The 144,179-nt window shown below is 40.4% G+C and overlaps 11 protein-coding genes across 15 annotated transcripts in view; 4 read left to right on the top strand and 7 right to left on the bottom strand.

Moving 5' to 3' along the window:
- timp2a (TIMP metallopeptidase inhibitor 2a) overlaps positions 1–5,525 on the bottom strand; it is a 13,066-nt gene extending 7,541 nt beyond the window's left edge. For both annotated transcript variants that reach the window (XR_013770939.1, XM_079214301.1), the window contains exon 1: positions 5,124–5,525. Coding sequence is in view for 1 of the 2 variants with exons in the window: in XM_079214301.1 (XP_079070427.1) it covers positions 5,124–5,253 (130 nt within the window). In the remaining variant the exon portion in view is untranslated. The remainder of the gene's footprint in view (positions 1–5,123) is intronic.
- A 1,112-nt stretch (positions 5,526–6,637) lies between these two features.
- Positions 6,638–17,433, bottom strand: sfxn2 (sideroflexin 2). Its single transcript, XM_079213969.1, has 12 exons — positions 17,375–17,433; positions 14,664–14,918; positions 14,039–14,209; positions 13,853–13,951; positions 13,157–13,232; positions 12,020–12,105; positions 8,285–8,345; positions 8,134–8,200; positions 8,001–8,050; positions 7,869–7,918; positions 7,721–7,768; positions 6,638–7,309 (listed from the first exon to the last, which is right to left on the bottom strand). Exons 2-12 carry the CDS (start codon positions 14,816–14,818, stop codon positions 7,210–7,212), a joined length of 963 nt encoding a protein of 320 aa, XP_079070095.1. The 5' UTR covers positions 14,819–14,918; positions 17,375–17,433; the 3' UTR covers positions 6,638–7,209.
- Positions 17,434–17,468: 35 nt separating this feature from the next.
- Positions 17,469–20,919, top strand: arl3b (ADP ribosylation factor like GTPase 3b; the record flags this gene model as incomplete). Its single annotated transcript, XM_079237301.1, has 6 exons — positions 17,469–17,531; positions 18,323–18,499; positions 18,631–18,747; positions 18,923–18,973; positions 19,612–19,797; positions 19,887–20,919. 6 exons carry the CDS (start codon positions 17,469–17,471, stop codon positions 19,932–19,934), a joined length of 642 nt encoding a protein of 213 aa, XP_079093427.1. The 3' UTR covers positions 19,935–20,919.
- Positions 20,920–26,322: 5,403 nt separating this feature from the next.
- trim8b (tripartite motif containing 8b) lies at positions 26,323–34,715 on the bottom strand. The gene is made up of 5 exons (XM_079237076.1): positions 33,559–34,715; positions 29,228–29,323; positions 28,859–29,124; positions 28,624–28,739; positions 26,323–28,514 (listed from the first exon to the last, which is right to left on the bottom strand). Exons 1-5 carry the CDS (start codon positions 34,162–34,164, stop codon positions 27,826–27,828), a joined length of 1,773 nt encoding a protein of 590 aa, XP_079093202.1. The 5' UTR covers positions 34,165–34,715; the 3' UTR covers positions 26,323–27,825.
- Positions 34,716–55,993: 21,278 nt separating this feature from the next.
- Positions 55,994–61,955, bottom strand: LOC306753433 (alpha-N-acetylgalactosaminide alpha-2,6-sialyltransferase 1-like; the record flags this gene model as incomplete). Its single annotated transcript, XM_079237300.1, has 9 exons — positions 55,994–56,167; positions 57,164–57,263; positions 57,547–57,630; positions 58,133–58,236; positions 58,325–58,463; positions 60,385–60,547; positions 60,976–61,135; positions 61,473–61,618; positions 61,940–61,955. 9 exons carry the CDS (start codon positions 61,953–61,955, stop codon positions 55,994–55,996), a joined length of 1,086 nt encoding a protein of 361 aa, XP_079093426.1.
- An 8,842-nt stretch (positions 61,956–70,797) lies between these two features.
- LOC306753432 (alpha-N-acetylgalactosaminide alpha-2,6-sialyltransferase 1-like) lies at positions 70,798–78,302 on the bottom strand (the record flags this gene model as incomplete). The annotated part of the gene is made up of 9 exons (XM_079237299.1): positions 70,798–71,452; positions 72,154–72,253; positions 72,528–72,611; positions 74,577–74,680; positions 74,769–74,907; positions 76,558–76,720; positions 77,345–77,504; positions 77,843–78,096; positions 78,287–78,302. 9 exons carry the CDS (start codon positions 78,300–78,302, stop codon positions 71,279–71,281), a joined length of 1,194 nt encoding a protein of 397 aa, XP_079093425.1. The 3' UTR covers positions 70,798–71,278.
- Positions 78,206–85,171, bottom strand: mxra7 (matrix-remodelling associated 7). Its single transcript, XM_079214080.1, has 4 exons — positions 84,856–85,171; positions 82,793–82,826; positions 82,585–82,693; positions 78,206–79,113 (listed from the first exon to the last, which is right to left on the bottom strand). The coding sequence occupies exons 1-4, from the start codon at positions 85,144–85,146 to the stop codon at positions 78,999–79,001; spliced, it is 549 nt and encodes a 182-aa protein (XP_079070206.1). The 5' UTR covers positions 85,147–85,171; the 3' UTR covers positions 78,206–78,998.
- Positions 85,172–85,890: 719 nt separating this feature from the next.
- srsf2a (serine and arginine rich splicing factor 2a) lies at positions 85,891–89,658 on the bottom strand. Of its 2 annotated transcripts, XR_013770934.1 has the most exons (4): positions 89,173–89,658; positions 88,421–88,763; positions 87,420–87,512; positions 85,891–86,950 (listed from the first exon to the last, which is right to left on the bottom strand). XR_013770934.1 is itself a non-coding variant. In XM_079214131.1 (2 exons), the coding sequence occupies exons 1-2, from the start codon at positions 89,532–89,534 to the stop codon at positions 88,445–88,447; spliced, it is 681 nt and encodes a 226-aa protein (XP_079070257.1). In that variant the 5' UTR covers positions 89,535–89,658; the 3' UTR covers positions 88,374–88,444. The 2 variants fall into 2 exon arrangements, 1 of the variants encoding a protein (XP_079070257.1); XM_079214131.1 differs by lacking the exons at positions 85,891–86,950; positions 87,420–87,512 and having other exon boundaries at positions 88,374–88,763.
- A 1,090-nt stretch (positions 89,659–90,748) lies between these two features.
- rnf157 (ring finger protein 157) lies at positions 90,749–111,388 on the top strand. 3 transcript variants are annotated; one of them, XM_079214193.1, is made up of 19 exons: positions 90,749–90,950; positions 93,973–94,091; positions 96,743–96,831; positions 97,353–97,502; positions 98,430–98,547; positions 98,667–98,733; positions 98,820–98,863; positions 99,482–99,529; positions 99,683–99,754; positions 99,939–100,098; positions 100,685–100,797; positions 100,890–101,119; positions 101,768–101,870; positions 102,028–102,136; positions 103,392–103,606; positions 103,720–103,770; positions 103,849–103,897; positions 107,232–107,342; positions 109,425–111,388. In XM_079214193.1, exons 1-19 carry the CDS (start codon positions 90,863–90,865, stop codon positions 109,571–109,573), a joined length of 2,085 nt encoding a protein of 694 aa, XP_079070319.1. In that variant the 5' UTR covers positions 90,749–90,862; the 3' UTR covers positions 109,574–111,388. The 3 variants fall into 3 exon arrangements, with proteins under 3 accessions (XP_079070319.1, XP_079070318.1, XP_079070317.1); XM_079214192.1 differs by having other exon boundaries at positions 103,708–103,770; XM_079214191.1 differs by having other exon boundaries at positions 103,392–103,687.
- Positions 111,346–120,135, top strand: LOC306753431 (5-hydroxytryptamine receptor 3A-like; the record flags this gene model as incomplete). Its single annotated transcript, XM_079237298.1, has 10 exons — positions 111,346–111,349; positions 113,599–113,759; positions 113,859–113,903; positions 114,064–114,173; positions 114,888–115,057; positions 115,153–115,313; positions 118,309–118,519; positions 118,613–118,777; positions 119,043–119,122; positions 119,460–120,135. 10 exons carry the CDS (start codon positions 111,346–111,348, stop codon positions 119,676–119,678), a joined length of 1,326 nt encoding a protein of 441 aa, XP_079093424.1. The 3' UTR covers positions 119,679–120,135.
- A 5,694-nt stretch (positions 120,136–125,829) lies between these two features.
- On the top strand, positions 125,830–130,783 carry LOC306753430 (5-hydroxytryptamine receptor 3A; the record flags this gene model as incomplete). Its single annotated transcript, XM_079237297.1, has 10 exons — positions 125,830–125,869; positions 126,617–126,777; positions 126,877–126,921; positions 127,082–127,191; positions 127,969–128,138; positions 128,234–128,394; positions 129,619–129,829; positions 129,923–130,087; positions 130,353–130,432; positions 130,565–130,783. 10 exons carry the CDS (start codon positions 125,830–125,832, stop codon positions 130,781–130,783), a joined length of 1,362 nt encoding a protein of 453 aa, XP_079093423.1.
- Between the last annotated feature and the right edge of the window lie 13,396 nt (positions 130,784–144,179).

Here is a 144,179-nt window from a genome sequence, read left to right as displayed (position 1 = left end):
ACCCAACTAAGGGTTCCCATTAGGTCCAAAACTGCATGAGGGCCAGACCCATAAACTGACCAGGCCTCCAGCTCGAAGCTTCCTGCTTCAAAACATGACCGGGAAACCAGCAAAGGAGCAGAATTGATGAATAAGAGTACGACTTGAAAACTGATATGAGAGAGAGAGAGAAAGAGAGAGACATGTTTCTCACCGTCCGTGTGTGTGTGTGTGTGTGTGTGTGTGTGTTAATGGCTGAACTGACTACATCAAGCTGCAGCTATACTTAGGGCATTTATTCAGAATGGAAAATATGAGCAATAGAGACAGAAAACATAAAATAAGCAGGAACAGTGCGCACGCACGCACGCGCGCACACACACACACACACACACACACACACACACACACACACACACACACACACACACACACACACACACACACACACACACACACACACACACACACACACACTTTATGACTTGGAGCAGACACAAATATGGGGGTTCAAAGCTCCCAGAGTTTATAACGTCTCTCACTCTGCAGGCTTTTCTGCACATGTAACTTTGACAACTCTTGGTTTGGTATATCAAATGTCCAAAAAGTGAACAATCCACACGTTTCTATGAAGTGGAAGGTGAAAACTTTTTTTTTTTTTGTCCACAAACAGCTGAGAAATATTCATCTCACAAAGACATGAAACAGAGAAAAACAGTAAATCCTCAGATTTGAGAAGTTAGAACTAGTAAATGTTTGGTATTTGTGTCTCAAAACTACATCAAAGCGTGGGAGCTTCCTGTGAGGACTGGGGTCCAGTGGCCATATCAGGCTTTCCCTCAACAACAAATCATCCACATCCTGAGGAGAGAGTGTAATAATGCTCAGTGTGAGTGGAGGTGGTCTTCATGGAAGATAAGGGGGGCATCACCTCCTCGACAAAACCCTGCAGGAAGGCCTGAATGTTTATTACATCTGAATGCAGTATTGAAGATAAATCATCTATTGAGGTCTGTGGCTGCTGACCGTTCACTCCGCCTTTGACCAAACTATAAACACTTATATGATCCAAATGAATCTGCTTGCTTTTTAAACAGGCAGCTGTTTGTACCATCAACCTTATAAGGTGATAATAAGTCACGGTTCTGTGTTAAGCTTGTCTCGCTTAATAAGTGGCCAAAAACTAAATCAATTAATGCACGTTCATGCAACAAAGGTTCTGAATAAGTTACACATACTCAGTGTGGATGAATGACCCAGATGTTTGATTCATCGCTAATCAAAGAGACGGAGGAGACCAAAATTTGACAAGATATTTGTTAATTCTGCGATTAACAAATCCACAATGAAGCCAGTATTGGCACCGATAAATGGCTTTATTAAGTCCTTTTAAGAAGCAGGGCTTCAGGGAAACGAATCTCTGCTCCTCACAAGCGAACTTCTTCTTATTTTAGTTCCACTCTGATGTTTATGCAAATATGCAGCAGCAGCCACACACACACACACACACACACACACACACACACACACACACACACACACACACACACACACACACGCACACAGCAGTATACCTGGCTGGCACTCTCTCCTGCATTCCGCTCAGTTTTTCCGCTCTCATTTCCCGACCTCATTCTGAGCCACAAACTAATGAGCGAAGAATCAGCAGCAGGACACAATACTGGAGGGAAACTACCCTGTTGTTCACTATGGATTGCTGTTATGGGAGCTTTTCCGTCTGCCTTGGCGTTGGAGACGCATTTACCCTCCTCCCCCTCCATCCCCTGCAATAAAGCCAGAGCGGATCATCCTGTGCAGTCTAATCAGCGTGTTGCGGAGGCGGCAGACTACCCAAACAGCACGACCACCGGGCGGCCGAGCTTCCCCGCAGATTGATCCCGAAGCCATCCGATCACCAGAAAGTCAATCGGCAGCCGGGAGCCCCCCCTCCATAAACCACCAGCTGACCCACATTTCTACCACGACGACGTTGAATGACACATATGCGCATCAGCTGCACTACGCAATGTTTTGTATGAAGACACACCACATCCTAAGTGCTCCCCCTCCTTCAATCCCACCGCATGACTGTCCATTTCTTTTTTCATACTCCAGTGGTTGCCAAATCCTCCCTGATGTGGTTCGTCCAGCTCCAGACGTATGTGGGCCTTCTGTGTAACCCAACATTTGACCAGAGACGAAACGCCCTCAAACGCACTTCAGCCGCCCTCGTGACCTCTGACCACATTGGTGTTTTGTTTGTTTGCTTTTTAATTATGGATTACTTTAAATGACAAAAAAAAAATTGTGACGAATGCCCATCACAGTGTTCCGGACCCTAACTTGTTTTGTGCGAACAGTCCAAAATAAAACCTATTAAAAATCCGCCAATTGTTTTAATATTTAATCCAATGTTCACTCTCTTCTAGCTCTGTTTTTGGTCTCTCCCAACTCCTGAGGGAAAGATCTCTCTCTTTTGTCGCTAAATGTTTCACTACTTTCACCAGCTTGCCTCACAATGAGTCCGTCTGGTGTAATGTGGGTATTTTGGAGCTTTTTCAACAACAGCAGCCTGCTGCTGCTTGAAACAATGAAGATTTAGAGCGGTGACACTGAACCAAAATGTGGCAAAGAAAAACAAAACAATGAGCTGAAATGTCAGTCAGGACAACTTTAATTTCTAGTGAAGTTTAGAGTATTTCTCTCTTTTGTCTCGTATGATTAACTTTACTGCAAAGCATATCTCTGAGACAACACTTTACAAAGCATATATGAGCGATCCTTGTAAAAAAATATGTTTCAAAACAATCTATATACAAATATTGGCGGATACAATGTTATTCAATTCATTCTACTTCAAAATATATTTCAACACAGCAACATATGCTGAATGTTAAGTACATTTCACCAAGAAACTCTATTTCTATAAATAGACACGTGCACAGTCAGTGTGCACGTGTTGTTGCATGTCCACTCCTGCAGACAGCAGGGTGCCTCTGGTCTTCCACAACGCCGCCCAGCCTCCGGACAGTCTGACTGAGCCGGGCTGCCGGGGAAGTTCCCCTTTGTGGGCAACAGATTTATATGAAAAGAGGATGTTTGTCTCTGCACATGCATGCGTGTGTGTGCGTGTGTGTGTGTGTGTGTGTGTGTGTGTGTGTGTGTGTGTGTGTGTGTGTGTGTGTGTGCATGACACGGCTAGATTTTAATGGCTTGTGGTCTTAACCTAGAGCATCATTTAGCATGAAAAACAGAAGGTGACACACACACACACTGATACTCACACACACAGCTGGTCCCTGCATGTGCAGTATGTGGGGGAGTGTCCCAATTTCACCAAAACAAACATCAAATTGTCCGACCACACAACTTTTGACAAAGTCACTTTGTTGTGGCCTACACGCACAGTGTGGGCAACCAGACAACCAACTGTGTTCTGATTCTCTGCTCTTTGCCCATTTCACCCGGCGGGTGCTCCTCCAGCTACAGCCCTGCCTGTGCAGCGTCAGATCTCCCAGCAGATTGGGGCTTTTCAGGTCCGACAAAAACCACAGTCTCATCCTCAGGTCCACCCCGAAAGCCATAGCCGCAGAGTGACATCGACTATTGTGCCTTTACAGTGCATCCTCCGTGCTCTGACAAAAGCAGTATTGACTCATGCACCCTTTAGACAACAACATGGGCGCACACACACACACACACAAATACACCTCTCCTGTAGACATACCGTCTCTGAGTCCTTCCAGCTCAGCGAGACATTGAGTCACGCCTGAAAATAGAGATGATATTTTGCAATAGGAAATTTCTCAGATACACATCTCGTCCACACACACAGCTGTGCGTGTGGAAGTGAAGACGGAGCCGAGAGAGAAGGAAGAAAAGATGAAGCCAAAGTCGTGTGGTCTTGGAGTTTCTCATTCTCAAGGATACCGTGCATATTTTAACTTGGACCGTGATTTTTATTGCTTTTTCCTCCTAAAACTCACCCTGAACTGACAGCCAGATGTCATCTGTAGCCAGTGTGTGTGTTTGTGTATGTGTGTGTGTGAGCGTCCACCATCCATGGCAGCCGGCCTACAGTTGTGTGCTTGTGTGTGTGTGTGTGTATATACTGTATGTATTACACCGGAGCAAAGTTGGGAAAACCCCAGCAGCATTCCTGTAATTCCTCCCAGCACCACCCCTCGCAGGAAGAAACCGGGCCGGAATGGAAATAAAAATAAAAAAAGAAGAGGAAAGCTCATGGTGTGACATATTCTGTGGTTAAGATTCAACCAACCCCCCCCCAAAAAAAAGTCTCTTCACATTCTCCATCCCTTGTCCTCCTCTCTGCTCTTTCCCTCCTTGTCTCTTTCCCTCTCTGGTGCCACGTTGCCCTGCAGAAGCCAGGCGCCGCTGCTTCGTCCCGGAGCAGCTGAGGGGTGAAGTCGCACTTCGCCTCCAGACCCGAGACATTATGTACAGCGATGGTCACAGACTCCGTCCTGTGTTTTACACTGACGGCCCCTCACACCCCGAGACACCGTCGTCCTCTTTACTGTGGGTTTTAGAGCAGTGCACTGAGATACAACCACAAAATCAGAGGGCGTTGTGACCATTCAGGTAATTGTTATAATAACAGGTGCACTTCTAACTTCTTGTTGTGATGTTAAAATGCATTTTAAGGGGACTTTAGTAAAATGAGCCTGTGTGTAACAGTGTGTGAGTGTGTGTGTGTGTGTGTGTGTGCCTTCATAACATGTCTCCATTACACCTAAACAACATATATAATGTGTTTTATTCACGTGCTTCCCAGATGTCTACTAAGGTATTTTAGAGGTGAATTGTTGTTAACGTGACAAAATATGGCAATGGGATGTGTGTGTGTGTGTGTGTGTGTGTGTGTGTGTGTGTGTGTGTGTACGCGCGCGCGCGTGCGTGCGTGTATTTGGATGCAATGCAAACTGTCGGGCCATGGCCTCGAGGACTCTCCACCTTCAGGCTTTCCAGCGGTTTCCAGCAGCTTCTTTGAGCCCATTCAGCGCGCGCCAGAGGCGGCCTGAGCAGCTGCAGCTCCCGGTATCTGCGTAGGGAGCCTGGTGCAACATGGGCTAGGTAAACAACAACAACAACAACAGTCTCCGGTGAGCTGTGACGTTACTCACCCACATCGGCGTTGCAGAACGCCTGTTGCGGATGTACCGGAGCGCAGCTGCAAGCTTCCGCGAGCTCCTCCGCCCGCCACAGGACCAGCAGCGCGAGCGTGCAAAGGATGCCGTTAACGGAAAACGGCATTTTCAGAAAACACTGATGCGACGTTTTTCTTCTTCTTCTGTTCAGCCTCTTCGCAGCTGCTGTGTGTGCTGCGCAGATGCGTTGCAGTGTAGATCCAGTTGCAAGCTTTTCTTTCTTTTTTTTCTTCTTCTTCTTCTTTTCTTTTTCTAGTTTGAACCGACAGAAACCGGGAGGTCCGCTCGCTCAGCCCCGGTGTAACGGTGAGGTTTCACTGCGTGCTCGGCTGCTCCTCTGTGGGGTCTTCACTGGTGTCTGCAGCTGTCTGTCTTCAGGGAGTGTTTTCGTTTCCAAGATCAAGGCGGTTTTATAAAGCAGCCCGTGCGGCTCCTCCCTCCTCCGGCGGTAACGGGCCGGCAGGGGGCGCTGCCTCCTCCGGCCGGAGCAACCGGAGCTGCTGCTGCTTCAAACGTCTCCATCAGCTGTATGTCTCCAAATATACTAGTTTAATATATTCGTTTTTAATTTATGAATGTTTGTGGTATTAATTAATTGCACCTAATTTTACTTCATCCTCATATTTTAGCATTTTTAAATTAATATCCATGATTTTGATGTTTGTAATGTTATTATGTTGTTATTAAAAGACATTTTAATAAAAAATTACCACATAAATCTGTCACTGAGGATGTTGAGTTTCTTTGTTTTGTCTGCTCAGTACTAAGTAGTAGTACTTGGCCAATGTATCCTTCTACTACACAATATTTCAGGGTTTAATATTGTACTTGGAATCTTTTGACAGCTGAATTTACTCTACATGTTATTTTTCATATAAATATACAACATATTGTTAAACACAAGAGCAGTGGCTGAGTTAACAGTCCCACCAAAAAGATTTGCATTTGGTTTAGCAATAAAATGTCCAATATTTCACAGTAAAAGCACAATTTATAGGAAAGTCTAAATAAATGAATCCACATTTTTGAAGCAGATCTTTTTTGTCTGTTTTTTTCTTCTTCCCTCCACCATTAATCACCTCTCAACCTCTAACTGCATATAAATAAATAGCCAAGTAGTTGCAAACTACATCCCAGCTACAAGCGTAAAATGCTGTTTATGCATTGATGCATCTTATACATCTGTCTCAGAGGCCAATTTGTCTGCAGAACCAGAACTTTAAAGAACATGTAGCTGAGGATACTTAAATACTTTTACTTGAGATTGTAAATGCAGTCATTTTACTTTAAATGCAGTACTTTTCCATTGCAATAGTGGTACTTTTACTTTAGTAAAGGAGTATTTATTCCTCCATTGTCTCAGTTCACTAAAGACCTAAATACTTGTTCATCCAAATGATATGCATATTGCCTGAACTCTTTTTTTTTTAAAGTACATTTCATCACATACAGACCCGTAAAAGAAACAACTCTACAGGGTTCTACATGTCAAATATTTGTGGTTTTATTCCATCTTATATGGCACAAGTCTGAGTTTACACACAGCTACACGACCTTTCAGATAAATCATGCAAACAAGCCGTACATCTACTCTTATTCTGGCAGAAGAGGGCAGTATCCTCCACTTTTAATCACACAGAACTTCAACGCCACACTGAATGACCGAGTTTTGACCCAGGCATAGAAGTATTTTTCTGGTTTCAAAGAAAAGCTGGTTTAAAAGAAAAATAAATCCAGCAGTGTTGTTGTTGCTTTGACAAAGGCACAGATTGTAAAGGAAGCTTGGCAGACGGAAAGGAGCACGACGGTAAAATGAAAACAGCCATGAAGTACAAACTAACAAGAGCTCTAATCTGACAAAGTAATGTGCCGTTCCTGAGAGGAGATCATTTGGTTTCTCAACGGGAGTACACAGTGCCCCTTGTATCTGCTAACAGACCTAGTTTGAACCAAAGAAACTGAGTTTAAAAAAAATGACATGATTGATCTAATCATAATTAGAAAATGAAGACTTATTACACAATCACATGTGTATTCGATCAGATAGTCAGCCCTCACAGCCTCAGAGGCCTTTGTTGAAGTAGACACGTTGCACAGCGTCTCCATATTGAGACACAATGGAGTCTCTCAGCTCGGGCTCCAGCTTGGACACGGCCATTGAGCTGATGAAGACAGACAAAGGGATATTTTAGGAAGAAGGGAGGGAGCAGAGGGAAAAAAATAAACCGTTTTATTAATAATTAGGAAATAAAGTTATTATATATATTTGCAGCATCATATTTGACAGTCTCTTTTTTCAATTATCAGCATATTTGCTTGCGTTTTCAGTTTTTACATATTTAGAAAACTGTAGCATTGTGGGTAATGTAGGCACCAGGTCTCGACAAGGAAGGATGTGTGGAATAAAAAACGACAACATCTCGGTATCTGTAGCATCAATTTTGATAATTTATCTGTCCATCACGAGTCCGGCAACGTTACAGGAATGCGATGCTAAAATGTGTGGATCACTATATTTATAGTCTCTAAGCTGCATTTGTCAGCAGGTGAAAGTGCAGAAACAAGTTTGTTACCATCTCTGAGGGAACAGGGAGCAGGCAGCAGGCACCATGAAGACCAAACTTTAAGCAGAAAGAGAGAAAAAAAAGGTTTTTTAGCAACAATCAAATAAAAAAAATACTCCTGAGCTCATTAAAACCTGCTGTGAGTCTCTCTACTTACAACGCTCCCACCAGCATCACTTGAATCGGTCCGTGGAGAAACGTGATTCTCTGTGAAAAGACAGAAACAGTTTGATGACGGACGCACATTTCTTTGGCTGGAGGACTGTGATGAAGGTAATGAAGGTCTAACCTGCATGAACTTGTATTTTTCCATTCTCTGCATGATGATGGGGAGGATGACTGATAGAAGAAGAATAAGAAGGTTAAGAGAGGAAGAGGATAACTTCAAGAACTCAATAGTTATCTTATTTATCTTTGCATACTCATTCCTGGTGCAGCCATGGTGATCCGAGAGACGACCACCTGAGTAATGCCTTTTACTGCAGCTCTCTACAGTGGGAGAGCAAACAAGACTTAAAGACATTAAATAAACTAAATCCTGAAAATGTCTTAAAGTGAATCCAGAGTACCGACCGTAGAGTTGCCCAGTTTGTTCCCATTTTCATCCGTGACAGAAATGCCATTCAGAATTTCCCTGAAAGAAAAGAAAGTGAAAACAGGTTTACTCATCAACCGCCATGTTAGTTGTAAACAATCTGTAAAAGTGCACACACACACACACACACACACACACACACACACACACACACACACACACACACACACACACACACACACACACACACACACACACACACACTAAATTGAAAGATGTACATTAATAAAACACTCACACGGTCAATTACTGGAAGAGTGCTGCAGAAAATATAAATCGGCAACATTTAAACGAATGATTCTCGTCGTCACCATCAGACCAACGGATCAATGAATAGAAACATCTGCTCTAAAGTCTGGGTCAATAAACAACCTTTATTATATAAGTTAGCTAAACTAAACTCCATTAATCGAGTCACACTTCTTGTATTCTAAGCTACAATCATCCTCTGGGAACCATGAATGCACACGTTTCATGGCCATCTATCCAAGGCTCAAGGTTAGTTTATTGTCCAACAGAATGAGAGTTGTAGTCCCTTTATGCTACACAACAAACAAAACAATGTTTTATGACTATTGGGACGACTTGAGACGTCTCAGCCTGAGGAAAGAAGCTGCTCTGAAGTCTGGTGGTACGACAGCTGATACTTCTGCATCTCTTGTCACATGGCAGCAGAGTTGAGGTGGGCTGTCATTTAATATTCTTTGGGCTCTGCGCACCTCACCAACGTCACTGATGCTCGGTAGATGTGTATGAATGGTGTACCGCTGTAGAGCCCTCCTGTCCTAGGACGTACACAACCCAAGTAATGTTTCCAGTCCCACTGCCTAATAGTCTACATGTTGAATAGTCTCACCGTCTAATAGTCTCACCGTCTAATAGTCTCATCGTCTAATAGTCTCACCGTCTAATAGTCTCACTGTCTAATAGTCTCACTGTCTAATAGTCTTACTATCTAATAGTCTCACTGTCTAATAGTCTACATATCTAATAGTCTCACTGTCTAATAGTCTACATATCTAATAGTCTCACCGTCTAATAGTCTCACTGTCTAATAGTCTCACCGTCTAATAGTCTCATCGTCTAATAGTCTCACCGTCTAATAGTCTCACTGTCTAATAGTCTCACTGTCTAATAGTCTTACTATCTAATAGTCTCACTGTCTAATAGTCTACATATCTAATAGTCTCACTGTCTAATAGTCTACATATTGAATAGTCTCACCGTCTAATAGTCTCACTATCTAATAGTCTCACCGTCTAATAGTCTCACTATCTAATAGTCTCACTGTCTAATAGTCTCACTGTCTAATAGTCTACATATTGAATAGTCTCACTGTCTAATAGTCTCACTGTCTAAAAGTCTCACTGTCTAATAGTCTCACTATCTAATAATCTACATATTGAATAGTCTCACTGTCTAATAGTCTCACTATCTAATAATCTACATATTGAATAGTCTCACTGTCTAAAAGTCTCACTGTCTAATAGTCTCACTATCTAATAATCTACATATTGAATAGTCTCACCGTCTAATAGTCTCACTATTTAATAGTCTCACCGTCTAATAGTCTCACCGTCTAATAGTCTCACCGTCTAATAGTCTCACCGTCTAATAGTCTACATATTGAGTAGTCTCACTGTCTAATAGTCTCACTGTCTAATAGTCTCACTATCTAATAATCTACATATTGAATAGTCTCACTGTCTAATAGTCTCACTGTCTAATAGTCTCACTATCTAATAGTCTACATATTGAATAGTCTCACTGTCTAATAGTCTCACTGTCCAAAAGTCTCACTGTCTAATAGTCTCACTATCTAATAGTCTACATATTGAATAGTCTCACTGTCTAATAGTCTCACTGTCTAAAAGTCTCACTGTCTAATAGTCTCACTATCTAATAATCTACATATTGAATAGTCTCACTGTCTAATAGTCTCACTATCTAATAGTCTACATATTGAATAGTCTCACTATCTAATAGTCTCACTATCTAATAGTCTCACTGTCTAATAGTCTACATATTGAATAGTCTCACTGTCTAATAGTCTCACTATCTAATAGTCTCACTGTCTAATAGTCTCACTGTCTAATAGTCTCACTGTCTAATAGTCTACATATTGAATAATCTCACTGTCTAATAGTCTCACTATCTAATAGTCTCACTATCTAATAGGCTACATATTGAATAGTCTCACTGTCTAATAGTCTCACTGTCTAATAGTCTCACTGTCTAATAGTCTACATATTGAATAGTCTCACTGTCTAATAGTCTCACTATCTAATAATCTACATATTGAATAGTCTCACGTCTAATAGTCTCACTATCTAATAGTCTCACTGTCTAATAGTCTCACTGTCTAATAGTCTACATATTGAATAGTCTCACTGTCTAATAGTCTCACTATCTAATAATCTACATATTGAATAGTCTCACCGTCTAATAGTCTCACTGTCTAATAGTCTCACTGTCTAATAGTCTCACTGTCTAATAGTCTACATATTGAATAGTCTCACTGTCTAATAGTCTACATATTTAATAGTCTCACCGTCTAATAGTCTCACCGTCTAATAGTCTCACTGTCTAATAGTCTCACTGTCTAATAGTCTACATATTGAATAGTCTCACTGTCTAATAGTCTCACTGTCTAATAGTCTCACTATCTAATAGTCTCACTGTCTAATAGTCTCACTGTCTAATAGTCTACATATTGAATAGTCTCACCGTCTAATAGTCTCACTATCTAATAGTCTCACTGTCTAATAGTCTCACTATCTAATAGGCTACATATTGAATAGTCTCACTGTCTAATAGTCTCACTGTCTAATAGTCTCACTATCTAATAGGCTACATATTGAATAGTCTCACTGTCTAATAGTCTCACTATCTAATAGTCTCACTGTCTAATAGTCTCACTATCTAATAGGCTACATATTGAATAGTCTCACTGTCTAATAGTCTCACTATCTAATAGTCTCACTGTCTAATAGTCTACATATTGAATAGTCTCACTGTCTAATAGTCTCACTATCTAATAGTCTCACTGTCTAATAGTCTCACTATCTAATAGGCTACATATTGAATAGTCTCACTGTCTAATAGTCTCACTGTCTAATAGTCTCACTGTCTAATAGTCTCACTGTCTAATAGTCTACATATTGAATAATCTCACTGTCTAATAGTCTCACTATCTAATAGTCTCACTATCTAATAGTCTCACTGTCTAATAGTCTACATATTGAATAATCTCACTATCTAATAGTCTCACTGTCTAATAGTCTCACAGTCTAATAGTCTCACTATCTAATAATCTCACTATCTAATAGTCTCACTATCTAATAGTCTCACAGTCTAATAGTCTCACTGTCTAATAGTTTCACTGTCTAATAGTCTCACTGTCTAATAGTCTCACTGTCTAATAATAGTTGTTGAGATTGAGATCATTTTTTGGGGTTGTTGAATTCAAAGTTGGCCTCCACAAACATGATCACAGCTCTAAAACATGTTTTTTGACAAAGATCTACTCTTCAGCATGAAACAGGATCTTCCAGAGGTCGAACACAGGAAGCGTAACAGAGCACTGCGCTTCGACCTTCTCCGAATAGCCGTTCCAAGAAAGGCTCTTGGATTACAGCACATTAAAACCTGCGCAACACAACATAACACGTCCACACGCATTTTTTTTGGAGCAGTAACACTTGAGGACTTACTGTTGTCTCATCATAGGAATGTTAACACAGTTGGCAGATGCCACCGCAACGAAGGGGACCCAGCGAGCCACGAGAGGAGGAGCTTTCTGCGGGAGAAAGACACAAAAACACACCAGGTTTATTCAGCTTTATGATCGTCAGCTTTATCTTACTTCACATGATAGAACTGAAACATTTAAAATTAGAGGAGTCGAATGACACTTGAATAACGAAGACTCTCTCAAGATAAAACAGATTTCAACCTCATCCGATTCTCATGCGTTTTATCTGTTTTATCTCTGCGGCTGCGCTCTGGGCCCACATTGTATTTATCAAGCAAATTAAGAGTAGAACATCACTCCCAACAAAAAATATCAGCTTTCATAACTTTGGAAATCACTCCCATCTCGACCTAAATTCAGCAGAGCTCTCTGGTCTAGAGGTCATCCTGTTCGGAGCTGCCAGGAGATGGCGTTAAAGCAAACACGCTCTGCAGGAGGAGAGCTGTTTAGGGAACGCTTGATGACAATAATCTTCAAAAGGAGGAATCATTTCTGAGTTTTTGTGCAGATGCAGAAGACGCGTCGTCTCTGCAGAAATCAATGTCCTCACAACCTTAATTATATGTATTGTAATGGGGGAAATGCAGCTGTACCACAGTGATAAGATAATATATTCCTGTATTAGTCCCGCAGTGGGGAAATTGCAGGATTACAGCAGCAGACGGTAAAGTGCACACAAGAGACACATTTAAAATAAAAAACAAGTAATATAAATAAACAGTAAAAAACAGTAATAAAACAGTAAAGAATCCACAATAGCAAAATTATATACAGACAGAATAATAATTCCCATTAAGCCCCTTTATAAGGACAATAAATGCACATGGTGAGAGTTGTCAGTGGGAAGTGGACAGACATCACAGAATTAACTTTAATTGTAAATATTTACAATTCATTTTACTAAAGATAATGTCTCGTTTAAAAAAGTGCACTAGTCCTGTTGCTAAAAAGAGGCAGGAAACACTTCGGACCGGATCAAGTTATTCAGATGAGTTTGATGACATATTACGCCAGAAGGAGAACTCATTTAAACAAAATCAACCTTGTGCAGGAACCGTAAACCGTAGTAATAGCATTTGTGTGTGTCTGTGTGTACCTTCGTGTAGAGGTTGAGTCCCACTGCTGTTGCTAACGCGGTGCTGGTCGCTGTGAAGTAGGCTACTCCGATCTGCCTGAGAGAGACAACAAAAGCCTTTTTCACACATACAATACACGACACTCAGACAAGTCCTAAATCACAAAACATTGCGTTAACTCTCGTTTATGTCAAGCATTTTCCTGGAGATTAATAATTACAGTCCGGCTATTGGCTTGATTGAAAATAACATATTGAGAGAGTGCTGGTCTAATAATTATTGTGGTTGTATGAAGATTTCATCCTTTTCCACAATCATGAGGGGTAAACTATATTTTGTACAGACTGAAAAACGTAACTGTCTCAATAACTGTGTTTTGTGAGAAAACTAATTTCCTTTGTGCCAAAGAGATGATATATACACGCTCTTAATAGACAATATGTGCATTTAATCTTTCCCTGAGCTGCTGTTGTCTTTACATTAACGTGGCAGCAATAATTCAGACTTGACGGACGAGTTGTGGAAATGTAACTCGATCCGACTTTTACGTAAAAGTGATAAAAAACGTATTTATGAATGAGACCAACATGTTAAAATCACCATCAGGTTTAAGTAACGAAGTCTAAAAGAGGCTGGACACACACACACAACACAGCAGGATTATCGTTCCTTCAAAGCGGTCCACATCCACATGGAAGCGGGCAGTCAATTCTTACTTGGGAGTAATGGGGGAGGCAGCGTTACGGTTGGTGTAGTTGACCAGAGCGTTGAAGGACTGATTTACCCACTGCCAGAACACCACGGCGGGAACTGTCCTAGAAAACAGACAAGTTATGAGATGCTTTTCCTCTGCGAGACGAGCAAAAAAACGTGGTAAATATGCAGCTCCTCCCGTTCGGTACCTGTAGAACTGCAGCATGAAGCCGGTGATGGCCATGCCTCCAGGCACCTGGAAGGACATGCGGCCGATGAGGTTCATGCGGTCCCCGGTGTCGGGGTGGAAGGCCGAGTCGTACAGCTTCTTAGCGTAATGGAGCTGCTCCTCTGTGGTGCCGGGAGGGACGAATCCTGACCTGAAGGGGGCCAAAGACGTACATTTTCACACCATCGACGACACGCAGAGGCATTTTTGTTCATGTTGACACTTGCAGGTAGCAGTTAAAGTGCAGACCCCAGGGTGTGAGCCAATTATCAAAAGGTAAAAGAGAGTTCTCATACTATATGCCATATCTGTCCTTCTGTCAGATATATTGCATTTACAGGACAAAGTCAGTTAATATTTCTGTGTTTTTTGCTTTAATAAAAAATAAACAAAACGTGACCCGACAAACTTTGTGGATACAGGTCAAAATATATGCATGAATGAAGACGTTGACTTTAACGTCTACAATGATTACAACACATTATGTTTTAGGTTACTTCTTTGTTCAAACTGCTGCGTCAAGATATAATGATGTGCGTGCATCTGTGGATCGTCATACTATCGGCTATTACAGTCTCTGCGACAGAGCACATGCGTCTTCTTACCTGCTCTGTTCGACTAAAGCTTTGGCCTCATCCAAGCGCGAGTCAGGTAAGGACACCGTCCGCCAGTCTGTGATGTTGAAGAAGTGTTTGAGCCGGCCCATAAACGTTGACTGGTCCCATCGCGGCGCGTCGATGTCGAATGAGCTCGAAGCCATCGTGGTTGCTACAAAGCAGTTGCAGCTTAATGCATTAAAAATTTTTTACATCTATGGCCTCCTCTGTTTACTCTGCAGGAGGTTACACAGCAGTCGAAACCTGCAGGAAAAAGAGGGGAATAATAATATAATTGCCTAAATGTGCTTTTGAAAGTTAAGAAAAGATTAACAGAAAAGAGACCAACTCGGCTATACCTGCAGTTAAACATATGATTGGTAGTGAAGTAATGAATGACATGGATCTCTTTTGTCCTTTTATCAAACTAGACAGACCTGGTTTGAGCTGATGTAACATTAACAAAGTTTTAACTCTGTATGTCAGTGAGCGCCAGACTATATTACGTTTAAACTCACATTCCCAAAGTGCTCTGGGCGTGTGCAGAGCTGAGATGCAGAGCTGCAACAATTAGCGATTGATTGAGACAAAAAAGGTAACTATTTTGTTGAGAAATTAATCGTTTCCGGTATAATTCAGGAAAAATGCTCAACATTTGCTGCTTACGGCCTCTCGAATGAGAAGACGTATACGTCTTATATTGGAGGGTTAGTTGGTGGAAACAAGCATTTTTAAGGACATCACCTTGGGCCATAATATATTACAAATTGCTAGATCAAACAATAATGAAAATTTTAGTTGCAGCCCTAAAGTACTCATGTTGGTTTTGAACCACTCCCCCAACATGTGCCCTTTGGTTCAAACCCAACACAACCCTGAACAAACAAAAGTATTCCCAAGGGTCAAACTTCCACTCAAAATCATCGACCACCTCCTGGTAAATGTTTCCATAGGTTGCCATTTTGGGTTTTTGCAGCTGCAGCATTCTGCTTCCACACAACTAGAGGGAACCTGCTGACTCCAGCTCAAACTAGCCAAACATCCCACTGAGCATCTTCACCGGTACATTAGCAATTATTTACTAGAGGTATTCGGTGAAACCTCACAACAAGAAAACACGCCTCGTGTGGTTTAATCTTTTGCAAATAAAAGGGCAAATGAGGAGAGGAGCGTATCAGTGTACTTCTTTGAAGGTTCAGTCTTGCTGGAAATGGATTGTTTCTGCAGCTGTGCGTTAGAAAGTAGAGTAAACACCTGCAAAATGTAAAAGTAAACGTGGCTCTGTATACCACAACATATAATTAAGAATATATAAAAGACTGGAATCCATAGAATGAGAACAGATACCTACAGCTAAAGAACATATTTTACAACTATTCATTTTAAATTCTATTTATTTTCATGATCAGTTCACCTCTTATTAATCGTTCCTGCCGTTAAATGTTTGTAAATACTAGAAATTTCCCGGAGAACCAAGACTGCAGGTGCAAGGCGGCTTGTTTCGTCCGACTAACAGTCCCAAATGAAAATGTACAAATGACATGGAGAGAAAAGCACCGAATCCTCACATTTCAAAAGCTGGAACCAGACAATATTTGGCATTTCCGATTGATAAAGAATAATCAGATATAAATATTGTTGTATACGAAAATACCTAGAAAAATATGAACTAAATATACAAACCATATCTTCACGGATATGTTAGTTTTTCACAGATCTGCAACTTAAACTGGTCATAGAGCTCACGTATTAATAAACTGATCCTGAAATTATTAGTTCATCAATTGCGAGAAGGAAGATGAATTAATCTACAGCTATAAATACACTATAAATAAATAGTTTTCAATGATTTCTTTAGGCTCCAAACACCAAACACTGACTGAATTCAGCTCCTAAAATGTGAATATTTGCTGCTTTCTTTCATCTACCATCTACTGAGCACAAGTCCTAAATGAATAATAACTAAAGCTGCAATGATATGTCGACTGTCAATCAACATAAAGTGTCTGTAACTATTTTGATACTTGAATCTGACCTTGAATCGTTTCAGGCCATAATTCCAGGCAGAAATGTCTAACATTCTCTGGATTTTTCAGTTTTTGATTGATATATTGAACAGTCAATTGAATATCTTATTGTTCTGAAGCAAGCTGAAGGTACCGCAGTTGAGCTCCAAGAAACTGGCATTTCTTCCCATAAACTATCGATAAACAATGGAACATAATTGTTTGTTGCAGCCCCAATAACAGACTGAATAGTTGTCTTATGGGAATGTATGAATGCATAAGGAGATTAATAAGTAGCTGCAGCCCTACATGCATTTGAAGGTATAGAGGGTTTAGTGAAAGCTACATGAAAACGGTTATGTTCACTAGAGTCTTGCAAAACTGGATTTGCAGGCCGGAGCATAGTACAGCTGGAGACTGACTAATAGTTAAGACATTGAACTCCGCGACCTTAAGCGTGTGCGTGCATCAACTGTGTTATATCACATGTATACAACAGATATAAACTCGATGTGCGGGGTTAAGTCTTTTGTGAAGTCGAGCGACCAATCTGCTGTAAAACGAGTTGAAACGTGAGCTCAGAGTGATGCAACATTACTCGAGTTACCAGCTGACTTATGCAGGAAGCGACAAAATAACAAAACACGAGCCGAAAGCATCAACTTACGAGCTACAACCTGTAGTTAAAACTGAATAACGATAACGGAACATTACCCACGAGAGAGATTCCTCCTCAACCGCCACCCACACACAGCAGCAACCTGTCAGGTATTGGTAACCGAATGTGCTCGTGTGGGATAGTAGAGACATGCGCACGTGGCACACCGTCCACCAATCACGGGCCGGGGCAGCTCCCTGCGTGACACCCAACGTGACGCTTTATTGTGTTACCGACTCCTGACTACTACTAATTCATGTCAACGTCTCACGGCAAATAACCGTCCACAAGACGAAACACGTGCACCTATTCTCGGCCTGCATTTGAAACATTCAGGAGGCAGTTGACTGCGCGCATCCTCCATCTTTAGGCTCGTGTCCGAGATCTGTGCGTAACTGTACGTCTGACGTCACTCCCCTTAGTAACCCTCGGCGGCGTCTCCAGGAGAGAAGGCAACAAGATGGTGAGTTTAGATTATGTCGTACGAATTAGTTATCTGTTTACCAGTTAAATGCCTCGCTAAACGTGAACATAAGACGTTAAGAAGCGCTCGTTGGGAAAACATTTGGGATTTAATGGCGGCCGAGAAAACAAACATTAAACCGCTGTATCGCTCGGTTCTCATGGGAGATTAGCTTAGCACGGTAGCTTCTTCTAGCTTCTGTTTGCGTGCCGTTAACTAGACTTAACTAGACTTAACTAGCCGTTAACCAGCTCTGCGCTGAAACAACTAGTTAGGTAGCCCACAATGCACAGTGACACAAAATAAGTTGACGTGACGAGCTGCACGCAGGACCCGCTGTTGTCCTCACGTATTGGTTCCGTTAGGAGAGAGTTGGCCGTCTTCATGAGCCACAGTTGGAGTAAAGGGGAAGAGATGCATTTTTCCAATGGTGGTTAGCTGCTATGTGCTCCCCTGTCTCTTTGTCCCCTGTCTTCTGTCTCCTCTCCCCCTGACTCCTTGTCCCCTTCTCCTAATGTCTCTTGTCCCCCTGGCAAAGTAGCATCACTGTTTTCACTGTTTTTTCTCTCTCCAGGGATTGCTGTCCATCCTGCGTAAGCTAAAGAGCACACCAGACCAGGAGGTGAGGATACTGCTGCTAGGTTTGGACAACGGTGGGAAGACCACCTTGCTCAAACAGCTGGCGTCTGAGGACATCAGTCACATCACCCCCACACAGGTACGGAGGGAAAGTCCACACGCACACACCTGTTATGAGAGCAAACAGACATCATATAACAGGGATGTATCCCTATCTTGGTCCCAGGAATTGTCTCTGCTTCCCCTGTCTAACCTTTGTGTTCTGTCAAGGGATTCAACATCAAGAGCGTCCAGTCTCAGGGTTTCAAACTGAATGTTTGGGACATTGGGGGCCAAAGGAAGATCAGGCCATACTGGAGAAACTACTTTGAAAACACAGATGTGCTGGTGAAAGAAGTTGGATGCATACAACACAGCAAATACGCTTTGTTTTATTTATTTATTTAAATCAAAGTCTACATTACTGTTTTGATCTGTTCATCTTTGATGAAGTCACCGTTGTCACACATGCACTGAGGACCTGCTGCACATGCTAACAAGGAACACTTCTGTTTTGTTTCAGATTTATGTCATTGACAGTGCTGACAGAAAGAGATTCGAGGAGACGGGTCAGGTGCGTTCAATATGTGTTGTTTTGTGTCAGTGTGCACCAGGGAATGAAATATGCACCTTCCACCTGCCAAACACAGGGTCAGCTGCCACCGTGACAGATAGGGACTGCTTCTGAAAATAATATTTCTTGATAGTAAAACCCATGTTAAAAATAGTCAGATATTAATGTTACATGATAAAGTATATTCCATGTTTCTACTGTCTGGTAACATTGTGTTATGCATAGTTTTCAGATCTAACTGACACAAATGACATTTTACAAGAGCACAAGGTGGTGTCTTCAAATTACTTCGTCAAAACATTCTTTTTGTTTTTTTTCAAACCAGCTGAAAAACATTCAATTTAGAGACTGTGGGAAACCAAAAATACTTAGAACCAGTGATTATACTTGACATTTGTGGGTAATTGTAACTTATATACACTGCACATACTTTGCATTTCTGCACTTTCTTTATTGTTTAATTTCCTAAATGAATACACTCTGCTGTTTTGTTGTATATATTGAGTCTTTTTCATTCCTGATATTTTTTTGTGTCTTGCTTGCTACTGTGACACACTAATTTCCCCTTGGGGATAAATAAAGTATACATCTATCCTTCTATCTATCATCTAATTAACAGATGTTTGTGTGCGTTGCAGGAGCTGGCCGAGTTGTTGGATGAAGAGAAGTTGAGCGGCGTTCCTGTGCTGATCTTTGCAAACAAGCAGGACCTGCTGACAGCCGCCCCAGCCTCCGAGATCGCAGAGGGTCTCAACCTGCACACCATTCGGGATCGCATGTGGCAGATCCAGTCCTGCTCCGCCCTCACTGGTGAGGGGATTCAGGTGAGCTTCACTTCTTTGCTTTCATCTTCACGTGCCTTTTTGTTTTCTTCTTCTCACCATGCTGCTATTTCTTTTCAACTCACTTTCAGGAGGGCATGAATTGGGTCTGCAAGAGCGTCAACTCCAAGAAAAAATAGCTTCGCTTCTAGTCTTCTGCTTCTCTGGAGGAACAGCAGCAGCAGCAGCACATACACATACACTGACACACATTGCACCCTCCTGAGCCTTAGTACGATGGGATATACCTGTGAATGTAAACACACTACTAATCCAACATGGACCTGAACTTTTTAACCCCCTACGTTTCCGTATCACTGGTTATCTAATCTCAGCACATCTTCCTACATTGGCCTCCACATAGAGGAGAGCGGTTCGACTTCAAAGGGAACCCATGTCGGGAAATCAACCTCCTCCACCCTGACTACCCACGTCACAATCACTGTCCCCGCCAATCGCAGCCACCACCCGCAGCCTGTCACAACCTCAAACATTCCCATTAAACTGCTGTCTTTCATTGGAATTTCAGCTTGTTTCTCACATACTGTCCTGGAAACCAGACCCTCCACCTCCATCCTCACCTTTTCCTCCATCTTATTCTTCCAGGTTGTGCTATTTGTTTTTTTTTGTCATTCCACGATGGCTCTGTTTGAAGTGAGGTATATTTTTGTAATTGTCTTATTTATGGTGAAGTAAACTGTAGAGTGCTTTCAAACAACAACCAGTGTGACGTGTGTGTGCGACTCAAGGGTAGTTGGAGAAACGATTCCAACTCACTGAAGAACGGTACTGTACATGTTAATATGTAGAAAAAAAGACGAGATTAAATTGTTGAGAGAAACTCCATTTTTGGATCAAGTGTAAATAGCTCGGCCCTGGGGTCATATGTTACGTTACGCACATGTTATAGAGTATATGTTACCTTGCTGTACTTTGTAGTCTATAATGTTTGCATATCTAACATTTGCAGATTTTTAACCGAGGTTTACGTACTTTATGTCCCAATGCATTTCTTTGTGCTCCTTGGGTTTGTGGGGGAATTCACTCTTTTGGCATTTCCTTTTGATATTCTTGAATGTAATCTGTCCAGAATTGAAGGTACTGTATGTGAATAAAAAGACAAGAAATTCTGAAATCATTGCGTTCCTAATTCTTCATTAAAGTTGCCTCCTGCGCTAACGCACTCTCAGTTCACTCGGATCTTCGCTGGGCTCTCGTGGTCAAGCGCACACCGGCAGCAGGTGAAGTCAGCTGCTCATGACAGCACACAGGCTGTGTGGAGAGGCCTCTGTGGGAGACAGCAGCTGGGGGAAGAGAACAGGAAACAGGATTAAGTATACAGCATTGAATTCAGTGTTAAAATGTACTGGAAGGGATATAGCACTATGATGTCATACTCCTGTACAAGTATTACTTGCACACAACATTTTATTTCCAACATGGATCTTCTAAATAGTACTCTGACAAACTGCTACGTAACCAAAATATGGTCATAGTGAAAGGACCAATAGGGCATTAGTTCACATCCTGCCTTTCTCTGTGAAGTGAAGACCAGGTACCAGTAGCCCATTAGTTCCACTTAGTTTTATGATGAATTTCAGTTTAAAAAAATTGTGTGGTTCATTAAATGAACCCATAATTTGATTATTTTTGGGATCAATCATTAACCTTCAAGCCTTGTTCAAGCACCTGAGATTATTCAAAATAAACAGTCTGAGAAAAGAAAATTACTTTTGGATTGAAATTGCTCGCAACTCGTGCAGCTGGCTGGGCAACTGGAACAAGAGGAAGTTGACAACGCTTTAAGACAAACATGTGCCGATTCAAAAGTTTGACTTCCGAACTGAAAATAAAAGCCTGTGTCATTCTTATACCTTTAAGGCTGCAATCAAACATTTAACAGCCTCAGAAAATATTAATAACTTAGGCTTAGTTGTTGTCTAGTCTTTCCCCGGTTGTAACAGGTTAAGAGCTGCAGTTTACGAAATATAAAATACAATGTAGGTGTTTTTTTTCCGACACGACAGGAGTTTCAGGCAGGTGGTGCTGTATATCCACCCGGTCGTGTCAACGCCTCATGGCCTGAGGCTGAGCAGGAGAAGCTGGATCGTCTCCTCGTTGACATGATGTCAGTCTGCGTTGCACAAACCACACACGTATGAGGCCACCTGCATACCTGTGCTGCGTGTTAGAGGGGAGGGAAGGCAGCGTGAAGGTAACATGGTTAGGTCCCACTCGAGTTTCCAATTCATACTCGGGTCTACTTCTACTCTACTACATTTCAGAGGGAAATATTTCACTTTTTATAGTATTTGACAGCTATGGTTACTTTGATTTTAAAAAGAAAGCACATGTTCATCTAATATGACATATTATTATAGATTAACTCACACAGGTGTTGTCACTTAGGCCACCAATGACAATAATGAGGTTAGAACTTGTCCTGCAAGAAAAAATAAACAGGAAGATCCCTGAAGCCCTTAAAAATACAACATTTCCATCTTTGCAAAAAAGTGCCATTTTGAATTGCAAATTGGGTGCAAAGCAGTAAATGTGTTTAGAGTTTTTGAGACTCGAGCTGAGGTTTTGCTCTCCGATTCTCAGTTTCAATGATTGCGCTTCATGTGCCGTTTTAGTGTGTTAGCGACTGAAAGTAAATGTGACTCTAATAATTGCCTAAAAGAAGAAGACATGTGGAGGTGCTACGTGTCCAACAGTTTGTCCCTACGGTCTAGGAACAGTTTGCCATGTGTTTTATTTTGTGTTACGTTGTGACTGAATCACTGGGCCTCAGAGACCTGCAGAGGCCTCTTCTTCTTCGCTCACAAAGATCCTCATTGTCAAGGCGTCCTCTCTTCTCACAAAGACTCTCTTCTCCCTCGTTTTCGGCTCTTTACTCTCTGTAACATTGAATTCTCACAAGGCCCTATGAGAAACACAGAATGACGCACCTTGGGAGTTACATCTTGACACATATAAAGACATTGAAAGGAACAGGCCGACAGACAGTTGGGGGAAAGGCTTGTCTGCTTTCTGACGCAAAATTCAATGAGAAGATTGATACCGCTGTCATTTCTTCACATTAATGAAGCTATGTTTAGTAGCCGCTTAGCTTAGCTTAGCTTAGCTTAGCATAAAGACTGGAAATAGCTAGCATATCTGGCTGCCAACCAACAACTCTAAAACTCACTATGAACATGTCACGACATGTTCATACAAAATGTAATATTTTATATAATTTGTATGTAGTGTTTACTGTTTACTAACTAAAATACCAATAAACAGACAAACAACAACTAAAAAAGATAAAACATGTAAATTAATGACTTTAACGCCGGTATGCTTTGGACAGAGACAGGCTAGCTGTTTCCTCTTGTTTCCAGTGCTAAGCTAAGCTAACCATCTGCTAGGCGACACAAAACAAAAACAGCAAACAGTCAACATTGGTGTTTTAACAACTTTAACAACAGTTTCTTTTAAAACCTCCAAATGAGAGAAGAAAGCGGTCTGTGGTTGTTTTATAAGTGTATAACAGCTTTTCGGCCTCACAGTGTGTTTGTGGGTAATTTAAAGTAGCCAGACGGTGTGTGTGTGTGTGTGTGTGTGTGTGTGTGTGTGTGTGTGTGTGTGTGTGTGTGTGTGTGTGTGTGTGCGTGTGTGTGCGTGTGTGTGCATGTGTGTTTCCGAGATACATATCGAAGACGTAGGCGACCGGATTACTGCCTTTCTCCTCATGGATCAGACAGCTGTGTAGCAGCTGTGTGCGCAAGTGTGAGAAAATGTGTGTGTCAACAGAGAAAGAGTGAGAGAGAGAGCGGGAGAGGGGGAGTGTTTGTGTGTTTGTGTGTTGTGTGTGTGTGTGTGTGTGTGTGTGTGTGTGTGTGTGTGTGTGTGTGTGTGTGTGTGTGTGTGTGTGTGTGTCAGAGAGTGAAAGATAGAAAAGCAGAGCTGTAATTTATGCTGCACCTCCGACCCCACAGTTCCTGTGTCTCTGCTGAGGTTTGCTGACGTGAGAAACAAAAAACCTTAGACCTCAAGACGGGAAAGAGGTGGGAGGAAGACGAGGGTGGAGCGAGAAGAAGCAATATGATTAAAAATGTTTGTTTTTACTTGTACATTAACCACTGATGGGCCTCAGAAGGAAAGAAACGGTGTTCAGAAACTCAAAGGGACATTTTTTAATGAATGTTCAACTCTTAAAAGTTCATTGTCGACTTCATCATGAGGTTCATTTAGCTGTGGTTTTTAGAGCTTTCAGTTGTATCACATGATCTTCTTCAGCTCATGGAGTTAATGGAACAGTATACTTGAGGATACTTGAGATTAAAAGGTGATTACTGCCCTTGGAAACGTTATATATATATATATATATATATATATATATATTTTTTTTTTTAAATAAGAAAATGAAAGAGTAGTTTTGACATTTTTGGAAAATATTTTCTTTTACTTTTTGCCGAGAGTTAGATGAGACTTGATAGATCAATCCTTTCCGTGTCCGGGCCGGGTGAGGTTTCCCGTGTTGAGTCAAATTAAGGGTTGATACCCCTCTCATGTTGGTACAACGCTACAGACAGCTAGCTTATCATAAAGACTGAAAGCAGGTTCAAACAGTTAGCCTGGCTCAGTCCAAAGGTTCCACATGTTATATCTTGTTTGTTTAATCTGGAAAAAACGTTTGACTGGAAAAACACACCGTGGGTGCATTTTTGTTACCTTTAGACAGAGCCAGGCTAGCTGTTTCACCTTGTTACCAGTTTCTATGCTAAGCTAAACTAACCAGCTAAAGCTTCATATTTACCAGACTGACATGAGCCCTGTATCAGACGTCTCTTTTAACTCTCGGAAAGAAAGCGATTCAGCGTATTTCCTGAAGTCTTCGTCCATATAGATTCACTTTTCTCTACTAAAATATATATATCTTTTAATTACTTTCATTGCGTTTACTCAAACCACATAAACACGGGTTAATCGTCCATGCTGTCTGAAAGGGGCTGAGGCGGAAGGGTAGGCGGGAGCACTAATGCAAAATCTTAATCAGGCCGAGTTGAACAAACAACTACTCATCTCAAAACTTGTTCTCTCCATCCTGTTTTCTCTCTGCGGGCCTCCACCCACCCACACATACTCACTCATGAGCCCCGTCTGAACTGGGCCGACACAGAGATATTTAAAGTTTGTTCAAGTGTCCTCCTGTGGATGTGTGTTTTTTTTAAAGTTAAATAAATACACTAATACTGCAGCCAGGCAGATTATCTGCATGTTTAAGAAAGATCAACAGAGGAGATGGGCTGGGCGGTTGTTCGGGTACAAGTGGGAGGATGTCGGGGTTTTTTTTGTCATGAAAAGTAAGCAGATGACTGTATGAACTTAAAAAGAAAAAAACAACACTGAGCATGAAACAAAAGCTTAGATTCTGCGTTTGCACAAATGTGAGAAATATTAAATATGTCTGCCGATATTTAATTTATTCTTATTTTCAACTTTTCCAATGAAAAGACCCAAACCAACAATTTTCAAGTGACAATGATTGTCTTCATAACTTCTTCCTCTGTACCATAGAGCTCCATTCATGTTCAACAACTGCTCTGCGAGGTCGTATTAATCGATGTATTGACCTAAACTTAAATCCAACTACTTACAATAAAGTTTCTCTACTCGACATTCATTAACATAGATCTGCAGGCAACTGTTTGCTGTTGAAAGATAAATTGCAGTAATGTTGCAGAGAAGAAAGTAGCTCTCCCTCTGTCTGTTTTCAGGATTTCTCTATGCTTTGAGTGTTTTGCACTGTTAGCGACATCAGCACTGTTAGCTGCAAGCCCTGAATCTGCTCTGAATATCGAAAAGCACCTTCAAAACAATAGACTTTGGGTGCACGTTTGTTTGGTTTCCAAGCTAGGTATAACATAACGTTCAAAAAGACAAATTTTTGTTTTGTTTTACAATTACAAAACGCTATATAACTCCAAAATAACACCACAAGCATTAATAACTGTATACAATGTGAGAATCTATAGTGTGACAATACATTATCACACTTTAAAAGACTAGTAATCTCTTTTAAATCACTTCTGAAAACCCATTTTTACAGACTAGCTTCATTAATGAAATTATTTATTTTATCAATTGGTTCTATTGTTTCATCTATTGTACTGATTTATTAGGGTTTAACTCTTACCTTAATTTGTTCGGCTTTGTTGTGCCTCACTGTTTGCTGCTTCGTCTGTCAAAGCTTGTTGTAAAGGTTTTTAAAAAGGTGCTATATAAATAAAATGATTATTATTACTACTCAAAAAAAGATTATTACTAAGGAAAAGCACTAGGATAGTAACTTCTCCACTGCCAAACATTGCAGCAGTGTTTCTATTGGCTGATTGAGAACAGTTGAAAGGTTGAACCTGCTGCTGGACATCTTAGCAAAATGCACAAAAACCAAAATGTTGAGTATCGCCACCTTTACCCTTTAAAAGAAGATGAAAAATGGGATTTGCAAATACAGAGTTGACAGCAGAGACCGGTTTTAAATTTGTTCGTTTATTTGGAACCCTTCTCCAAATCACGTCTGTAATTTTTCCATTTCACAAAATATTTACAAAAAAGATACTTTTTATGTTGTTGCTGTTTTTTTTCATCTTCATGATGCTCCTTTTTTAGGATGATGACAATTGCTTACATCTCGCAGTCCAGTCTTGTTCTTTTAGAAAAAGTAGATGAATAAAATTCCTCCCACCCTTTTCTTCCAGACACTCATTTTTAAAACTGCATACATTTTCCCCCCACCCCCCTATTGTTATTCTTTTGAGTGTTTAAAAAAACCTCTTCCTTGCATGATTTCAGCTGCAAACAGGAAGCCAAGAGCTCGTGTGCTTATTGAGAGGAAGTGACATCTTTGCCCTGCAGGAAGTACAATTACAGCATCATCAGATCCTTCAGATGCTTGATTGGTTTGGTGTGTCCAGTCTTGCCTTTTCCTCTAAAATCAAAGAGTCTCTCTAGACAAGCATGAAACCTACAGATGTACCAAATAACACAAAGTCATAGTAACTACTAAATGGAAACAGTCTTTGTCAGAAGATGTTCTGTCCTGTGGGAAGCCTGATAGCAGGAAGGGAGTGCCTCAAAACTCTTTGGGCCAGGGTCAACCGGCCCTTCAGATGCAGCTCCAGTGTCCCTCTGTGGGTCCGCATCTGTAGTCCGAGCATAACAAGGCGTCCACAAGTGCATTGTGGGTGTTCCATGGAAGAGCGTTTTGTGTTCAAGCCGTACGATCCATCCCTGAACTCATCAAAGAAGGGAAGAGGTGCCATGACGATGAAAACAAGAGTCCCTCTTTAAAAAGGAACGACCAAACAAAGTGAGCCGGGCAGAACAAAATAATAACATGATGCTAATAATAACATAAGGCAATTGATCTCAGTACAACTAGAGGGGTGATTATATGAGAGAAACATGAGGCGCTAAACTGGAAAGCTCAACACTGCACGTTTTTTAAAAATCTCTTTTCCCTTTAGCGTCGGAGAGCAGCCACGAAGAGGCGTTTTCTAATAAAAGTTCATTTTCTATCAATCCATCTTCTGCTCTATAAATAATAAAAAAGATGCATGCCACAATCTCCTCTTAGGCCTCTCTTGTTCATGTGTAAAACGCTGAGCTAAGTTGTGCCAGAGTGAGCGTGTTGGCTTGCATTTTTACGTATAATACACTACATGAAACACTGACTGAAAAGAAAGAAAAGAAAAAACACATAAGAGATCAACCCTGCCCCCGAATGGGTGTACATGTTCTAGATCGGTGTCTAGTGTGTGTGTGTGTGTGTGTGTGTGTGTGTGTGTGTGTGTGTACACACACAAATCTTAATATTTGAATGTTTGTATACTATAACTGTTTTTTTTCCTTCCGGTTAATAAGATGGTAACGGTGTGCTATTTTGGTGCCTGTCTCTATATCCGTGTGTGTGTGTGTGTGTGTGTGTGTGTGTGTGTGTGTGTGTGTGTGTGTGTGTGTGTGTGTGTGCACGTGTCTACTTTGTTAACTGGTGACATAGTGCTTTGTTGAGGGCTGCCCATACAGCCCGTAAAAATCAGCATGTCTGTGCGTCTGCGAGGCATCTATCCAGTCCCTCACTGCCAAGCCCTGCATGGACGGACCTCCAGAGGCCAGGCCGGGAGGAGGGGGGTAGTCCTGGGTGCTGACCCAGGGGAAAGAGCCAGAGCGTGGGTACGGGGGATGGCTGCGGTGGCCCGACACCGAGGGCACCCCGGAGCAGTAGCAGTTATCCATCGTACACACCAGGATCTTGCGGCCGCCATATTGAGGCAGCACGGCCTGCTGGGAGGGGTGCGAGGGGCCGCTGCCTCCGGGGGGAAAGTGCGAGGAGCCGAACACGGAGCCTGAATGGTGGTTGGTCAGAGAGCCGCTTCCACTTCCCGGCCCGCCGCTCTCACCGATGTGAGGCGGGCCGCAGGGGCCGAGAGGCTGCTGATTGGTGGACTGACCTTCTCCGGAGGCAGAGCCGGAGCCCAGGTAGGGCTGTTTGGCTAACGCTGAGGAAGAAGAGGAGGAAGAAGAGGAGGAGTCCTTGAATCCCGCAGTGGCGGTCTTTCCGACGTTCCCGTTCCCCTCTGGGAAGGCAGTGGAATGTTTCCGTTTCTCTGCGCTCTGACCGCTGGGATACGCAGGGACAGACTGCAGGAAGGTCGAGGGAGGGGTGAGGGGAACTGAGAGAAGAGAAAAGGTGTAAAATAAGAGGAGCAAAGTGGTCATTAAAATAAAATGCACATCAATGTCCAAGATTAAAACCGGATTAAACGTGTTTTGAGATCCTACCTTCCAGTGTTCTCTTTAAGCTCTTCTCTCTTTTTGAGATTTCAGAGAGGAATAGTTTAGAGTTTAGATTCCCCACTTTGTAAGGAGGGAGACTGCTGCCCACACATGCCTGAGACCTGCAAAAAAACAGTACCAAGAGTCATGTAAAACTCAAGAGAAGACGTCAGTTTGGACCCACAGGCGAAGAAGGAACAACGTCCATAAAAGAAAAGGAAAAATCCAACTTGGCTCTCACCTGTCTGTAAGGATTTTAACAGGCTTGGTGTTTTTCATGAAGCTCAGCTCCTCCGCCTTACTGAAGGCCGTGTGAATGGAGCTCAGCAGCTTCTGGGCCTCGTGGCGCTGCTCGCCCAGAGCCAACACCTGGGCCGCGTTCTCCTGGCAGAACCGAGCCTGAGCCCGGTCCAGAGCCTCCAGTGTCCGACCCAGATCCTCCTCCAGGAGCTGGTGCATCCGCTGGTACTGCAGACGCACCTCCTCTTTCAGCTCACACACCCTGTCCTGTAGAGAAACACACACAGCAAATCACACTCGAATGGCCCTTTGCATCAACGTCGTGTAGAAATTGCGTGAACTAAAGATTCAGGGTGTAAAAACAACTTACCTCCACCACACACTTGTCAGAGTCGAGTTTGCAGAGCTGCTCTTCGATCTCCTGCACTCGCTCCTCCACGCGCTCCTGCTGCCTTAGCAGGCTTTGCTGCGAGGTGAGGAAGAAAGAAAGAAACACAGTCGTCAGCTTTGGGAGGTTGTGACCTCAGCTAGCGTCCCCTCCCCATGCCGGAGATATTAGAATCCAGGAGCTGGCTAATTTAGTCCCCAACCAACACACAATCCCTGTGTGTGTGTGTGTGTGTGTGGAGGGGAGTAGGGAGGGTGTGCTGTTATGGCAACCAACAGCTATTCTGTGTTTGCATTAGAGAGCGAGGACTAATGTTGGGGGAGCTGGGGTCAGCGAGCAGAGATAGATAAATGGGCATACTGAGGCAGAAAAAGCTCCAGCCGCTCTCGTCTTAGTACTTGTTGTCTTTATAAAAGTTGCATTCACGCGGTGGAAGCTGCCCCGTGAGCTTTGGCGATGTTGTGGCAACAACACTTGTTATTTCCAGGACGGCGGTCGCCTGCTCAGGCAGAGCCGAGATGCCTATCTGGCTCAGCTTGAGGTCAAAATCAATTTAAAAATAAACGTAATTAATGGCTCCGTATGAGAGCAGCGATTCTATATGACGCTCCCAACATTAAGTCCGAGAGCAGGAATGTCATTGACACAGATTTGCTAATCCTTCATGTTATTAATATTTAATGTGATATGAATAATCCTCAATCAACATTTAATGATAGAGAAGCATGCCGATAAGATAAATAATGTGGAACTGCCAACATGATCTAGATTCAAATAAACAAGGCTTCAGCCTTTGTGAGACTTTATGTTAATGTCAGCATGCTCACAGTGACAATGCTGATGCGCTGATACAAAGTGAAGCCGAGGATGATGGTCAGAGGTTTTGCAGGTTTTTAGTCACAAAACGAAGTTGGGCTGCAAATTATCAATTAATCTATCGTTCATTTGTGGGTGAATAGATTAGTTTAAACCTCAATTTTTTGTCTATAAAATGTTAATTTGTTTTTGAGAAAATAGCCCCATGCAAAAGGCTATTTATTTATATGTACTATCATATACGCTGTATAGACATTTATGAATGCACTTTGTACAAAATCATCCGGTCCATATATAACCATTCTTCATTCATTTCGTTGCACTATTTGTATTGTTTACAATTTCCAGACTACTTGACTTCTCAAATCATTTTTATTGTTGGTCATTGGTGCTTTTTTAAATATTTATACAATATTCCTGATTTTTATATACACTTATTTTTCCCAGATACTTGTACATAATATTCCTGTGTATTATTTACCTTTTTTTGTGTACACAAAAAAGGTACCTGGCCAATAAAGATTTTTTTTTTTATATTATTAAATATTTGTAGATACTTTTTTCCTGTATGAAGCAGTTTTATGCTAGATGCAGATATACAAAAAAAGGAGTCTGGAGGTCATGAATGTCTTGTAACGCCAATCCACTCAGTAGCTGTTAAAATATTTCGGTGGAGACCAAAGTGGTTATAAAAGGGATTAAATGTATCATTAATCCTGCAAGTCAATAATCAGTTGTTTTTCACAGGCTGCCGATCTGTTCATATACCATCATCATCATCATCATCATCATCATCATCATCATCCAATCATCTCAAACTAAAAGGGCAGCTGATTTTTTCATTAAGTGATCAGCTCCTTTAGAGCTCAACAGGAATGAAAACCTGCGTAGACTTGGGCCTCAGTGGCACATGGTTGGGAACCACTGCCCTAGATATCTCTCAACCCCCAAACACACGCGCGCGCGCGCGCACACACACACACACACACGCATACGCACACACGCACACAGTTAGATCCAGGACTGTGACCTGGTTGTGTTGATTGATTGAGTCAGGCTCCGAGCAGAAGCCAGGGGAAAAACGGGGTCGAAGGAGCCGACGCTTCCCAGAGGGGGGTAGCAGCTACATGTATGGGATACCTACCTTTGGGGGGAGGGAGGGGGGCGATAAAGAGGGGAGGGTGCTCTTTAGCTGTCATTTCACCACAGCATCTTTTCCACCAGAGCAGGAGAGCAGGGCCAGAGGGGAGGTCGGTACTCGCCCGGAGCGGCTGGTGGATGGTGTGAGAGGTGAATTTAGTTGGGGGCTGACGGATGTGAAGAGCAAGGGGGGGTGGGGGCAGTCGCTATAGGGTGTGTGTGTGTGTGTGTGTGGAGAAGGGGTCCAGTCTGCATTTTCTTGATGATACATTCAACATGGACGATGTTACAGTAGGTCACTACCACGAGGGTCGACATGGCTGAATGGTCTCGATGTCATTAAGACTATTTTTCTGATTTCTTCATACGTGGTTTCCTCATGAAATCATTCAGCAGAGTAATAAGCTTCCAAGATCTGGTCTTGTGGTCATTTTATTTAGTAGGAGATGGTATATGTTGCTCTTAAATTGTATTTAATGTTAGTGGTCATATGATAGTAAATGAGCATCTTTGTAGTTTTGATCTGTTTATGGGACAAAACAAGACATTTGAAGGCATCACCTTGGACTGTGGGAAACTATAATGGGCATTTTTCAAAAATGTTCTGGCATTTTAGCAGCATTGTGTTTGAATGAGATTAAGACAAAAGGAAATAATCGTTGGCCTCAGCTGCTGTACTTTTAGTGCTAATTAGCAAATGTTAGCATGTTAGCTCAACGCACTGCTGTTCCTGGAATGCTAACACACGCTTACAGGATGGTTAACGCAGGAAACCCGTTTAATAACAGCATCTCTTCACAGCAGGCTATTTAATAACTTTAATGACGACTGCATTCCACTTAAGGAAGGCGCTGGTGCCGTGGACGCTGGCTAACTGCGACACATTATTGAACTGAGCCATCTGTGATATTATCAATGTCCCCTGTGCTGCTCCTACTATGTAACGTCAAAATGTCTGCCATGAAAAGGGGCCTGTTATGAGCATGCAGCCCTGATTAAATCGGCTCTACTTATCGCCCCATACTGATTAAAGATGAAAAAGCTGTCAATGTGAAAGCTTATTCATTATTTGTTTTTACAGTTTTTATATTCAGAACAGGTCCCACCCGACGGCCCTCCTAAGCCCCAGGCAACCGATTAACTATAGATAAAGCCGAGTCATAGCATTACCAGCAGGAAATACACCCTATGACACAGTTGACATCTAATTAGGGTGTTGGGTGAACAACATGAGTCAGTCAGCAGTGAGGCCTCCATGGCTTCTCCCTCTGACTAAGCTGGCCGGTCACACGCCACCTTGAAAAGGAAGAAGGGGGGGAGGAAAACCAATCCGACCTCTGCCAGCACCAAACCCCCAGGAAGGGAAGAGGTTAATAAAAAAAGCCCTAGTCGACTGCAGAATCAGGCGACGAATCACTTTAATCCCCCTTCCCCACGTCTCCACTCCCAAACCCCCCCGCCTTCACAACTGGCGATCCCTGAGCTAGGATGCACCTGTGCTGGGGAGATAAGGCCCTCTGAGGGCCCCTCATTGTTCCACCCTCGACTGCATTGTTTGTCATTCCAACAGATGAGAACGGAGGTTGGAGAGGATCACAACTGAAAAATGCACAAGACTCTCACACAAGCGCTAAAAAAAAAAAAAAGACTTAAAGTGCGATATTGTTTCAGAATGGGTCATTCGGCTTCTGATAAGAGTGAATTGATTTCGGCGCTACATGAGGAAGGGTACCTAAAAATCTCCACGTAACTGTTTTTTTGTTTGGTCAAGAATAGAATAACATGCCCTTTGTTCTGGTGGCATTTGCTTGGATCAAATAAATGACCTCACTGGCTTGTGTGAAGCTCCGGTTTGGTACTTGAGTGGGCACTTAGCCAACGCTTATTGATCACCGGTGAATTGACAAATTCTTGCAAGCAGGGCCACAACTAACGGTTTATCTTCTACCGGAGAGCAGGGTGCAAAAAAACATTAAATCGATTGCATTCTCGATTAATGGATTAGTCTATAAAATGTACACCCAGGGCGCAGTGCGAGGTATATTTAGTTTACTATCAGAGAAGATTAACATCTGAGAAGCTGGAACCGGTGAATCTCTGCATATTTTTTGCTTAGAAAATGACGAATGATTAATCGATTATCAAATAGTTGCCGGTTTATCTTTCATCTTTCGAGTAATCAATTAAAGCGGACAATCGTTTCATCTTTTCTTGTTTAAAGAGCCAGTGATGGAGTCAAACCACAGGCTGGAATTTTGTTTCCGTCACAATGTCAGCTTGCGGCTACACCCTGAAGTGAAATAAACAAAAACAAGAATGTATTTGTTTAATGTATGTGTCGGACACATGATTCTTACTCTGATGTCGTTGCGTCGCAGCTCCACGTCAGTGACCGCGTGGCCGTGGCTGGGGTGGCAGCGGGCGAAACAGCAGTACTGGCACACCGCCGTCTGCTCGGCCTCGCAGTGGTACAGCCTGTACTCGTCGTGCTGCAGGCAGGTCCAGGCCTTCACCGCCTCCGCCTCCACCAACAGGTGCCCGAGGGCCGAGCACGGCTGCTGCAGGTGCGTCTGGACGTGGGACTGACAGCACGGGGCGTTGCAGCGCAGGCACACCTTCACGGCGGGGAGCGGCGGGCCTCGACGGCACAGGATGCACTGCAGTGCCGGCGCGCTGGGCTTCTCCACGCTCAGGGCGTTGTACTTCTCGACTATGTTGGACAGTTTGTGGTTCTTCTCCAGGCTGGGCTTCTGCGTGTACGCATGATTGCACTCAGGGCAGCGGGCCAGCAAGGAGTCTTTGGCCCAGGCCTCGCTGATGCAGCCCCGGCAGAAGTTGTGCTTGCAGGGCAGCTGGATGGGATCTGAGAACACGTGCAGGCAGATGGGGCAGATGAGCTCCTCCTCAAAACAGTTCCTCCACGTCTCCGCCATGTCAGAGGCCATCATGGTGTGGGCAGGCATACACTAACTGTTCCTCACTTCTAACGGACCCTGTAGGCCTCTCGGTCCTCGCAGAAAAACGTGACTCTCAAGTCTTGAGGGAAAAGATAGTTTTTCTTTCTTTAAACAAACCCGATGCTAACCTGAAAGATCAGTCTGTATATATGTATATATCTCAACCCTTGTGACCAAACCAAACGAGGCTCCCTGACAGGTGACCAGTATTGCTTATTGCTGCAGCATGAAGGCAAAAAATTGAACCAGAGAAGGCAAAGATGACAACACCTTGGTGATTTCAACACGCACAGCGGGAGCTGACGTTACACAGATTACAGTAAACGGTGCTTTCCTTTCCTCTAAATCACACACACACACACACATGCATACACACACACACACACACACACACACACACACACACACACATACACACACACACACACACTCACACAGGGCCCTCTGTGTGTGTATAGGCCTACAGGAAGCTAGAAGCCTGTCGGCTACAGGTAAAACCATGAAATACAAGCAAGGCACAGATAAACGTAAACATCTACATAATTACTTATGTGATCACGAGGTGAATCAATCTCTGTGTAGCACATGAAAAGACACTTGATCCTTTTTTTCCTACCCTTTCCTCGCTGCCTGCTCGGGCCGTTTTACCTTGAGAGCTTCCTCCACTCCGGCGTCGGATTATGATCGGCCGTGGACCAAATTCAGACCAACAAACGAAGCATGAAAACAACGAGAAAACGGACTGCTCCAGTCCAGTCCACACCCTGATTACCATCCACACAAAGAGAGTCGTTGAACAGCAAAAAACAACAACAACCCTGAATCTGCTTTTTTTTCTGGACCTCAAGGGCGCTTGATTCCGTCAATAATCCCAACGCAGCGCGACGCTTTTGTCCGCTGAATCATAAATAAGTATCCGAGGAGCCTCCACCTGCAATTTAATTACACACACACAACTTGCAACGGTTTGGCAGCCGACAAGAAACACTGTCCAACGAGTCAGATTGACAGCACAGCTTCCTTCAGCCCCTTCAATTCAACATAAAAGCGACATTTCTAGGAGATGAATACCGCCTGCTATGTGGCACAGCTCGCATATCTGTACACAAGGCCTCGGCTTTTTCTTCTTCTTCTCCTCCTCCTCCTCTCCTTCCTACCAGGTTTATGACAACAAAGGCCTTATAATCTCATTAAACATGAAAAAAAAAAAAAAATCACCCCCGCAGCCCTGATCTGGAGCCTGTTTACTGCATAGTTAATCGTTGTAATAGTCGAGTCCACGTCCTGCGCACAAAACAAAGGGTTTTAGGATCCGCCGGAATGTTGGTCCTCCGACACATCTATCAAATATCTGCTCACAAAGATCAGTATTACTATTTCACCCAGCTCGTGGCCTCCACTTTATTCATCTATCGTTGCCTCAGCTTTTGGCCAACAGCATATTTGTTCTCCCTACTTCCTTATCTCGATTAAAAAGGTGTAAATTACCTCAGACGTCACCTCACCAGGTAACAGATGAGACACTAGATCAACCGGAGAGGACGGTTTGTTTAAACTGTGGTCATTATTTATTTGAAGCAGCCATATTTTATATATATTTTTAACTAATTAGGAGTACGGGGAGAGAAAAAAAAACTCCTAATCTTAAAGGGGACGTCGCCTCTCTGTCCTTGTTAGCTGTCATCAGCCATCTTGCAAATCCTCATTTAAAAAAAGAAAAAAGGAGGATAAAAAAAAGAGGAGATATCCGCCGTGTTTCTCCAAAAGCTGCGTTTCGACAGCTGAGCTTCACGTCAACGGGAAAGTCCCCTCGTTATTAAAGAGGAAAAAAAACGCCATTTTTTTTGTCGTGTTTTGTAGCTTTGTAGGTCCGACCGGAGCAGGTTTGTTTGCGCCTCTATCGGGTCCCGCGAGGCGACTGGTTCTTTTAAAATCCAACACGAATGAGAATAATAATCGGGTGTTTTCTCCCCCCCGCCCTCCTTTCTTTCTCTGTCTCTATCGGTCAGGCTTTAGAGAGAGGAGGAATGCAGGCGAGCTGGACTGGTCTCCCCAAACCAGCGTCAAAGAAACCGGCGACACGGACCACTTCCGGGGATGCTTTTCAAAATAAAACCTGAGGTCAAACTGAGTTAAGACAATTAATCGACACTAAACTATCCACTCTGCATACAAATGATCAATTGTATATGTATATATTATTTTTTTCATATATACATGTTATAGTTTGAACACAACATTTTCAGTGAGGATATAAGTAAGTACATTTACTCAAGTAGGTACTACTACTACTAAAAATAATGGTAATAGTCTTGGAGTGTTTTAATTGTATGCAGATTTTCAGATTATGTTTTTTTTTCATTCCCTTCCTGTCCAGTAAAAACTATGAATCTGCAAATTTGATGATTTTGAATGTCTGTGACTAACTGAAGAAAGAAAGTCCCTTTGTTTCCTTTCTCCTAATTCTTAAGGTACATAAAGTATAAAAAGCCTCCTCATCCGCTGATGAATACATCACCACAAATCTGAAAAGGCTGTTTTTCGGAGCATTTTTAGAGATATGTACACCGTAAAAGCCGGGTTACAAGCCGCTACTAACTTCGGTGGTTGTCCCCGCTGTAGCAAGCTAGCTCTGCTGCTAGCTCCCCGCTGCTGCTGCTACTGCCCGTGTCCCCTCTGCCCGAGTCGGGCGTCAAGCTAGGGTTGGTCCCGCTACCTTCGGTGGTTGTCAGGGAACTAGCGAGAGCTAGCGAAAGTTAGCGGAGAGCTAGCGGAAGTTAGCAGAGAGCTAGCGGAAGTTAGCGGGGAACTAGCAGCAGCGCTAGCTGGCTACAGCGGGGAACTAGCGGGGGCATCCACCAAACGTAGTAGCAGCTTGTAACTCGACTTTTACGTTATATGTATGTGTATATAAACATGATGCATTGCTGTATAGATTAAACTACCCAATAGTTTTAAAGAGCTCAAATTAGCACAGCCTTAAACATCTATAGTGGTAAAATGCAGCATACACCCAATGTGGCAGTAATAATCCAGAAACATCACATACAGTATAAAAGTAAAAGAGAACACAGTGACCCACAATTAATATGGAAACATTGATTATAGCGGCTAGGCTGGTGATACTATATATGTTGTGCACAATGACAATTTTAGTTTCTATATTTCTATTTTAGTATATTTTATATAAATTCACATGTGGTGCCACAGAGCTGTTTTCTCTGCAGTGAAAAATACCAAATACAATGAAGGCAACCTTATTTATCAAAAGTGTACAATGAGTCCATCTGATATGGTGGTAATGTGGTTACGTCCGGACAAAAGAGAGAGAAAGGACGTTATGCTTAATAGAATAAGTCTGCATCATTCTACTTAAATTCAATATTTAAAGTGATAGGAAAGACTTGTGTATGTGAACAATGGTTGATAAGTCTCTTTTTAATATATTCAAGAATTGTGTTCGATTAGAGGAAAAATTGGAAGGCTGGAATTCAGGACAGAGCGATTGGTTCATTAATTTTTATTAGACAAACAGCATTAATGGGCAGGATTTTATTTGTAGTCCACACGCCTGAGCAAAATGTGGTGATAATGCACCCCGGAAGACAACGGCTGCCAATTAAAAAAAAAGAAGATGATAGACGGCACTTTGATGCACATTGATGCACATTTTAAAACATCCCAGTAAGCGACGGATTTCACAGTGTTCATTGCTTTAGCTTTTACCTTTCATATAAATGCATGTACATGTAAGTACGTCTGTACGTTAATGTTATTGTGAACATTTATCTTTTATGATAGTTGTTGAATTTTAATGTACAAACAAGTAATTAAATAAATGCACCAGCCTTAGAAGTAGGCACAGGGGTAACAGCCAGTCATTTTAGGCTTTTGTAATTTCACATAATTACTTGTGGGCCTTTTGTGGACCCTCTCCAGCTGTGAGGCTTTCCCTCCACTGCATTTTCTTCACATGCTCCATTAGTAGCTTCACACATTCATGGAGGAAAGAACAGCTCCATGCTATGTCACCCGGCGATGAAGCCAATCCATCAGAACAGCAAAATAAATGTATATTTTATCTTGCTCTTTTTGTTTCAAACACACCGAACATTGTTTTGTTTTATCCCCAGAAAAAGTAACCAGGCTTCACAGTGGTATCGTGGTCCAAGGACCCCATGTGACTGCAGTGTTTCCCAATAATGTGTTAAACCGTTTTAGAGGGGCAATATTGAATGTTATGGTCACTTTAGAGGCTGTATGTGGTTTTGAGTTATCAGCCTACGGAGAAGGGTTTTTCTAATATAAAATTTAACTTGAAGCTAAAACAAGGAACTTTCATTTGTGTTGATTTTTACCACCAAGGTGGTCGTGTTTCCAAGCACCAGATTCCCTTTAGAAAACCTGTAATTTTACTGCAGCAGGGTCTGAGGTCTGGCCTCCAGCAGCGTGGAGTCGGCTCAGCGAGGCGAAGCTCTGCTCCTTTGCAGAAGGAGGATTACGAATAACTACAAAAATAGACAATCTTCCTGCTGATGGTCTTGTTTACTTACGTAGGTCATATTGAGGCATCAGCATTATATCGAAACTGTTTGACAACCAGCTAAAGGTTCCTCACAGTAACTTTAATGATACAAGTCTATAAAGTTACACTTAGAAAACAGAATAACAGACACACATGTTTCTGATGCATCTAAGTAATCCAAATCCCTCTAATTTTAGCTTTTTAAAAATAATAATGTTTAGTGGCTTGACGTTCCACTTCCTCCACCAGCTAGTTGCTAACTTTGATTGTCTGTTTGGTGCTAAGCAATCGGTTCACTGGATCTTTTTGCTGAAAACAGCAGCCGTCTGCAGCTGAAAACAAAAAAGGTCGATGAGAGCGATGAGACTGGGAGTGACGTGGCATCGAAATATGGAGCTAAAAGAGGCTTAAAAAAAGCTGAAAGCTGAACAGAGCTGCACATTTGGTTGATAATACCCTGTGAGCTTTGTCTAGCCACAGCTTTTTGGGGATAATGTTTGTTTTTTTAGGAAAACTGTGGCTTATTTATGTCACAATACAGAAAGGCTCACATGTGAAATCAGGAATTGCAGCTAAGCTACAGTATTTTATTCTGAAGCTCAACCAACCCGCTTCCGGTAGGGATCCGGCTTTTTCTGGCTGACCTGACGCAGTTTCTCGGCAACATCAGCCACCCCCTCCTCATCATCATCCTCCTCCTCCTCGCTCCCTCGCTCCTTCCTCTCCCCTCCCCTCCCTCCATCCGGATCAATGCCACCGTCACGTGACCTGTCACACAACTGATGTGTGTTACGTTTTAACCAGGAGGAGCTGTGGGACGAACTGGGGAGGAAGGGCAGGGAATCATACTTAAAGAGCTTACTGCATTTGTTAATGGCCTGGACGCTCGTGACGCTGCTCCGGGGCAACGCTGCATGGCTCTGCTGATGCGCGCACGCATGTTTCTGCATTTGTATAGCAGGAAAACATAACTGTGGACTAATATTTCCTCAGAGACTAAAGGTGTATTATTACGCTATATGGATGCAAAATGAAATTTTGAAATAATAATTTAAACACTTAAAGCAAACATGATGACATTTCATTCTCGCAGTGCTGGAAGAAATATTTAAATACTTTACTTATGTAAAACTACTAATGCCACGTCGTGGAAATACTACATCATCAGCATCATGTATCATCAGCAAAATGTACTTTAATTTGACATTTGACCTTTATCTAAATAAAAGTTGAAATCCCACAATGTAAACACTACAAGTAAACAAGTGAATCAGTTTTACTTCGGTACACAAGTACAAATATGCTTAAATGATCAAAAGTAAAATAACTCATGAAGACTATTTAATATATATTATTATTATTGGGTAGTTTAATCTAAAACAAAGCATTATATCTTAACAATCATCACATACTTTGTGTTAAAATATCTGCAAGGTAACTATAGCATTTACATAAATATAGTGAAGTAATTAAACATGACCTACATTGATAAAAAATATTTTTTTCTGACAATTTTGGAAGAGACAACGAGTCGTTACCCAGAACACACAGTTACAGTCGCACAGACACAAGTCACAGATCAAATGCAAACACATGTAATTAAATAATATACATGCAATACATCCACGATGGTGTCCAATAACGATTGTGTGTGTTTCTTTACAGGATAAAACTAATAAATCGGTCACGGGAATAATTTAATATTACGAAACTTTGAATAACATACAAGACATGTAGCATTTTAAAAATATTGACACTTTAACACCTATTAAAGTGCTATTCTGTGTCATATAGAAGACGTCATCATTAGCGCTATGGGGGAATGATACAATTTGTATCTTAAATGTTTTTTTCTTTGAACAAGTAAAGGAAGCCCCGCTTGCGCAGGGCATCAAAAAATTGAGTTATACTCTTATTGGTCCTCTCCACGGAAATCTTTAGTAAAAGGCGAAAGATTTATGCGATCTGAATAGAACCAAGAGTGATCTAACGAGCCACCGTCCCTGAAACCAAGGAGGTTTGCGGCACAACTACTCTAAGTGACGGTTCGGTCTAATGTCACGTATTCAACAACTCAAGTCACATAACGTGTGAACAAGGTTCACTGAGAAATATATTACGGCGGAATTTGTATTTAAACATAAAAAGCAGATGTTTATTTAAGGTTGGTTAGCGATCTGTGTTATGGCGCAATGCATGATGGGAAGCCAGTGTATACATATTTCAGAAATTTGACTTTGACTAATTTCCTTTTATCTAAAACAATGGACCATAATTTACCATAAAAGCCACAACTACAGTGCCAAATTAATTAATTTTCAGCGGTTTTACGTGTTTCTATTTGAAAATAAACCGTGTAGTTACGGAAGGACCCGCCCCCTTCACACATACACACACGCACGCGCGCGCACACACTCACACACACACACACACACACACACACACACACACACACACACACAACCTTTTTTGATGAGGAATAAGGGGGTACATGTTCAATACTGCCTATTAAGTAAAGACGTTCAACTAAATATTATTTTATAGTTTACATTAACAAACACGTGACAGGCAACTGAAATTCTGAAAACTGAAATAATGAACGGCAGAAAGACAACATCGGGCTATGTCGGCTGAATGAGAGTATAGACCATGAAATTACTACGATGATGCATAGAGTAACACACCAACTATATATATTGAAGCATCCCTCCTGTTCACGTGCCACACTCTGGACCCGCAACAATATAAACCATCAGCAACTAAGATCTGTTTTACAGCCAAGATACAACAATTTGAGAAAGGCAGGGAACAAAGGAAATACAGTTTTGCAATTGCTAAACATTAAGATTAAAATAACACGTTATGTTTACAGGACCAGGGACAAAAAAACAAAAGCCCCAGAAGTCTCTCGTGGGAAATGAACAGATCTAAGGATGCAACACTGAGATTCCTAATGTTCTATTATTTCTGATGCACAGAACCTGCAGATGCAAACACGTCATCATTGTCTTCCACCTTTCAACGTGAAATAGTGGAAGTAATCCCGAAATGTTGGATTAGATGACATGCAGTGATTTGCATTGTTAGGACAGCAACATCGAGATTACATTTTATTGTTATACCAGTCAAGAAGCCCCACGTAAGTAGGACGTCTAAAAATTGAGTCCGACTCTTAATGGTCCTCTCCACGGAAACCTTTAGTAAAAGGCGAAAGATTTATGCGCTATGAAGAGAACCAAGAGCGATACTGAAAAACAACCAGAGAGGACGACCACTTTCTCGGGGACACGTACTTCACCACCAGTACATTACAAACCCCAGGACATAACAAAGTAATACATACATTCAATGCAGTGTTTGTTCATTGCCTGAGCTTTTACTTTGTACTTGATTACAACTTTAATCTGACTTTTAAAAGTCTCGTTTTAGTTTAAACATAAAACATTGTTTCCCTCTGTTTCAAATTGTGACACAAGGCATGAACTCTATCCATTCAAAATAAATGCAGTGGTTTGCAGTCTTCTTCATACTGTGTATATTTGTATATATAACACTAATATATGTATATAAATTCACACACAATAGATAATTTATAAAACACAAAGCTACTGTTGAAAGACTGACTTCCCAAAGCTTGCAGACTTCATGCAGAACAACGCCTCCTTGTGGTAACAAAACGTCTTATTTTTTTTGCAAAATCCCATACTAGTACTTATCAGGTGAATGAGCACGGAGTAAAATACAACAAGAAACAACAAGAGTAAGCAAACAAAGCTGCACAGAGGACACCTGTAGACGGCTATGTGAATGTATGCGACCATCAGACATTTCTGCGTGAAGTTTGAAACGCTGGAAATGTTCCACCACTTCCTGTATCCACTATGTGGTGCAAGGGGACATGCACAATGACACCTGAAAGAAGTCGTGTACAAGTCGTGTAAAAGTCACATGAAACGGATGCTGTTTGGTACTAAACAGACTCTGACTTGTTTATAAACCTTTAGGTGGCGCCGTTATTACGTGTGAACATTGGCTCGTAGAGATCCTCAGTGCCACAATGTTATCAAGGAGGAAGACCTGACCGCAGGTCAACCTTGTTTCCGTAATAAGTTTATTTTTAAATCAGAGAGGAAGCCCCGCGTAAGCAGGGCATCAAAAAATTGAGTTAAACTCTTAATGGTCCTCTCCACGGAAATCTTTAGTAAAAGGCGAAAGATTTATGCGCTCTGAAGAGAACCAAGAGTGATACGGGAAGGCGATCAGAGACAACCACCACCTTCTCGGGGACATGTACTTCACTACAGGTGTATTATAAACTCCACGACGTAAAAAAGTAATACATACATTAAGTGCAGTGTTTGTCACCTGCGCTTATACTTCATTAAAATGTTATTTTGACTTTTAAAACGTGTCGTTTAGTTTAAACGTAACACATTGTTTTTCCCTGTTTCAAATTGTGACACAAGGCATGCTGGGAGTGGTGTATGTCATTTCCATATTATTTGTTGTTTCCTTCATCGTTTTGTTTGAATTATATCCATTCAAAATACTTTCAAAGTGAAGTTGTTTGCAGTCTTCTTCATACTGTGTGTGTATATTTAAAGTATATTTATGTAATATTTAAGCAATAAGGTACGAGAGGCAGTACTGTTTCGTCAATAATGTACAGTTCAACTTGAACTGTAGAACCAGTACTGCCTCGAGTACCTTATTGCTTTTATAATACGGTTACCGGCGACATTATAAATAGTAAGTAAATAGTAGGTTGCTTTTCAGCACAAAAGAGTTGTAGCCACCAAACGTTATGTATCGCATTTCATCGATAGAGAAAATAAACAAATATTCCCCGTATGTGTGGCTGTTGCTATGCAACATACAAACAGCATTGGGAACGTCACGTTTGTGTAAAGGCAGGGTGGAGGATCAATGCCACTCAGCCCCCGCTGTAAAGAAGTGCTCTCGCTGCTTCTGTTTGTCGACTTCTCCATCACTTTATTCCCCTCCATAATGTTCAGAGAACTTGTCTCACGATGGGAAACTACCGACGGTAATAATCTCTCACTGCAAATCATCACGATGTTGTGATCAAACACTTTTCATTCCTCATCTTAGTTCCCGGAAGACAAGACATTATATATATGTGATTATTATTATTATTATTATTTTTATACCAGAGAGGAAGCCCCGCGAAAGCAGGGCATCAAAAAATTGAGTTAGACTCTTAATGGTCCTCTCCACGGAAATCTTTAGTAAAAGGCGAAAGATTTATGCGCTCTGAAGAGAACCAAGAGTGATACTGAAGAACAACCAGAGAAAACGACCACTTTCTCGGGGACACGTACTTCACCACCGGTGCATTACAAACCCCAGGACATAATACAGTAATACATACATTCAATGCAGTGTTTGTTCATTGCCTGAGCTTGTACGATATCGCTACGGTGTCGCTTTAGTTTAAATGTAACACATTGTGTTTCCCTGTTTCAAATTATGACACAAGGCATGCTGGGAGTGGAGCGTTTCATTTCCACATTATGTGTTGTTTCCTTCATTGTTTTGTTTGAATTCTATCCATTCAAAATACTTTAAAGGTGCAGTGGTTTGCAGTTTTTTTGCATTTTGTGTGTGTATATTTATATAATATATCTATATAAAGTAATCACATAGAACGGATAAGTAATAAAACAAAAAGCAACTGTTGAACGACTGAGTCTCCAAAGATTTCAGACTTCATGCGTATTAGATAACAGAGAAAGAATTCTAGGAATATTATTATTTTTATACCAGATAGGAAGCCCCGCGGAAGCAGGGCATCAAAAAATTGAGTTAGACTCTTAATGGTCCTCTCCACGGAAATCTTTAGTAAAAGGCGAAAGATTTATGCGCTCTGAAGAGAACCAAGAGTGATGCCGGTTGCCAGTCAGAGAGGACGACCACTTTCTCGGAAACATACGCTTCACCCATGGTGCATTATAAACTCCACGACACAATAAAGTAAAATATACATTCTGTGCAGTCGTTGTTGCCTGAACTTGTATGTATTACTTGATTAACTGTGTCACTTTAAATGTAACATAATGTTTCCCCCTTTTTCAAATTGTGACGCAAGGCATGCTGGGAGTGGTGATGTCATTTCCGTTTTGATAATCTGCTTTCCTTATCGTTTTGATCGAATTCTATACATTCAAAAAATACTTTAAAATGCCATGGTTAGCAATATTCTACATCCTGTGTGTGTATTTAAAGTATGCATAATATATAGATATAACGTAATCACACACAACAGATAACTTATAAAGCACAAAGCTACTGTGGAACGACTTGCAGACTTCATGCAGAACAACGACTCCTTGTGGATTCATGTTTAATGCATTGAGGTGAGTCTGTAAACAAACAGCTGTCAGCCACGTTACTGTTTAATTGCGTTATTTTAGCAATTCAAGTTTTATTTTATTTTAACGGTTTACATTTAAATTGATTTCTCCAGCGCCCCATGCCTCCATCTGAGCTCCATGACATTAGAGGCCCGGATGTGTCCACAGGTGTTACACTGCTCTGTTACCAGTCAGATCCGGTCACTTTGTAGTGGTATCGCGAATACGTCAACAGGTGGTGCCATTTATTTAAATAACTTAAAGGGAAATATTCTTTTTCTAAATAAGAGAGCGCATCTGATTAAATAACGTTTGGTTTCATTCTGGTGGTGGCATCAAGACACAGCAATAATCAATTTAATGATGAATATACATATTTAAATCATGAAATGGCAAGAGCATCACAAAGAACACAAATAACACAATGTCAACAAGTATATATATATATATATATATATATATATATATATATATATATATATATATATATATATATATATATATATACATATATATAATATATATGATATATATATATATATATATATATATATATATATATATATGACTTACTATATGTGACTTACTATATCATCTTCAGATATTACCGTCTCATCGATCTGACTCTCAAAACTAAAAATGTATCTCACGTATATTACATTTGAATTACAATTGCAGATTTATTTATTCTACAAACAACCAGCAGACATCAAGGAATGAACACTTTCAAATAAATAAAGACATTCTTCAAGCTTGCTCTTTCAATTTGACTTATTTTAGTGCCGAAATTACTTAATGAATACAAAAAAAGATTTACAAGCATTCAATGTTATAGTTTTCTCATCAATCACAAACCATACGATGATACAAGTTTGTAAACAAAAATTACAACAACATATTAGATGTTAAAGACTATAGAGACATTGTTAAATAGGGATTTTGTTTTATGACTTGTACATTTACCTTATTATAAAAATTTAGATAAAAACACTATTACTATATACTATCCCCGTGCCTGTTTTACATTCAGTGGATTTGAGCACCATCTCAGCTTTTTTTTCTTTTTTATCCAATTTTAACAATTATCCCCCCTGGTGGGCCATATGTTTCACACCCCTGCCTTAAAGTTTTACAGCAATCATTTCAATTAGATTTTTTTATATTTGTCAGTCTGTTGTCTTTTTTCCTGCTGTTTCTTCTGGTTTCAGTATGTAAAAGGTGTAAATATACTCTTCTGGATTTTGTTCTATTTTTTTAAACTTTATTTCATAATTCAATATGTTATCCGACAGTCTCAGACATGTGCCCAATCTCTGCGAAACTCGATGGAGGATGAAGGCTTCAAGAAGGCTTTTCTCCCCAACATTCGTTTGTTCATGCACAAAATGAACATGAGCGAATGGAACCGGCTTTCACATTTTAACAATCCTTTTGGTTTCATGGAGTTCAACTATGATGGTAGGTTCTAGTATGTGTTTATGTGGGATGAATGTTTAGATGGTCACCATAGATTTGCTAACATGTGCAAAAACTGAACCATTTGAGGTCATTGCCTCGCCTCAACCATCTCACGAGTGATTGACAAAGTAAATGTTACCAAATATACAGACCGATGCAGTCGAATAGTCAAAAAATGACCTAACATCTAACCCTAAGCACTTTTCCTTAACCTCTGTATTAACCGTCACAGGGTTAAGGAAAGATGGGAAGGAGAATTCATGAGGAGTTAGGAAAAGACAACCGCGGTGTTTAGAGAATCCGACTCTTTCACTTTCACGAAGCGATGTAGTTATGACACGACGGCAGGCGCATGTTAGTGACGTTAGTGACGTCGATATGTCTGCAGAGTTGAAACTACAATGTTCTGACTACAATAAAGCGCATCTAAAATACTTTGTCCGTCTTCTTACAGTGTTGCTTCATGCAGACGATTTAAACAACACGGTTCATGGTTTTACTTTATTAACAACATAAACAACCCGGTTCATGATTTTACTTTATTTACGAGGTTGGAATAGATATGAACGAAGGAATATGAAAGTGAAACAAAGGTATTTTTCACAGAGAGTACAAAGCTACTTAACTGTCTCTTTGTTCAGTTTCAAACATACTGAATATGTTATCCCACTAACAATGTGTGTCTCATATCCCTTTGTGTTGTTATGGTTTATATGCAGATTATAATCTGATCATAAGAATATGCAGACAACAGTTTATGAAAGATCACACAACTCAGTTTAACCTAGAAGTTTTGACTTGATATGTTGTATTGTAATATGACAAAATAATTGATTCCAAAGATGATAATCAGAAACATGACTCAGACTGAAGAGCTCGTCCAGTTTAACGCTTTCATCAAAGCTTCTGTATCTGAAATAAAATAAAAGAATCCTCGTTAAGATGCAGTACAACAACAGAGAGAGCAGATCAAATACAGCAGTTTGATCACTTTGCAGCAGGTTTCAGCAACAGCAATGTAACGTCTGTAGTTTACCAGCAGGTTTAACTGATTATTGAAAGTATTTACAAGTTATGCTGATGATTATTTACACGATCTGCGTTTCTCGGTCATGATCGTTTGTTCTCGTGAACGGCCGAATGATACGTCACTTTAAATGTTGCCACCGCAAGGAATTGCGGGTCGGCATTATCTCCTTAACTTTCGTATACCAGGTCCAGTGGTTCCTATGCTAAAGGAGCTAAGTTAGGAAGCATTTCAGCTCCTTTCCTTTGCGTTTAGAGAATTTGACCAGCACTTATCATGGCGGCCACTTAGCTTCCGGGTCATTTCACTCAGTTAGGAAGGTTCCTCACCAAAAAGGTCTATTCGACTGCAGCCCAAGTGTGCCAAGTTGTTATAATCACCCTGTGGTTCCCATGTCAACTAATAAGGTAGCAATAGGTTGTGGTTACAGCTTATTCTGCCCCTATCCAGAAATTAAGTTAGTGCAGGTTTAAAGAATAGATCCATGGTTTCAGTTATAAACTGCATTGGGGCTTGTAACTTCTGAACTGAAAAGTGTATCTTGAATTGCCATTGATTTGGAGTCAAGTTTCTGTTAAACTGATGAACGTCAGTAGATGTTTTAACACCAACTCGAGTGGGATTTTAGAGCTTTTTATTCGTAATCAACTGTGGCTAAAATTAGAGAATTTACCAAAACAGGGAAATTAATGCTGGACAGTTTGATGGTAAATTACACTGGGACTTGTGCATTTTAACAAGACCATATATGATACTTCTATATGGTATTTCTGCTCTGCTTCCATAACAGGAAGCGACAGAAGGGGAGTGCATGCAAGTTAACCACGTTAACAGCCTACCAAATGGAGTTTTAAGCTGTAAGCGCGTTGCCACTACTTGCACTTACAAACAGCAGAGGGCCCTTCTGCTTCTCCGCAGAGGACTCTTTGAAATTCAGAGTGGTCAATTTTGGTGACCAAAGAACATGAATCCGAACCCATTTTCAATGACCACACACACTGTACACATTTAGAAGAAGAAGAAAAAAGCTTAGAGCACCTGGTATTCCCAGGCGGTCTCCCATCCAAGTGACCAGACCCGACCCTGCTTAGCTTCCGAGATCAGGCGTGTTCAGGGTGGTATGGCCGTAAGCTAAATAACAACCTACCAAATGGAGTTTTAAGCTGTAAACGCGTTGCCACTACTTGCACTTACAAACAGCAGAGGGCCCTGCTGCTTCTCCACAGAGGACTCTTTGAAATTCAGAGTGGTCAATTTTGGTGACCACTTAAACCCCTGAAGGTTCTCAGGGCTCTATGCTCTAACCTCAGGTTTCTAGGGTTCTATGCTCTGATCTCAGGGTTCTAGGGTTCTATGCTCTGGTCTCAGGGTTCTATGCTCTGATCTCAGGGTTCTATGATCTAACCTCAGAGTTCTAGGCTTCTATGCCCCTCTATGCCTTTACTCATACAACACATTAAATACATTTGTATCCCCTAATGCAAATAATCTGCATGATCTCTATTGGTGCCACAAGTCACCAAAGAGGTCAGATGAAGCCCGAACAGGGAAATCAAATGTACAAATCCCCATCTACTTATTACCACTTGTCTCCCAGAACCAATCATCAACACATTACAATAACTCATGAACTCTTTTGAGTGCGTCTCGTTCCATCCATCCATTTTTTTCAACCGCTTATCTGGGGTCGGGCCGCTTCCCACTCGGCTGCAAAACGCCCCAGTGAATGCTGGAGGTCACGGTCCGAGGAGGCAAACAGGACCACATCATCCGCAAACAGCAGAGAGGCGCCTTGCCACCAAGGAGCTTTTTGACTACCTTAGTGACCTCTGCCAGGGATATGGGTGCATCCACCCCAAGGACGTTGGGCCCTGCCCTTCTCCAGGGGACATGTTGGCCGGGTTTAGGAGTTCCTCAAAGTTCTACCGCCTGACGATGTCCACAGTCCGGGTCAGCAGTTCCCGCTGCAGCTTTGAACATGGTCCACTCGGATTCCATGTCCCCAGCCTCCCTCGGGATGTGTGGGGGGCTCTTCCGGAGGTGGGAGTTGGGGACCTCCCGGACAGGATCCTCTGCCAGACGTTCCCAGTTCACCCTCACTACACGTTTGGGCTTGCCAGGTCTTTCTAGCCGACTCCCCCGCCATCTGATCCAACTCACCACCAGGTGGTGATCAGTTGACAGCTCTGCTCCTCTCTTCACCCGAGTGTCCAAGACATGCGGCTGCAGATCAGATGATACGACTACAAAGTTGATAATTGATCTCCGGCCTAAGGTGTTCTTGTACCAGGTACACTTATGAGCCACCTTGTGCTCGAACATGGTGTTCGTTATGGACAAACTGTGGCTAGCACAGAAGTCCAACAACAAAACACCATTCGGGTTCAGATCGGGCAAGCCGTTCCTCCCAAACACGCCCCGCCAGATTTCTCTGTCATTGCCCACGTGAGCATTGAAGTCTCCCAGGAGAAGTATGGAGTCGGCAGGCGGCGCCCTTTCCAGGACCCCTCCCACCAACTCGAAGAAGGCCGGATACTCTGAAATGCTGTTTGGTGCATAAGCACAAACAACAGTCAGAGCCTTACTCCCTGCAACCCGTAGGCGCAGGGAGGCGACCCTCTCGTTCTCTGGGGAAAACCCCAACACAGCGGCGCTCAGCCGGGGGCTCGTGAGTATCCCCACTCCCACCCTGCGCCTCTCACCCAGGGCAACTCCAGAAAAGGACGAAGTCCAACCCTTCTCCAGGAGCTTGGTTCCAGAGTCCATGCTGTGCGTGGAGGTGAGCCCAACTATATCTAGCTGGTACCGCTACACCTCCTGCACCAGCTCGCGCTCTTTCCCCGCTAGCGAGGTGAGGTTCCATATATATATATATAAAAAGTAATCACACACAACAGATAACTTTAAAACACAAAGTTACTGTGGAACACCTGCGGCCGGGCAGGTGTTTAAGTTTTTAAGTTTTTTTAATAAAATTATATCATCACAATAATACGTCACAGAGATATGGTTTAAAATCTGGCGGATATGGTTTCCAGTTCCGCGTCTGAGCATCTGTACATGGACGTGTCTTACGACTTGTGCAAAGCTTCAATGTGAGTCAGAAGATGCCAAGCAAAGAGTCCTGAGCAAAGCTATATTGGAGGGGACTGACGGCGCAGCTCCAGTGTCTGAAGGATTTGCTAACAAGAAGCTAGCCGGAGCTAACGGACCAGATAGCTGGCTACAGCGTTTCTGTGAGACTGAACGGTGAGTAATCAATTGTTGTCCCGATCACCAGTAACTTTCTTACAGTGAACTTAGTATGACCAGTAGTGTTGGACCTCCAATATGTGTTTGTAAGACCGTAACTAACGTTTGTTTGTTGACGATAGCTTCGTAGCGTTCGCGTCACTAGATAGCGCCGTTTTGGATGTCTCTTATGTGTCTACGACTGAACGGTGCACACTCAACTGTTGTCTCTATCACGTTAACTTTCTTACAGTGAACTTGGTCTAGTAGCGTTGGATCTCCGTTAATCGTTACTTCAGTAGTGTTTATGTCACGTTAGGTGCTGCTAACACGGCGCGAGCTAACGAGAGCTAACGAGAGCTAACAGAGATAGTTGACTACAGCTATGAACGGTGGGTAATCAACTGTTGTCTCTATCACCATTAACTTTATTTCAGTGAACTCATACTGACTTGTGTTAATGTATTTTACAGAGTGGATTCAGAGCTGCGAGGGTCCAGAGGACAACATGCAGCTGCAGCAGTCTCCCAGTCCGTCTGCCTGCCAACACATCACCACAGCAGGCCTCAAAGACAACTTTAAAAAGAGAAATTGTGAAATGACCGCAGAGTGTTTACAGGTATGAGGCACATTCATAAGTTGAGTATTACTTTTATACCAGAGAGGAAGCCCCGCGGAAGCAGGGCATCAAAAAATTGAGTTAGACTCTTAATGGTCCTCTCCACGGAAATCTTTAGTAAAAGGCGAAAGATTTATGCGCTCTGAAGAGAACCAAGAGTGATACCAGAAGCCAATCAGAGACGACGACCAGTTTCTTTTGCACAAGTATTTGACAACTGGTGCATTATAACCTCCACGACATAATAAAGTCATAATTACATTCAGTCAAGTGTTTGTTGCATGAGTCGGTACGTTGGACTTGATTAAAAAGTTCATCAGACTTTTAAAACGTGTCGCATTAGTTTAAACGTAAAACATTGTTTTCCCCCTGATGCAAATTGAGACGCAATGCATGCTGGGAGTAGAGCATGTCATTTCCATATTCTTGTTTTGTCTCCTTATCGTTTTGTTTGAAGTGTATCCATTCAAAATACTTTCTCAAATGCAGTAGTTTGCAGCCTTCTTCATACTGTGTGTATGTTGGAAGTATATATAATACATATATAAAATAATCACACACAACAGATAACTTATAATACACAAAGCTACAGAGGAACACATGATTTCTCAAAGATTGCAGACATGCAGAACAACTCTTACACAACCCTAAACCAGTACATATAAGGTGATTTAGCTCTGAGTAAAATACAACGAGAAATAACAACAGTAAATAAAAGCTACAAGCAGCGATGACCTGATCTTTGCAAATGGGTCAGCGGTCAACGTGTAGGTGAATGTTTCTGTGACCATCAGGGTTTGTAACGCTGGTAATGATGTATTGGAAGTATTCCTACACTTCCTGTATCCACACTATGAGTCGCAAGGGAACCGATAAGAGACACATTTGTAAGGTTAATATTACTTTTTGAACCAGAGAGGAAGCCCCGCGGAAGCAGGGCATCAAAAAATTGAGTTAGACTCTTAATGGTCCTCTCCACGGAAATCTTTAGTAAAAGGCGAAAGATTTATGCGCTCTGAAGAAAACCAAGAGTGATACTGGTGACCAATCAGAGAGGACGACCACTTTCTTGGAGACAAGCACTTCACCACTGGTGCATTATAAACGCCACGACATAATGACGTAATTCATACATTCAGTTAATTGTTTGTTGCCCGAGCTTGTACTTTGTACTACATTAACACGTTAATCAGCCTTTTATAACGTGACGCTTTAGTTAAAACTTAACACATTGTTTCCCTCTGCGTTCAATTCTGACACAAGGCATGCTGGGAGTGGAGATGTCATTTTCATATAATGTGTTTGTCTCCTTTAATGAATTGGTCTTAATTCTGTCTATTTAAAATACTTTAAAATGCAGTAGCTTGCAATCTTCTTCATACTGTGTATAATAGTACAATAGTGATGTGTAAAACAATGGTTCTCAACCTTTTTTCAGTGATTTACCCCCTGTGAAATATGTTTTCAGCCAAGTACCCACTAACCAGCGCAAAGCATTTTTGTTTGAATAAAAGATGTAATACAGAGGGCTGTGCCATCAGTATCTGATGCTATATAGAATATATACAATTCAGTTTATGAACTTACACTTATATTTTATTGATTATTGATTAAATAACAATTTTTAATGGATTTTTGAGTGGATGCTAATTTTAAATGTATTTTTTTTTAACAAATCTCATGCACCCCCAGGGGTACACATACCCCATTTGAGAACCACTGGTGTAAAATACAACAAGAGTTTACAACAGTAAATACAAGCTGGAAGCAGTGATGATCGGACCTTTGCACACAAGACACCGGTCAACGCGTTGGTGAATGTTTCTGTGACCATCAGGGTTTGTAACACCGGAAAAGATCTATTGGAAGTAAGCCCCCACTTCCTGTATTCACTATGTGGAGGAAGCGTTCGTTATGACGGCTGTTAACAGTTATGAAACACATTTATGAGTTGAGTATTATTTTTATACCAGAGAGGAAGCCCCGCGGAAGCAGGGAATCAAAAAATTGAGTTAGACTCTTAATGGTCCTCTCCACGGAAATCTTTAGTAAAAGGCGAAAGATTTATGCGCTCTGAAGAGAACCAAGAGTGTTGCTCAGAAATAACCAGAGAGGACAACCAGTTTCTCGGGGACACATATTTCACCCATGGTGCAATGTATACTCCATGACATTTTAAAGTCATAAATACATTCAATGCAGTGTTTCTTGTCTGATCATTACTTTATATCTGATAACCTGCGTATTTCTAAACATAAAATATTGTTTTCCCTGTTTCCATTGGTGGCGCAAAGCATGCTGGGAGAGGAGATGTCATTTCCGTTTTGATATTCAGCTTTCTCTATCTTTTTGATCGAATTCTATACATTGAAAATACTTCAAAATGCAGTGGTTTGCAACATTCTACATACTATGTGTATATTTAAAGTACATATAATATATAGATAACGTAATCACACACAACAGATAACTTTTACAGCACAAAGCTACTGTGGGACCACTGACTTCCCAAAGCTTGCAGACTTCATGCAGAACAACGACACCCTGTGGTTACAAAACACACACAACTGTTGTACTCCTTTTTGCACAACCCCAAATCAGTACAAGATGCTTTATCACTGAGTAAAATCAAACAAGAAATAACAAGAGTAAAAGTTGGGGTCTCGGTATTCAAACTATTATAAACCCAAACGCTAAATGAAAAATGTTAAGATGCATGCAATTGCATTGAGGTGTAGTTTGTATAAACAAACAGCGGTCACGTTAATTGCTTTGAATATATATATATATATATATATATATATATATATATATATATATATATATATATATATATCATCAGATGTCAACAATTATATATATTAAATAACTTACTCCTCTTCACATATTATCGTCTCTTCTTTTTATTTGTATAAAAGAAGATCTGACTCTCAAAACCAAAAGATTATCTAACTTATCTCAGGTTTGAATTAAAATTGCAGATGCATTTATTCCACAAACAACAAGCATTCATCAAGGAATAAGCCCCCCCTTCCCCAAAAGACAAGACAAGTCAAGGGGTCACTAAAGTTATCGGAAATCATCCCGATGGGGGAATAAAGTTGATGTCTGTTGATCAAAGTCGTCAGGTTTCATCTTCTGGAAACCATAAACGTCCATACAATATTTTATGTCCAATAATTGTTATTGTTATATTTCAGTCTGGAACCATCAGACAAACCATATCATTCTGATACACAACCTTATGGGTTCTCCATTAAATACAAACCAGAATAGCAAATAATCCAACTTTATTTAAAGATGTGTCTGTTTTATCTGTGAGATTTGAAGTATTTGAATGAGAATCAGATTAATTATATATATATATGTATGTATGTAACTTTATGCAAGTATGAAAATGTTGCTCATTTCATCAGATATCTTAGTTGCTGTCATTATTGACTGTGGTTAAGAATAAAAAGGATTTATAAATAAAGCTACATTATGGTTGTTGCTACTTTAGTGGCCACAGACGTGCAGTTTCATGAACTTGGACAGAAAATCCAAACTATTCCAATAACATTTTAGACATTCTGAACAGGATCACATGACACCTCTTTATTGAACAGTTTGATTTGAACACATACAAATAAATAAAGACATTATTCAACCTTACTCTTTCAATTTGACTTATTTTAGTGCCTGAATTACTTCATGAAGACAAAAAAATAATATTTACAATCATTCAATTAAATAGTTTTCCCATTAATTATAAACTGTTTACTGATACAAGTTTGTAAACAACAACAACAAAACACAAACAGACTTAAATAAAATGCTGATCAAAACATTAAATTCAGTTTCACTCTGGTTTAATGGCGTCACACTTGTAATTGTTTTCCACATTAGCCCTCAAGAGAAGAAATTAAACACATTGGTCCGTGCCACGATAAAACCAAACCAAAGCCTGCATTATAGTAATAAATATAAAAAAAAACATTAAAAGAAATGGAAAAATACATATATTTAATGTTCAAGAGAGATATTGTACATTATTATAAAAATGTAGATACAAATATTATTTAAAAAAGATAAAACAAAAACACCTGTAAGTTATTTTGATTGTAAACAACACATTTGTTTTCTGCTTTAAAGGGGAATAATTCAAGTGTGATGTTCCACAGTCGACTTGTTCAGCGGAATTATTTGTCTTTTCCCTCTTCCTTCATTTTGCAGCAAACGTCTATATCAATAATTGGTGTCAGAAAGTATAATCTGTACTGGAAAGATGATATACTTAAAAAAGAAGAAGATCCGCGACGTCACAGACGTCTCATTCTCAATGTAAGTCCATATGAAAAAGTGTTTCTGGGACACCTGGTAGCAGTGGAAAGGACCTGGAAATCGTAATTCTACCATTTGGCCATGAAGAAAAAATAAATAAATTCAAAGCCACGATTTGTCAACACACACAGCCTTCCATTGGCACTTCTGGCCTCCCCGAGTCAAACCAACGTCCAACCATTCTGCGTTGATGGCATTTCTGCTGACAACGCCCTTTCTATCGGCTGACATCATTCAAAGCGGGCGCCTTTTCAGTGGATCGGTGTCATGCTTGCCGATTACGTTCTTTGATATAACTTAAGTATTTTGCTGTTGTGTAGTTTTTTCCACAGGTTCTTCTCCAGAATATAGTCGTGGTTGGCGTAGAAAATTACATTGGTTTTCACATGAGTCTCAACGTAGTAGTTAGAGTATTTCATGTAGTCCTCAGTCATGAATCCATATGCACTCACCTGCCGACGTCAAAAACAGAACGGAGACGATTGAGAATAATTGCAGCATGAAAAGATTGTTTTGAGGAAAAGTTTGACATTTTGAGAAATATGCTAATTCAATTTCTTGAGGAAAGTTAGATGAGAAGATCAATCACTCTCTTTTCTATCCGAAAAATTGGAAGCTACAGCCATCCGATGATTAGCTTAGCTTAGCATAAAGACTGCAATCAAATGGAAGCTGCTAGCTTGGATCTGTCTGAAGGTAATCTAACGGTTAGTAAAGCCATACATTTAAAAAGCTTTTACAAATTAAGTCTGTAGCATGTTAATAAGTGAGCTTTAAAGATCTTTATATAGGCAGCTGTTTCCCACTCTTTCCAAGTTGTTATGCTAAGCTAAGCTAACCACCTGCTGGCTACATATTTAATGAACAGATATGAGAGTGCAATCGACCTTCTCATCCGAGCCTGGAAGTTCATAATTTCAGGGGCAAGGCCACTTTGGTAGCAAGGGCGTCAAATACAACAATGATTTTAAATTATCAGCCATAATGAATTAAATGTTTACTTTACATTAAAGTTACATTAAGGTGCATTTATTTTGAATGCAATACATCGGTGACATAATTACAATTGACAAAAGCAGTTTATGTCATAAAATTACGAATATTTGCAAGTTGTTAATTGTTGTTATTTCCTAATTTGTTGGGCTGTAGCCTACAGACAGAATGCATACTGTTCAAAGTCCATTTATGAACGACATGGATCAAAGATTTGTGGCTGCGTTTTTGTCGGTAAAAATACATTCATCCTCATAATTATTTTGTACATATTTAATTTACAAGAAAGTAAATTGGCATGTTTCTCTGAATGTCAAACTAATCTTTTAAGAATTGATAAACTATACATATTTAGAGTTTATGTCTGTATATTTTTTGTATGCACACTTCATGTTTATAGAGCCGTGGTTCTACAGTATGGATGACGTGGACAAGTTCAAGTAATATTAACTTACAGTGTCACAGGTTTGCAGAGCCAGAAAAACAGTGAATGCCCCGTTGGTTGGTCTGACAATCGCCCAGTATGAATCATTCAGATGAGAAGACTTTAAGAATCTGTGGACAATGAACAGTGTTGAATAAACAAACATTAAAAAAATCAAGACATACTAAAGCCTCTAAATAACCATTAAAAGGTCAACTGTTTGTTCTTAGCAAACATTACACTTTTGGTTATTGTTTAATTTAATTTCCTGCTTGTCTTTAATCCTGTTTTGATAATCACTCTGGACTGCATCTCTGCATGTAAAGTGCCATACGAATAAAATAGGTATTATCATTGCAATAAAAAAAACGTAAAAAGCAAAAGGTTTGGGGAGGATTGTGAGAGGAGGGTGACCTGTTTCGAACGTATCTGAGGAAATCCTGATGCAGAACATAGAAGCGGGTCTCATTGTACTGTCCGCCATAGTATGTCCATGGCCTGCAGGGTTGAAATACAAAGTCAGGAGTCAAACACAACATAAAGGATTATTAATGTTCACATGTATAACGTTTTTAGAATGATCATTTTAACGCAAACTTAGAGAATCAATTAAAACCCACAATACCACGCTATAACTATTGCAGTGGCACTTTCTGTACTCCATACAACATGCTACTCCCTAGGAGCGTGAAGAATGGGCAGAAAAAGAAATTTCGATGGTGTGGCGACTACTGCCGTAAGACGATAAACATTTGAGTTAGTATGCGCTTGATATTATCAGTTTTGACGATGTAATTGTGTACTACGACATTTTGATATTTGATTTTGTCGCGATACAATTCCATTTGAAGCTGATACTTTATGATGATGAATTATAGCCCAACCCGACGTGGCGACTTGTTTCCAGGTCCAATCCAATATGTTCCAGCCCTGAATGTGTGTTTGTGTTTCTGTGTGCATGTTGCCTTCGACTAATTAAATAGAAAGAGTTGATATTCACCTGATGTTTTTATATGACCCAGCAGTGATCCTTTCTCTTTTGTAAAGACCCTCTAGCCAATTGAAATCGCTCATCCCCTCAGGAATCAATACGTATTTGATTCCCTGCCAAAAGGACAACGACAACGGATGAATGTGCATGTGTGGGATATAAAGCAATACCTTATAACATGTTACATTTGAGTTTGACTACCTCATCAGTCGGGACAGATGTGTATCCGTACTTCCATAGAAAATATACCGACGCCATGATAGAATGGGCGGTGTGAACGTACACCGATGTCCTGTTTCCCACGTCTTCCTCATAACCTTTGATGACTGCACCGTTCATCCTGCCGCACAAACACACAAATGCATTTTTCTTTAGTTTAGAAATTAACATGCTGGACCAAGTTCATTGATTGATCAAACATGACTTGTTTGCTTACATGCAAAAGGAAAAAAGGTTGACATGAATTAAAAGTGACTTATAAATTTCTGTAATTCCTTCAAACAACAAACAACGTTGTGGTAACAGCACAGATATTTAAGTGGTTGCTAAACAAAAAAAACATGCTATCTTGACACAACTGAGTTAAATGAGTGAGAAGGCCTGTGTGAAGAAACTGTTCTTGTGTCTGTGTTGATTATTTTTAATTATGGTTGGAGAAATGGTCAAAATATGAGAGGTGAGCAGAGGATGAACAAACGACAAATCTAGTAAATCAGGTTTAATGTCAATTTGTTTAATGGGAACTTTACCTCTCGTGTCATTTTAGGAAAAAACACAGAGAAGGTATTTCATGCATGCTGTTGGCATTCTGGGTGTGCCTGTCAAGCTGCTATGTGAAAGCTGAGCCAGAAGCAATGCATACAAATAGCCAGGTTATGTGATTAAACAATAAGGGATGGAGACTAATAAAAGTAAGGACATGGAAAATGTCAATGCTTTCTTCCCATCCAGACCACATAAGACCATGTCTAGTTAAAAAACACGATGCTCAGATCTGTAAAACCCAGTCTAGATAAACAAGTAGACTCCAGAGAGATTTTAAAACACAGTTTCAGATTTGTGAAACCATTATTCTATTTGTGAAAACATGAAAAAGGGGAATGTCAATGCTTTTCACTGTAAAAGTCTAATGACAGCAGCAGCAGCGACTGACCAACACAGGCGGTACAATTAAAATCACAAGATACATTTCAAATGCAATACATTTAGAGAACCTTTCATTCAAGTATTTGCAGCACTGTTATTTTACAGATTTTCCCAAATTTTTTACGATCAAACTCCTTCAATAAAGTGACGCCACTAACATTTCTGCTGAGTAGGTAGAAAAACAAGATTGCAAATTTCAATGCAATGCGTCCAACATCACTTTGAGGATCAAACATGCATCAGTTGTCTCTGCACCATTTAGGATGAAGATATAGAGAATTAAAGAGAGGATTGGTGAGCTACTCCCAAAAAGAGTCATGTTTATACAACTTTCTTTTCCTGCTAACTTCTGCAAGCTTCAAAGTGACTGTTACATTTTCAACATAACAGACGTTAACATAATCAATAAACACCCTCGAACTGCATATTCACCATCATAGCGTTTCTATTTTTGACACTTCTTATTGCTACTACTTCCTCCACCTGCTGCCCAGGTGCAATAATGATGCAACTGGTGACGTCTCCTTCTTGACGATTATTATTTGCAGATAAAGAAAACCGACAGTAGCAACTTTGTGCATAGTAAAGCAATAATTTGACATTTTCAGAGATGCTCAAATACTTTCTTGCCAGGAGTTAAAAGCCTCTCAACATGGTGACAGGTGAGCCAATTCTTCTCTATCATAACAAAGCAAATATTAGTTTGCTGCATCATTCATTTTGTTAAACTGACCATGACACATCCTGGTTGACATGCACTGAACAAACTACTGCTGTATGCAATGCACTCGTATGATAATAGTACGGAACAGAGCAGCAAATAAAAGTTTAATGTTGATTGTGTTTCAAATCTATATAGTATAAAGGGTATAGATTTGTGTTGGACTGGTTGTTTAGACAGAGGGGTAAATGCTTAAATGTCAACATACAGTCAGTGTGCACAAAGCATATTCTTATGAGATCCCTATAACTAAATATTAACTTGGATATGATAAAGAATAACAAGTGCTCCTGATATCACAGGTTTTTATGATCTTCATCGTGAATTACCTGTCAGGTTGCTTTAAACCCTAATATGATTGGGGCCTAACAAATCAAATCAACGGGTTTCTTACCGAAAAACATAATCGTGAGCATCGATTTCTTTCCCCATTTTAGAGCCATTCAGGATTCCTGCAGTGCCCACGACAGCACAGCGCACACACCTGTCAGTGCCGGACTTTGGAAGGAGTAGTGGCTCTTTTGGCTTTGGCATCAACCTCACTGAAGCCATCACATCTGCAAAAATATCAAAACATCATATTAAACACATGTGTTTTAAGATGCAAAACTCCTCACAACAAGAACACTTTCTGCAAGCACAACTTAAAAGCATATTGCTAATCGGTTGAGGTGGTTGCTTTCAAGTGAGAGCACGAGGGTGCGGGCAGGATGAGTCTTCACTAAGACTCTGTTTGTATTAAGACTAAACTTAGAAGGAGCTGTTGGATTGAATGTTTACTGAACCACGGCTGTACAACAGTTTATATTTTCATCAATTTTAACCACATTTGTCTGCAATATTTCTTTCAAATGTCAACCTTTACTTTGTGAATCCTTTGTGAGATGGTTGAGGCGAGGCAATGACCTCAAATGGTTCAGTTTATGCACATTTTAGCAAATCTATGGTGACCATCTAAACATTCATCCCCCATATTAGGACCTACCATCATAGTTGAACTCCATGAAACCAAAAGGATTGTTAAAATGTGAAAGCCGGTTCCATTCGCTCATGTTCATTTTGTGCATGAACAAACGAATGTTGGGGAGAAAAGCCTTCTTGAAGCCTTCATCCTCCATCGAGTTTCGCAGAGATTGGGCACATGTCTGAGAATGTCGGATAACATATTGAATTATGAAATAAAGTTTAAAAAAATAGAACAAAACCCAGAAAAGTATATATCCACCTTTTCAATGTGACTAAAACCATTGATAATAGTACAGCTGTCACAGATAAACAGCAGGAAAAAAGCCAACAGATCAACAAATTAAAAAATAATTAATTTAAATGATTGCTGTAAAACTTTATGGGAAAAGCAAACAAAAAAACCCATACAGCTCACACCAAAAACAAACAACTGAACACACAGCTGTGCAGATTACCCCACTACCCATAAAAGTTAATACTTTGTTATGTTGTCTGTTCGTGTCATAACATGCTTACTGTCTGCCTCGGTGGAGCATCCTGGTTATAAATATCCTCAAAATCCCACTGAGGAAGCTTCTTAAAGGATTTTCTGGACAGGACCGGCATGGGAGTCTCAGCGCCACATGTTGAGCAGTTTGTTGGATAACTTTTTAGCTTTGCTCCTGGGTTTGATTTTGTGGAATCAGCTATTTTTGTGGTACGCTTTTCTCCAACATGTGGTGCAGTCGAGTTTCCTTTGACTATTTCCTCATCTGCTTGTCTGGTTTGTCCTAAAAAAGTATTCCATCTTATGTGGAAATTTGACAAAAGAGCAATAGATAACAAATGACACAACATTTAGCAAGACATAGTTTTAAGTTAATTCATTTATAGTACTGTACCTGGAAATGTACCGATATACACATTTCAAATCAGCTACTTAACCAGAAAAGAGACACAACATACAATCCTGTCCTTTCCCTTAAGTCATAAATACAACTTACCTGTTGTTTGATACATGTCCCAATGAAAGAAAAACAAGTACAGTGCAAACTGAGAAGACAAACAGCAAATAAAATGCCCTGTGGGTTTGGATTGCCATTCCTGAGATTGAGAACTGGGTGCTATAATCTTTGATTAAACACTGACAAATGTTTGCCTTCGCCACTGGTATTCATAGACAATGGGAGAGTCATTTTACATGCACCACGAACCTTAAGAAAACTGGGCAGGGCAGTAGTTAAATAAATTGCACGCTAAAACTTCAACCCCACAAAGAATTTCCCAATGGTACATTACACAATAGAAGGAGGTACCGCAAAAGTAACTTTGCAGGATGTGTACCCGTTACAGATTTAATCATAACATTGAATACAAAAAAGTTGATTGTATGATCATATAAAACTAATAGAAACAATAATCCTGTATCTACTTTATTTACATATAGCTAGAATATTTTGCTGTTGAGTGTCTGAGGAAAAATATGAAAGTAAAAAGGTCTAACTATTATAACCATATAATCATTTTCTTTTTCTAAATAACCATTGAATATATATATATATATATATATATATATATATATGTATATATATATGTATGTGTATATATATATATGTATGTGTATATATATATATATATATATATATATATATATATATATATATATATATATATATATATATATATATATATATATATATATATATACTGTTTGGTTTTTATTTTCATTATAGTTTGTGATTAGACCACATAAAATTCATAGGACGCTATAAGTTGCTATGTTATATACTCTTTTTGAATGAGATGTGTTAAATGTTCTCTCCTTTGTTAAAGAGCATGCATTGGCAGTATTACCAAATAAGGTAGTGAAACCTCCTCTGTCCAACTCTTGTGACAGAAAGATTTATGTATTCTGGTGAATAAAAAAGAGAGGGTAGGAATGCATGTTTTTTGGGGGGTGCCTGACAATTCTGTGCAGGAGTAGAGAAGAGGTGTTTATTCACCAGCTCTAAACTTAACCCTTCCTCTTAGTTACTTAATATGCATCTTTACTAGAAAAGGAGAAAAATCAGATTGGACCTGTCCCAGCCCTTAGGGGTTGGGACAGGTCTCCAGCTTTAGAGTCTGGAAGAAACTTCTGCTATCAGGAGGGGGTGCCTGGCAATTTCTGTGCAGGAGTAGACAAGAGAGAAGAGGTGTCCACTCACCAGCTCTAAAAAACTTAACCCCTTCTCTTAGTTACTTGTTACTTTTAAACTGTTTGATTGAACTTAATTCGAAAATAACACAAAAACCTAACGATATAGCACGGGGCGAGATAAAAGACCGAAGGCGTTATTCCAATATCGGATGAGGATTATCATTTCCTCCGGGATCACTAGGATAATTAGCCGATGGAGTGCCACCGAGTTAGGTGCGAGGTCTTGCCTTTCCTTCTCTCCCCCCTACCCTCCTCTTTCCCCTGGCAAGACCACCGTTCACGCTACATTGCCCTATGACGCAAGAGATCCAGCTGCTTTGGGTTTTTGTCTTCAGGTATGTGAGACAGGTGGATTGAAACAGCAAAGATACAATACAATTCAAACAAAGTACATCCTACTGAAACACATGTGAGCGGTTGTTGGGTGGACAGTACATCTTGTTTTGAATACTGTGAATAAGTTTATTCAAGCACGTAGTGCTCTTGAGTCTTTCAGTAGGTTACAAGAGCGTCGTCAGAGGGTGAATCCGAAAACACAAAGATGAGTCTCAGATGGAGTAGAGTCTGAGCTGGTCCTCCATGTCTCCATCGGACACATGTCCAAACGTCTCCTGGTTGTCTTTCAGCAGCTGGAAGATGGCGGCCAGCTGCTCACGTTGCACCCTGAAGTATATCAAAGAATGTTTGAGTTGTGAAATAAATAATCATTCTGTACAAATTTTATCAACAACGTCCATCAGGTAAATTCATATTGACAACAAGCATCGGCCCTGTAAATATATGTTAAAGTTGTGTAAAAACACAAGGGCTCATGCCAGTGTCCATATTAATTGAGCTCCTCTAAATACTAATAACTACTGAGCTTTTCCAAATGTAAAAAAATACAGGTTTGTTTACAAATGTCAAAAGATAAACTACGCAGGTACATTTATTTTATATAAAAGGATCAACCAAATGAACATATATTATAGAGAATTTAAAAGAATCGCTCAACATTTGGGAAACACACTTTCTGTCAGAACGTGTGTTAAATGAGAAGATAATACCACTTGCACGCACACCTGAAGGAACTGGTGGCTTTCCTCTTTAGGTGTTACACCCAAGAGATCCAGTTCAACTTCTGTTCCCTGTAACCTTGAGATTCGACCTTGGACTCGTACCATGGGGTATCCGTGCCCACTGCCGTCAGACTGTACAACAGCAGTGACCGCCCAAATCGTATATGATACAAAGCCTACTCTATACAATACTATATATGTTTGCACTTTACCCTTTTAGTTTTGTCCTTATAGTTACTTTCATTTTATTTTTTAATTTACCTCTTGGTATTTATTTTTCTACTCTCTTTCTTTATCTGTATTTATTTCTGTGTTTTTGTTGCTGCAACAACCACATTTTATCTTACTTGACAAGTACCACTGATTGATGTTGACAATGATGGCTACATGACTAGCCTTAATCTGATGTGAGGGAAAGGGCTTGTACAGTATTTAAACTCTTTTTTAATGATTGGTCCCAGTGTCACATTACACTGAGTCCTCATTGTGGCTGAACAGAGGAGAGTCCTGAGAGGATTAACTAACCTTCTGTCTGTGCATCTGGAAGTCCTGTAAATGAAAGTGAATTATGCCAGATGTGATCACAGGAAATATCACGTGCAATTTGATTGTTACTTTTATACCAGAAAGGAAGCCCGCAGAAGAAGGGCATCAAAAAATTGAGTTAGACTCTTAATGGTCCTCTCCACGGAAATCTTTAGTAAAAGGCGAAAGATTTATGCGCTCTGAAGAGAACCAAGAGTGATACTTTTTGTCAACCAGAGATGACCATCAGTTTCTCTGGGACAAGCACTTCACCACTGGTGCATTATAAAAACCACGACATAATGAAGTAATACATATATTCAGTGAAGTGTCTGTCACTTCAGCTTGTACTTTGTACTTGATTAAAACGTTAATTTAAAAACGTGTCGCTTTAGTTTAAATGTTACACATTGTTTTTCCCTGTTTCAAATTGTGACGCAAGGCATGCTGGGAGTGCAGCATGTCATTTCCATATTATGTGTTGTTTCCTTCATCGTTTTGTTAGAATTCTAGCCATTCAAAATACTTTAAAATGCAGTAGTTTTTGCAGTCTTCTTCATACTGTGTGTACATTTAAAGTATATCAATATAATATATAAAGTAATCACACACAACAGATAACTTAAAAAACACAAAGCTACTGTGGAACGACTGACTTTCAAAAGATTGCAGACTTCATGCAAAACAACGACTCCTTGTGGTAACTGAACTTCTACTTTCTGCACAAACCCTAATCAGTATTTATAAGGTGATTAATCACTGAGTAAAATACAACACGAAATAACGAGAGTAAATAAAAGCTGAAAGCAGCGATAATCGGACCTTTGCACATGGGACACCGGTTGCTGCCTCCATGAATGTCTGTGACAATGCGTGAAGTTTGTAACGCTGGAAATGATCTGTTGGAAATAGTCCAAGACTTCCTGTATCCACTATGTGGTACAAGGGGATATTCACAATAATGCATTAAGTTGCTTTAAAGGTTTGTGTATATGAAGTGTCGACCACATCATGTAAATGTCACATGAAGCGGATGCTGTTTGTCACTAAACGCAGACATGCTTTTGCCTTTTGGTGGCGCTGTGACTATGTTTGGAAATTGGCTCGTAGACATCCTCAAGCAACGACTACTATCAAGCAAGGCACATTTGGGACGGATTTGAGCATCAGCAGTTTTTTTAACCTTTATAAAACCGACCTATTTTTAGGCCTCTGCTTGCATACCCAAAAAAGGGTGTTCCTTTGCAACCACTTAATCGTTTTGATGTTTTAATAAAATGCTACAGATGTGAAACATTTTTCAGATGTGTAAATATAAGTCTATATGTTACTGGTTAGGAGTAAATGAAGATGACACACAGCAAAAATGAAAAAGTCTTATGTTCGCTTAGAAAACCCCCACTTTCAGGATAATTATTTATTTGGAATGATGCAGCTGCAATGTCCAAACCTCTCCCAAATCATAGCACAATGCTGTTCCATTAAACCTCTAACATTTGACAACTAGTAATCATTAGGTCTTTAGATTCTACTGCCCAAAGTTGAAGTTGATCTGATGAGTTTCCTGGCAGGAGTTTGTAAAAGTACATCAGCTCCATCACAAAGAAGGCCCAGCAGAGGATGTTCTTGCTGAGGCAGCTGAAGAAATGTAGCCTTCCAAAGACAAGGATGGTGCACTTCTACACAGCCATCGTTGAGTCCATCCTCTGCTCCTCAATCACCGTCTCCACTGCCAAGGACAAGGGCAAGGCATCCACCTTGAGGCGGATGGACTACAACAGCAGAAGACCCCACCGGGTACCACTCATCTCCACTACAAATAGGAAAAAGAGGCTACAATTTGCAAGAGCTCACCAAAATTGGACAGTTGAAGACTGGAAAAATGTTGCCTGGTCTGATGAGTCTCGATTTCTGTTGAGACATTCAGATGGTAGAGTCAGAATTTGGCGTAAACAGAATGAGAACATGGATCCATCATGCCTTGTTACCACTGTGCAGGCTGGTGGTGGTGGAGTAATGGTGTGGGGGATGTTTTCTTGGCACACGTTAGGCCCCTTAGTGCCAATTGGGCATCGTTTAAATGCCACGGCCTACCTGAGCATTGTTTCTGACCATGTCCATCCCTTTATGGCCACCATGTACCCATCCTCTGATGGCTACTTCCAGCAGGATAATGCACCATGTCACAAAGCTCCAATCATTTCTAATTGGTTTCTTGAACATGACAATGAGTTCACTGTACTAAAATGGCTCCCACAGTCACCAGATCTCAACCCAATAGAGCATCTTTGGGATGTGGTAGAACGGGAGCTTTGTGCCCGGGATGTGCATCCCACAAATCTCCATCAACTGCAAGATGCTATCCTATCAATATGGCCAACATTTCTAAAGAATGCTTTCAGCACCTTGTTGAATCAATGCCACGTAGAATTAAGGCAGTTCTGAAGGCGAAAGGGGGTCAAACACAGTATTAGTAAGGTGTTCCTAATAATCCTGTAGGTGAGTGTATGTGGTTCTGATTCTGATGATTTTTAGTAAATCGCGCACACTAAATTAATTTTGAGACTTTGAGTAACATCAACAGCTGACAGCATCCAGTATTATATTGCACATTTAGTAGTAAATATATATCTGGAATTAGTACAGATAAACACATCGTACCAGTTCAATTAGAGCATTTGTGTGAAGATTATTATTATTATTATTGTACCAGAGAGGAAGCCCCACAGAAGCAGGGCATCAAAAAATTGAGTTAGACTCTTAATGGTCCTCTCCACGGAAATCTTTAGTAAAAGGCGAAAGATTTATGCGCTCTGAAGAGAACCAAGAGTGATACCTGAAGTCAATCAGACTGTGTTATCTCTTTCTCGGGGACAGGTACTTCCTCAACGGTGTTTTATAAACTCCACGGCATAATACAATACTAAATACGTTAAGTGACGTGTTTTTTTGGCTGAGCTTGTAATTTGTACGCGATTAACTGTCTCACTTTAAACGTAACACAAGGTTTCCCCTTATTTCAAATTATGACGCAAGGCATGCTGGGAGTGGAAATGTCACCTCCCTTTTGATTTTAAACTTTCCTTATCGTTTTGATTTAATTCTATACATTCAAAATACTTTAAAATGCAGTGGTTTTGCAACATTCTACATACTGTGTCTATATTTAAAGTATGTATATATATAGTATATCTCAACGTATATATATATATATAATATAAACTATATAGATATAAAGTAATCACACACAACAGATAACTTATAAAGCACAATGCTACTGTGGAAAGATTGACTTCCCAAAGTTTGCAGAACAACGACACCCTGTGGTAACAAAACACACACAACTTCTCCTGTTTGCACAACCCCATTGGTGGTGCCATTTATTTCAATAACTTTAAAGGAAATGTAGTTTTTCTAAATTAGAGGACACAGTTGATTTAATAACGTGTGGTTTCATTTTGGGTGTGTCATCAAGATACAGAAATAATTAATTTAATTCCTGAAATGCGTAGAGCATCACAATGAAAGACAGTTTGCTTGGGTCATCAGATGTCAACAATATATATGTATATATATGTATATATATATATATATATATATATATATATATATATATATATATATATATACATATATATATATATATCCTCCTGAGACCCAGCCCATTCATTTGTGTCCACCACACAAATGAATTGGTTTTGCATCTCTCCTTTTACTCATTTTAGTAACCCTATCAACTCCTGCTGTACTCTAAAGAGCACATCCTGGGCTTTCCATTGATACCACATGGGTAGAGGTGGGATCATGACAACTTCCTCTTTCTTTCGACACAAGATCAGCCAGCACATTTTATGGAAAGTCAAATGGTAAGTCAAATATTGCTGACTTATTGTCTTTTTTACTATGATATTCATATATCTTCTTGTTTATTAACATGTCAGGAATGATATATTGAGTTCTGAAACATTTCACTTATTTGTTTATTTAAATAATAGTCATTTTATGAATGCCAATTATAGTGGACACCAGGACAAAATTAATGTATTTGATGACTCAACATTGTTGTCGGAGACAGAACTCAAGCATAAAGGATGCTATACCAGATAGTTGAGGGAAAATCTGATTTGGAGCTTTCAGATGATGAGAGAGATGAGGATGAGTTTGAGCCTTGTAATAAGAAGAAGAAGAAGAAGAAGAAGAAGAAGAAGAAGAAGAAGAAGAAGAAGAAGAAGAAGAAGAAGAAGAAGAAGAAGAAGAAGAAGAAGAAGAAGAAGAAGAAGAAGAAGAAGAAGAAGAAGAAGAAGAAGAAGAAGAAGAAGAAGAAGAAGAAGAAGAAGAAGAAGAAGAAGAAGAAGAAGAAGAAGAAGAAGAAGAAGAAGAAGAAGAAGATGATACAGGAGGCTCAGAAGAGCAGACAGACAGGCACCGAGGCCGATGTTTGATCCCAATGATGCATTACGACCTGACTGCATTTAATCCAAATAGATTTGTGCGAGGTTTAATTATTATTCCTGTTATTAGCTTTCATTTAATGGTGTTATTTTCCATCATAATAGATTCACACCTGTGCTACCTGGGCTTCTATACTGTCAAGATGACTCTACAACCTGCAGACTGGAGTCCAATTCAATACTTTACACAGTACATTGACAACAAAGTATTTGAAGATTTAGCAGCATTCATTCAAAGATGAAGAATGATGTTGTTTTATAATCAAGTTGAATGCATTATTGGTTTAATACAGTGGTTCTCAAACTTGTTCTGTCGGGCCCCAACAAAATTGTAACAAAATGTTCCAACTTTTTGTGACTCCTCCCTCCGTGCTTTTTCAAATAATACAATAAAGAAAATTACAATCCCTTTCAAGTAAACCAGATTGCTCCATCAGACAAAAACTAATAATATGTGAAATCACTTTGTTAGAACAATGCAACTAAAGTTCTATCTGTGCAAAAAATAACTAATATTTGGCAAAAAATAATACTTATAGTGGCTCCAAATAACCTGTTTTGCACTGAATATATTTTCAAGATAATAACAATAACGTTCAACCTGTGCAAAACAAAATGAGTGCAGATGTGTGAGCCATCACATTGTATCAGTATTAGTGGCTGCAGTGAGCTGCTTTCCTCTATAAATCTTTTTTAAATGAGATGGTAGATTTGATACGGCCGCTCTCAATTCATGCTCAATGTTGAGCTTAGATCTATATTCTGTTTTGAGAGACGCAGCAGCAGAAAAGACCTCACGGAGAGCTCACGGAGGCTTTTAGCAAAACGCCAAGAATCGTCAAGTCGCGCATGCGCAGCGTAACCTGTTAACGCCGTAACGTAAACATTTTCACAAAATACAGGCATTTCTCCATGTATTTATTAATGACGTTTTTTGTCCGTGTTACTTTGTACTTTTGTACTATGTAAAGTTATCATGTTCATGGAGAGAGTGTTCGTCCTGAAACCCAAAGGTAGCCGGTTCATCCCCATAGTTTCATGTTGAAGTGTCCTTGAGCAAGACACTGAAGCCCCAGAGCTTCACAGCAGCACACTGCTCCTTAATTACAAAGGATGGGTAAAATGCAGAGAATAATTTCCCCACTGTGATATTAATAAAGGATTACATAATTTGTATTTATTTTTTATTTTAGATATTTAAAAAAAACAGCATCACCCCCCGCGCCACACTAGAGGATCGCGCCCCACAGTTTGAGAACCACTGGTTTAATATCAGTCTATAACCATAATTTGTTAGTTTTTGTATCATCTATATTTGGCTGTCTTTTCACACGAAAATTGTCCTGTGGTACGCTACAGTGGACATGCTGTAAAATTAAAAATAATTTTCAAAAAGTCTAAATTCTAATATGCTTTTTTAACTCTAAATAGGAAATCAGAAAAAATATAAATTTGACATAAATTTGACTTTAATTGTTTTCCACATTAGCCCTCGAGAGAAGAAGTTAAACACATTGATCCATCTCTATAAAACCGAACCAAAGCCTGCAGTATAGTAATAAACACTTAAAAACCATTAAAAGAAACAGAAAAAATACACATATTTGATGTTGTAGAGAGATATTGTTAAATAGGCTTTTGTTTTATTACCTGTACATGTACATTATTATAAAAATTTAGATAAAACACTATTTATTAGGAAAAGTGATACGATAAAACCAAAACACATCTCTATGTATTTTGATGGTAAAGAACAAATACATTTTCTGCTTAAAAAGGGAACAATAAGTAAATAGAAAGTGTAATGTTACACAGTGGGGTGACTTGTTCAAGGGAATTCATTGTCTTTTCCCTCTTCCCTCATTTTGCAGTTAACATATATAAATAATTGGTGTCAGAAAGTATAATTTGCACTGGGAAGATGATATACATGAACAAAAAAGATCCGCTAATTCACAGTTGTCGCATTCTCAAAGTGTTTCTGGGACTCATTGCAACAGCACAAAGAACCCGGAAATCGTAATTCATTTGATTGGCATTTCTGCTGACAACGCACTCTCTATCAGCTGACATCATTCGAAGCAGGTACATCGGTGTCATGCTTGGCGATTACGTCCTTTGATACAACTTAAGTATTTTGCTGTCGTGTAGTGTTTTCCACAGGTTCTTCTCCAGAATATAGTCGTGGTTGGCGTAGAAAATTACATTGGTTTTCACATGAGTCTCAACGTAGTAGTTAGAGTATTTCATGTAGTCCTCAGTCATGAATCCATATGCACTCACCTGCCGACGTAAAAAACAGAACGTAGACGAATGAGAATAATTGCAGCATGAAAAGAGTGGTTGGAGGAAAAGTTAGATGAGAAGATCAATCACTCCCTTGTCTGTCCGATGATTAGCTTAGCTTAGCATGAAGACTGTAAACAAAGGGAAACTGCTAGCTTGGCTCTGTCTGAAGGTAATCTTGCATTTAGTAAAGCCATATCTTTCCAAGTTGTTATGCTAAGCAAAGCTAACCACCTGCTGGATACACATTTAATGGACAGATATGAGAGTGGTATCGATGTCTCATCCAAGCCTGACATTTCATAATTTTCATTCTTAAAAAAATGCAGTTTATGTCATAAAATTACCAGTATTTGGAAGTTGTTAATTGTTGTTATTTCCTAATTTGTTGGGCTGTAGCCTACAGACAAAATAAATACTGTTCAAAGCCCATTTATGAACGACATGGATCGAAGATTTGTGGCTGCGTTTTTGTCGGTAAAAATACATTCATCCTTATAATTATTTTGTATACATTTAATTTACAAGAAAGTAAATTGGCACGTTTCTCTGAATGTCAAACTAATCTTTTAAGAATTGATAAACTATACATATTTAGAGTTTATGTCTGTATATTTTTTGTATGCACACTTCATGTTTATAGAGCCGTGGTTCTACAGTATGAATGATGTGGACAAGTTCAAGTAATATTAACTTACAGTGTCACAGGTTTGCAGAGCCAGAAAAACAGTGAATGCCCCGTTGGTTGGTCTGACAATCGCCCAGTATGAATCATTCAGATGAGAAGACTTTAAGAATCTGTGGACAATGAACAGTGTTGAATAAACAAACATAAAAAAGAGACAAACTACAGTCTCTAAATATACAATTTAAAGGGAAATGTTTGTTGTTCGCAAACATTTCCCTTTTGGTTATTGTTTCAGTTAATTTCCTGCTTCTTTCTAATCCGGTTTTGTCAATCTCTCTTGGTTGCATCTCGGCATGAAAAGTGCCATACGAATAAAGTATTATCATTGCAATAACAAACCGTAAAGGGTAAAAGGTTTGGGGAGGATTGTGAGAGGAGGGTGACCTGTTTCGAACGTATCTGAGGAAATCCTGATGCAGAACATAGAAGCGGGTCTCATTGTACTGTCCGCCATAGAATGTCCATGGCCTGAGGGGTTGAAAATCGAGAGTCAAACACAAAATAAAGGATTATTATTTTCACATGTAAAAAGTTTTTAGAATTATAGTTTTAATGCAAACTTAGATAATCAGTGTATGAAAACCCACAATACCACGCTATAACTATTGCAGTGGCCTTTTCTGCTGGCCTAAACAAAATCACAAAGTTATAGCTATTTTTTTTTTACCAACGGACTTGGTGGCGAATTTACTGACGCCTTTCTCACTGAGGGTTATGGGCATGTTTGGCGGTGATGATCCTCACTGGCGTCCATGGCCATCGAGAAGGACCTGTTACTAGAACTGAAGCACACCGGTAAACTCCACAACCGTGTCATTGAACAGTTTGTTAACAAAGACAGGCGGATGGACTTTGTCTTTCAGTGAACAGCATTGGGTTTTATATCTGCAGTAGCGTTCTGTTAATGTGTCTATGTTGTTGTTTTGGTTATATAGTTAATATCGTTCCTTCTGATCGCGGCTCGTGCTCTTGTGTGTGCGGTGTTTTAGTACCGCAGTTTTGTTGGATTGTTTTGTTATAACTAAATGTGACCCTAGCAACATGGTAAAATCACCAAAATATTACTATCAACAGAGAGGAAAGACTCAGCCGAACACGTTGATATGTTTGTCATGCTTGTGTGACTGTGAGCGACTGTGGAGCTATTTATCCTCTCATCTTTGTATTTAAAGAGACATTCGCACACATGAACGTGCGCACTGTAATTACACGGCCATTCACACGCGCACATAGACACAAACACACATTCAGCCATTTCGTCTAACACAAGCTAACTTCATGCTAGCATTACATTCACTTCTCTTTCTCTCCCCCAAAAGCCTACAGTTGGTATGTGTATGCGTATGTCATTCTATGTCTCTATTTGAGTATGTGTGTGTGAGAAACTGTCCTGATTAGCTAATTTGAAGCACCCGTGTCACTGAGTGGCAGACTAATTATTAGAGACTCCGATCGCGAAAAATATCGGAATCAGCAGAGGCACAAGACTCTTCTCTGCGCAGGGAATACATGATTTCATAGACGAGTTCTGGTATTACGATGTTCATCATTTCAGCTTAAAAAGACTCAACAGCGGGTAGGGTATAATTCACCGTTACAGTCACGATGGGCACAAAGATGAGTGTTTTTTTTGCTCTCTTCACGCCGAAAACCAATTTCTCGCGGTTCTTAGTGTTTTTCTGGGAAACGGCTGGTCTAACCTCTTAGAAAAGTCCTAGTGCACGATTCCAAAAACACAAAGAGGAGTCTCAGAAGGAGTTCCTGACTCACAAGGCCCTCCTGCACAAGCAAAGAAGCTGTGAGAGTCATGATCTTGTACTTCTTCAAGGCTTTCAACACCATCCAGCGCAGCATCCAAGAGCTGCACCGGCACTGCATCCTGGTTCCCAGACTACCTCACTGGCCACTCTGACCATCAATCTATTCTAAACGATAGATATCCTGGTTTTGCTAATGTTTTTCAGTAATTCAATAAATAACTTGGTCTATAAGAAATAACCAAATGGAGCTTATTTTGTTATGTGTGAATTACTTAAAAATGAAAAGTACTGAGTATTTCTTTTCTCAGTCTGAAGTGAAATTAGATAGAAAAAATGAATAAATATTTCTAGCCATACGTGTACTATGTTTACATGATTAAACAGATTAATAGTTTGATTTAGCTACACTGGGGAATTCTCCGAAGCAGAAAGAACTCTTATCAATTTGAAATTTGAGTTAGTATGCGCTCGATATTATCAGTTTTGACGATGCAATTGTGTGCTACGACTTCTTCATTGAGGATTTGAAGCTGACACTTTATGATGATGAATTATAGCCCAACCCGACGTGGCGACTCGTTTCCAGGTCCAATCCAATATGTTCCAGCCCTGAATGTGTGTTTGTGTGTGCATGTTGCCTTCGACTAATTAAATAGAAAGAGTTGATATTCACCTGCTGTTTTTATATGGCCCAGCAGTGATCCTTTCTCTTTTGAAAAGACCCTCCAGCCAATTGAAATCTCTCATCCCCTCAGGAATCAATACGTATTTGATTCCCTGCCAAAAGGACAACGACAACAGATGAATGTGCATGTGTGGGATATAAAGCAATACCTTATAACATGTTACATTTGAGTTTGACTACCTCATCATTCGGAACAGATGTGGATCCGTACTTCCGTAGCAAATATACCGACGAAGTGATAGAATGGGCGGTGTGAACGTACACCGATGTCCTGTTTCCCACGTCTTCCTCATAACCTTTGATGACTGCACCGTTCATCCTGCCGCACAAACACACAGATGCATTTTCTTTATCTCATAAACTATAAACCTGAATCAAGTTCATTGATTGATTCAACATTACTTGTTTACTTACATGCAAAAGGAAAAGTGACTTATACATCTCTGCAATTCATTGCTGTTAATGCAACAACAAACAACGTTGTGGTATCTGCACAGATATTTAAGTGGTTGCTAAACAAAACAAACGTGCCAACTTGACACATACTTATTGCTACAACTTCCACCTGCTGCCAAGGTGAAATAATGATGCAACTGGTGACGTCTCCTTCTTGACTATTATTATTTGCAGATAAAGAAAACCGACAGCAGCAACTTTGTGACATTTTCAGAGATACTCAAATACTTTCTTGCCAAGAGTTAAAAGACTGATAACATCAATTGCCTCTCAACATGGTGACAGCTGAGCCGATTCTTTTATATGATAGCAAAGCAAATATTAGTTTGCTGCTGTATAAATGTTGTTAAACTGACATTGAACCATGACACCTCCTGGTTGACATGCACTGAATAAACTACTGCTGTATGCGATGCACTCGTATGATAATAGAGTACGGAGCAGAACAGCAAATACAAGTTTAACGTTATTTGCGTTTTAAATACCTAAGCTCATAGTATAGGGCAGTGGTTCTTAACCTTATTGGAGGTACTGAACCCTGCAAGCTTCATCAGTGCATTCACCGAACCCTTCGTAATTGGAAAAAATAAATATGATTTCTTCAAAACATAGGTATATATTTAGTTAGTGCACACAATTAACCATGCATCAGTTGCACACAAAATCACTGTGTTCAAAGAACAAAACCAACAAAACATGAATTTCACACAAAAACACTTTCACTCAATGAATATTTATTGCAAATCAATGTGACTTTTGCTGTTGCCTTTCAGATACAAGTTCAGAAATGCACAGCTTCACCTTGGCAAGTGCCACTCTCATATCATGTTCGCAACAAAGTCTGTTCCTTTTCTTAGTTTTCATGTCTACCAGCCAGCCGGGCAGGTAACCAGCCCGGCAGGTAACCAGCCGGCAGGGCAGGAAACCACATTCCACGAAAGATCGTTTTTTCTAAAGTCATCCACGAGTTTCTTCACATTGACTAAAAATAAAAAATCTTCCTTTATCTCGTCATCTTTCATATAGCTCACAAATACAACAAGCTGGCTTAGATTGGAAACGCCGGTGGAGTCGAGTTGGAGGCTGAATTTTGCTCGGCTTGAAATCAGATCTGCAACTACTTGAGCAAAGGTGTCAGCGCTCATGTGAACCGGGCTATACTATGTGTGTCTTGATCCCTGCCGAACCCCTGAGAGTGACTCGCCGAACCCCTGTGGTTCGATCGAACCCAGGTTAAGAACCACTGGTATAGAGGGTATAGATTTGTGATAGACTGTTGACTGGTTGTTTAGACAGAGGGGTATACATGTTTAAATGTCAACATACAGTCAGTGTGCTCAAAGCATATTCTTATGAGATCCCTAGAACTAAATATTAACTTGGATTTGATAGAGAATAACTAGTGATCCTGATATTACAGGTTTTTATTATCTTCATCATTAATTACCTGTCAGATTGCTTTAAACCTTATTACAATTGGGACTAAAACAAATCAAATCAACGGGTTTCTTACCGAAAAACATAATCGTGAGCATCGATTTCTTTCCCCATTTTAGAGCCATTCAGGATTCCTGCAGTGCCCACGACAGCACAGCGCACACACCTGTCAGTGCCGGACTTTGGAAGGAGTAGTGGCTCTTTTGGCTTTGGCATCAACTTCACTGAAGCCATCACATCTAAAAAAAAAACAAAAAAAAACACACAAATCATATTAAACACATGTGTTTTAAGATGCAAAACAGTTCACAACAAGAACATTTTCTGCAAGCAAAACTTAAAAGCATATTGCTAGTGGGTTGAGGTGGTTGCTTTAAAGTGAGAGCACAAGGGTGCGGGCAGGATGAGTCTTCACTAAGACTAAAATGAGTCTTCACTAAGACTCTGTTTGTATTAAGACTAAACTTAGAAGGAGCGGTTGGATTGAATGTTTACTGAAACACGGCTGTACAACAGTTTCTAACTGACCATCTCTGGTTAACTTTCCGTCGCTTCCTCTAATGAAAGCAAAGCAGAAATACCATAGATGGTCTTGTTAAAATGTTAAGCATTTGATAATGTTGCTCTGTGTGTATGTGTAAACAAGCAAAAATATGTTTAGCTTATGAGAGGATAATGTCCTATATTTTCATCAATTTTAACCACATTTGTCTGCGATATTTCTTTCAAATGTCAACCTTTACTTTGTGAATCCTTTGTGAGATGGTTGAGGCGAGGCAATGACCTCAAATGGTTCAGTTTATGCACATTTTAGCAAATCTATGGTGACCATCTAAACATTCATCCCCCATATTAGGACCTACCATCATAGTTGAACTCCATGAAACCAAAAGGATTGTTAAAATGTGAAAGCCGGTTCCATTCGCTCATGTTCATTTTGTGCATGAACAAACGAATGTTGGGGAGAAAAGCCTTCTTGAAGCCTTCATCCTCCATCGAGTTTCGCAGAGATTGGGCACATGTCTGAGAATGTCGGATAGCATATTGAATTATGAAATAAAGTTTAAAAAAAATAGAACAAAACCCAGAAAAGTATATATCCACCTTTTCAATGTGACTAAAACCATTGATAATAGTACAGCTGTCACAGATAAACAGCAGGAAAAAAGCCAACAGATCAACAAATTAAAAAATAATTAATTTAAATGATTGCTGTAAAACTTTATGGGAAAAGCAAACAAAAAAACCCATACAGCTCACACCAAAAACACACAACTGAACACACAGCTGTGCAGATTACCCCACTACCCATAAAAGTTAATACTTTGTTATGTTGTCTGTTCGTGTCATAACATGCTTACCGTCTGCCTCGGTGGAGCATCCTGGTTATAAATATCCTCAAAATCCCACTGAGGAAGCTTCTTGAAGGATTTTCTGGACAGGACCGGCATGGGAGTCTCAGCGCCACATGTTGAGCAGTTTGTTGGATAACTTTTTATTTTTGCTCCTGGGTTTGATTTTGTGGAATCAGCTATTTTTGTGGTACGCTTTTCTCCAACATGTGGTGCAGTCGAGTTTCCTTTGACTATTTCCTCATCTGCTTGTCTGGTTTGTCCTAAAAAAGTATTCCATCTTATGTGGAAATTTGACAAAAGAGCAATAGATAACAAATGACACAACATTTAGCAAGACATAGTTTTAAGTGAATTAATTACAATACACATTTCAAATCAGCTACTTAACCAGAAAAGAGATAAGACATACAATCCTGTCCTTTCCCTTAAGTCATTCTAAATACAACTTACCTGTTGTTTGATACATGTCCCAATGAAAGAAAAACAAGTACAGTGCAAACTGAGAAGACAAGCAGCAAATAAAATGCCCTGTGGGTTTGGATTTCCATTCCTGAGATTGAGAACTGGGTGCTATAATCTTTGATTAAACACTGACAAATGTTTGCTTTCGCCACTGGTATTCATAGACAATGGGAGAGTCATTTTACATGCACCATGAACCTTAAGAAAACTGGGCAGGGCTATAGTAGTTAAATAAATTGCACTATCAAATTTATATCCCACAAAGACCTTCCCAATGGTACATTACACAATAGAAGGAGGTACCGCAAAAGTAACTTTGCAGGATGTGTACCCGTTACAGATTTAATGATTGAATACAAAAAAGTTGATTGTATGATCATATAAAACTAATAGAAATAATAATCCTGTATCTACTTTATTTACATATAGCTAGAATATCTTGCCCTATGACGCAAGAGATCCAGCTGCTTTGGGTTTTTGTCTTCAGGTATGTGAGACAGGTGGATTGAAACAGCAAAGATACAATACAATTCAAACAAAGTACATCCTACTGAAACACATGTGAGCGGTTGTTGGGTGGACAGTACATCTTGTTTTGAATACTGTGAATAAGTTTATTCAAGCACATAGTGCTCTTGAGTCTTTCAGTAGGTTACAAGAGCGTCGTCAGAGGGTGAATCCGAAAACACAAAGATGAGTCTCAGATGGAGTAGAGTCTGAGCTGGTCCTCCATGTCTCCATCGGACACATGTCCAAACGTCTCCTGGTTGTCTTTCAGCAGCTGGAAGATGGCGGCCAGCTGCTCACGTTGCACCCTGGGAAGAGAATAATATCAAAGAATGTTTGAGTCATAAAGAACCCCCCAAAAAATTATGCACACTCTTTTGGACAAATTTTATCAACAACGTTCATCAGGTACATTCATATTGACAAAAAGCATTGGCCCGGTAAATATATGTTAAAGTTGTGTAAAAACACCAAGGCTCCATACTAATTGAGGTAAATGAGCTCCTCTAAATACTAATAACTACTCAACTTTTACAAATGTAAAAACAACAGGTCTGTTTATAAAATGTCAAAAGATAAGCTACACAAGTACATATTATTTTATATAAAAGGCTGAACAAAATAAACACATATAGAGAATTTAAAAGAATAGCTCGACATTTTGGGAAACGAAGCAACCAGCAGCTTAACTTATTTTAGCATAAAGACTGTTGATCTCTCCAACAGTTATAAAACATCTTCCAACACCTCTGAAGCTCAGTACAAGACCAAAAAGTAATTAATAAAGTGAAAACAAGAGTTTTATTGTTTTAGACTTTCTATGAGACTCTAGTGTCCAAGCACGTTGTAGTCATGTTTAGAAGTGCAAGAGCAGCTTAGAAAAACATAATGTTCTTGCACAAATCGTCAAATAATTCAGACTGTTGCGCTACTACTATAAGACAAGGGACACGCAAGAGGGACTAACATGACAAAATGTGATCTTGTTAAACTAAGAGCTCTCCCCGACTCAACATTTCCATGACACTGGTTGGCGTTGCATCAACCCCGTCCTGAGGGCCCTGCTATCTGCTTTCCTGGACCCGCTGCAGTTTGCACACCAACACATTGGAGTGGAGGCAAAGCTTTGGACGACGCAGCTGCCTCGACACTTCATCCTGGATCACAGACTGACTCGGAGACTGTGATAAACAACACCCGCGCACCTCAAGGAAATGTAAATCGGTGGCATTTCTCTTCAAGTTTAACATCCGAGATATCCAGTTCAATTTGTTTACCGTCACCTTGAGAACTTCCTCAGATTTCTCCTCCATTATTGGATTCAATACATAGAGAACAAGGAGGAGGACTGTTATGGACTAACAATTACCTGAATCGCAATAGGATTAAGACTAAAAAGCAGTTGGTGGCGCAGAGGACACTCACTGTGAGAGGAAGTGGAGACAGTTGAGTCAAGTAGTATACAACAGCAGTGAGACCCACAACATCCATTGTTACAGCAAAAGCATAATTGTTTATAAAATTGAATAATCTGCCGATTCATTTCTGGATTAATTTATCAATCTTCTGTCTACAAATGATTGCCAAATTTACCAAAGAGTAATGTGACGTTTTCAAATGTCTTCCTTTGTAGGATCAACATTACAAAACCCCCAAAATGTACTATTAAAGAAGAAAAAAAAAAAATACAAAACTTACTTGAACTACTATCAAGAGTCTTGCTGATTAATTTCTTGTCAATCAGTTGATCAATTAACCAACTAATTGTGTCAGCTCTACACATACAAAACATATGATCATATTAATATAATGTTACGATGTAACTAAGTATTTTGTGTATTGGAGTAGTCCTTTAATATTGCTCATGGGTTAAAAGAGGTCGTCAGATGGTGGATCCAAAACTACAAAGAGGAGTCTCAGAAGGAGTTCCTGACTCACAAGGCCCTCCTGCACAAGCAAAGAAGCTCTGTGAGAGTCATGTTCTTGTACTTCTTCAGGGCTTTCAACACCATCCAGCATCCAAGAGCTGCACCGACACTGCATCCTGGATCACAGACTACACAGATACGCCCCACAGTGTATCAGGGTGGATGGCAGTGCCTCCGAGACTGTGATAAAAAGAATAAAATAAACACCTGCACACACACCTAAAGGAGCTGGTGGCATTCCTCTTCAGGTGTAACACCCAAGAGATCCAGTGAAACTTAAAGTTACGTTTTTAACTTAAATCTATTTTGGTTTGATTTGGTATTTATTTGTGTACTCTCTTCCTTTATCTGTATTTATTTATGTTTTTTTTTTTTGCTGCAACAACCAGATTTCATCCTACTTGACAAGTACCACTGATTTATATTGACAATGATGGCTACATGACCAGCCTTAATCTGATGTGAGGGAAAGGTCCTGTACAGTACTGTTTTTTTAATGATTCGTGGTCCATGCACAGCCATAGAATACATTGAATACAAGCCCTCTATCAGTACTGCTATTTTAAAATCCTCTACCATGAATATCATCCCAGCTGCCTATCCCCCTGACAAACCATAATTACAATAAGATGTATCCCTGATATCAAAGCATAAACACAAGATTTCCTCGTCAACTCTCTCATTCCCAGTGTGACTGAATAGTTTTGAGAGCATCAGGTTCACAGTGTCACAGAGTTGTGTTACGCTGAGTCCTCCTTGTGGCCGAACAGAGGAGAGTCCTGAGAGGATTAACTCACACTCTTCTGTCAGAGGTGACGACCGGAGACACAATCAACACCTGCTGCGACACCTGAGAATCACACGTCTAATGTGGAACAAGGAGGGAGGCGGGTATGTGGGATGTGTATCAGTCGCTTCGTGGCCACTTGAGGAAAAAGAGCTGATGAGGCCAAAATCACTGCTGAGCTCAAAACTGAGAATGCAAAACGGCTTTGAGTAGTTTTCATACAATGGCCAGAAAGTGACTCCCCTGAGATAAACGGGTGAGAATAACTCATACTTTACCCCATAATTGCTCCTTTTTTTTCAGGCTTACAGACAGTTAAAGTCTGTGTTGGAGTGTATCCTGCAATGATAAGAGCAGGGCATGCAGATACATTATAGAAAATAAAACGCCTCTGTTTCCTATTCCTCCCCCCAGCAGCCAGCGAACGTGTCGAGTGGTTTCCTTGAGTCTCGTGTCATTCGTCCCTCAGCTAATGCCTGGCAGAGACTCAATCTCGCCTTACTCAGTCTAGCCTGGAGAGGAGGGCCGATACGGCGGCTAAACACGGAGCGAGTCGGGGAGATTAGAGGGAGGAGGAAGAGGAGCGGACGATGGCTAGAGGCAGAGCAGCTACGTGGAAACAACAACTACTTTTGATTTGATTTTCAGTACAACTTTGGCAAAGTATTTTTGTTCTGTTTGAGTATTTGAGGACAGAGGGGGAATATAAAGCAGATAACCATGAGGAAAGGTGAATTTACTGTATGTGATATATTTGGGCACATTTTCATAAGGCACCCCTTCAATAGCTTTATTAACAGTTCATACATTGTTGAATAATGCTTTACTAATGATCGGCCATAATGAATTAATAAGAACAACTCTTGGGTTGCCAGGTTGTAGAAAATCCTCCTCAAGCATGACACTTGTCCATAGCGCTTTAATAAATCTGGAAGGCCCCTCCGGTGCGCTGCTCAGCTGTTAGAGGGGTTTGCCAACTACATTTTTCGTATTAATGGCGTACAAACTCTTTATTCAGGGTGCATTATCAGAATGTGGCACCCATATTTGTAGTTTTCACTGACCTCCGCTCCTCCTCCAGCTCCTCTTTGGACATCATCATTTGCAAGCGGTGGGATCGCGCCTTTCCAGGGACGTACTTCAAGGAATCGTCTGCGTTCGAGTCCACTAGATCTGATGAAACAGAAGAAGACACTTTGATGAGAAATCTAAATCTTTATTTTGAAGGTTTAGATTTCTCACTACTTTTTTAAAGTGGGTTAAAGTGCTCACCGTTGATCTCCGGGCTCTCTGTGGCTCCTTCAGTCTGAGGGTGTGAGAAAGCACACTTTAGGAGGTCCTTATCAGAGAGCCCAATGAATGACCTACGGCTCGAGGCCTCCGACAGCGAGTCTGCCTCTAAACTCGTGGGCCTGTACCCGGGCCTGGGGACGGACAGGCTGGATGCGGAGGACTGCGCAACTGGTGTTGCCAGTTCTTCAGTGTAAAGGTGAGGATATGCCTCGTCCTGCCAGAGAGTTAAGGGGTCAGATCAGGAGCATCAAACCAAAACTCTTTCACAGGTTTTCCCTTTAGGAAATTAGCAATAAATGTTTGTTTTTATATTTGAAATATATGAAAAACAATGTGCACGTCCTTGCAGGCAGGGCCAGATTAAAAACGGCTGCAGATATTTAGATACTAACAAATAGCGCGTTGTGTTACGTGTATTCCTCACCTCACCTGGATGCTGATCTGGCCTACACTCGTGCAGGTGTCAGATTACCGTTTCATACTTTGCTCCCATAGGTGCTGTTTTGGCCTCTCTCTCCCTGTCCTGTTTTGTCCTCTCGACCAGCAGACATCCAGATGTCCTCAACAGGCACCCAAGAGGCTAAAAACAGAGCAGGGCGGGCAGTGGCGGTTCCACATGTAATTACGCCCCCCCTCCGAACTGACACAAAACCGGTCCGTGGTTAAAAAAAGGTTGGGTACCACTTCATTAGAGTACCTGCGCGCGCCGCCGCACCCACACACGCAAGCAGCCGCAGGGGGCACGATGGACACCGAAAAACCGAAAAAGCACCAACCAAACCAAGAGCCCAAAACGAGGGCAAAGCCATGTGGCTTCCCCCTTATTGATATCAATTCAAGCTTAAAGACAGCTATTATTTATGTGAAATCCTCTTATATGTCTTGCCCTCGCCGCCTGTTATTTTGCTGCATGCCAACCATAGACTGTGTATAAGATGCCAACACAGGTGACGGGCATGTTGTCTGCTCAAAATATCCGCAGGAGGTGGAAATCAACCACATTTAAGCTACTTAAGTACTGGGCTTCGGTACAGTTTTGAAGTACTTGCGCTTTACTTCACACTATAACCTCTATGAGAAGTATTGTACTTTGTACTCTACTACATTGATTTGACATACAAAAGGGCTCCAGCTACTTAGTACATTATTTATTTATTATTGAATAATCTTCTGATTATTTTCTGGATTAATCAAATACTCTTTTGTTTACAAAGCATAGCATAGCCCAGTCTCCCAGATCAATGGGACGTCTTTAGATGTCTTCTTTTGTCGGATCAACAGCCCAAACCCCAAGGAATTTCACTGTTAAAGAAGAGTAAGAGAAACAAAAAGAAAATACCCAAAATGCAAGAATTACTATTATCAAAAATGATTGCCGATTAATGTTCTGTTCATCCATTTATGAATGAATCTAAGAATTGTTGCCGCTCTACAATTTATGATCAGTTAATAAAATATAATGCAATGTTACAGATTAAACTATCATACGCTTCATCTGGACCTACTACACCGTTAAAATGCTGCTGACATGTTAATGCATCACTAATAATATAATGAAGCAATAAGCAAAATTAATACTTTTTTAATTTTCTGATAATACTTCTTACTGTAGGACTTGTGGTATTTCTACTTTCATTTAAAGATCTGAATACTTATTATTTATGACTATGCACTAACTCACCCTTTGAGGTAACGGTACTTCACTTGAGTATTTTCATAATCTCGCCAAATAATGTACTTTTGACTACATCATATTTTACTACTTTGCACGGTTAGATTTTCCATTAAATTAAATACCTTCAATGTTTCGCAACTTCCTCTTTTCTTTTAACTGTGACACTTGATTACTTTACGGCTTTATTTTTCAAGGAGTATTTTCCTTATTATAAGCATTGCTTCTAGTTAAATGACAGGATTTGAGTGTTTCTTCCAGCTCTGACTGGACTGGACTGTATCTGTAGTGGCAGGGGGAAGTCAGTAAATCAGATTAACGAGACAAACAACCATGGCTCTCATCACAGGCCGACGACAGCCCCACTTACTGAAAGCACAGACTTCACTACGTCCCAGTGATCATGCGAGCTCGCGCTGATCTCACACCAGTTGTCCTCAGCTTTCTGCGGCTGCTGCTGCTTCTTCTTCTTCTTGTCCGGTAAATGCCCGTTTTGCCTCGGCCCCGGCTGATCCAATCCTCCGGCTGCACCGCCGTCGACCCCGCGTCCGAAAAAACTTGCAAAGTCGGCTGCAGGCGAGGAGCCGCTGAACAGCGACGTCGCGACCACGATGGCGAGCAGCGTGAAGATAACAGCTGACAGCGCAAAAGTTAGATCCATTGTGTGTCCGGGGGCCCCGTGTTGTGACCGTCTCTATCCCGCTTACTGTCCACCCGAGTCGGCCGCATTCACTCACAGATGGCCACCCCGCTGCTTTGTGTTAATCCTCGGCAAACATCACCGTTAACGAGCAGCACTTACGGGATGTAGCGGCGGACAATCGCCTCTCCGAGCATGACGTCACATCCTCCGGCCCCGCCCCCTTCCCTATCCTCATAAGGTGGGCTGGCACGGCGCGATGCAACGTGCTTTCTCGGGCTCTCTTACTTCTTGCAGGTAATCCCATCAGAGGAGAGTTTACCGCACAGACCAGGAGACGGGAATGGGTTGTGACAGGACCCGTGGACTGCAGGAGCAGGCAGGGTGGAGTCGAGCCGGGTTCACAGCCGGTGAAGGAGCGAAAGGTGTGTTTTCTCTCACCTGGGGTTGCACCGGGGATTTAATGTGGACCATAAACACCTGAGCGTTAAAGTCCAGTTGGTCTCCAGCGATATATAGAGCACACTCCAGTTTATTTGTTTTAAGTAGACTACCGTACAGCTCTTTTCTCTTAAATACATATTTATATAGACTTGGTCTTTTCTCTTCCAGTTTATAGTCACCAAAAAGGTAATTCCTTGGACGATGAACCCGATACATATATTCCTGATGAATGCATTAAACCCCGTTAATGCAGTGACCAAAATTAAACCAACACTGATACTTCATTTTAGATCATGTTTTTCTTTATCAGAATATTAACAAAACAGATTAAATACATTTACTTGTTTATATGAAAAACATGTCAACATGGTGAAGTACTTTTTCAGATTAGTGTCTTCAGAAACATCTTTAATTTATAATAACAAAGTATTTATCTTTTGAATGACACTTGTTGGCCAATGTTACAATGGAAGAGTTGAAATCAAATCACAAAAATATTAATAGTTCATTGGCTGGATCGTAAAATTAGACTCCATATGGATTGTGGACATTTCTGACTACATCTCTCAAATTAATGTTAATCTTAATTTAAAGATCAATCTTGAAGGACACCGCTTAAAAATTAATACAAAACTGTAGTTTAAACACCTTCCCATCTCAATATTTAGTATCCAATTAGTGTGTATTTAATTAAACAAGGGTGTGTTTTCTTGCTACAAATCACATTTCTCAGTTTTGATTAAAATGCACATCACCCTGAATTTCCTACTTAATGGACTGCATTCAGACAATTACCACAAACACCCGAGATGAGGCCCACTTTCTTCTTGTGTGGCAAAGAATTCCCATCATCGTCAAGACAAATTGTCTCAAGACGACAGAACAAAATTCCCCATCTACAATTTATGAACAACAAAGATGTTTATTAGCATCCACCTGAAGCAATTACAAGACATTTGAGAGGTTAACAGGGGGAATGAAATACACAAATTATTCATTACGCAGAAAGGAATGCCCTTTAAACCCTTCACTAGGAGTCACACTGGACCCAATGGAAAAAATGAAAATGGCGAGCAGAGCAGAACCAGTTATAACAGTGGATAAACCACAGAGGAGGAGGGGGAAGAGGAGAAGTGAGAATAAAGAGAAGGAAAGAGGAAATAATCTGTACAGCACATGGAGGGAAGAAGAGGTCACAAGACATGAGAGGATGGATGATCTGCCACACCTGTGAGCTTACAAACCGGCAAACGGCAGCGGAGGGTCGAGCCCCGGAACAGTGCCGGGCACTCAGCACCGCAACACGCCACACCATGTCACCACCGCACTGCACCGCATCTTAACAGCTAACCAGCATTACTCAACTGCTACACAACTGCGCCTAGTGCACAAAAGATACACAAGAAAGAGGGTTAGAGTCATAGGAAAGCAACTTTAACCAGACAGAAAATAGAGATTTTTACAGAAAAGAACATGTATGCTGCTGGATTAGCAAATCACAAATTAAGTGGCACAGTGATACTTTAATGTTTTGCCTTTACAGTAAGCCAGAGTGGTATAACATAGCTGTAAAGGCTTTGAACATCCAACAGGACACCCTGCAAATAAAACTCTTTCATAAGCATCTAGAAAGAGTGTTAAACAAGGGATTTCCTTCAAATAAATGTATATTAATTAAAAAAAGTACAAGTGTAATCAAAATGCAAAAACAACAAAACAATTTAAATGAGAAAAGCTTCTTACAAATCCCTTTCAAAAAGACTCAACTTTACAAACAATGATCACATCAAAGTTACAGTTTTTTTAATGTAAATTAGGTCAAATTTAAAACATTTTAGAGCTCCAATAACCTTTCAGTCTGCATTCAGTGGAAATAGTGGAGTCCACTTGCTCAATGTGAGACTCTTCCTGATGTCCTCAGCAAAGGCTCAATCATCTGAGATCTGGAAAAAAAAAGACACAACAGAGTTAGAAGTGGAAAAACTAAATGGCTTCCTCAACTGCAGCAGCCGACGTGGATATTTAAATACAGTACTGGTCTGATATTATTTCCCCTGACAATAACATTTATCAAACTGCACATTTGTTTTCTGGGCATCCATCTTCATGAATTATACCTAACATTTCTATTAATGTTCACATTTGTTTACACACCTTTCTCTAACAAGACTCTTACACTCGGGCGAATTTGAAAAACAAACCTCTGGGTCCGTTCCCTTTGTGAGAGGTGGAGCAACCCACAGGCACAGGTGGGGAACAGTGCTCAGTGCCTGTGATCCCCCGCGCACGTACCTCACCTCACCACCTCATACACCAACTGACAGCCCGAACCACCGCCATTGACGACCTGCTCCATAGCAACTGCCATCGCTCTCAGCAACAGGCAGGTCACATGGGCGGGTCACACACTAACTGCTCTCACACTGCCACACCCCCATCATCTCCTCCTCTTGCTTTCTTTGCAAACAGGACTCCGCAGCTTGGAGGAAAGAATTCCACATTTAGGTGAACGTTTTGAGTGCAGCACCCCACGTCCCTCCCGTACACACCCCATTTTGCAATTTTATGACAGCAGATGAAAATGATACCCAAAGCTCATGCGGTCTGTGTGTGCTGTAGATTGGTTGAACATACAAACAAACGAAAGCACAAACAGAACAAGGACATCAGCCTGCAATCTTTTTCTTTTTAACGTCTAAAAATATTCAGGATTCTGCAGACTTTGTTGCTTGTGTGCAAATGACTAACGTTGCACCAAGACTGCAGAATGCAAACCCAAGTGATGACAGAATGCCATCTCAGATATAATATTTGAAGCAAATAATAAAATCCCCCCTTTTCCCCTGAATACCGTTATGTTGTGTCCAGGTCTTGATTATGTCTCTGAGCCGTCTTCTGGAGATTTAGGCCCACTCTTGGATTTGGAGCGAGACCTGGATTTGGACCCTCTGTTGGAAGGTGGGGTTCGACTTCTTGACTTGGACTTGGAGGACCGAGACCTGGAAGGAGACTTTGTCTTGCTCCGTCTGGGGCTCCTGGACTTGGATTTGGATTTAGACTTAGACTTGGACCGTGACCTGGAATCGGAGTGAGACCTGGAGCGGCTGTAGTGGTGGCGGCTCCTGGATCGGGAACGGCTTCTGCTCCTGGAGCGGCTGCGGCTCCGTCTGCGGCGACGAGGGCTGCCTGAACGGCTGTGGATGGAGAGAAGAACTTTAACTAAACAACAAGAGCAAACCTAAATAAAAGACGGAAACTGGCGAGTGTAATAAAAAAGTACATAATAAATTATGTTAATGAACAGTCACGTAACGAAGCTTCTCAGACAGAGGTAGCTGTAATGACAAGGTAAAACGACTGCTGCATTAATAACCCTTACTTGCTGACCATATTGAGTTAACAACAAAATCAGTAGACTGCTGCAATAATATGTGCAAACCTTACAGTAGACCATGCGAAACAAGGTGCAATATATATTGTAACTACATTGTGATGTAAATAATGCTACAGTAAAATTAAGCTAGTATCGTGTTGCACCATGTAGCTCGTCTTCTCTTGACGTAAAATAGTTCCACAGCCAAACCTAATCACACCGGCATTTACCTCCTGCTTCTGCGTCCGCCGTAGCCTCCTCCGGATCTGCGCGGCGTTGCGCCTCTCCGGCTGTACATGGAGTCCGGGGGTCGTCCGTAGCGGGCCATCTGCACCCGGAGCTCCCGCCCGTCGAGCAGCGCGCCGTCCATCGCGTCCATGGCGTCCTCTGCGTCGCGCTTGTCGAGGAACCGCACGAAGGCGAACCCGCGGCTCTCCTTGGTGTACCTGTCGCGGGGGATGTACACGTCTCCCACGCGGCCGTACTTCTCGAAAACTCGGCGCAGAGTCTCCGGAGAAGTTCGGTAAGTCAAGTTGTCCACTTTCAGGGAGGTCATCCCCTCCACGTCTGGCGGCGCTCTTCCGTAGCTCATGTTTACAGCAGGCCAGAGAAGTCGAACCCCGCTGAGCCCGACTTCTAGGTTAAACGGTTACCGCTAAGCTAGTTTATACAATCTCGAATTGGTTTATTCTGTTTAAATTCTGGCGGATCCTGTTGTTTGGCACTGGTCGTCGTCTCTAACGCGCAGCATTCACCTGAAATGGCGGCAATAACGTTTCCTTCCCCCTTCCTTTGCGTCCGTGTTGGCCCGCTCTGATTGGCTACTCAACGGCCGCTTTAACCGTTACACTGCCCCCTTCCGGCGAGGAGTCGCTTATTACGGCTACATTGGAATGGACAGTTGTTCCGTTAGTTCCTTAATAAAAAAAAAGGAAAAGGTTAACGTTTGTTTTTCTAGTGTATTGGACTGGGATTGTGTGAATCCCGAGTAGTTATACAACTATGTTTTGATTTATGTGACTCTACTCTTAATATTATCGGGAAAGTATTTTATTTATTTTTTTACTCGCCCTTAGCCTTTTGGGTAATGTAGTTTTCCTCTGCACTGCAGTCAGCGCCACTCGTACGTTTGGCGTAGGAAGGTCACGTTCCAGAGCGGGCCGGCACTAACTGCTGCTGGGCAGGGAGAGAGAGAGGGAGAGAGAGAGGGAGAGAGAGGGAGAGGGAGAGAGAAAGGGAGAGAGAGGGGGGAGAGAGAGGAGGAAGAAGAGAGAGAGAGGAGGAAGAAGAGAGAGAGAGAGAGAGAGGAGGAAGAAGAGAGAGAGAGAGAGAGGAGGAAGAAGAGAGAGAGAGAGAGAGAGAGAGGGGAGGACTGCGCAAAAAAAAAAAAAAACGGTCCGGATTTGTGCCTGTGTGACGTCATAGGGAGCCTGAGACCTCTTTGACAGGCCTCCAACAACCAGAGCAGCGCCGGGGATGTGTGATCGACACCCAGCGGGCCGGGCTATGTCGACGGGTACACGGCCGTTTTGAGTCACACACACACACTCACGGGAGATTTTTTTTCTCTCCCTCGCTCAGATTGTGCGACTGCCGCCCGCCATGAGAGCGCCTTCTCCTCCGTTAAAGGGACTACAACTGCAGATTTTTGCTGCCTCACAAACGAGTCATTGACCAGTTGGAGGTGGTGGTGGTGGTGGTGGGGGGGGGGAGAGGTTGGATAAGCAGCCGGAGAACAACCACTAATCCAGCCAGGACGGTCACATTCACGGCGGGGCTTGGACCCGACAGGAAATGGACAGGGCAACGGGAACTGGATTAACTGCGAGGGAATAAAAGAGACTAAAGACTCACCGCGAACAAAAGCGACCCTGACGTGTTATGACCGTTAATCCGCGGGGACTTTATATGTGACTGGAAATGGGAGCTTTAACAAGCAGACAAAACATAGGCGTGGAAGAAGTGGACATTCCGTCCAGCTCGGTGTACCGTTATCCCCCGAAATCTGGTAAGGTCAGGCTGACTGGTAAATGCTTTTAACCCTCAAAGCAGAGGATTTATTCTGTGCTTTTAAATGCATGTGAGACGTAGACATAACCATGAAAACCATCATCACCCCCTTTACCTTGTAGCTGCAGGCCTTCGGGCATTTGAGCCTCTAACCTGGAGGAGCTACCTGTGGAGAGCACAGTGCCTGATTTCTCCTGTGCTGCCTTTCCTCTCATCTTTCCCCTTAATAACAGCTTTACATTGTGCATTGACTTTACTTCATCTATCTGAATGACATTGGATGATGTATTCTAATGTACTTATGGCACTGCAGCATTGTTGAATTGCCCATGGAGAAAAATGTACAACAACTCAGGGACATAACTACTTATTTAATCTCCCTTTTACAATACACTCTTTCATTTTCATATTTGCAGAGTGTCAGATATATAACTAGGATCGGCTCTCATCTTGTTGCATCTGTGAGCATCTCGCAGGGAGCTTGTGTGGCATCTCTGCTGCCTTAGTCTGTCTGTGAAATAAATAAGTAATGATGGAGCCTAAGGGGAGGAAAATGAAAAGACCAACACAATCGTTAGCGGTGGAGAAATATCCAGTGTGTTCAGTGTAAAATGGTGTTTTTGGTTGTTGTTGTTGAAAATAGGACTGCAACCAATATTTATTTTGGTTAATTTTCCTTTTTAGTTTGTGGATTTATTTATCATATAAAATGAAAAATTAGTGAAAAATGTTTGACAATTTCTCAGAGCCGATGTTGACGTCTTCAAAGAGCTCCAGTTGAGACCCAACGCCCAACATGTTGACTTTATTATGATAATGAACAGAGAAAAGCAGAACATCTTCACATTTTAGTAGATAGAAATAGAGAATATTTGTTATTAGTAATTATTCTGTGCTTAGTGACTAAAATATTAAATTAATACTTTAGCTAATTCAGTACTAATTTAAATGCAATTATACACAATTGTAATAGATCTCTTTCCCATATATTTCAAAATGCCCACCATAACTTCTCACAGTGTGACGTCACCAAATAATTAGTTTTGACCAAACAACAGTCCAAAGACGGAAAGATTTTCAGTTTATCCTCGTAGAAGACGAAGAAAATCAGCGGAAATTCACATTTGGAACCAGAAACCTTTTGTATTAAAATAACTTAATTTTCTGTTTATTAACTAATTGGTTTCAGCTGATCAAAACCATAATTTGGTCAGTGATTTTCTAATCAGAAGTGTACAGTGTATTATTAGTGTACCACTGTTTACTTAAATACCTCATAAACACTGATGCATATTTTGTAGAAACGCCTTAAAGGCTCATGTTGATACTAAACTTCAGGTATTGGCTCATGTATCCACCAAAGCTCACTCTCTGAAACCAAGCTGACCCGACTCAAAAACTGTCCTTTGGACCTCCATGCTGACTTCTTATAATATTTCCCCTGTGTGACATTTTCTTATTGCATCACAGGGTTTAGCTCCCCACCAGGCTTTGTAATCCAATATTGCCATGACAAAATCATATTGCGAAAAAAATAATGCTATTGCTTTTCATTTCTATCGTAAAAGCAAAGACATAAAGTAAATGAACATCTCTCACAAAATGAGGCCTGGAACCAAAGTAGAGTTTTATTAGGCTATTTTCTGATATCATGATAATATCTTAGATCGATGGCGATATTATATGCTGAGAAAGGATGGAAGGGAAGAAAAACGGTTGAGTTGTGGCTTCCATTACCGCCCCTCTGAACATAATTTAGCTGATTTTGTCACAGGCTGTGTGTGAATCTGTGACATAACGGTCCTGGTGGTGGTGGGAAGGGAAGAAAGGAGGTGGCGATGGCTGCTGAGGAAACCGATCTGTCAGCCCCAGTTCCTGTTTCTGGGATCTGGTGACAAAGCCTCAGCCTTTCCCACCTGCTGTAAATAATAATAAGGTGATGTACACAGCGAGAGAGAGGGACAGAGAACGTCATCATCTGGGCTTTTTTTAGTTCGTGATCTATTTTTCTCCAGTGCGTATGGCTTTAATTTCACAGCATCAGAACCTTTCCTCCTGATGCCAGACTAGATGTCCTTCCAGCAGATACACAACCTGCCTGTCCAGCATGTATTTGAAGACTCCAAACCACCATTACAGACTCATGATATGAGCTCACCCTGTGATTAGATGGCATAACGTCTATTTAGTGTTGTGGTCACTGACCAACAGTCTTGGTAAACAAGTGGACAAGCTGCTAAACACCTAATAACAACCTAACGTCAGTCAGAATGCCCCCACAGAAACCTTTTTCAGGGCTTTGGTTGACTTCTTCAAATCACAAAAGTAATTTGTAGTTTTACCTGCCACTTGCACTAGAGGATTTGTGGATAACGCTGCCAGCCAAATGGTTCCAATATTTAAGGGTAATATTATTAATGTTGGAAACGTGGTTAAAATTTGCAACTGAAACTAGAATGGTGGCAAAAAAAGCTCAGTTGTTTTTCTGTTATTGGACCCTAAAATCTTATTTTCTTCTAACAACAGCATCTATTTATTTCCCATGAAAATGGAGCCTGATGATAAGACTGTGCCATTTGTGTTTTGCTTCACTATTTGAATGGCTAATACAAAATATCATACTATATGCAATATATACTAGATGCAAATGTTAGTGCAGAGATCTGCCTTATTTTTCCATTTATTGAGGCAGAAATATGATTTGTTCAAGGAAGAAAATATGTCTTTCATGGCTCATGATGTTAACTTAAAAACAACGCTTCTTGCCAAGCACAACTTTCATGTTTCATAACAATTTATTTTTCTCAAAACACAGATCTTTTTTTAATTTGAAGAATCTCTAAATGAGAATTTGACACACAATATAGAAATAGCAACTGAATGAACACAAATTGAAAGCACCAAATTATTCACAACTACATGTGATATGATGATTGACTATCATTGATATGTTTTTCAGAGGATGTGATGTTTTCTTTGTGTTGCGTGTGTTTAAAAGTGAGTATTTTCTCTGCGTGCAGGCAGTTACTTTGCCAGCCATTTCATCATGGGAGGAGAGAAGTTCGACTCCACCCATCCGGAGGGTTACCTGTTTGGGGAAAACACAGACCTTAACTTCCTGGGGACCAGACCTGTGGCGGTAGGTGTTCTCACTCACCAAGAGCGGGGTTAAAGGTTAAAAACTCAAAAATTTCAGCTCAAGTTTGACCCCGGCGGCTGCTCTGGACCTCTCGATGACGTCACGCCATCTGAGCATTTTAAAGAAGATTTCACACACTTGTTGGCCCAAAAGTAGTTTTTTCCAAGATTCTGAATAAAACAAATTGTATGAAGATTATAAAAGTATAAAGAGGGGGAAATAAAGAGAGGTTCTTGGCCTGCAAACTAAGTATTTTCATTATTGATCAGCCACCATTTTTATGGGCGAATTGTGTCAGAAAACAGGGAAAAAAATCATACAGGGCGGGGTGATGGTTTCAGAATTGCTGGTTTTTATTCGACCAGCATTCCAAAAAAGATATTTAATGATCAATTATGTGAACCGGAGAGAAACTGCAAATTCTCACATTTAAGAAGAATAAAACAGCACTTTTTTTTGTAATTTGGCTTAACATTAATAAAAAAATATGTTTTGCTTCAATTGAGTCATTGGTTAATCGACCAAAAGCTGAAGCTGTCTCTTCATCACCTAACAAGAGTTGATGCATTGCAGCAGCTGTGACTCTTTCCAGGCTTTCAGACTGTCACTGATTGACATTTATTTCAGTGCCTCATCGTGTCAAACTAATTAAAAATTGAAATGAGAGTCTGCTCGCTCCCTCATTCAGAGAGGCGGATAAGCGGCGGTTCCTCCGGAGGGTTCAACCTAATTGTGAACCTGAAGGTCACTAATGAAAGCTGTGGATCAAAAAGAGCTCAAGTCAGGAGAGGAAAGGGATGATTTGTCACAGACGGAAAGGCTTTGAGGGAGTGAAAGTTTTTGACGAAGGGAATCTGATATGAACAGACTCTGTGTGCTAATCTCAGTCGCGCTGCTGTTTCAGTCTAGACCGGGGCTAAAATTAGGAGTGCAGTTTTTCTCCTGATTATGTGGGTGTTTATAATCCTCCTATGGGCACAGGATGCAGCTGGTGATTTTGTGTGTGTGTGGAGCTCTACCAGCGTTATATAATGTTTGGTGGTTTCTAAGCAGATGGTGCCTTGAAATCATAAAACCGGCCGCAGTTGTTGTGTTTTCGGTCTCCTGCACCGCTCTACAAATATGATAATGGCCGGGGCTATATTTAGGGCTTTTCAGAAACTCCTGCATCAAGCACATAGATTTACAAAATTGATTTTTTTTTTTGGGCCATGCAAGCAGAGATGGCGGTCGGTCGGTCATCCACCACTTTGGTCCAGACTGAAATATCCAAACAGCTATTGGTTGGATTGCTCTGGAATTTTGTGCATACATTCATGGTCGAAACCATCTGACTTTGGTGATCCGCTGACTTTGCATATATCGGCATGATGAGGTTGACGTTTTGAGGTTTTAGTGGAATGCATGGATTATCATGGAATGTGGTACAGACATTCATCTTCCTCTCAGCCACACCTGGATACTCCAGGTGTGTGAGCCAATGGGAAGACAGAAATATCCCCAGGCATGAGATGCATCACGTCCTCTCCTGCCACAAAAGGCTTCTACTTTTACAATTAATTTAACTCTAAGTAAGCCACACAAAGAGTGAAATGTTCACGTATTACTGGGCAAATATAACTTAACCGTCACTCTCTTATAACAACGTTTGTATCCAACATTAACATTGTGTGGAAAGAAATAGGATAGATCCAATTAATGGCAGCATCAAACTACATTTGTGCTGTTTAAGATTAGGATTTGAAAAGAAAAGCAGCGTAAGCTTTTTAAAAGTCTGAGCATGTGTGTAGAACCGTTGCTCTCATGATTCTTTATGCGTTCTGAGGACCCACAGTGTTTCCTGTGCGTTTCCTAATGAATGGTCCTTTTCAGCATCTTACTCCGTGTGTGTTTGTTTGCGTAGTTTACAGGCGTAACTCCCGCTGAGACCAGATGTGTAATAGTACTGAATATGGTGCCATTCACAGCCACACACACACACACATACACACACACACACACACGGACAGATGAGGGCTTGTACTGGGGAGGTATCTGACCACATCCTGCATGTTTCTCCCCCCAGTGATCCTCAAACCACCTTGGCTCTCCTCTTACGCTCAGTCAGCAACTTCCGGCTTCAAACGCTGTGCTGAGAAGTGAACCACATATTGGGTCAAAATTGAAGGTCATGTGGTGATGTAGCACCAGGGTTTTTATTATTGTTTTTTTTAATAGCCAAAGAGAGTAAATAGTGAAAAGAGGCTATTTTCACTTCCTTATCTGTTATCTGATACGATAATCGACATTTCGTCTGGTCTTTAAAATAAAGACTGCTTGACCCTGAACTGTTTTACCCTCCTGTGGCGCCTGCGTGTGCACAAATGTGCTTAAACACTGTCTGAGGTGTCGGCGTCGTCTCCGGAAAGATACAATCTGTGCAGATTTTTCGCTCTGGCTCAGCACTTGTCAGCACGGATCTCACTGGTGCTGACTAACCGAAACACTTGTGTTAAGGTTAAACCGGGAGCAGCCGTGGTCATTGTGTAACCCTAAATTCCCTGTGGTTAAGGGAAGAATGTCGGGGCGGTTTGAGGGAAGATGAATGCCACTACGCTTCAGTCTCATAACGTGTATTTTACATCTGTTCTTTATTTTCTTTTTGTTTTCAGTTCCCGTACGCAGCCCCTCCACCTCAGGAACCAGTTAAGACGTTACGAAGCCTTATAAACATCCGTAAGGACACGCTGCGGCTCGTACGGTACGCACCTCTATCCACCGAAACATACACGTAAGCCCTCATCACACCACTGTCGCACTTCATGTGCACTGAGCTATTTATAGACAACAAGCCTCAGCAGCTAATTTAAGTGATAGTGTCATGTCATTCATGTGTTGTAATTTATATTTACTCCTACTACTACTTCTTTAGGCAAACTCATAAAACTCAAAAAAACACAATTAAGCATCACAACATAACATCCAATTACAAAATTCAAGGCAAAAATGAAAGCACAAAATATCCCTTATCCATGAAAACAGCACAAACACTCATATACACAAATGTTATGCTATAAAAAACAATACAAGTATGAAAAGTGATCCCAAAAAATGCATGTTAGTTATTGGTTTTACATGAAGACTTCGAACAATCATTTCTGTATAACTATTGAGGCTTAAAACACTTTCATGCCTGTTTTCTAAATGCCCATGACTCAAACCCATTTACTTTAAAAGGAAATAGATTTTGATCCTTCTCCGATTTCTGTTCTCGACTCGTAGGTGCAGCGAGGACCTGAAGCTGCCGGGTGACGAGGAAGAGGGGAAGAACAGAGCCTGCTACAACGTAGAGTTCACCTTCGACGCCGACACACAGGTGGCCATAACCATCTACTACCAGGCCATAGAGGAGTTTCACAATGGAGTGCCAGTGTAAGTGGAAACACGGTGACCAGATAACACTATTTTGCTTTTTGATCGATATCTATATTTTTCATTCTGCTGATCTATCTAGTTTCGATCTGTAGAATTTTCCTGTTTTTCTGTGTCTGCGTTGCTTCGGTTGTCTTCAGATTGCAGCTGTATTGCCTAACACTAAACTGTCTACAATCAAGAGTCTGCAATCACTCTAGAAAAGCACAAATTACTTCTACTCAAATGTTGAAAATGTGTCATTTATTTTGGCTTAATGTCTTCAAATGTTTTTGCACAAATAGTTTGTTGACAGCAGGTGCATTCTTAAGCACTTCTTTGTAACGTGCTTTCTTTGACACTGTTTCCCCAAAAGTGGGATCAATTGCTTCAGTGGCGATTGGGGTTGAAGACTGCAAGTTTGAAAAAGAGAAATAATGTGAAGTTAGACAGAATTGAGCTTTGCAGACCTTTGTAGTCCGAATCGGTATCAGCAGATAGCCAAAGTTGAGGCATCAGAATCGATATTGTATGTAATCATTGCATCGCTAGTAAACATCAAAAGAGGGACATCTGCTACCTTTAGTCATCGTTTAAAAGAAATAGAAATACAGGCTAGTATAGAAGAGAAGAAGTTGCTTTAAATATTAATGGAGACACTCATAAATTATGCCAACATGGCCTTATATATCTTGTGCATATCTTACTGTATATATCAGCATTTGTTGCAAGCAGACGATGACTATCCTCCGCTTCACATAACATCTTTTAAATACGTAAAGAAAATGTATTCAACACTTGTAACTACCACATTCAAATGACAGTCTGTTATCATGTGAATCATCCACATGTCAAACTGGAGCAGCGACTTCCTGATACAGATAAGATGACTGATTTGTCATTATGTATTTTGCGCATTGATTGGCAGTTTCTCTGCGTTTCCTGCAGTTACCTGCCCCAGGACGGCTCTCTGCAGTCGGAGACGGTGCACTTCAAGAGGGGAGTGGGCCAGCAGTTCTGTCTGCCTTCACACACCGTCAACCTGAGCGAGTGGGCTGACGAGGAGGTAAGCAGCTTGTGCCGGCCGGCTGAATACTGAAACACATGCCCGAGGCTGAGCTGTGCTGGAAAACCAATTTCTTTTTTTTACACAAGGGCAGATAGAAATCTGCTTTCTCTCCGCAGCTGCTGTTCGACATGGACAAAGAGGTTTTCCCGATGGTGGTGCAGGCTGTCGTAGACGAGGGGGAAGGTGAGTTACTGTGTTTATCACACTGATGGGCCGATGTGAAAGTAGAGCTGCAGAATTTTAAGCAACAGCGTGTTTTATCTTTACAGAACATTTGGGCCACTCTCACATACTGCTGGCTACGTTTGAAAAGGTAAGAAAGACTCTCTTTGTCGCAGGAATTTGTTGTTCTACAGACATCGCCAAAACGATTTATCCAGAGGAGATCTTTCAGTAGCTATTTTGATAATTGGCATTTCGGCAAGAAAAGTAACTTTAACGATTCATTAAACACTTGCAGCTTCTAAAAAAAAATTTAGTTTTTTTTCTGTTTTTATAACTGTAAATGTAATGTCTTTGGGTTTTATATAACTGATAATAGTGTAAAGATGAATACAGCTGTGTGACGATGAAATAAATCGTAATAAGAACATATTGTGTATTTAGTCATCAAAACAATGATGTAACACTTCAGACGATATTTATTTTTAGAAGATGTTTCTAAAAAAAAAACACTGGGAAACAATTAGTATCATTGGGACTGTGACAGCAACACAGATAGAAGCATTCAAGATTAATTTGAAATACCTCTAAAAACATGTTGTCACTTTTTTAGCTTTTTGGATAACCAGAACCAGAGAATATCTCATCTCACATATCATGTTGCAAAGTAAAAACTTTTCTCTGACCTCAAATGTTGAGGGCTTTCTGAACACATTTTTGTAATGAATTACACAAAGTAAGAAACAGCTGTTGTTGTTTTCTTCTGCAGCACATGGACGGGAGCTACTGTGTGAAGCCTCTGAAGCAGAAACAAGTGGTGAATACAACGTTTTTTCTTCCTCCTTTACTGAAACATTTTAAAAATGTTTTTGAAAGCTAAAGATACACAAAGTTGTATTACCCTCTTGAACATTACCCCTGAACCCACTAGACCTGCAGCCGTCATTATTTACTATGTGTCCTTTCCCAGGTGGATGGAGTGAGTTATCTACTGCAGGAGATCTACGGGATAGAGAACAAATACAACAGCCAAGAATCAAAGGTAAATATCAGACGGCTTGAGAGGTTTTCTTTTCTTTCTGTCTGACCTCTTTGAGTGAATCAGAAGTGTCATGACAGTGTAGTAAAATAAATCAGTGTAACTGTCTGTCTGTGGCTTGACTGGATGAAATTAAAGTGATCCCTCCTCCTAACATCTAACATTCAAATGTTTTTTTTATCTCCAGGTTGCTGATGATGAGATCAGTGACAACAGTGCGGAGTGTGTGGTGTGTTTGTCGGATGTGCGAGACACACTCATCCTGCCGTGCCGACACCTGTGTCTCTGCAACGCCTGCGCAGACACTCTGCGCTACCAGGCCAACTGCTGCCCCATCTGCAGACTGCGTGAGTTCCCTCCTACGATGAAGAAAGATGGGTTTTATACCTAGAGGACAATTCTAGATGCAATCAGTTGTGTTTGTTTTTGTTTCCTTTATTTATGGGGGAAATGGATCTTTTGTTTGGTTTCATGCAAAATCTATTTGTAGCCATTCCTGTACAGAAGCAAAAAGAAAAAGGAAATTGAAACAATAGCCACTGCAACTGATTCATCGACGCAGCAGAGAAAAACTACTGAACTACTAAGTAACATCTGGGAAAAGCAGGTTGTTTAACAGACACACGCAGAGGGAGACTAAAGCAGACAGGAAGCATGAGTGCGAGAGACAGTAGAAAAAGAGAATGAAGCAAATTTAAAGACACATTACAAAGTTACCTTAGCAGAGCTCTCTGTTCAGCACCACGACATGTGAAAAAAACATGAATCTTTTTAGAGTTGTACAACACGTTTATCTTACAGCACGTTCTGCTCATTGGCCTTTTATATTAATTGTTGTCTCAAAATACATCCGTTTGAATGCCATTGATTTGTATTATTAGATATACAAATGATTTAAATACATTTATATTGTCATCTTGTTTTTTCTTTCAGCGTTCAGAGCTCTGCTGCAGATCCGAGCCATGAGGAAGAAGCTCAGTCCTCTGTCACCTACCAGCTTTAACCCCGTCATCACTTCACAGACCTCTGACTCGGAGGAACACTCGGTGAGGAAAGAGCTGACCCAGAAAAAAACAGTAAATACGAGCTAATGATCATTCCCAGTAAACTCACTAGGGTTTTATCCCCTTGTTTGCAGGCGTCAGAGCACATCCCTCCAGGGTACGAGGTGGTGTCTCTCCTGGAGGCCTTGAACGGCCCTCTCAACACCTCCTCTATGAATCCTCCTCTCAACTCCGGCCCCAGCCACGTCTCCGGAGTGCTGCCCCCGTACAGCAGTGAGCCTCACCCGGCACCGGCCCGCTCCCTCTCGCCTCTAGACCACTCCAACTCCAGTCAGGGACTCAAACTCAAGAAGAGTGGTTCAAAGTGAGTGTCAGGGACAGTTCATGTTTGTCTGGGATAGCAGATGTCTTTGGGAGATTATTGTGAAAACATAGGAATATATTCCAAAATCGACTTACTGTCGTCTCCACCTTCTGTCTCCTACATCTAGAGTCACTTGTGTCAATGAAAACGTATTTAGTGCTACTTTTGTGTTTATTTGGTTTTAGCAAAAATACCCAGAATATTTAAATGCTGAAGTATGATTTTTAACTCGACTTCAAACTTTTTTTAATGTCCTCATTCATCCGAAATATAATGTTTTTTCTGCTGCAAAGTAGCACTTTTCACAATACCTTACAGTCCTATTATTAGGTCTTCTTCTTGAATATGATCAGCATAAAATAAAGAGCAAATGGGGAGAAAATGTAAAATAGCTACTTATTATACGCTATAGATCCTCTATATGATAAACATAACTTATAGTTAACATATAGACAGCTATGTTCCCATACACAAATGTGCCTATGTTTGCACTGAAATTAATATTTTTGTTAGCAGATTTTTGTTTTGTTTTTTTGGATCATGTCCACATCCTGCTAGGATAATTTGTTTGTTTTTTAATTGTTCTTCTCTGTGTTTTTACATCAAAACCCACTCACTGTTATTTTTATCCATTGTGTTCTTTCTTAGGTCACTCTCCCAGAATTCCTCTGTGCTTCCTGAGGAGGAGGATGAGAAGTCTTGCAGTGAATCTGAGGCCTGCCGCCACAAACTCGCCGTGGACCAGCAGGAGGTGTGTGTGTGCGTGTGTGTGTGTGTGTGTGTGTGTGTGTGTGGTAGTTAAACAAGAGAAAATAATACATTCAAACTTCTAACTGTTGTGGAAGTTTGTGTGTTTGGGGAACATGTGGTGTTGTGAGCTCTTCTCTTAACTCTGTGTTGTTTTACAGAATGGAGTGACTCCAGACAGCGAGAACCTGACTCTTTCCTCGTCTGGAGCAATCGACCAGTCGTCCTGCACGGGAACCCCGCTCTCCTCCACCATCACCTCCCCTGAAGGTACATACACGTTTGTCTTCCTCTACCTACCTTAAGCCTAATTCTAACCAAGTCATAACCTTCAATCAGCCCTTTGAAGTAGTGGGAACCGGCCAAAATGTCCTCACTAAAAGGGACAATCTGCCATTGGTCCTCACAAAGACAGTAATGCAAGCCCCCACACACACAGAACCGAACCTAACTGAACACAAAAATTCAAAATAGCATTGAAAATCTCAACGAGTTAAATCACTTTCATTTCCAAAAGACAAAATGCGTTTTCATTGTTTTTTTCTTTATGTATATCAGATCACATTAAAGGCTGCAGCAGCACGAGGTGAAGCATGCACACCGAGAGATCTCTAATGCACAAAGAATAAATACACGCAATATATTGTTTAATAAACTTTTTTTTATTTTTATAAATGAGCACATTTTAAATTCGGATCAAATTAGTTTACAATAAAATATTGTTGCCTTTTATGATGCGACCCGGAGATGCTAAAACAAACTCCCTCTGCTGCATGGAGCATTTTAACATAAATAAATCATAAACTTAAAACAGGTGGTTTAACTTTATGAATTAGCATTTTACATTTGTGCAACTGCATCTGATTTTATGGGAATTCTGCTGGATGGATTTTCGGCCCCAAACCGGAAGAGAGGACTGTTGTTCCAGCTGGAATGAAAGGCTCTGTGAAATGATCACTTCAAACATGTTTATTCTCTTCTACAAAGCTCCTCGTGCTCCTGACTGAGGTCTGGAATACATTTCATCAAAAGAAGATGGGATACTCTGAGCTATATCCTCCACCTTTTAAACAAACAAGATACAGCATGTTAGCTAATGAGCTTTAGAAGTGCTCGTAGACATACACTTTAGAAAAGGTCAAGTCAGATTCATGTTAAGTGACGCTAACCAACCTCCAGGCTCCAGCTCCGTACTTACTGCAATGTGCACAGACAGTGTTATCGATCTCTTCATCTAATTCCCTGAAAGAAAGTGAATAAGCGTATTTCCCATAATGTACAACTATTCCTGTAATGTGACAACGAGACAATAGAAACTAAAACTAAAAAAACATGTCTTCTTTGCCCACTGTCCAAAAAGGGCTATCATCTGCTGTATGCGTGTTCTGCTGTTGGTCATTCTGTGAGAGTAGGGACTACTTTCTTTTACAAATGGTGCACATCTCACCCGCGGCAACTAGGCAAATAAAAAAAAATCCTCCGACCAGGAGCCCCACCGTGATGTGTGTCTCCGTCTGTCCGTCAGACCCAGTGAACAGCAGCCTGGTCCAGTCAGTGATGTCCATGGCCTCGTCCCACTCGCAGCACTCCCACATCAGCACTGACACCATGTCCTCCATGTCAGGGTCCTACCTGGCCGGGGCCGAAGGCGAGCCCGAGGGGGACGAGGGGGGAGATGCTGAGGGCGAGGAGAACCAGGACGCCGCCATGGAGAGCCGAGGACCGTCGCAGCAGGACGGGGTGAGGAATCTGAGGATGGAGGAGAAAACTGTCTGTAAGATCCAGAAATGTTTTATAAACATGTTGGATTGTCTCCCTTTTGTGTATTTTCTTTCATTCAGGAGTTTTCCCAGGAGCCAAAGGAACAAAACTACTCAGTGGCCGTAGAGGAGCAGGACTCAGAGGTGAGTAATACACTCGTTTTATGTATTCATCTTGAACTTTTATTAAGTCTTCAAAAGCCTCTTTCCTGTTTTCTCCAGGGAAACGATGTCACTGAAGAGGACTGCTCCTCCCCGTCTAATGGGAAAGGTAACTATGGTGACCATCCCTCACCTTTCACCCCTGACCTCTCACCCCCCTTTTTGCATTGTGTTGCTCTCAGGCCATGTAAAAAAGAAATACACCTTTTCATAGAAACTATACAATATGGACCGAGGGGTCGATATTGTTGCTGTCTGTAAACTTTTTCGAATCATGGCTTGGCATGCAATTAGAGGGATTCCATGTCAGCTTTTGTCCTCTAGAGGGGGCAGTCCCTTTCAAAATGCATGTGATGCTGGCTGAAACCATTGCAACATGCACCATCTGAACTGGAGAGAATGGCTTATCATACAGTATGCGTGCACTAGAACTTCAGTCTACTTCACAGAGAAGGCTCCTAAGACCTACCTAATTAAAATACTGAAACTACAAAAAAAAATTACTACTGTAGTTTACTGTTGTCACTGTAGTCTTTTCTGTGGTCACAGAACTGGACACTGTGATCAAATTAAAGATCAAAGATCACTCTTTCATCCCAAAGTACTCCTGCTTTAGTTGAGAAAAAGAACTTTAAAGCTCTGCGTTGCCTCTCTTACCTCACAGGCTCCTTTTAAGACAGGCAGCCCAAATATTCTGTCAGAGCAAGTCCCACCACAGAAAACAGTCCTTGTCTTTTATTTTGTTAAAGGATAAACAGGAACATTTACTCTCTCAGGCTGTGTAGCAATGCAGGGTCTGGATCCTCCAACGTCTGTATTTCTAGACCAAATATGTCATAACAGCAAGACCTGTTTCAATTCAAGAGTTCCTCCAAATCCGTCAAATAAGCAAATCTGTAGCTCCTCTCTGCTTTACAGTGAGTTTCAGCTTGACAAGCCAGCCTCCACTTCGGAGGTATTTACTGACAGCTAGTTTAACTAGCTTTAACCTCCACCAGGTGATTCCTGAATGGAGGTCGATTTTAGCAAGCCAGCTAATAACACATGTAAAGAAATGTATTGAAAGAGAACTGATAGCCTTCAGAGGATCCATCCCTGACCTGTTACACAGCTGACTGATCAGACAGGGAAAAGTATATTTGCGATTCTTTTATTTATATTCTTCCCATGTTTTACAATCAGTGTTTCTTTATCGCTGAATTGAATTACCGGTAATCACGCAATTAGCCACAAATATCAACATATCCCAATCGATTGGAGCGCAACAGGAAATGAGAACGTACAGACATCCTGTGTCGCTTAGATGAGGTTCTGCTGCACACCAGGCGACAGGCTTTCATTTGCATGATTTGCACCTGTGTGTGTGTGTGTGTGTGTGTGTGTGTGTGTGTGTGTGTGTGTGTGCGTGTGTGTGCTTGTAGGTTTAATGTATATGTATGAGTTATATCATTTACATGTTTCTGTTCCAAAAAGCTCAGCACTTTAATTTGTTTTTGCTGCTGCATCACGAAGGGCAAGCTTCTTCATGCTTCATCTGCGTGCGTGTGTGTGCGCATGTGTGTGTGTGTGTGTGTGTGTGTGTGTGTCTGTGTGTTTGTGTAAGTGTGTGTGTGCGTGAGAAACAAAGAGTAAAAGTGTTGTGGTGTACAGTGTGTGAGTCAATGACCAGAGATTTTTGAAGCAAAAACAACAAGGTCATTAAACAACAGTTTTAAACTTGTATATGTAAATTAGTTTCTCTGTGGATTGTGTGTGTGTGTGTGTGTGTGTGTGTGTGTGTGTGTGTGTGTGACACCTGGGGCCAGACTGAAACAATCTACGTGTGTACCGGAGTTACCGAATGACCTTTCAGTTCTTTAGGAGACGAGCGGACCTGTGCTGCCTGACAGACTGTGAATGTGCACACGCGCTGTAGGATGTTATGTTTGCATCTGCACCAGCGCTACCAGACAGCTTCTGTATGTGCCCTGTCTGTGTCTCTGTGCTGAGCTGCCAATCATCCAGTCATCCTCTTCCTCATTAGCGCACACACAACCATGCTACACACACACACACATACACACACACACACACACACACACACACACACACACACACACACACACACACACACACACACACACACACACACACAGGCTTGCTGCAGGCATGAGGGACTTAAGTGTGTCATATGTTATCTGGCCATGCTGGAGAAGGCAGAAAAATGCTAATGGTGACAGTTCATGTTAATATTTGTTGGCTTACCTAATTAATGAGGAAATGGAACCGAAAATCAGAAGATCTTTCGCTCCAGTGTGTCGTGCTTTAGTAACAGCAAACACTGTGTTGAGTAATGAGCTAAGAAAAAGAGAATATAAGTGCAGTGGCATTAAAACAATGGCAGACCATTTTAACATGTACAAAAACCTAAACTATATCATAACATTTGTTTATGTTTTATATGTTATTTCCATTTACAGTGTGACTAGTTTAGTTTCCAGAGAAAGTGGACATGGTGGGCAATCTGCGCTAAATTAAAAATGTGGTAAATCTGATTATATCAAATATTTAAAAATAACAGTATATATATATATATATATATATATATATATATATATATATATATATATATATATATATATATATATAAACCCCTCAATCATGATATATGTTTATATGAGATGATATGATGTATGATATTATATTGTCTTATATTATACTATATTAGCAGTTATATAATAAAGGGTATCAGTAGACTATGCCACCTTTTCTACAAAAAATAAATGAACCAATACATTTATGTACAACTGGAAAAAAAAGCCCCAAATTGCCAGAAATATCTCCTGCTATATTGAAGGTAAACTAGAGGGCAAGATGAGCGTCGCTTGTTTTTCTTCTCTTCTCTGTAAACACTATTAGCATTTTGTCACCCTATCTAATTACATTGTGCAAAATAAGCCTTAATAACACTTGTTGGCTTATTGTTGAATGATTATTATGAGTCCGATTCACTGGAATCATTTGCAATCAACTTGATTATGTAATATTATGTATTTGTTAAAATTGATTAAGCTTCAGACCAAAGAGTCTCACGATATGTGGACACACACACACACGCACACACACACACACGACACACACACACACACACACACACACACACACACACACCACACACACACACACACACACACACACACACACACACACACACACACACACACACACACTTCACTTTACAGACAGTCTTCTAAAGACACCAAGCATCATCCTTTAAGTCAGATACATGGCGATAAAATGCTGAAAAATCCTCTCATTTATTATTTTATTAATGCCGTTCCAGCATGGCCACCCTCACCCTCCACCTCTGACACCCTGCCCTCCTCCCTCCCTCACCCTGCCTGTCTCACTCCCTCCCCTGCTGTGCCTGGCTGCTCTTGTTTGACCTTTGCCCTCGCTTGCAGGTGGGCGGAGCAGGTGTCCAGAGTTGGCCAATAACAATCAGGGCGTCGCCCTCTGTGACACGCCCTCTTTGGGGCTGGATAATGAGCAGGCTCCCGACAGCCGATTCGCCGGTGAGTGGCACCCTCTCGAACATGGACCGATGAGAGCTGAGGACTGGGCATGAGAGTGAGGAGATGTGAGGAAGATGACAGAAAGGGTGCTTGCTATGCTAACATGCTAACGCACATTAAAGCCAGAAAGACAAGAACAACTATTTAGATGTTTCATTTAGAGTTAGGGACCAGAGAGGAGGTTGTTGTAGCATCTATGCCTGGCATGAAGATCTGGAGCCTTCCTTCTTCTCTCCATCCCTACACTTTGGTGTTGTTCTGGTGCTTCATTGCTTTGTTTCAGTACCGGTTAGCTCTGCACTTTCCCTTCTTTAGCTGAAGCCCTGGTGTGTGTTTCTGTATGTATGTGTGTGTTTGTGTGTGTGTGTGATGAGTGCACCTTACCGTGTGTCTGAACGAGCGCTTTCCGCATGCTGTTTTCTGTTTGTGTGAGTGTGAGAGAAAAAGAGTCTGGTCCATCCCAGAGTTTGGAGTTCATGTTCCAGCTCCGAGCCGCTTCGCCAAACATCTGCAACTCATTCTCACACCCTTCCATCTTCCCTCCCGTCCTTTCCTAAACATCCTCCCTGCTTTGTGACACTCAGCTGGTTACTGTGATGAGAGCTAAAGGTGTCAAGTTTGCTTCTGATTTCCTATATTTTCTTAAGTGTTGGTTGTTTAATTAACAGTTATTTTGGGTTCAAACTCGCTTGCTTAGCTCTGCATCCTTCTTGTAGCTCTCAGCCACTAACACCCTGATTTATCATCATCACCTTGAACCTAACGTCACCTCTTTGGTCTTTTATGGTGGATGGGGTGACATGTTTTCTCTTTCTGTGTCGTAAAAGTGTTCTGTTATCTCTCTATTTCCCTCCTTTTCCCCTCGTCATTCTTCACATCTTCGACTGTCTCTTCCTGGACATTTTCCTCCCCACCCCTCTCCTCTTTCTTTCTCCTCTCTTCCTTCTTTCGGCTTCTTTCGGATGGACAGATGAGGAGTCGTGCCCAGTGCATATTGAGGACTAGGTATGGAGTTATGGTTAGATGGTAGATCCGACATCAGGGCCGTATATTGTAGTTTGCATGAACACATCTGTTTATCATGATTCCGTTTGATTTGTTTTCCCAGACACATACAGTAAGTACAGTAATATCTAAATATCTTTAAAAGGTGATGCTTGCTTTGTCCTTGCTCTTTATGTACAGCATTCATATTTTCTCAATCACAGCTCAGAATCTAACTTGCATTGTATTTGATCATACTTTCATAGTTGAAGTGAGGTAGCTTGCATTGCTCCTCACTTAATATTTATATTCTCCGTGGTCGATGCCTATCAATAATTCATTTCAGCCCTTGGTGGATATTGACTTGTAGTGCACCGTATCACAGGCCTTGAGGACTGCAGTGTAATGCACGGTGTGGACGTGTGCAAAGGGTTATGGAAAAGTCTCATGTCCTTTGCAAAGAAGTCGAGAGTGACTGAGCTGCTGGTTTCCAGTCCAAACCAGACTGCAGGAAGAGTCATCAAATATTTGAGTGTTTTACAGGATGAGAAGAGAGCGCGATACTCAAAATCACTTTTTGTGACACATATTTGGACATATGGCTAAACACTTAATGCAGAGAGTGCAAATTATATAATGGACTGATTTATTGATTCTGCTTTAAGAGCAGCACTTGTGCCCGTGGCTCACCAAAAATATTTGTCATGCAAATATTTACGGACGAGTTTGGCACATGAAGATAAACAGTCTGTGTCGCTGATGCTCCAGTTAGAGGTCATTTATGCATAGAAGAAGAGGGCTTGGAAAACGTGAAGTAAATATGGCTTTTATGTTTGTTTAATGTATTAATTTGAGGAATGTCAGTCTCCTCAGCATTGATCTTTTTTTCTTCTTTTTTTTTTCCTTTCAAAATATTTAACAAATTGCTCTATGAGTAGAGCAATGATTAGAAAATGAGTGAGTCAGTACTCTGCTATCTTGTAGCTGTGACATTCATTTACACCGAGGAAATACAACCGTGTTCTAGAGAGGTTTGACGTTTCTCAACATAAGCCTCTACTCTTTCTCTGTCTCTCTCCGTCTTCTTCTCTCCTTCAGGTCTGATGCACCTTGGGGGCTACAGGCCTGTTCTGGAGCCCCTCCCCCACCACACCTCCACCAGCAACATCAACCTGGAGGAGCAGGGGCCTGAGAACAGGGACGGCCAGAGCCCTAAACATCCCCGCCGCGGACCACTCATTGTGTAACACACTTGAAACCAACGCACACCAAAACACACAGACTTCTCCGTCCAGAGTCAGTTCTTCTTCTTCTTCTTCTTCTTCTTCTTCTTCTTCTTCTTCTTCTTCTTCTTCTTCTTCTTCTTCTTCTTCCCCCTGCCAGAGTGCTGCATCGCTGGATATTGTCCTCACTGCCCACTCCATCTGTCGCCGATGCTTTCGCTGAAACCTGTAGAAAGAGGAGGGAAGAGGACCAGAGGGGAATCACATGTCTGTCGTCTGTGCACTTTTATCTCACAGGAGTTGTTTGTTTGTTTTGTCTGTGACCTTACTTGTTGTGGGCTTTATTAGCCTTCTGCTACGTTATTATTTATTATATGTAGGTCTCACTAATGAGATCTGTGTATTGTGACACTATCTCTAGAAAAATACCTGCTGCTCCTCTCCTCTCCTCTATTACCAGCTAAACAGTCAGGGGCTACTGTGATGGGCAATCTGATTTATTACTAATGTACTTATTTCTTCTCTCTTATAACATGTATGTTGAACGAGTGTTCGTATACTATTTAAAAGTCAGCCACACCGGACTACCTTACCTTAGTGAACTAAAACCTGCTGACTCCTCTCTTTGGATCAGGGAGCTCCCTCCTCAACTTCGCATGCAGCTTTTGACCTCTGTTGATGTTTTTCTCTCATTCCCGCCATGATTTTCAAACAACATCCACTGAATGTGAACACAGAAGTGGTCGGACTTGTAAGGCGGCGGATGATACTAGAACAAATATTGTCTAAAATGAACAGAAATGAACTGACGACAACAACAAAAATACTTCTTCAAACAGAATGTAGGGCGATGAACGTGGATGAACTGGAATGAAACATGAACTTTGAACATTAAACTGGTTCTACACACACACACACACACACACACACACACACACACACACACACACACACACACACACACACACACACACCGCACCATCCTCTCCTTCTGCAACTCCATCTTAGCATGTCAGTATTAGCGTATTGCAACTGGAAACCAACAAGTACAACCAAGCAATAAAGATGCCGAAGCTGGGTCTCCTGCAGGAGAAGGCTCATATGCAGTTCACATAAAAACTGTGTTTGTTATTTTTTTTTATAACAATTTTGCCATTTCTTTTGTGAGAAAAACATACATATACTTTGAAACCCTAAACGTGAGAGTTAGGCCACACTGTGGTTAGCTGGCATTTTGTTCATCCTCATATTAATATCACCTCGACGAGCCCTTTTCTCCTCGTTTGTGAAGCTTTTAGTTGTTTGGGTTTTGTATCACTTAAATGTATATCTCACCAGTTGTTGTTGATCTCTGTTTAATTTGTTGCAAAACGCTGTGTTGTTTACAAGAATGTGAATGAAAATGATGAAAAGTTTTACACACATAACAAAAACTGAAAAGGGATGATATCAACATTTAATGCACTATTCTCCGTTTCTTAGACGACACACTTTGCGGTGCATGAGGTGATTGTAGAGTAAGCATGTTAGTCTAGGTCAGCCTGCACCCTTCTGTAGAATACTTGATGATGGATCATTGCATACACACAAAGCTGGACCATATCCATCTGTAGTATTATATATCTGGCTCCCTATTCCCTTGACGTGAACTGTTACGGTCAAGAGGACTGCACTTCTATATCCAAGCTGCAAACAGTCATGTGATCACAGTCCGAATGTGTAGATGAAGCCGTTCTCTGGCACCAGTCTCAGTATCATATCAAAGGAGTGGGTCCTGGCCTCACTTTTCTAGAACTATGGGTGAACGTGTCAAAGAAAACATCAGAAGGACAATAAAGTTTTTGCAACTAAATCGTAAGAGTGATGTAATGTGTATTTAAAATGGGAATGACTCATTAATCAGCGCAGCGTTATGTTTGGTTCATGTGGCTGCAGATGAAACGTGGCTCTGAGTCGTTTCCTAACATGGTCACATTCACTGAAATTCTCCTCGCTGCTTCATACAATCCTTTTTCAAACTGCTCTGCAGCTTTTCCCGTGACAGAGCTCAATTTGTATTTCAGCCACCAGTATAAATTACTTCTAATGACTGGAAATAACCATCTTTCCCACAGAAGAAATTCAAATATTTGTCTGCTTTGCATTATTTGCATTTGACAAAATAGTTTCTTGTGATTATTTTTAAGGTATCTTATATGCAAGCAACAACATGTGGGAAGCCCTGTCTCCATACACATTATAAAAAAATGGTCAACGATTTACAATAAAGAAACAAAACCAAGAAATAAAACAAAACAAAGTAAGAATGTTTCATATTTTTACGGTGCACCAATCAATATGTTACCGAAAGATCAATTTACTGTATTTAAAAGTCAACCCACAAAGAATTATCACTGACTCTGTTTTTCCCTTTAGCTTTACAAAGTGTTTTAGCGTCTTTCAGCTCATTAGTTTTGTTGACGGCGCTCTTAACCGCATGGTTTTGGGCTGCAGCAGGAAGTTTTCAACAAAAAAAGCCCTAGAAAAACTGTACTACTGCTCAGCACCAACTGACAAACAAATAAGTTTAGCAATGAGGTAATATAGTGAAGCATTTAACTGCTAAAAAGATAACTTTTCCTCAGACGTTAGTGCAGACAAAAACCAGAGCGTTGGACTTTAATTCATCAGGTGAACAGAAACACGACTCCAAATTAATGCTAATGTTGCTTTGTGTCTGCCTGATATGTACATACAAAATTGTGTACATACACGTTAACTTTATAAGGTGATAATATGTCAGTGTTGTGTTTACATTGTGTACCCATGCCCCCAAGTGGCCAACAATCAATTAGTACAGCTTTTAACTTTACAATTCAGCCATTTAGCCACTTTTCCACCCAGGCACCAATGTAAGACTCCGCTATTAACATTAACATTGGCTAAACATTTGAATATCTTTGGGCTTTGGACTGTTGTTCAGACAAAACAAGGACGACGAATATGAAAATAAGGATTAGTTGCCAGCAAAGTCACTTACCATCCAAAGAGAGACTTTATACATGAAGGATTAATCTGCTTTCATGTTTGGGCGCCCTGTCTATAATGTCATTATCACGTTGTTTTGGTGATCAAGTTCCGCTTTAATTGAATTCTACTTTCTCATACGTTGTGTGCTGCTCTGCAGTCTGTTTTGTAACTCTGCAGATTTACACTATCCTCCAGTCCCCAGTGTCAAATACGAGCTAGCTGTACATTCACATTATGTCTCCTTTCAGATGGATGATCCTCTTCAACTGCCTTTTCCTTAGTTGTATTATGTGTTACCTTCAATCTCCCTCTGCCTGTTAACCAATTAACAATGTCAGTTCCTGCTGTCCACTGTGGGAGGGGCTTCTCATTTCAGGCAGAGGTCATTCATTCAGCCTATAGCCCTCGCCAGCTCAAATCAAAGCTTCACAGATTCGGTCTGATCTTACAGCAAGGACACACACTCGACACAGAGCTGCTCTAACACACACACAAACACACACACCGCTGTAGATATGATGCACCTCGCTTTTGCAAATGTTCAAAGCTTGAACCAAAAATGGTCAAAGCATGACTTCTTTGGTTTGTCTGCTTCACACTGCTGTTTATTCTGATGCTGTTTTCATAAAAGTGCTTCATTTAAAAGAGAAAAAAACAACAACAAACGACCAGAAATACAGAAGCTCTTCTCTTATCAAACAATCTTATCTCCAATCTGAAGAATGTACAGAGAAGATTAGTCTACAAGATTAGTATACAATATCATGGCTGTATATATATATATATAGCAGTGTATATGATACATATGTTTTCTCATACGCTCAACATATATATATATATATATATATATATATATATATATATATATATATATATATATATATATATATAAAATTTAAAAAAGCAAGTGAGAGAACAGAAGTCCACTAAAATACAAAACTATTATACAAACATTTTCTCAGAATTGAAACTACAACGAAGCAAACAGAAACATATATTTTCTAAAACAAAACATCTTTCTGATAACTGTTCAAATGTAGATGGGACGTTCTCGGAGGAAGCGTGTAGTTACCAGGATGTAGTGGACTACCTGAACCTGACCACAGACAACAGCTTGTTCAAAATGACCCGACCCGTTCTGGACTACAGAGACTCCACCGTGGTAAAGCTGGACATCATCCTCTATGCCATCCTGGCTGTGGTAGGTGCTGCATTACCGTGTTGGCGGCGTATCATTCACTTGCTAAATGTTGCTATGCAGTTGATCTGTTCTGACATGTGTATGTGTGCTTTTTCCCAGATTGAGAAAACGCAAACTTTCATTCCTTTTGTCTGGGTAATAACGGTGAGTTTTGATTATTTAAATGCAAAATAACTCTTCTCTTCCCCCGTGTCTCTCCTGCTTACACTGTCTTTGGTCATCTCTTGTCCTATATTTTATTTCTAATTTGTCTATAGCTCACTGTCTCTTATTTCTCTGGTAATGTGCCATTCATTTATTGCAGATGTGGAACAATGAACGCATTTCATGGGACCCTGCTCAGTTTTGCGGAATCACTCGTATATCTGTTCCTAAGGAAATGCTCTGGAAACCAGACCTCTTTATCTATGAGATGTGAGTCTGCAGCACACACTGTAGTTTATTTAAAGATGTGTGCAAAAAAAAGCCCACAAAAACTGATTTTAAAGTTAGTTAGATGAGAAGTTACCACCCTCCTACTGTATTTGAGAGCTGCTTAGCTTAGCTTAGCCTAGCCTAACTGAGGTATAGCTAGACTGGCTTCGTCTCAAAATCCACCAACCAGCTCCTCTAAAGCTCACAAATTCACATGATATATTGTGTTTAATTCAAAAGTGTAAAAACATGTGGATTTACAACAACCTCTTGGCAGGGAGCAGGAGCTTTATGCTAAGCTAAGCTAAAACACCTGGTATCAAACTATCAATCTTCTCAGCTAACTCTCGGCAAGAAATGGGCACATTTCCGAAAATGTTTGTCGAAGTAATCCTTTAAAGGTGAGATAGGAACTGCCAAGGGTCATCTAAAATTAAAGAAATTAAAGAGAACTTCAAGGGAATCGTATTTGATGGACAGCAAAACAATTGTGTAACAGGCAATGGGAAAACAGGACATAAAGAGAGTTTGGTGGAGAATGGGAGGTATTTATTTGAATCTTATGAACACAGCTTTTCTATTAAGAGCAATAATAAGCAAACACATTTTCATCAGGCGGTGACATTCAGTTAATGATTAATGTAAAATACCTTTTAATTAAAATTATGTACAAACATAACATGAACATATTTTGAGTGTGTGTTTTTGTCTCAGGGTACAGAAGGATGACGCCCCTCATAATCCGTACATGCACGTGTCCCATGATGGGATGGTCGTTACTGAAGAGGGAATAAAGGTGGTCAGCACTTGTAACATGGACGTCCACAAGTTCCCCTTCGACACACAGAGCTGCAACATCTCCATTGGATCTGCAATACACGGTCGTGAGTTTACGACTGTGTCCTGCATGACTGTCTAGGCTGAATCAATGTTGTTTCCACCACTTCCTCTCACTCAAGCCTTCTCCCTCTCTCCTCAGTTGATGAGATTCGTCTCCTTCCTTCCTCCAACTCATCTCGGGTCACTCAGTTTTCCGAAGAGATGATAAAGAATCAGGGAGAGTGGCAGTTCCTCCACCAGTCCGTTACCAGCCACAATTTCACCCTCGGCAAAGGAACGTGGGAAACTCTCACATACACTGTACGTACAGTATGTGTATATATGTATATAGATATATATTGTCATAACCCGGCTCCTAGGCTATGACAAATACGACGAAAACACAACAGTTGATGGTAAAGTGTTTATTTGACAAAGAAATATTTAACTGTATGGAGTGTGGCAGTCAGTAACATTAGTAACGCCAATGTGCGTGCGTGTGTAACGAGTGTTGGTGTTGTCAGCAAAACCAAAAGAAACCAAAATAACCCGCAGCAACGGTCTGGGATCACTCCACCAAACCCGCGCCGTGATCAACGCTAGAGCAGGGGTTTTATGCCCTCCCTGGACCAGGTGCTCTGCATCAGGTAATCTGCTCTCTTGGGACAAAGGGACAAAAGCATACTTGCAGTGATCAGAGAAAGGTGCTTGTGACAACGCATCCGCAATAACATGGTCTTTTCCTTTAATATGTTTAATGTCGAGGTTGTAAACCTGACGGAACAATGACCATCGTGTCAGCCTCTGATTTGGGCATCTGATGGAATGCAAAAAGGTCAAAGGATTGTGATATGTATACACCAAAATTCACCCTCCTGTTCCTACATACACATTAAAATGTTGTAGGGCCCAAATATGATAAATGCAGCAATTTCCTGCGCACCCTTCGACAAAGGAACTTTGAACCTTCGAATTTCCTAACAAACTTTGCAGACCCCACCTGATCTATACAATCATCCATAGCAAAGGAAATGAGTCCAATTTTGTCACGGAATTAATTTTCCTCATGTCAGTACAGAATCTAGGTTTTCTATCCTGTTTGGGCACCAAAATACATGGAGACGCCCCACTAGATAATGTAGGTACAGCAATGTTATTTGAGCATGTACTCCACCTCAGCGTCCAAATACCCACGCTTAACTGAAGCAGAAGTGCTGCTTAATTGGCTGAGCCTCTCCAACATCAATATCATGCTCGGCGCCCACTCGGTTTGTGAAAGAATATCACCAAACAAACACGGATATTTGTGTACCAACTCAGACATTTCTTCAAGTTTTGCCTCCGGCAGATGAGCCATCAACTTGTACAAATTAACAAGTGACTGAATTTTTTAAACGCCTGTACAGGAGACTATCATCAGGCTGCGGCATCCCATCTCCCTCATGCACCAAAACCTCTGAAGCCACCGCAAGACCCGGATGAACACCATCTCCCACCTCCTGACCCAAGTCAGTGTCCACTACACGTCTGTAGTACGGTTTCGGGAGATTGATATGGAAGAGAAGCTTGACTTTTCTACGTTCTGGCGTTGCATTGACATCTTTTAACTCCGACATTTTCTCAGTGACTGTGTATTGACCTGTGTACTTAGCTTACTAATTTGGGCTAAAAGCTGTCCTCTCCTGTATACAGCCTCTCTCGCAGCCAGCAATAACCATGGAAACCCCTCTTCCCAGTCTCCATCCAGCTCGGTACAAAATCCACGTAGAAGAGACTTAAGGGTCTGGTGGAACCTTTGCAAGGCTCCTCGTTGCGCATGATAAGCAGATGATTGGTTTTGTTTAATGCGCAACAATTTCAACACCTGCCCAAACATGTATGATGAGAAGTTCGACCCTTGGTCACTCTTGACCCCAAAGAGTCCACAATTGTCATTTGCAGTGGTGTATACTAACAAAGTTGAAATACTTCGTTACTGTACTTAACTCGTTTTTTTGGATATCTGTACTTTACTTTACTATTTATATTTCTGTTGACTTTCACTTTTACTTTACTACATTCTGTAGAGAAAACGTATACTTTGACTCTGATACATTTCCCCTGAAACCTTTGTTACTCGCTGCAAAATCAAATCTATCTTTCGAAAGAAAATTAATCAAGAGGCCAACATGTGGTGGAACACAGACACAGAATTCCTAGTGATGCCCAGGATGCTAGCTAGCGAGCGACTACATGCTCTACGATGACGGATTTCATGATTGAAGCAGAAATGGAAGCACCTGCTACTAATGCAACAAACGACGGGGGTGACGAAGACAACATCCGTGGCCATATTTGCGAGAAATGTTTTCTTATGTTGGAGTGAAAGATTCTTCGTACCGGATGAAGTGCCCCTTATTCTTACCCAAAGCTACTGAAATATTGGCATTGAAAAACTCCCCATCCAACCTCAGGAAACACATTGAGGTAAATTAAGATTAATCCCATGAGCCGCAAGCTGCACGTTTAGTTATCATAAACCTGTTAAGGTATCTAGCAGTGTTTCCCACAGGTTTGGAGTATATCTTTGGAAGGGGAGGAGGGAGACAGGTGAATATCCTTGTAATTTAGCTATACATGATGTATGTTAGGCTAACGTTTCTCAAGCTATCGTAACTCAAATGAGACAATTAGTGTAGTAGACAGATCGCTAGCGAGTTAGTGTCTCCCCGCTATATAAAGAGCAACACAGCTAACTAATCTCATCCCTAATCTTCATGCAGCTACTTGTCGTGGTTATTTACGCACTGAAGACCGCTGATTTAGCAGAGCGGCTAGCAAGCTAGCAACTCTCCTGAAACCACGGACATGCTCCCAAGCAAGCTTCAACCACGTTCGCCAAAGCACTACACCAAATCAGCTCAACGAACCCAAAGGGGAACGTCTACCGGGGAAACCTCTGCACCATTTGACATAATTACGCACAGAGCCACCTGCAAGAGTCATCCGGACCCGCTGCAGCATAAACATAACAACGGACCTGACAGTTAGTTACTTATTTTGTGCTCTTGTATTTTTTATTTGGGTGTGTAAATTAACTAAATTTAAACAATGTTGTCAATTGCTCTAGAATCAAATAATTTGTGCTCTGGGATCACAAAGCGTATTATAAATTACTAATTTTTCAATATATATACTAAGTAATTCAAGAATGAATATACTCCACCACAGTATATATAATCTTTTTTAAATGTACTCCTGACGCCTTGAACCCCGACTATGTCATAATGTTGTCATTTGGTCAACCTCGTCTGACCTTTGAACCTATTTTTCTTAGTTCACCATGAAGAGGAGGCCCCTCCTCCATGTCACCAACTTCCTGTTGCCCATCCTGTTCTTCCTGATTCTGGACCTCGCCTCCTTCTACATCGCAGACCATCGAGGAGAGAAGCTGGGCTTCAAAGTCACCGTGCTGCTGGCCATCTCTGTCCTGCTGCTCATCCTGAATGACATCCTGCCCTCAGTGTCCCACAAGACTCCTCTCATAGGTACTGACTCACGCTTCAAGGGGCATTCTGCTCGCTGGATTTTGATTCATACACCAAAAAAACAACTAGTTATTGTCTGTTTCCTCCTCTCAGCGACCTACTGCATCGTGACTTTTGCTCTGATGCTGCTCAGCCTGCTGGAGACGATCTTGGTTACATATCTTATGGAGAAAGACTCTGCATCACAGGCGAAGCTCAGGCTGAGGGACGACAGGGAGGTCAAACAGGAGACAGTCACAATCAAGAACTGCAACACAGGTGAGACACAGATCTTATTGGAAGCCCCTTGAATGGAAATGTCTGGAGGAAGTTCCCTGCTACTGGTTTCTAGTTTAAGTTTATAATCTTGAGGTAATCTAGGCCTTGAAAACTCTCAATAATTTATAACTGGGGATGCTTTGGTCACAATGTATTCAAATAGAATCACACAAACTATGTTTTCCAGTGCTTTTTATATGCAGCATAATTGTGAATCTTATTTCCTGTGCAGCACTCTCTTGACAAACCTGCTGTGTGTTTTCAGAGGAGAAAAAACAAACCCTCTGTTTGTGCATCTGCAAAGCGTCTGATGAGTCTCATGAATCGCTGCCGGTGGCTCGAGAGGTACAGACATTATCGGTTCAAATAAAACATAATTATCACACGATTTAGAACTCTCTAATGTGTTCAAAAACATATGGTTTTCTCTCGTTGGCGATTCCTCTTCTGTAATGGCTCCCAACTACTCCATCAACTGCTTGGCTCAATGAAACAACTCCCAATATTCCTAATGTTCACATTAACATTAGTTGATCGAGAATTGCATCTTTTCCCATTTTCAGGAAATTCTGTAAAAACTTGACCTGTAAAGACGTAGATAACGTACACACGACGATTTTGTCCACCTGGCTTGTAATACATGAATGCATGAATAATCCCAGTCTACTCCTGGTGTGTGCAGGTTGACACCAGCATTCAGTCAGTAGAGTCTAATGAGTTACTGCTGATCCTGGAGGAGCTGAAGGAGCTGCAGAATATTTCGAATCTGCACCTCGGCTGCAGACAGGAAGGAGAGAAGTCCGGCCACTGGGCTGCGAGAATCAACAAAGCTTTCTTCATTTTCTACGTCGCCACCGTGTCACTGTTTCTGTCCCTCATCGTATTCGCATGGAGCACTTAGAAATGTTAAATACTACCTCGTAATATTTTACGAGGTAGTATTTAAAGGTGTAATCAAAATGTGTCAACACAAAATGTAAAACATTTACTGGAGAATATGTTGTGCCAAGTTCTGTATTTACAGTATTTCGTTGTGAATCTATTATATTTAGTTTGAGATGAGATAACGTTTCTTTAGTTGAAAGTGTATTGACACGATCCTGTAGACATGTAGTGATGATATTTATACCACTGATGAAAACTTGGTTCATTTTTACAATGAAGAAAACACCACTACAGACAGTTTAATATTGCCTTTGAATATGATTGCATAAAATGTGTAGGGAATAATCCATGTTCACAGTCTCAGAAACTATGAAAAAGTAAAAATGTTTACATTCTGAAAAAAGAGAGAAAAAAACCATTGACCGCTTTAAATATATTGTAATCTTTTTGTGGGCAGAATTACATAAATCATAATAACCTTGATGTGTTTTTCAATTATTTACGACACTTCACATCTGCATTTAAAAAGTCTTCAGCTACAGATACATCAATAGTTGCATTGAGGTAAAAAGCAAAACATGGTTGATATAATTGTTTAAATTAATGCTGCAGCTGATTACAATGTCAGTTCCTGCTGTCCACTGTTGGATGGGCTTCTCATTTCAGGCAGAGGTCATTCATTCAGCCTATAGCCCTCTTGCTCAAATCAAAGCTTCAAAGATTCAATCTGGTGTTACAGCAGGGACACACACTTGGCATTGAGCTGCTATAACACACACACCAGGCCCGTAGAGATTACCCCCGCAGCCCCCGCACCGCCTCGCAGGGACAGGGGGCCTCGCATGGCAATTTTTGTTTTTTCTCAACTTTCCGCGGCGCAAGTAACGTTTCACAAAATCGCTCGTGACTATCCTTTAAAATTTCAATAATAACACATCTCCGTGACCGTGCGGGCATGTAGGAGTCGAATGGCGCCATCTAGATCCTTACCAGCCACCTATAAGTAACTTTAAATTCCGTCAACCGTCGGAGATTTTTTTATTTTACATTTCTGGGTCCAGCATTTCCCCTGTCAAATGGACGATCCACCACAGACGGCACATGCGCAGTCTACTGAAGAGAATGCACCCGGGCTTGCTTCTGGGAAATTTTTCTTATAGTTTCTTATAGAACTTTCATTGTTTAATCGATTTACACAGTTATTTCCCTGAAAAGCCTTCAAATGACCTCGACACTTTGTTTTTCATTGCATATTCGGGTTCTTTAGGCTCTGTTCTTTTTAACAAGAGGTGTTATTAGTATGTGAGACCTTGGTAAGGGTCTAAAGCACACATTTTGAACATGTCGGAAACCGCTCGAAGAGCATTTTTCTGCCATTCTTAATTAGATCATGCTGGATGTTCATAATTATGATCAAAATATGTTATACATTTTTTTTTTTTAAATGTACATTTTCTTCACAAGAAAATTCTGAAAAAATTATATAAAATAATACAAGTATTAGAACTCATTTGTGGTTCATACGACTATTTGAAAACGTAATCTTGAGACGCTCCCCCAGTACCGGGGGAATGGGTCTTCACAGTTTGCTATTTGACAGTTGACTGTTGCAATGTGAACGATGCCTGGTTTGTGTACGTTCCAAACTTCCTTTGCTTCCCGATCTCTGTGGCCGTCAAAATAAAAGTCCCATTCACCGTTGACACTTAAATCATAATCTGTGACAGAGGATAAGGGAGAGCCAGGCGTGCGCCAAGGTTCTGCAAGTCCAGCGAAGTCAGGCTGCAGTGAGGAGCCAGGATGCAGTGAGGAGGCCTCGGGTAGCCGTGCGACAGAGTCAGATGAAACTTCTAATACTACACTTTACCCTTTTGACCGGGCACATTTCCCGGTGGATATTACTGATGCTGACATGAAAAAGTTCATTTTAAGGTAGGGACCATGTAAATGTGAAGGTCCGTATCCTAAAGCTCTCAGGGTTATTCTGCAGGGGGACCTCATGTGTTTCCGTTACGGCACTGACACACACAAACACACACACCGCTGTAGATATGATACACCTCACTTTTCTCTTTCTGATCATCTTCACAGGTAAGACTTTGTGCTGTATGAGCATGTTTGAGGTGTGATTATGTGTTTGAACCTTGGAAATCATTTTTGGGTTTTGTTTACTTTAGTTGCAATAGGGTTTTCCATCATTCCAGCACTGTTTATATCTGTTTTATAAACTGTTTAAGAATGTGGAACCTGTGCGTGCTGTCACAGAGCAAATGTGCAAAGCTTGAACTTAGAAATGGTCAAAGCAATGACTTCTTTGGTTTGCCTGCTTCACGCTGCTGTTTATTCTGATACTGTTTTGATAACAGTGCTTCATTTAAAGGAGAAAAAAAACAACAACAAATGACCAGAAATCCAGAAGCCCTTCTCTTATCAAACAATCTTATCTCAGAGAAGATTAGTCTACTGGACCTCTTTATCTATGAAATGTGATTCTGTAGCACACACAGATACACTGTAGTATATTCAAAGATATGTGCTGAAAAGAAAGCCCACAAAAACTGATTTTAAAGTCAGTTAGATGAGAAAATACCACTCTCGTACTGTATTTGAGAGCTGCCTAGCTTAGCTTAGCCTATTACAAAGACAAGAAACAGAGGTATACAGGCTAGACTGGCTTTGTCTGAAGTTATCAAAATCCACCAACCAGCTCCTCTAAAGCTCACTAATTAGCATGATATATTGTGTTTAATTCATAAGTGTAAAAACTTGTGGATTTACGTCAACCTCTTGGCTGGGAGCAGGAGCTTTGTGCTAAGCTAAGCTAAAACCCATGGTATCAATCTTCTCAGCTAACTCTCGGCAAGAAATAAAATGGGCACAATGCTTTATTGAGTTTTCTATTGCAGATTCAGATTCTGTAGGTCCTAATCTGTCCAAAAAGGTGCATTATTAGTATGTGGGATGTTGTTTAGGCCCTGAACCATGGAGTTGGAAAAACTCCGGGACCGCTCAAGGAGGGATTTTTGGCAAACTTTGCTCATATCATGCTGGATGTTCATAGTTATAATCAAAATATGTTCTAAAATTTTTTTTTTTTTGAAAATATACATTTTCATGCAAGTAAAATCTGAAAAAAAATGATATAAAATAACACAAGTATTAGAACTCATTTGGGGTTCATACGACTACATGAACACGGGGAACAAGTGGTACAGAAGGAAAAACTACCCCCATGGGGGTCTATGGTGCTAAACGTGTTAACGGTGAGAAATAAACTGCCAAGGGTCATCTATAATGTTTGCCTCTCAGTTTGTGTTTCCCCTTTCCCACAGTGTGCCACTTTTCCACCCAGGCACCAATTAAAACATTGGCTAAACATTTTTATTATCTTTGGGCTTTGGACTGTTGATCAGACAAAAAGAGGACGACGAATATAAAAATAAGGGTTAGTTGTTCATAAACTCCAGTGAGAGAACAGAAGTCAGTAGCACTTCATAATAAGTACACACTATTTAGCATTAGTAAAGCATGAATAAACACTGAATTCATCATTTATAAATCATTATAAACACACCGGGTCCTCCTAGAGCGTAAACACGTGTCCCACGTTGATGACGTGTCAGCACTGTGACCCGCGCCGGCTAGTTGATGTTAGCCGATGCATGTCAGTAGCACGAGTGGTGCCATGTTTATCAGTTTGCTGGTACAAATGATTGATTATGAGTATCTCGCTATCACCTAGATTGGTCTACTTACAACTGAGGTGGCGCATGCCGGTGTCTATCTCTGGACCAGTGATGAGCTTGCTAGCTGGCTAGCTAGCTACCTAGCGAGCTAGCCATAGCTAGCATAATCAATACTCAATATGTAGCTATGTGCCAACCAACTATGGAACACTCGTACCACTGACAGGCATGGCCCCCCATCACCATCATATTAATGTTCTGTATCACTTTGTGTTGTGTCTATTTCCCTTTTCTGTTGAGAAGATAACTGAGACTTCTTCTAGCTTTGAGGCACTGCTTATAAATGCTTTGTTAAGCATAGATAGTCTTCACTTTAGATGAGGTCAACTTAACTAATGCTTAACTAACAAGTAGTAACTACTTGAATTAATCATGAATTGCAGCTTTTTTAAATCATATACTAACATTTTACAAATTATTAATCATCTCTAAGTCCTTAATACTTCATTTACAAATGGGGAATCCACCATTTTATAAAGTATTAAACCACAAGCTTATAAATCAAGAATAAAACATTTATAACTGTGTTTATGAATTGCATAATAATGAGTTACTGAGTGTTCATATTTGAACAATGCTTTATAAATGATGAATTAAGTGTTTTATTCATGCTTTACTAATGCTAAATAGTGTGTAGCTATTATGAAGAACTAAAACTATTATACAAACATTTTCTCAGAATTGAAACTACACCAGCAAAGTCACTTACCGTCCAAAGAGAGACTTTATACATTAAGGATTAATCTGTTTTCATGCTCGGGTGCCCTGTCTATAATATCATTATCACGTTGTTTTGGTGATCAAGTTCCGCATTAATTGAATTCTACTTTCTCATATGACGTGTGCTGCTCTGCACTTGTCTGTTTTGTAACTCTGCAGATTTACACCCACTATTCTTAGTCTCCAGTGTCAAATACGCTGCGAGCTAGCTGTACATTCACATCATGTCTCCTTTCAGATGGATGATCCTCTTCACCTGCCTTTTCCTTAGTTGTATTATTTGTTACCTTCAATCTTTCTCTGCCTCTACAGAGAAACCAAGGCATGTTAACCAATTACAATGTAATTTCCTGCTGTCCACTGTGGAAGGGGCTTCTTATTTCAGGCAGAGGTCATTCATTCAGCCTATAGCCCTCGCCAGCTCAAATCAAAGCTTCACTGATTCAGTCTGGTCTTACGGCAGGGACACACACTCGACACAGAGCTGCTCTAACACACACGCACACAAAAACACACACGCACACAAACACACACACACACACACACACACACACACACACACACACACACACACACACACACACACACACACACACACACACACACACATTCTCTCACTTAAACACACACCTACCTAAGTGCTACCTAAAACTATTATACAAACATTTTCTCAGAATTGAAACTACACCAGTGTAACGGATGTGTTCAGGGCATGGAAGAGGTCGACTCAGATGAATTTTCCAGCATTCATTTATTCTGCAGAAGACAATGAAACACAGACATTGCCTTCTGGTCTTCCTCGCTGCACATCAGCTTCCTCCAAAAGTATGAAACTTAAGTGAGGTAGAGACGGGACTACGGGAGCCTAGGAGGCACCGAAGAGGTCAAACGCAATTTCCACAGGAAACAGATTTAACTCTTCAAAATAAAATTCACACACACACTTCAACAGGATCGTTGAATAATAAACAAAAATGAAAAATAATACATTGAAAATAAGAAATGACAGTGTATTTCTAACTCTGTTACACCAGCAAAGTCACTTACCGTCCAAAGAGAGACTTTATACATTAAGGATTAATCTGTTTTCATGCTCGGGTGCCCTGTCTATAATATCATTATCACGTTGTTTTGGTGATCAAGTTCCACATTAATTGAATTCTACTTTCTCAAATGACGTGTGCTGCTCTGCACTTGTCTGTTTTGTAACTCTGCAGATTTACACCCACTATTCTTCAGTCCCCAGTGTCAAATACGCTGTGAGCTAGCTGTACATTCACATTATGTCTCCTTTCAGATGGATGATCCTCTTCACCTGCCTTTTCCTCAGTTGTATTATTTGTTACCTTCAATCTTTCTCTGCCTGTACAGAGAAACCAAGGCATGTTAACCAATTACAATGTCATTTCCTGCTGTCCACTGTGGGAGGGGCTTCTTATTTCAGGCAGAGGTCATTCATTCAGCCTATAGCCCTCGCCAGCTCAAATCAAAGCTTCACTGATTCAGTCTGGTCTTACGGCAGGGACACACACTCGACACAGAGCTGCTCTAACACACACGCACACAAAAACAAACACGCACACAAACACACATGCACACAAACACACACACACACACACACACACACACACACACACACACACACACACACACACACACTCTCACTTAAACACACACTTAAACACACACACCGCTGTAGATATGATGCACCCCGCTTTTCTCCTCCTGATCATCTTCACAGGTAAGACTTTGTGCTGTATGAGCATGTTTAAGATGTGTTTATGTGTTTGAACTGTGGAAATCATTTTTGGTTTAGTTGACTTTAGTTGCAATAGTGTTTTCCATCATTTCAGCACTGTTTATATATATCTGTTCTATAAACAGTTTAAAAATGTGGAACCTGTGTGTGCTGTCACAGAGCAAATGTGCAAAGCTTGAACCAAAAATGGTCAAAGCATGACTTCTTTGGTTTGTCTGCTTCACACTGCTGTTTATTCTGATACTGTTTTCATAAAAGTGCTTCATTTAAAAGAGAAAAAAACAAGAACAAAGACCAGAAATACAGAAGCTCTTCTCTTATCAAACAATCTTATCTCCAATCTGAAGAATGTACAGAGAAGATTAGTCTACAAGATTAGTTTACAATATGATGGCTTTAGATTCGAGTGGGGGTTTCTCATACACTCAACATTTTAAATGTCAAACAGTTAAATCAACAACACAAACTTCCTAACACCTTCAGTTGTTACACACAAATGAACATCTGACATCAGTTATAGTTATGTAGCATGTGTTATATAATCAAAGGATTAGCATACAGACATTGTAACTAAATGAAATAATAAACATATATTAGTCGTAATGAAATGAAATGAAACATATAAAAACAAATTTAAAAAAGCAAAACTACAGCGAAGCAAATTAAAAAACATATTTTTCTATTGACGTCTTAAGACAAAACATCTTTCTGATAACTGTTTAAATGTAGATGGGACGTTCTCGAAGGAAGCGTGTAGTTACCAGGATGTAGTGGACTACCTGAACCTGACCACAGACAACAGCTTGTTCAAAATGACCCGACCCGTTCTGGACTACAGAGACTCCACCGTGGTAAAGCTGGACATCATCCTCTATGCCATCCTGGCTGTGGTAGGTGCTGCATTACCGTGTTGGCGGCGTATCATTCACTTGCTAAATGTTGCTATGCAGTTGATCTGTTCTGACATGTGTATGTGTGCTTTTTCCCAGATTGAGAAAACGCAAACTTTTATTCCTTTTGTCTGGGTATTAACGGTGAGTTTTGATTATTTAAATGCAAAATAACTCTTCTCTTCACCTGTGTCTCTCCTGCTTACACTGTCTTTGGTCATCTCTTGTCCTATATCTTATTTCTAATTTGTCTACAGGTCACTGTCTCTTATTTCTCTGCTAATTTACCATTTATTTATTGCAGATGTGGAACAATGAACGCATTTCATGGGACCCTGCTCAGTTTTGTGGAATCACTCAGATTTCCATTCCTAAGGAAATGCTCTGGAAACCAGACCTCTTTATCTATGAGATGTGAGTCTGCAGCACACACTGTAGTTTATTCAAAGATATGTGCAAAAAAAAAGCCCACAAAAACTGATTTTAAAGTTGTGAGAAGATACAACTCTCGTACTGTATTTGAGAGCTGCTTATCTTAGCCTAGTTTAGCCTAGCACGAAGACAAGAAATAGAGGTTTAGCTAGACTGGCTTCGTCTCAAAATCCACCAACCAGCTCCTCTAAAGCTCACTAATTCACATGATATATCATATTTAATTCATAAGTGTAAAAAAGTGTGGATTTACTACAACCTCTTGGCTGGGAGCAGGAGCTTTATGCTAAGATAAGCTAAAACACATGGTATCAATCTTCTCATCTAAATCTCGGCAAGAAATCAAATGGGCACATTTCCCAAAATTTTTGTCGAAATAATCCTTTAAAGGTTAGATTGAAACTGCCAAGGGTCATCTAACATTAAAGAAATGAAAGCGAACGTCAAAGGAATTGTATTTGATGGACAGCTAAACAAATGTGTAACAGGTAATGGGAAAACAGGACAAAAAGAGAACAAAGGTTTGGTGGAGAATGGGAGGTATTTATTTGAATATTATGAACACACAACAGCTTTTATACTATTGTTAAGAGCAAAAATAAGCAAACACATGATCATCAGGCGGTGACAGGAGGAGCTCCATCTTCTATTCATTTAGTTAATGATTAATATGAAATACCTTTCAGTTTAAATTACTATTACTATTAATTATGTACAAACATAATATGACAATATTTTGTGTGTGTGTGTTTGTCTCAGGGTACAGAAGAATGACTCCCCTCTGAATCCGTACATGCGCGTGTCCCATGACGGGACGGTCACTGCTGAAGAGGGAATAAAGGTGGTCAGCACTTGTAAAATGGATGTCCACAAGTTCCCCTTCGACACACAGAGCTGCAACATCACCATTGGATCTGCAATACACGGTGGTGAGTTTACGACTGTGTCCTGCATGACTGTCTAGGCTGAATCAATGTTGTTTCCACCACTTTCTCACACTCAAACCTTCTCCCTCTCTCCTCAGTTGACGAGATTCGTCTCTTTCCTTTCTCCAACTCGTCACGGATCACCCAGTTTTCTCAAGAGCTGATAAAGAGTCAGGGAGAGTGGGAGTTCCTCCACCAGTCCGTTACCAGCCTCAATTTCACCTTCGGCAATGGAACGTGGGAAACTCTCAGATACACTGTACGTACAGTATATATATATATATATATATATATATATATATATATATATATATATATATATATATATATATATATATATATATATATATAGATCTATATATATATATATCTATATATATACATATATATATACATACATATATATGTATGTATATATATATGTATATATATATATATATATATATATATATATATATATATATATATATAGATACATACGTACAGTGTATATGATATTTCCCCAAATTAACAGGATATCATGTCATTCATGCTCTGAAGTTTCTTAATCTTTGCACCAGTATTAATACGTTTGATACACACATTGTTTAAACAATATTGTCAGTTTGAAGAATTTGCGATCATGAATCCGTGCTCTGGAATAACGTTATTCACGCTCTCAAGTTTCCTAATTCAAGTTACCAACCTATTTTTAGGCCTATTCTTCGAAAATTGCATACCGAAGCTAAATAGACTGTATCTCTGCTACCACTAGCACTATTTGAATAATTTTGGTGTTATAATAAAAGACTTTTGTTCAGAAGTGTAATTATCAGTCCATATGTTACTGGTTAAGAGTAAATGAAGATAACACATAGCAAACATGAAAAGGGTTCAGGTCCGCCTAGAAAAAAAGCACTTTCAGGATGATTATTTCTTTGGAATGATGCAGCTGTAAGGTCTAACCCTCTACCAAATCATAGCACAATATGTGAACATTGTCTCTGCAAAGGTTGACTTTGCTAAAGTGAAGCAGAACAAAGATAGAGAGGGTTTAGTCACAAAAAAACACTCAGACGAGGTCTAAAAAATTTGCATTGGGTCACATCTGTGACATTTGAATTTGTTCATGTACCAAACCATATATTTCACTTGTATTTTACTTATGGGGTTCAATACATCCAAATACAGTAGTTTGGCGCTTTTTTTCTTCTTCATAAAACAAGCTATGATTTATAGTTTTATATAACAATCGCTCAGTCTTCCCCCCCTTGAGGGGATTGGATTGTAAAAGGTTTAAGTATAGGATAAGAAAAGAGTTGTGGAGCAGTAGTTTAGACTTCCTCAACTGGCCCGGTCTGAACTTTCTTTCCACCACAGTATACACAAGTAAAGGAGAAGCTTTTTTTAAATGTACTCCTGACGCCTTGAACTCCTTCATGATGTCATAATTTCTTTAGTCATTTGGACGACCTTGTCTGACCTTTGAGCCTATTTTCCTTAGCTCATCATGAAGAGGAGGCCCCTCCTCCATGTCACCAACTTCCTGTTGCCCATCCTGTTCTTCCTGATTCTGGACCTCGCCTCCTTCTACATCGCAGACCATCGAGGAGAGAAGCTGGGCTTCAAAGTCACCGTGCTGCTGGCCATCTCTGTCCTGCTGCTCATCCTGAATGACATCCTGCCCTCAGTGTCCCACAAGATTCCTCTCATAGGTACTGACTCACACTTCAAGGGGCATTCTGCTCACTGGATTTTGAATCATACACCGAAAAAGAAACTAGTTATTGTCTGTTTCCTCCTCTCAGCGACCTACTGCATCGTGACTTTTGCTCTGATGCTGCTCAGCCTGCTGGAGACGATCTTGGTTACATATCTTATGGAGAAAGACTCTGCATCACAGGCGAAGCTCAGGCTGAGGGACGACAGGGAGGTCAAACAGGAGACAGTCACAATCAAGAACTGCAACACAGGTGAGACACAGATCTTATTGGAAGCCCCTTGAATGGAAATGTCTGGAGGAAGTTCCCTGCTACTGGTTTCTAGTTTAAGTTTATAATCTTGAGGTAATCTAGGCCTTGAAAACTCTCAATAATTTATAACTGGGGATGCTTTGGTCACAATGTATTCAAATAGAATCACACAAACTATGTTTTCCAGTGCTTTATATATGCAGCATAATTGTGAATCTTATTTCCTGTGCAGCACTCTCTTGACAAACCTGCTGTGTGTTTTCAGAGGAGAAAAAACAAACCCTCTGTTTGTGCATCTGCAAAGCGTCTGATGAGTCTCATGAATTGATGCCGGTGGCTCAAGAGGTACAGACATTATCGGTCCAAATAAAACATCCGCCTGTAAAGAAGTCGATAACGTACACACGACGATTTTGTCCACCTGGCTTGTAATACATGAATGCATGAATAATCCCAGTCTACTCCTGGTGTGTGCAGGTTGACACCAGCATTCAGTCAGTAGAGTCTAATGCGTTACTGCTGATCCTGGAGGAGCTGAAGGAGCTGCAGAATATTTTGAATCTGCACCTCGGCTGCAGACAGGAAGGAGGGAAGTCCGGCCACTGGGCTGCGAGAATCAACAAAGCTTTCTTCATTTTCTACGTCGCCACCGTGTCACTGTTTCTGTCCTTCATCATATTCAGTTGGACCACTTAAAAATGTTAAATACATCTCGTAATACTTTTTTTTATTACACCTTTATGTCCACACATAATGTAAAACATTTACTGTAGAATCTAGAAGTTGTGCCAAATACTGTATTTACGGTATTTCGTTGTGAATCTATTAAACTACAATTTCCCCACTGCGGAACTAATAAAGGATTATCTTATATTTAGTTTGAGATGAGATAACGTTTCTTTAGTTGAAAGTGTATTGACACGATGTATTAAAAAGTGTATTGACATGATCCTGTAGACATGAAATGAAAATTTGGTTCATAAAACACTGCTACAGCCAGTTTAATGCATTGCTTTTGAATATGATTGTATAAAATGTGTATTGAATAAACCATGTTCACAGAAACTATGAAAAAGTAAAAAAAAAATACATTTTGAAAAAAGAGAGAAAAAAAAACATTGACCGCTTTAAATATATTGTAATCTTTCGGTGGGCTGAATTAAATAAATCATAATAACCTTGATGTGTTGTTCAATTATTTAAGACACTTCAAATCCGCATTTAAAAAGTCTTCAGCTACAGATACAGCATTAGTTGTGTTTGTGTGTGTGTTTTATTCAGTCAATCATTACGATACAATAAGTAAAGCCACAGTCTAATATTCAAAACAGATAGACTGAAAATGTATAGGTAGAAGCATATTGCGTATATATTCCTATCCTAATTTCTTATCAATTAAATGAAATCATAATTATTTCGATATGAAGAAAATAAATGAAATGTATATACATACATTTCATTCACACTTGTAACTGTCAAAAAAAGTTTTATAAGCAATCCTTTTGAAAACCAAAAATGAGTGGACCGTTCTTACATTCATGTTAGCTTTGTTCCATAATTTAACTCCTACAATAGAAATACATCTTCTTTTTATCCCTTGTTTTGCTTTTTGAAAACTTCCAAATATCTCTCAAATCATATTTACACACATGTATTGAAAACAACTTCTGTACACAGCTTGGCAGTAACTTTGCTTTAGCTCTGTACATTATCTGCATTATTTTATAATATACCAAATCATTCAATTTCATAACATGAGATATGATAAACAATGGATTTGTGTGCTCATAATAACCAGCTGGACCCCCTGGTGGGTCGGATCCGGCCCATGGGCCTTATGTTTGACACCCCTGCTTTAGGAAGTCTATGCGCAACCACTTGGTCAAGCACGGTGGTAGAAGGCAGAAAATCCACCAAGGTCAGAAAAAAAAGTGTGGATCCTGGTGCTGTTGCCTGCTGCATGATGAAGTTCAGCTGATGCGCATAGCAGTGGACGTAGTGAGCGTTGTCGTAGACATCCAATATCTTACGCTGCACTCCGCTGGTGGCTCCCCTCATTACAGCAGCCCCTTCGTAAGCTTGGGCAATAAGTTTGTCCGTTTGTCCGTATGGGGCTCAGCCTCTCCATAAGCGCTGTAGCGATGGTGTCAGCGGTTGCGTTCTGGATAGTGTGTGTCGTTAAAATGGCGCTGCGAGAGACGAGAACACAAGAGACGAGAAGACGCAAGATGAGAACGAGAGACTAACCTTGATGAGAACCAGAGACGGGAAAGCGCACCTTGGGGCCAGATGAGAATGGCCCCAGTAGAGACGTGCACGGACGGAGAGGACAAGCAGGAAAAGCATATATTTTGCGCAGATATCCTATTTTACAGATATTGTTGGTTATAGGTTATAGTTGCATTAAAGTAAAAGCCAAAACATGGTTGAAATAATTGTACAAATGAATGTTGCAGCTGTGTCTGGGGATGCAATCCGCAAAATCGTGTGTGCACTACAAATGGGGACAAATGTAATCTCCCTTATCCAATCAGGACAATCGATTAGATTAAACTTTAATGCTTCCAGTTCAGACCTTCACTTTGCCTCTTGATCACAGGCCTCACTGTCCATTTTGTCCTGTTTCAGTCTACTTTCACCTCACAGCTCATCTGTCACTCTGACTTTAAACCGATCACGTACGTGCCCACCAGCCTGATATTCTCCATGTCATAAACACAACATCAGAAAGGGGACTCTGGCATTATTGCAGTGGATGCACTCAGTATTAAACGTGTTAATGTTTCACCACATTGAATTACAGTAGATGCAATCAAGTTTGAGCCTTGTTTGCAGGAAACAAGGTTGTTTTTCTTCAGAAGCTGTGGAATCTTGTGGACGCCCTTATTAGGAACACTAAATGTAGCAGAGGAACCTGATTACTTCCAAGATGTCTCATGTATGACTTCAAGGATAAAATGTACGGAAGCGCATTGCATTCACTGGATAAAAACACATGTCTATGAGTAAATAAAAAACTTTATTTACAACGTTTATTTACGACTGTGGCTTTGTTACGTTTTGCCATGTGACGTCGTTACCGTGGCAACAGAAAAGCTGACATGGCTGACATGCATGACTTAGTTGTTGTTATTGTTGTTATGCTAGCATACGGGTAGCGTAGCTAACAAGGAGACTGGCGATTGTTTATGAAGCAACAAAACATATGTATTTCCAGGAAACCGAGGAAATGGCCGCGCAAACGTCGCATGACAATGGTTTATGGGATTTTCTTCGAAAACGAGGTGTTGCAGAGGAAAACATTGACCGAATGCAACAAGACAAGGTAAGGTTAATTCCACTTTTCATGGCAAGAACCCAGATATTAGCGTTATTAACGTTATTAGCCATAAACAAGTTCCTAGGACACAATGAAAAACGCAATAATCCAGGACTGTGTAGTTTTACAACTTAATTGTGTCTTACTGTGGCTAAATATTTATTGCTGGTAAAAGTTGTGTAATGACAATGTTGAAAAGTGTGGAAAATACATGATTGCAGTTATTTTGGTATGTAATAGGCAGTGTTGGGGGTAACGAGTTACAAAGTAACGAATTACAGTAACGATATTACTATTATAGGTAACGAACTAAAGTAACGCAATACACTCAAGATATTGGTAACTACACTACTTTACTAGACCTCAGGAACGCGCTTTCCTGCGTTACTCAAGACATTTCTACCAGTACGAAAAGTTCTCTTTTAGTGGCGCGTGAGTCACATGACACTTCCTGCATGAACAGTCTACGGACCAGCATGACAACCGTTAAAGCATTGAGAACGCGCTCTTGCACCCGACATGTATATATTTTCCACAGGTAACATCAACATTAGTTATCGTCAACAAGCACGTATCATTGTACTGTCTGCCTTCAAAGTAAAAGCACTTCCTGTTTACATGCTCTTCACAATAAGAGTAAATCATGTAATAAAACAAGTTACAACACTGTGGAAAGGCTTTCAGCCTGGGCAGTATTGTTCTGACCCCAAGGAGGAACAGGCTGTCGGATAAAAGATTCAAGAGACTTTTACTCATGCGATACAATCGCTATTTTGAAGAATAGAGAAAAATTATAAACGTCATAGGATATAGTGCACTTTCTGTTTATTTAGGCAATGATGAAGTGGATTTTCTGTTTATTTAATTGCATTTTCTGTTTCTATTTTTTGGGTTAAGTGCATTTCTGTTTCTATTTTATGGGAAAAAGTGCCATTAATTTTTCTATTTTTCTTAAACCACTACAATGATTCCTACAACAAGCTGGTTTTGTTCTTAGGAGTCGGCCCCCATTTGGTTTAGTGGGGTCTCATGTTTCCAAAAGCCTGTTTTTGGCCTGTTTTTAATGTGTTATGCTGTTTGACCTGAATGTCCCCACCATACACAGCCTCTTGTATCCTGCTGTTTGGATTTTAAAGTGAGGCATATTTCTTTGGTCAGACAGTGTGAACAGGGTTAATCTTCGTTCAAGTTAATGGCTGAGTTTTATATGCCATTTTGTTTTACATGTTTACAATTACAATACACTATGTGGAAAGGCTAAGAGATGCTCTTTATTGACATTGAAAATAAAGTGATGAAAGGGCCATGATGTTTGGCCATGTATCTTTGCGCTGAATTTAGACATTTGCTTAAAAAAATGGAAAGTAAAGTAACTAGTAGTGAAGTTCCTTTTCAAATGCAGTAACTAGTAAAGTAATCTAGTTACAATTTTCAGAAGTAACTAGTAACTTGTAAGTAGTTTTTCTGAGTAACTACCCCAACACTGGTAATAGGGCTGCAGAATTTAAACAAAAATATATCTAATTGTAAATATTTTTGACTGATATATTCCAAATGTAATATGATTTCTAAAATTAGAGGGGAAGATAATTTTTACACTATATCATTCCAATTTAAATTGAAGTATATGTATGGTTCTGGTGCGAGTTTACAGGGATCTGTACCAAACAGCAGATCCCTGTAAACTGTCATATATGTCAAACATGATTTTAGATCAGGCCATCTCTGACCTGAAACAGGAGAGGAGGAGGAGAGGAAGAGGTAGAGAAAGACAGGAGGAGGAGACAAGCAGAGGAGGAGGGGTGAGGTTAAGAAGCAGAGGAGGAGGTGTAGGAGGAGGTCAAGATGGAGAGGAGGAGGATGGGAGGAGGTTCAGAAGCATATGAGGAGGTGTAGGAGGAAAGGGGAGGAGAGGATGAGGTTGGCCAGGACATCACTGCAGAATCACAATGTTTACTCTACGATGCTAAGAGAATTGCAGAGATTCATATTGCGATTTCAATTAAATTTCAATGAATTGTTCAGCCCTAGTATATAACAGTATACTGATACCCATAGGTGTATCCTCTGCAAGCCAGTGGGATGACACTGTTCCATTTTTCTTTTCCACTGAGGATATTATCAGTGTTGTCTTTACTACAAGCTCTCCTGTCTTAGCAGATGATATTCACCATGCTGTCCATTCAAGTGCACACTGTGACCAACTCTCAGAGGTCCAACTGAATGCCGCTGTTCCAGTCTTCACACCAACAAATGAAGTCTTCAGTGTTGCCCTGTCCACATCCACTCCTGTCTTAGGAGGTTGTGTTGACTATGCTGTCCATTCCGGTGGTAATGAACATAATGACCCACCCTCAGAGATTCAGCTGGATGATGCTGTCCCAGTTTTCACTCCAGTCGAGGAAGTCATCAACGGTGCCCCCTCCACATCCACCTCTGTGTCAGGGGACCATGATGGTGACCAACATGCTGACAACAACTCCAATTTTGATGCAGGCTTTGACCAACATTATGTGAGTCTTAAACTTCACAGCTCTTAGAGGAAATGATTTGTCAGTTCAAAGATAAGTCGATTTTGAAGTACCCTTTAAAGTTTGCTTTTATTAATGAAAGGGGTGCAGATGCAGATGGTGTGGCCAGAGATGCCTATGCTGCTTTTTGGACCAAATTTTGGGATTTTGCAGCAGAGGGGGCGGAAATGAGGGTGCCATTCCTGTCACCAAAATGGCAGGAGGTAGAGTGGAAAGCTGTTGGAAGAATATTGGCCGAGGGATTTCTGGATCAGGGATACTTTCCGTTGCGCCTTGCCCGAGCATTTACCACAGCACTGATAATGAGAGAGGATGCTGTGTCTATTGATTCACTGTTTGAATCTTTGATGCTGTACCCGAGTCAGTGTGAGAGAGAGCTCATCACCGCTGCCTTAGAGGGAGACCTTGATAGTGATGGCTAGGATGAGTTATTAGATCTGCTGGATCGTCTGGGAGTGAAATCTGTTCCATCACAAGCCAACCAAAAAGCAGTCCTCCTTCAAGTAGCACACAAACAAATAATACAGCAGCCAAAGTATGCTCTTGATAACATGTCAGCAGTTGCAGCATAACTCCTGAAGACCACCATAACCACAACAGCAAAAATACAGGTCATGTATACAGACAAAAAAACAACTTGCAGGGTCCAGAGACTCCAGCTGAGAGACAAGCCCTTGGTTTTACAGCAGTACGTACGAGGACTGGATGAAGTAGGTCTCAGAAGGTTGCTGAGATTTGTGACAGGCTTTGATATCATCTGTGTCACAAAAATAGAAGTCATGTTTACAGCTTTGGAGGGACTGCAACGTCGACCAGTTGCACACACCTGTGGATCAGTATTGGAGTTACCCTGTACATATAACTCCTACCCAGAGTTGCGTGTGGAGATGGAGAATGTACTGATGAGTAACTATTACACTATAGATATTGTGTAGTGAGAAATGAACAGGCAGGGTCCATATTGATATTCTGAATGTAACCGAACTGCATATTTTATACCTCAGGCAGAAGAAGATTTTCAGAAATGCTTTGTGTCTGAAATGAAGTCCCAAAATGCACTTTTTTATACCAGTCTCTTCTAGAAGTTTGCCATGCAGTTCAAATTGTTAAAACACATTTTGATGTGAAGCTATTGCAGTAAGTAATCTGCCTGACACAGAAAAAAAATACTGTAAGTTAAAAACAAACTTGTGGTTATATCACATATCAGCAAATTCATATCTGAGAAATCTGAAACCCCCTTAGACATTGATTTGTTCACGTTCAGTTCAACCAGAGGTACTTTTTTTTTTTTTAAAGTGATGGTTTCAAAGGCATGTGGCTGGCTCCTCACATCACAGAACTGAACTGAAAACTTGAAAGTACCAGCATAGTGTTCTGTGGTTCTAATTCTACTCAGAGTTATTATGAGTTTTATTCAAATTATAAGCAAGAGAAATGTTTTATACAAATAATTAAAAGAGTTGTTCTGGGTGGGGCCAATATTGTGTTGATAAGCTGCCCCAATAATCTTTTTGATAAATTAAATGTTAAATTACTATGTTCATAGTAAAGGCAAGCCCTGGTAGTGGTTGTTGTAAAATGAGTTACAATGTCCTGACTTCATACTTCCTTAATGTCGATTGACTTAAGTGCCATTAATTAAATATGTTCTTTACTTCATCTTGTGTGAATTTTCTTTTGTGTTAGGTGCCAGTTATCCATATGTATTCAGTTAATACAACACAAACTACAAAAACGTTTTTATTTTTTAGAAACTTAATTGCATTCAACAGAATGTCACATTTGTGATATTAGTGTTCACTCATCATTTGCTATAATTGTTCAGCATTTTTAAGTGACCGATAATCCTGAAGATGAATTCCAGAGTTTGAATTTCAACATTACATGTATATCCAAAAGATTTGGGCACTGTTGCTAACAGTTGGTCCCTTTATAAATCAGGTAAAGGGTTGAATCAATGTAATAGGGCCAAAATTATTTAGTTTTTTTTGATAAAGCCCACAGTTTATATACAGTATACATTATCTGAATATTCAAGGCTTTAAACACATACCTCACGACATTCAATAATCTTCATAATAAAATGACACTCAGATGTAATACAGGTACATTTGCAATTGCCACTGCCATGTTGATTACAAAACATTAATTAGACATACATTAACAGACAAAAATAACAACTGACAGACAATTTTAAAGTTGAAATTCACTGGCTACTGTGTCTTCTAGTCTGGCAGATCTGAAAGTCGGTTATTTGTTCTGGATAGACTTGCTTTTTCTAATAAATTACATAACATAACATTTCTTAAGCAGCTCTGGAAGAAAATACTTTGGGATTCAAATTCACATTGGAATTGTGAATATGAACAGCATGGAGAGGAGAAATTATCACAGCTGCAGTAAACGACTAGTGCAACTGGGCATATGAACAGTATTGTTATAATTAGCTATTGACAGAATAAAAAAACAGTCTCCAGTGAAGTTAACAATTAGACCTAATTCATTACTCATTTAAAGTGTTATCTTAATTCAACCAAAATGGGAGGAAGACTTACCTCAATTATTTCCAAGCATGTGAACTGTATGAGATTTTTGTCAATAAAGTCCCCTGAGAAATTGTCATGGTCCTTTAAATCTTGAAAAGCATTGATCCAGTATTGAGCATGGCGTTTTCCTAAAAATCCCCACCACTGTTCAATCCTTTGGTTATGATTACTTGACCCAGTAATGTAGCATCTCTCACTGAACTCGTTGTCATGGGTACCTCTTATAAACATCTGCATCTGCTCCACTGAGCGGTTCTCAGTTGCCAGGTCTGCCCTGATTCGTGTGGGAGTGCCGCTCCTGTCTTCTACTTCATCAATGAAGTAACCAGAAATAACTCTGGGGTTGCTGTTTGTGGTGTAAGCATGCAGCCAAATGACCATACGCGAAAATCCATCAACGGCACCGTTAATACATTTTCCATAAGGTTTCAGTTTGTCGTACGAATCGATATGCCATAAGAAGTTGGGGCCTGGGTTTGTGTACAGGCGTCTTCTTAGACGGTTCCGTTGCCTCAGCTGTACTCATTGAGGATCTAGGATTTTTAACAGGTGCCGCACAGTTCTTTGAGTCACTACCAAACCACATTGGATGCATTTCAAATGCATGAATTTGTATTTATGAAGCTTCCCGTGTTGGTTCAACTGCTCCTGCAGAAACAGAGCGACATCCAGCACGTCAGACTGGGCTTTCCGCCTGAACAACCCTAACGCCTTGAGATGCCTGCGCAGTGTCGACATACTACATTTAATATCATCCTCATTTTTTCAGAAACATCAGTATTTCCCAGTGTCTCAAACGGAGAAGGTAATAATAGCAGATTAACTGCGATAGCGCCATCATTGTCACTGAGAGAGGATTTACAGACGTTTCCTTTTTCTTTGTCTTTTCTCGTAATTACAAGATCAGGATTTCGTAATTACGAGAAAAGGCGTCTATTTTTTTTTTTTATCCAGTGAATGCAATGCGGTTCCGTAAAAATGTAAAGTTTAAAGTTTCAATTTCTCCAATATTTCGGTTTATCACCAAATACCTGCTCAACATCAGTATGTGAGAGCATGCTGGACGTTTTCTCCTCCTCCCTCTCCTGCCACCTTCTCTCACATCCAGCCACTCCCTCCTGCCTTGCAGTAACTTTCCCTCCAGTCCCAGGGTGCATCCCAAGTCTCTGAATTGCATCTCCGTTTCCCGCACTTGCGTCTTTTATTTCCTTCTGCTCTGAGGAGCGAGGATCGAGGAAAGAGGAGGGATCTCGGAGGAGCCACGATCGTGGAGCCACGAGAGCGAGCTTCCAGGAAGTGTTTTAACGCTGGACACGCCCCCTCATAGTTCATCAGTTATTTGATTGGACGTTGCTTCGGATTGCTGGAGTTTCATACCAGAGTGAAGATGATCACAGATTAATCTAAACTAGTAGTTTAACACCATAAAATGAACTGAAAACATTATACGATCATTCTTATGATCAAACTCCGTCATAAGTCTCTGACAGCTGATCCAGATGTGATCCCTGAAACCATCTGTCTGCACCTCTTTCATTTGAGCTTCATACCCATGCCAGTAAACCATGTTTCCTGTCCTCCGTGACAGCTTTGTTTACATTAAAGTGACGTTGTAGGGAGGAGGTGGATCGGTCAACAAAACACTCCTACACAGCCGGAGCAGCTGTTTTGTGTGACGATGGTTGTTCCCAAACCACGTGTTTTATTATTGTCACCATGTGGACGAAGGGCCCCTGACCTCTACAAACCCAAACCACAGTATTTCCACCAAAATCTAATCAAACCTTAACCAGGCTGTTATCACATCATACAACTACATTATACAGAGCGTGGAACAACTGATTGTTTTTAATTTGAAGGATTTGAATCTCACGTAACTTTAGCGTGTCTGTCGACTAACAACCAGTTACTAGACAAAACAAAGCGGGACTTGATGAAACCCATGCAGCAAATCTGTCAGAGGAAACCAAATTATTGTATTATTTATATAATGACTTTAATCAGCTGATTAAACCCTTAATAATACCTGAGGTTCTTACGTTGACATGATCAAAAGAAAAGTACTTTAAGTAAAGATTAAAAGATCCACAATCTGTAACACAGAGGAAGACAAGAGAGTTGACAGTGTTATTGCTATATATCCTGAAAATGTAATGAAAACGTTTAAAAAGAGTGCTTGAGTGCTTAATAATCATGCAATCATCATCAACCGGAAGACATCTATTTTGAATTTAATTTGCAAAATAATAGTTTCTCTCAAATGATGATGTCATAGGTCTTAAAACAACACACCGTTTTAGGTATTTTTCATGAATCAAGCTTGCTGCTTCCTGCTAATTTACCTTTTAATTGAATGTGGAACAATGAACACAGATCATGGGACCTCGCTCAGTTTTGTGCAATCACTGTTTTCAGTTTTTAGAGAAATGCTCTGGTAACCAGATCTCTTCATTTATGACACGGCTGCCGTGCAGTTTGTGAAAAGATATGCAAAAACCTACACAAATCTGATTAGCCGGCTCTGCCTGAAGCAAAACCAAATCCACCTGCCAGCAACTCATTTACATGTTATATACCATTTGTTTAATTTGTGAGTGTAAAGAAAACAAATTGTGGATTTGCGGCTGGTGACGTGCCAGACTACTTCTCGATGTCCCCGAGCTAGCTGCTCAACATACTGATGCTATGCCTTGTATTTGTGATGAATAATTTCTTTATTTACCTTCGTTATTAAAGTACACACAAGTCTTTCTTCTATTGTCAAGAGAAATGATAAGCAAACATTATCCTGGGGTGGTGACAGGAGGAGCTCCGTCCTCTATTCTTTCAGTTCATGATTAATGTGAAATAGCGTGTTGTGTGAACGTTGTGCAAACATAACATGAACATATGTTGTGTGTGTTTGTGTCTCAGGATACAGACGGATTAATCCATAAGTGTCCTATACAAAGAGACGATCACCTCTGAACTCATCCCCTGTCTGTAAAATTAACAGGAAAAAGGTTAAATAAAATTGATAGTTTTGCAAAGTAATTAGTGTGCTTGTGTTACTTTGTGCTGTCTTAAATTGTCTGCATACATTTGATAACATAATTTAAACAGTCAGTTTTGTGAATTTCATAATTTGTGCTCTCGGATTATAAATTGGCAAATTAATGCAACATACTGTCTGAAATCTGAATGGCGAAGGACAAAAAGACAAACTCAAATCTTGGAACCGGCAGTTCACAAACCAATGGGCACATCTCCTGTTGACTGCTTACTTCTTGATAGACGGCCTGTGCTGCTGCCCTGCACTAACGGACTAAGTAATGATTTCAGTTCGGCTACAAAATGTTAAACAAAAGTTAAAGTTGCACCCAAATGCAGTTTGATCTCACCATCTCAATCATCTTTCAGGTTTTACTGGGAAATGTATTTTCCAACTTGATGTGGGTGCAACATGTTTATTGGTTGCAGTAACTGTACTCTGCTTTTGCCACAAAACATCATTAAGAGCCCATTTCGTCTCCACCAGGGAAACACTTGGGCCTTTTATTCCTCCCACAAAAGACCACTAAAACATCATGTAACGACCACTGTGGAAGTGACCACTGTCTGGCTCTCGGGCTAATGACATTATTAAAAAGAACACATAAATGAGAAGTGATTCAGTTTGCCCGGCCTTCTTCCAGTATCAGACGGTGGTTTTATTACCGCGACAGACTTGGTGACATTTCCAGACAACACTGCGAGGACGGGGATACAAGACACTGTCCAGACGTCTCACTGGTTTTGGATTCTCACAGGTGTTGCAGTCACGATGCTTACTTGTTTCCTCTTTATGCTCCTCCTCACAGGTAAGCTTGGACATTTAACTTTGAAAAAATTAAAAAGCTCGGAAAGCTATTATGACATTCACAGTTTTTTTTATAATTGGCATGAGTCCGCTTGATGTGTATAGTGAAGGAATGAAGAAACAATGCTCCCAGTCTGAAGAGTTTCCTGTTGACAAATGTGAATTCCTGAGTATAAAAACCATGTATTTAGTTTGGAATACAAGTTTAGTAAAAGGTCTTATTATGGAAACACTAAAAGAAACAAATACATTGCTAATATAAGGTTATTAAACCAGGATTTAAGATAAAAAGTGTGCTTTGATTTGAACAATGCTCAAAGGCACAAATCACCGCAATAATGCTCAAATTTAAAATCATTAGTGGACTTATGAGATCAAACCCCACAGTTCTGCCAACGCCCATCTCATAACGGCCTTTCAGCGACTGCGAGCACTGAATGTTTCTTCAGATATTTCTGAGCTTGTGTTTTCTATGGTTTGTTAATAGAATCAGTAGCGACGCATACCACACTACATTTGCCATTTCTTCTCAAATATCCTCAAATAAAGCAAAACAATACATTCAAAAGCCAGCCAAACATAAGACGATCTAATCTAAAATAGAAGTCTGAGAAGTGTTTCTGTCATCGAGAATGATGTCTGATGTTTCTGCTGTAGATGGGGTGGACTCTGAGCGTCACTGCAGTTATCAGGATGTTTTAAATCACCTGAACCTAACCCAAAACAACGAGTTGTTTTCAATGAGCCGCCCCGTTAAAAACTACAAGCGCCCCACATTGGTATACCTGGAAGTTCTGCTATACGCCATTCTGGATGTGGTAAGTGATTAAAGCTTTATTTGTCAACATTTCAAATGATAATTACTATTTGTCAGAATAGGCCATGTCAACTTTTTATATTTCTTTCTGCTGAAACATTGTTGTCATAAACTGCCATAACTCTTGAGCACATTAGGCAGAATTCTTAAATGACACACGCATGATCGATCGCGTTTCACTTATATTGACCTACAAAGGCAGCAGTATAGAAATGTAAAATTTAGAGAAAAAGTTGGTCCGGAAGACTGTCTAAAAAGATACGTAGAGCTGGTTTAATACCTTCATTTACATTGGCTCAAAAATGCAACCTGTAACTTACATAGATGTAATAATATTAATTAAAAAAAGTGGAAAAAAGGGAAAATGCAGTATTTGTTTTAGCAACTTTAGATTTAGATACAGCTTTATATTTATATTTTTACAATACACTTTATTATGTTACTATGTATCCTAATTTATATCTTTTTTTAGAATCACATAATAAATAAATGAAGCTTTACGGCTATATCTCACCGGATTTAATTTGATAATGCTCTGTTGCTTTGTTTAGCTGCCCAGCCAGAGTGAAGTTACTGCGGGTTTGACTTGAACCGAACCACACTTTTTGGATTTCAGAGATATTTACAGTATTTATTTGAGGTATTCTCTGAGGAACTTTTGCAGATCATTTATGTATGTCTATTGCAAATCCAGATTAAAACATTCTAATCTATTAATTCAGAGTGTTGTGAGACATCTGCGACTTCCTGAGAGGGTCAGATTTGACATGTCTGGTCTGGAGTGTTGGTCTGGCTGGACGCATTTTCACACTTTCTTTGTTTACAGGTTGAAAAAGACCAGAAATTCATCCCTTATGTTTGGACTGTCACGGTGAGACTGCACAATTGATTATGTTTCTTTCCCTCATTTTTCCTTCATGTTCTGGTTTTTGACTTGTTTTCCTCTGCAGAGGTGGCACAATGAATACATTTCCTGGGATGCAAATCAGTTCTGTGGAATCAATAAGGTTTCTCTTCCTTCTGAAATTCTGTGGAAAC

This window comes from Taurulus bubalis (assembly GCF_910589615.1).
Source record: "Taurulus bubalis genome assembly, chromosome: 2".
In the NCBI taxonomy this organism is placed as follows: Eukaryota; Metazoa; Chordata; class Actinopteri; order Perciformes; family Cottidae; genus Taurulus; species Taurulus bubalis.
Note: the sequence above shows the minus strand (reverse complement) of the source record. Positions and strands in the feature narration are given on the sequence as shown.

Bases quoted from the DNA above. Each gene is read 5' to 3' on its own strand.
- rnf157 (XM_079214191.1), top strand. From the start codon at position 90,863: ATGGGAGCTTTAACAAGCAGACAAAACATAGGCGTGGAAGAAGTGGAC. The intron at 97,503-98,429 runs GTAAGTGGAAAC...CGTTTCCTGCAG, and splicing joins TTTCACAATGGAGTGCCAGT to TTACCTGCCCCAGGACGGCT. The intron at 103,898-107,231 runs GTAACTATGGTG...CCTCGCTTGCAG, and splicing joins CTCCCCGTCTAATGGGAAAG to GTGGGCGGAGCAGGTGTCCA.
- trim8b (XM_079237076.1), bottom strand. From the start codon at position 34,164: ATGCCTGCCCACACCATGATGGCCTCTGACATGGCGGAGACGTGGAGG. The intron at 29,125-29,227 runs GTAAGTTGTTTT...GTTTCTCTACAG, and splicing joins CTGACAAGTGTGTGGTGGAG to GACAGGGTGTGTGAGCTGAA. The intron at 28,740-28,858 runs GTGAGAGCCAAG...GTTTTTTTGCAG, and splicing joins GTTAAAATCCTTACAGACAG to GTCTCAGGCATGTGTGGGCA.
- sfxn2 (XM_079213969.1), bottom strand. From the start codon at position 14,818: ATGGCTTCGAGCTCATTCGACATCGACGCGCCGCGATGGGACCAGTCA. The intron at 8,051-8,133 runs GTATGCAAAGAT...TTCTTCTATCAG, and splicing joins CATGGCTGCACCAGGAATGA to TCATCCTCCCCATCATCATG. The intron at 7,310-7,720 runs GTAACAAACTTG...TGTCTTCATCAG, and splicing joins TCCCTGTTCCCTCAGAGATG to CTCAATGGCCGTGTCCAAGC.
- mxra7 (XM_079214080.1), bottom strand. From the start codon at position 85,146: ATGGATCTAACTTTTGCGCTGTCAGCTGTTATCTTCACGCTGCTCGCC. The intron at 82,694-82,792 runs GTGAGCACTTTA...CTGTTTCATCAG, and splicing joins AGAGAGCCCGGAGATCAACG to ATCTAGTGGACTCGAACGCA. The intron at 79,114-82,584 runs GTCAGTGAAAAC...TTCTCTTCCCAG, and splicing joins GAGCTGGAGGAGGAGCGGAG to GGTGCAACGTGAGCAGCTGG.
- srsf2a (XM_079214131.1), bottom strand. From the start codon at position 89,534: ATGAGCTACGGAAGAGCGCCGCCAGACGTGGAGGGGATGACCTCCCTG. The intron at 88,764-89,172 runs GTAAATGCCGGT...CTCCATCCACAG, and splicing joins GGCGGACGCAGAAGCAGGAG to CCGTTCAGGCAGCCCTCGTC.